The sequence below is a fragment of the Bufo bufo genome, chromosome 6, assembly GCF_905171765.1.
Source record: "Bufo bufo chromosome 6, aBufBuf1.1, whole genome shotgun sequence".
NCBI lineage: Eukaryota > Metazoa > Chordata > Amphibia > Anura > Bufonidae > Bufo > Bufo bufo.
The window spans coordinates 424,512,276-424,656,454 of NC_053394.1; the positions used below are offsets into that span (position 1 = coordinate 424,512,276).

Consider the following 144,179-nt stretch of genomic DNA (forward strand, 5'->3'; position numbering starts at 1 on the left):
AAATGCTTTGTTATATAAAACTGAAACAAACAACCCAAAAAAATATTTGGTATTGTCGCGTCTGTGACAACCTGCTCTATAAAAATACCACATGATCTAACCTGTCAGATGAATGTTGTAAATAACAAAAAAATTAAAACGCTGCCAAAACAGCTATTTCTTGTTACCTTGCCTCACAAAAAGTGTAATATAGAGAAACCAAAAATCATATGTACTGGTACCCTAAAATAGTACCAACAAAACTGCCACCCTATCCCGTGGTTTATAAAATGGGGTCACTTTTTTGGAGTTTCTACTTTAGGGGTGCATCAGGGGGGCTTCAAATTCTGCGCCCTGCCGTGTGCCCGTACAGCAGTTTACAACCACATATGGGGTGTTTCTGTAAACTACAGATTCAGAGCCATAAATATTGAGTTTTGTTTGGCTGTTAACCCTTGCTTTGTTACTGGGAAAAAAAATTATTAAAATGGAAAATCTGCCAAAAAAGTGAAAATTTTATCTCTATTTTCCATTAATTCTTGTGGAACACCTAAAGGGTTAACAAAGTTTGTAAAACCAGTTTTGAATACCTTGAGGGGTGTAGTTTCTTAGATGGGGTCACTTTTATAGAGTTTCTACTCTAGGGGTGCATCAGGGGGGCTTCAAATGGTACAGGGTGTAAATAAACCAGTCCAGCAAAATCTGCCTTCCAAAAACCTTTCCCTCTACGCCCTACCGTGTGCCCGTACAGTAGTTTACGGCCACATATGGTGTGTTTCTGCAAACTACAGAATCAGGGCAATAAATATAGAGTTTTGTTTGGCTGTTAACACTTACTTTATTACTGGAAAAAATGGATAAAAATTTTAAATTTGCCAAAAAATTTTAATTCTCAAATTTCATCTCCATTTGCCAATAACGCTTGTGGAACACCTAAAGGGTTAACAAAGTTTGTAAAACCAGTTTTGAATACCTTGAGGGGTGTAGTTTCTAGAATGGGGTCATTTTTTGGGTGGTTTCTATTATGTAAGCCTCACAAAGTGACTTCAGATCTGAACTGGTCCTCAAAAAGTGGGTTTTTGAAAATTTCAGCAAAATTTCAAGATTTGCTTCTAAACTTCTAAGCCCTGTAACGTCCCCAAAAAATTAAATGTCATTCCCAAAATGATCCAAACATAAAGTAGACATATGGGGAATGTAAAGTAATACCTATTTTTTGAGGTATTACTATGTATTATAGAAGTAGAGAAATTGAAACTTGGAAATTGGCAAATTTTTCTAAATTTTTGGTAAATTTTGTATTTTTTTTTTATAAATAAATAATTTTTTTTTTACTCCATTTTACCAGTGTCATGAAGTACAATATGTGACGAAAAAACAATTTCAGAATGGCCTGGATAAGTCAAAGCGTTTTAAAGTTATCACCACTTAAAATGACACTGGTCAGATTTGCAAAAAATGGCCTGGTCCTTAAGGTGAAAATGAGCCCGGTCCTTAAGGGGTTAAAGGGTTTCTGTCATGGGAAAAATCGTTATGTAGCTGACTGACTTAGCGATGTGCTAATGTCAGCAGTACATATCAGTATGTTCGTTAACTCCCTGCCTGCCGCTGTTCTCTTAAAAAAACAGACTTTTATAATATGCTAATGAAGCCTCTAGGTGCTATGAGGGCGTTGCTGCAGCACCTAGAGGCTCGGTCTACTCGCCTTTTGGCACGCCCATGTCCACTTGATTGACGTCCTTCTCCGCATCGTCCTCATAATCCTGCGCCTGCGCCGTCCTGTTTAGTATTCGCCGCAGGCGCAGTGAGTGAAGGACGCTCGGCTGCTGCCAGCTTCCTCACTGCGCCTGCATCGATTACGTCACAGGCCTCCTCTATATGCTCTGTATGGGAGCCGTTTCTTTGGACCCAGTTTGGTTCTTTTTCTCTCCTGGGTCCCCATAGGCTTGTTTCCTTCTTGGGTTTCTAGCCTCTCCTTCTATCCTCAGTTTCAGGTCCCAGTTCTTGGGAGCTCGTTGCTCTAGAGAGGAATTTTCCTTCATATGACCATTAGGGAAATGGTGCTTTCCCTCTGTATGGGAACGCTTCCTCATTTGGCTGTTCAGAGTCTTCTCTTCTTTACTCAAATAGCCTTCTGGCGAGTATGCCTCTAATCGTATTTCCAGGGCTTGCAACTAGTCACGTTTACTGGCCCTTCTTGTGGTCAGGGTCCCCTCTGGCCTTATATTCCTGTTTTCCTGAGGATTGATTCTCTTCCCATTTTTTTCTGGACAGCATGCCTTGATGTGCCCTAGTCTTAGCCATTGCCAAGTTTTCCCTCCTTCCCAAGGGGGTGGCTGCATTCCGGGGTGGGATAGTGTCCCACTTTCCCCTTCTTATCGGGTGTTTCTTTCCTCTTACCTGTTTCAGGTGTAAGGAGGCTTGCTCTCTTCCTATGGTGACTATTGCGATTCCTCTCTATCCTGGCATCTGCTCCTGAGCCTTCACACACATTTGCCACGGCAGGGCATGTTCTTGGTCTGTGACCATTCAGAGCATTTTTTTTTTTGCCAAGTCCTTTTTTCTGACTGGGTTTCTTTTGTTTCTCGGCCTTCCGGGATTGACTTCCCTTTGCTACTGGGTGTTAATCAGGGCCTTCCTTTTGCTTGCCCTCAAAGAGGTTGCATTCCTTGGGTCAGGACTTCTGTCTTTTCCCAGGTATTTTCTCCACCGATAGGTTCCCTTGCTGGCCCTTGGGGACCATCATATGTTCTTGCTGGATCTGTCTTCTTCTAGATCCTTTTCCTGGAGCTGGGGTGGCTGGCCTCCGGAGTTCCGGCTGTGGCTCCCGGGGTGCACACTTTCTTGGCTGTTTTCTGAACTCCACGGAAATGGGTGGGGCAAGCTGGGGGTCGCGGTTTCGCCGCGGCTGGGGTGTCGGGGGTTGGTCATCACCGTCCTTGAGCATATTCTATATCTAGTCTGGCTAGGTCACTGCCAATTGTCGCTTTCCGGTGGTGATGTGCTCCTGTTTATCAATAAGAAACAGGGGATCTTCCAGTTCCTCCCTCTGGGTCTCCAATGGGCGTTTGTTCACCTCTGTTTCCAAGCAGGACATCTGCCCTGCTTCCTCTCCTTCTGTGTTCCCCAATGCCATTAACGAGAAAATTGGATTTTTGTACTTACCGTTAAATCTGTTTCTCGTTCAATGCATTGGGGGACACAGATCCCACCCTCTGTTTTTACCTCTCTCTGTCACCGGGCTGTTCTCTTGTTCTTCCCCGGTTCAGGGCTTGTTGGTTCTTTGTTTCCGTTTCTCTCTCCTACTGCTTTTGGTACAAACTGATTAGCCTAGTGGTTGTGGAGAGAGTATAGCCCACCTGGGCGGAGCCAACACTTTTCTTTTGCTAGTGTCAGCTGGGCATATACCTATGGTGCTGTGTCCCCCAATGCATTGAACGAGAAACTGATTTTACGGTAAGTACAAAAATACAATTTTAAGCCACAGGGCAGAGTTCATAGATAAGGAGCAGAGAGAAAATTTAGAACCAGCTACTAGATAAACTCAAAGCCGTGCAGGAAAAAACGGTTCAATAATTTTTTTATATTTTTTTTTTACTAAAGACCAATTGAAAAAATGATTTTAGCTCAAAATGTGTACAATGCAATAATAAAAAGAAATTGCCACCAAAGGTGTACATAGCTTTAGGTTCCCAGTCCGCCCATGCATGGTCCTCACAGGCCCCTGATCTGAACTTTATAGAAAATTTGTGGATAGACCGCTAAAGAGCAGAGCGTGCAAGACGGCCCAGGAATGTCACAGAACTGGAAGACATTTGCAAAGAAGAATGGATGAAAATCCCTCAAACAAGAAACAAAAGACTCTTGTCTGGCTGCAAAAAGAGATTACAAGCTGTGATACTTGCCAAAAGGGGTGCTACTAGGTACTAACCATGCAGGGTGCCCATAATTCTGCTTTGGGCCCTTTTCCTTTGTTGTTTTGAAAATCTAAAAGTAAGGGCTCATGCACACGACCATGTGCTGGCCGTTCCGTGCATTGGGGACCGCAAATTGCACGGCAACATCCGTGCGGCTGCAGCAGACAGATCCAGACCCATTCAACTTGAATAGGTCTGTGATCAGTCCGCACCACAAAAAAAAGTAGTGCATGCACTACTTTTTTGCGGTGTGGCGGTACGGACAGAAAACCCACGGAAGCACTCCGTAGTGCTTCCGTTCTGAATCTTCCGGATTGCGGACCCATTGAAGTGAATGGGTCTGCGATCCGTGATGCACACGGTCAGTGACCGTGTATTGCGGACCTGCCATATGCGGGCCACAATATGGAAACCGGCCCAGCAACGGCCATGTGCATGTGCCCTAATTCTGAAAATAAAAAAAATGTTTTTGCTTAAAATACAAAAATGTGTCATCTTATACTTTATGCCTTTTGGAGATTATTTCATCTTCAACTTGCTTAACTGTTCACAGTAATTGTGACCAGGGGTGCCCTAACTTTTGCATTACCTCTGTAGATACAGTATATATTCACAGGTGAAGTATTCGTGGATGTATGTGGTATGTCAATAAAAACATTTCCATCCGTGTGACGCTCCTACAACTACTGCAGAACAGCGACACCTTGTGGACTGACGGAGTATTTGTACCTTCATGAATACACAGGATAAAAGGACTGATGTGCATTACAGTCTCTATGAGGGCATTGGTTTCAGACGGTCGCAATGTGGCAGATCTATGTTTGGTTTACTTGAACCACAGAGGGTCTGTATGACACATGCCCGAATGCAAATTAAAGGCCCTTTTACATGGGCCGATGATGGGGACAATTATTAATTGCCCCATGTAACTGCTGGCAATCAGCTGACAAGTGATCACTCATCCTTATACACGATCATTGCATGGGCCACAAAAACCATGTGACAAATCTGATCTACATTTACTTTATTAAATTAATTTCATAAAATATTTTATAACAATTTAGGATTTACACATAATCTATATTAGGATTTCTATAAACATGGATAATTACAGTGATCGTTACATAAATTCCTAGAAAAGGACAACCCTGGAGGTCCCCAACCTGTTGCTCTCCGTCTCTTGCAGAACTACAGCCCCCAGCATGCCCCGATAGCTGGAGACACTGTAAGGGTTGTAGGATTTGGCCCTGATGAGGGGTCTGAACATGGGCAGTACAGATAAGAAGAATGAATGTAGTAGTAGAGCATGTATACACACAGGAATTATTGAAAATTAATAGGTATATCCACCCAAAATTGGGGTCACATTATCTCCCAGTTCTCTGTTCCGATTAGTACAGGTTCTGGAATAAGAGATAAAGCAGTTGGACATAAGACAAATGTGTTTTCCAGGACACAGCACCACTCTTGGACACAGGCTCTGTCTGGTATTGCAGCTCAGGCCTATTCAGTTGAATGCTGTAATTACCACAGATTGGCACTCTTCAATGTTAAAGGGGGTTTCCACACTCCTGATATTGCTGACTTATCCTCAGGATAAGTCATTAATATCTGATCGATGAGGGGCTGACAGACGCTCCATCACCAATCAGCTGCTCTCTGCAGCCTTTGCTGCTGGAACTAGCACTGTGAATGGAAGAGGAAGCACAGCGCCGTTCAAAGTGTAGTGGCGGTGCTGGGGTACTGCAGCTCAGCTGCCATTGAAGTAAATAAGAACTGAGCTGCAGTACCCCATCATGGCAACTACACCTGGAACAGAGCAGTACTTCCTATTCTTTTCATAGTGATAGTTCCAGCTCTGGAGGCTGCAGGGAACAGCTGATTGGTGGGGATGCAGGTTTTGAGACCATCAGTCATCAGATATTAATGACCTATCCTGAGGATGTCCGTGTCAGGAGCCTGGAAAACCCCTTTAAAGGGAACCTGTCACCAGTTTTATGGTGTCCTAACTAAGGGCAACATAAATAAGTGACGGATTCTCTTAGCAAAATGCTGGGTCACTTTCTTTAATTGACCCAGTCAATCTGCCAACATCTTGTATTGAAAAGCTCCAGCTGATAATGATGAGTCCTGAATATTCATAAGCTCCTGACTCTCCCCGCCCACCTGCTGCTGAATGACAGTTATTTTCCATATGAATCAGCAGCAGGTGGGCAGAGGAGTGGCTATAGCTCTGAATTTAAAAAAAATGCTGGACTCAAATCAGCTCATTAGCAAGCATCTTTGTGTGTATATTATGAGGTAACCATCTGTCACACCAGTAAGTGAATACATCTAAGGTACTTTTTAGTAGTTAATGATTGTATATAATTAGTTAGATTATAATCAAATATCCACATGACGGGTTCCCTTTAAAGAAACATTTAGATGGAGTGATCATTTGACTCTCCACAGTTAGGCCACTTGCAGACGAGCGTTCCTCCCGCAGCGAGTCCGCATCGCAGCTCCCGGCCTGACCTCACATTGTTGCCGCGAGTTGCGAGTCACATAGCATTACATTGATTTATGATGCTATGTAACCCTTACAGTTCTGGAATGTACTGGATAACACTGGCGGCATTATGTGTTATCCAGTACATTCCAGAACTGTAAGGGTAAGGTTACTTTCACACTAGCGTTATTCTTTTCCGGCATTGAGTTCCGTCCTAGGGGCTCAATACTGGAAAAGAACTGATCAGTTTTATCCTAATGCATTCTGAATGGAGAGAAATCCGTTCAGGATGCATCAGGATGTCTTCAGTTCAGTCTTTTTGACTTTTCAGGACGGAGATAATACCGCAGCATGCTGCGGTTTTATCTCTGTCCAAAATTCCGGAACACTTGTCCGGCTTTTTTTTCCCCCATTGACATGCATTAATGCCAGATCCGGCCCCGAGTGTTCCGTCAAAACGGATTCGGCATTGCTGTCTGCGCATGCTCAGACCACAAAAAATGTGAAAAAAATAAATGCTGGATCCGTTTTTCCAGATAACACCAGAGAGATGGATCCGGCATTTCAATGCATTTGTCATGCGGATCAGGATCCTGATCCGTATGATATGTGCCATCAGTTTGCATGCGTTTTGATGAATCCGGCAGGCAGTTCCAGCGACGGAACTGCCTGCCGGAATCCTTTGCCGTAAGAGTGAAAGTACCCTTACATAGCATCATAAATCAATATAATGCTATGTGACTCCCGGCAGCGATGGGAGGTGGTCAGGCCGGGAGCTGCGATGTGGACCTGCTGCGGGAGGAACGCTCGTCTGCAAGGGGCCTTAGAGAGGTCAGGACCTTAAGATCTTTTAGTACAAAGGGTGGAGAATGACATTATTGTAATAAAGCTGCTAAGGTAATCAAAAAGGACAAAGTATACATGTGGGTGGGGTTGGCCATCACCATACCTAGCTCCTGATTTTGACCCAAGACGACCATACCCAAATGATGACATGTAGAGGTTCTGTGAATGAGGCGGTGAAAGTGTATAAATGTCTCGTTGGAGGACCAAGCTCATAAAAGGACAGCTGCCCGGCCTGATAGTCTAGATAGATCCTAAAAGTAGGCAGTGAAGGCTGGTGAGGTAGCTCTGACACCCTTCTATCATGTGAGGCTGTATACTCATTGTCGTACCTTCTTATACACCAGGACTTCTTATTGTCCCCAACAAGAGACTCCCGTCCCAGTCTGTCGATACTAATGTACGCCATCCCGATCATCCAATTCCCAGTTTCACTGGTCTCCACTTCCCAAAAGAGTCTCCTGTTACAGAAGCTCCTAACACTTAACACTTGATTGTATTCAAACCTCTCTGGGTGTTCAGCATGATTCTGGTTCTGTCCAGACCAAGACGCTATCTTCAAGTCATCTGAGACATGAACGCTACTCCCAGCCGTGTTAATGTTTAAGGTCACATCTAAAGCACCCTGCACATAGATCCCTCCGGTGACACTGGTCACAATGTCTGCTATCCCAGAGTGCAAGTTATCAGAGATCAGGTCTTCATCTAAAGCTAGACCAGCAGCTCCATCCCCACCATTATCCCCTTGAACCGCACAAGACAAGCCATCGATATCCGCCTGTAGGAGTGTCAAGTCGTCCATCATGGTGCATAGCTCTTCAACAAATAACGTTTTACAATACAGATTATCTTTCATTACTTTCAGTTTTTGGGATATAGAGGAGGACACCTGTTGCTCTTTTGTGGAGATATCGCAAAGGATTGTCTTCTCCAGTACAGTCAGCTGATCCATCAACCCCTGAAGTAAGACTGTAGTACGTTCCTTCATAGTAGATGCTACATTTTTCATTTTTGTTTGGAGGTGTTGCAGATATTGGGATTCCTTTTCTTCTTCCTCACCCGAGACCAGATGTCCATAAATGTTACTTAGATTCTCCTTCTTTTTTTCAAAAGCCACATCCAACGTCAGTAGTTCATGTCCTCTGTGTTGCGCTGCTCGACAGCAGACTGTACAGATCCTGGCAGAGTCTTCAGAGCAGTAGTACTCCAGGGGTCTCCCATGTAGGATGCACGTACCAAGCAGCTCCTCCTTTTCTTGGATAGAGCGGATCCGTGTCACTAAATTATTTAAGTCCGTGTTCCTATGGACAGCAGGACGACTACTGAATTGAGCTCTGCACTGGGGACACGAGTAATGCCCAGCCGTATCCTGGCATCTCAGCATATTTTCAGTGCAAACCTGACAAAGGTTGTGTCCACAAGGCAGTGTTACGGGATCGGTATACATATTCTGACAAATAACACATGTCAGGTTTTCCACCAGCTCCGCAAATGCCATCATGAGAGAAGCTAAAGCAACAATAGAAGTCAACCACTGAGCAGTGCGTGATTAACCTCAGGGTATTTGCATATTCGAGATTTTATGGCTTGGACTTTAGATGGCAGGACAGTAAATCTGCACGTACGTGGGCTGTAAAAATGAGGAAAATTCCCAGAAAAAAAAAACCAATTCCTTCACACTAAACCTATAGTCACGCCAGTTCTTTCTAAGATTCCCATAAACCAAAAGGGTTTTAATGTAATATTAGTGAATGCAATACCACCTAACTCATGAGAAGAACTAGAGGAAGAAGTCCAGTGCCCTCCATCTTTGCCACTTGGCACTGCTCGATGCTCATCAGTGCTACTGTTCTCCTCTCAAAGGGTTATTTTTTTTTTGGGGAGAAAGGGAAGATCCCATTTGCAGGATTAACAGCGCCTATGAATGAGTGATTTACTTGGAAGGCTGAACTATACAAGGCAGGCTCAGCGTGAGCTTTCAAGCTGACTGCCTTTTGCGTATGATGGTTGAGGTCAAGGATTGCCCTTCTTCAGCCAACCCTACATGGACGGGACCCTCAAAACATCTAAAAAACAAAATGAAGGTCTTGTTTCTCCTTTCTTAATGGAAAGAAACCCTGTCCATACGCTGTACTTGGGAGATCACAGAGGAGCTGCTGCTGCTACAAAGGGCAGATCCTTGGGGAAACCAAGTATTTCCTGTTCACCCTTGAAGGGGTTTTCCAGGCTCCTGACATTGATGACCTATCCTCGAGATGGGTCATTAATATCCCATCGGTGAGGGTCCGATGAGATATGCATATAATCTTGCAATTTTTACACTGGCCGTTAGGCCTAATAATTGGTCATGATTTCCTTTTCTGTACAGGAGGCATCATCATCCCCACAGGCAGACTTACAATGACTCCGAATAGTTATAGATTACACAGGATCCACCATTCACAATAGGCGATATCACAGCTTATCTACTCCCTCCTGAACTCTGCACAGGTCACAGAGCATGCCCAGAAAACTCTCCGATAGAAGACAATGAGGTCAGCTCCTGCCCATTGTGTCTATGGCCCATGTAGCTCCAGGAAGTTTAAAAGAAAATGTCACCAGCGACCTCCCTATCAAACTGTTTGCATAGACACATAGCTATGGTTCACCTGATTAAAACAGTTTCTCTTTTGTAGATCTGAGGCTTCGTTCCAGAGTTATGAATCACATGACCGTATGGCTGCCATGCTACAGCAAAAGATCGGACATGTCCTATTATTTAGAGAGCGGAGGCACGGATTGGAAGCCCACGGAAAAACTCGGCTGCGCTTCCGCACTGCAAAAGATAGGACATGTCCTATTTTTGCAGATCGCGGACCCATTCAAGTCAATGGGTCTGCACCGCAATACGAGATTTACACGGCTGGTGCCTGTGCATTGCGGACTGCTATTTGCAGTCCGCAACACGGGCATGGTGACCATACGGTTGTGTGAATGAGCCCTGACTATGCAAACTAAGCCTTTGGTGCAATGAGGGTGTCACCATTTCTCTTATTGCACCCAAGCACCGCTCCTTTCTGTGGCCAGCCCCGCCCTGGCTGCTTTTATTGACAGGGCCAGGCAGTGGAAAAGCAGCAAGAGAAGAACTGGCCACAGAAACAAGTGGAGGTTGGGTGCAACAAGAGCAATGGCAACGCTCTTATTGCACCAAAGTTCCAATTTGCAGAAAAGTGGAATTTGGAGCAGAGCCTCGGATCAACAAAAGAAAAACGGTATTTTAATCGGCTGAACCACAGCTGTGTGTCTGTGCAAACAGCTTGATAAGGAGGTCGCTGGTGACAGATTCCCTTTAACATATTTAGGACTAGTGGCCAGTGTGAAAATTGCAAGAATATATACAGGTTTGTGTCTTTTTTTTTTTTAATATAGTGACATCGAAAAATAAAAACTCACAAGAATTTTAACAATACAATATATTTAACATAAAAATTTAATTGAAACAATAGGTCATTTTCTGATGACACATTCCCTTTAATTGCATAATGGACTACTTTGTAGTTCACTTTTGCAACTCTCCCCCCTCCTCTTTGCTGCCCTCTCCTATAAGCAAAACCATCACACAGCACAAGCCGATCCCGTTGCAGGAACTGTCACATCATACCATTTATTCTGCCGGCGTGTGCAAGAAGCCAACTGTTTAAATAAAAGGCAGAGAAAGCGAATTCTATAATGTATACGTTTATTGTCTTACAAAATTCATCGTCTAGAAATATGGGATATACACGGGGGTGAGGAGGAAAAGAGAGATCCCGGGGGGGATGGGCGGGTGATTTAGGCAGCCGTTATGTATTAAAAAAAAATATATAATAATAATTGGACAGACATTTTATGCGCACATAGAGATAACCTGTATTAACCCTCTTTGGTCCAGAAGGGGGCGACAACACCCCTTCTTAACCTGGAGAGTATGAAGCTTTTAATACAAAAAATAAAATAAAATAAAACATGATATGTCCAGCACGTGTTCCGAGTAATACTGACTTCGACTTCCTAGTGATATAATGTACAGTAACGTAATAACCTCATTCAATCTGCTGGGAGGAGTGGATATGTCTTTTGATGTTCTCCACTGACTAAGTGTCTAAGGCACCTTTTAAGTCATTAGATATTTTTTTATCCTTTTTTTTAGGTTTTTAAAAATCGCAAAGTGGGGTCTGAACAAAGTGCTAATCGCGAATTGAAATGCAATTTGGATATAATTAATCCAAACTGCCAACGTCACAATGTTGGCAGAAAGCGGAGTAACTGGTGCCAGGCGAAAAAAATAAAACCTCCCCCATACAGTCTGTGCCCGACCCAGATTCCTACAGTTAACAAGAAATGATAAAGTCTGGCAGATTCACAGTTTAGTCATAAAACTTCTGTTCTGCAGTCCACCACAGACTGGAAGAGAGCGGGACCAGATACAACATGCAAAATGGGGTAGGAATCACACATTTTCCCTTCACCCCCGTTGTTGCCCACATGGGATAAAGGACATGTAGTGTAGGCTTTGTTTATCCACATGATGCTAGAAAGAAAAAGAAAAAAGAAAAAGAAAAAAAAAAAAAAGTCTTAAAACAGACGCCTTTAAAGAAAAGAGTCGGAATAAGTAAATCTCTTGCCTGCCTTCTGTGTATGGGGGGGTGAAGGAAGGTGGTCTTCACCTCGTTCCTGCAGATATCAAGAAATTCTGCAGGAAAGTGGTTCAAAACGGATTTGTGTTTTAGAGTTAGAAAGACCAAAGCTGTCTGGAGAGAAGTACGATACAAGCTCCTCCAGACAGGCTGACCCCTTGGTGCTCCTATGAGCACCTTAATGTCCCTTCATTCTTGCTCCCTAGGCGGCCCTGGCTCGGGCAGAGGAATGCTGGGGAAGGAAATCACTCGGCTGGGGAAGAAGCAGACGTCTCGTTGATCTCATTGGTTTTACTCTCCGTCTCTTCATCTGAGAGATCGAGGGATGCGCCCTCTATCTGGAGCTGACGGCGACCGGAACGGCTGGAAGATGTTGAGAAGGACATAGGACCACCCCTCCTGCAAGATGTAACACATTAATTGAGAGAGGCTCTTCTGGTGAAGGTTACACATGAGAACACTTCTGTATTTCGTCAACTTTTCTAATCTCAATTGTCCACTTTAGGCAACCAGAGTTCTAGGTCTTCCTGAGTGAAGTCTAAGGTCGTAAACATGATGGTCGTTGGTCCCATGTCTGGATTTGATCTCACCCAAAGATTTTGCTGTCCACAAACTAAGCGTCAACAGGAGTCTGGCGGTCCCTTACCTCCATTCACTTATAGAAATTTTCTCACCTCAGCCTGTTCTTAAGAGTGGACACTTCACGGACCAGACCCTCATTGGCTTCCGATGCATCATCCAGCTCCCGCTGCAACTTGCGCCTTGAGGCGTTTGCACGAGTCGCTTCCTCTTCTGCTTCCTCCAGTTGCCTTTTCAGTTGCTTCATGCGGACGTTGGCTTTTTCCATCTGCAGAAGAATTAACCAGGGATTTAGTGCACCAATGAGCACCACAATGGTGATGCACGCATCGGTCAACATATGGACACATACCTGCTCTTTGTACTGGTCCGCATGTCGCCTTTCATCTTCCACTTGCATGAAGACTTCTTTTAGTTTCTTCTCGGTTCTGCGCACAAGCTTGTTGGATGCGGCTCGCTCTCTGTAGGTAGTGAGGTAAAAGTTCATCGAGGGTCATAGACAAGTCTTACATTCACAGGTGAGAGATTATGTTGACCACTTTGATGGGCGTAGCACGACATCACTCATCTCAAGATACTTACTTGGCCTCCTGTTCCAGCTGCTCCTCAAGCTGTGCGATCTTTGATTCTAGGGTGGCAATAGTGGCTTTAAACTTGGACTTCACGGTCCCTTCCAGTTCCTGAAGTTTGGCTTTCAGCTCCTTGTTTTGTCGCTCCAGTTGCTGCCGTGCGTTTTCACTCTTCTGGGCTGAACTGCGCTCCCCGGCCAGCTCAGCATTGAGAGTGTCCACCTAGTCATGGAAGAACGCGTTAAAGCTATCTTCTAAACTTATGCTTGTGCCTAAAGATCATAAAGAATGTACTCCCACCTGGAGAGTGGTTTTGCGGAATCTGTCATTTAGAAGCTCCATGTTGCTCTGCTCCTCTTCCAACTCTTCCTCAAGTTGAGAAATCCTGGCTTCCAAACGTCTTTTTTCATCCAAGAGAGCAGACCTGTCAATGATAAGAAAGTCAAATCTATGCCCAACAGAGACTTAGATGTGATCAAAATGAACCTTCCATTTGGGAAGGAAAACACTGACAGATGAAGACTGAAACTTAGAGCAAAACTCACTTTCCTGAGGTGCTGTTTGAGATCTCATCAGCCAGCTCATCCCTTTCCTGCTCTGCATGACGTCTGGATCGCTCAGAAGCTGCAAGTTCCTGTAGATATTGGTAGGAATATGGTTAACGCAACATATGGAACAGTATCGGGATCTAAAAACGAGTCATCTGCAATATGTAATGTGGAACTAGCATTACTACAAGAAATCATGCTTTGACGAGTTACCTCTTGAAGTTGGAGAATTTCTGCCTCTAGATTCTTCAGCTTCTTCTCATTTTCCTTTGATTGAGCAAATATGTCATCTCGAGAAGCTCTTGCCTCTTCTAGTTCCCGTTGGTAATCCTTCATTTGTGCCTGAGAAGACACAGTTGCTAATTAGACTAAAAGTACGTCATCCAGTCCTCTGTTACATACTTATGATCAGGAGACATTACCTGGAGCTTACGGAGCTGTTTGATGGCATCTTCCCGGCCCTTATTTGCCGCCTCTATTTGTGACTCTAGATCCTTCAAATCCATTTCCAGCTTCTTCTTGGCGGCAACAGCCAGTGCTCGCTGCTTACGTTCATCTTCCAACTCTGCTTCCATTTCTCTTACCTTGAAGAGGTAGAAACACAAGTTCAACATGAAAAACTGTATAGACCATCAGTATCTAAACCAACCTGTTACGCGCAGCATCTTCCATCACTCACCTGCTTCACTAGCATGCGTTTCTTCTCTTCATTTTGCTCATCGCGTGCCTGTAGGTCACGTTCAAATTGTGCTTTCATGGCCTGCATGTTGACCTCCAATCTAAGCTTAGCATCTTCTGTGCCCTGAAGTTCATCCTCTAACTCTTCAAGCTGAGTCCTCATTTCTTCCACCTGCTGCTCGAGAGTACGCTTAGACTTCTCCAACTCATGGACCTGCCAAAAGCAGAAGGGACATGTTAGCCACAAGTCTCACTGCAGCCGTCAGAATACAAATATATTAAATGTGGCTGCAGCTGCACTCACGTTCTTCCCGACGTCATCCTTTGAGCTCATGAGATCCTCCATCTCTGCTCTAAGTTGCTTATTCAGCCTCTCAAATTCATCTCGAGCCTCAAGCGCTTCTTCAAGGGTCCTAGCCAAAGAGAGGGCCTTGGTCTCCTTCTCCCGAGCATCAGCTTCCGCTCGGTCACGTTCTTCGGCACATCGGGCAGAGATGTTTTTCTCTTCAGCAAGGAGCTGGAAACCGAGACAAAGGGAGGAAAATAAGCTCACTTAATCTGGCCTGTATACAATTCTTCCTTCCAAGGAGAAGAACATATACAGTAGCTCCAAGGTTGTGATCGCAGGCCTACCTGGTCAAACTTCTTCTGTTTCTTCTCCAGGTTTGACACAATTTGCCTCTGGTGGTCCAGGTCCACAATCAGATCATCCAACTCTTGCTGAAGTCTGTTCTTGGTTTTCTCCAACTTTTCGTAGGCCAGACATTTTTCCTCCAGGCGCTGACCCATCAACTCCATGTCTTTCAACAGTTTCTTCTTGACCTCTTCCAGTCCCTCTATTGTTCCCACATCATCCTCCACCCTTTTCTTGGCATCTGTAAGCTAAGCACGTTGAGGACAGCTCATCAATAGATCAGGAATGTAAAAAACATGAAATCAGTGCAGACATCCTACAAAGACCTATGTGACCGCCACCTAAGGACTACCTGTGCCTGAAGGGTGAGGATCTGCTTCTCGAAGGCTTTCCTGGCCTCCTCCTCTTCCTCCTGCTGCTCTTGCAGATTGTTCTTCTCTTCTTCCAGCTGTCGAATACGGCTGCTGAGGTTTAGCTTCTGTCGAGTCTCCTCCTGGAGCAGCTCCTATCAGGCAAGTAACAGATACAGTTGATTGATTTTCTGCATAGGTCAGATTGCACCATTAAACTATGGTTCTAAGAAATGCTCAGAAGCTTGGCAGAGCTTTCTTTTATTCCTCCAGGTGCTACTACATCAGGTCTGGGAAAATCTTAGCCATGTCTAGGAGACAGCCATAAAATGTTGTAGGGCTGGAGTCCACACAACCCACTTGAGCAATTGTTGCGTGAGACTTTCCTTACAAGTCATGGTTCTGCCCCCGAGTAGTCAGAATAACTGCTAATAAATTTCTATAACACTCATTGTATGACACCATTGATAACGGACATATTCTTACCTGAGTGTCCTGCAGCTGTGACTCCAGACCAGCAACATCCTTCACCAGCTTAATACCCTTCTTCTCAGCTTCCTCAAGGAGACTTGAGACATTATCCAACTCATTCTAAACAGAAGACACAACAAAAATGAGTATTACTACCCTCATCATCAAAGGGGCAGCATGCTAGTGATATTCTTGTACATATGAGGCAGTATTATAGTAGTTATATTCTTGTACATAGGAGGCAGTATTATAGTAGTTATATTCTTGTACATAGGAGCAGTATTATAATAGTTATATTCTTGTACATAGGAGCAGTATTATAGTAGGGATATTCTTGTACATAGGAGCAGTATTATAGTAGGGATATTCTTGTACATAGGAGCAGTATTATAGTAGTTATATTCTTGTACATAGGAGCAGTATTATAGTAGTTATAGTCTTGTACATAGGAGGCAGTATTATAGTAGTTATATTCTTGTACATAGGAGGCAGTATTATAGTAATTATATTCTTGTACATAGGATGCAGTATTATAGTAGTTATATTCTTGTACATAGGAGCAGTATTATAGTAGTTATATCCTTGTACATAGGAGGCAGTATTATAGTAGTTATATTCTTGTACATAGGAGCAGTATTATAGTAGTTATATTCTTGTACATAGGAGCAGTATTATAGTAGATATATTCTTGTACATAGGAGCAGTATTATAGTAGTTATATTCTTGTACATAGGAGCAGCATTATAGTAGTTATATTCTTGTACATAGGAGCAGCACTATAGTAGTTATATTCTTGTACATAGTGGGCAGTATTATAGTAGTTATATTCTTGTACATAGGAGCAGTATTATAGTAGTTATATTCTTGTACATAGGAGCAGTATTATAGTAGTTATATTCTTGTACATAGGAGCAGTATTATAGTAGTTATATTCTTGTACATAGGAGCAGTATTATAGTAGTTATATTCTTGTACATAGGAGGCAGTATTATAGTAGTTATATTCTTGTACATAGGAGGCAGTATTATAGTAGTTATATTCTTAACCATATTTCTTTTTATTGAAAGAAAAATCAAGGCCAAGGCCCACATATGACATTGCAAAGATGACATTAGAGTACAAAATAGTTATCAAGCCTGCATATCACGTGTGAGCATTACAAGTTATAATTCTCATTAATCAAAGACTGGTATTCAAGAGAAAGGAAAAGGAAAGGGGGGGGGGGGGAAGGACAGTCAGGAGGGATCGGGGGGGGGGGGGGGGGGGGAGGGAAACAAGGGAATGAAAAATATCTGCTTTTTTATGTAAAATTCCTATAAGCTTTCCATGGGGACCACAATTTTAAGAAGCGAAAGCGTGAGTTATTTTCCCAATGCGCAAGCTCCTCAAAACGATATATCTGGTCTACCTTATCAGACCACATTGAAAGAGTTGGTGGGGAATCATTCTTCCACAAAAAGGGAACAAGTAATTTAGCCGCTGTAAGCAGCATCGTTGGAAGGTCATGTTTGGTGGGAGTGAAAGAACTATTGGGGCACCACAATAAGACGAGCTTAGCATCCAAAGATATCTTAGGATTACATATCTGGTTGACTAATGTCTCGATTGATTTCCAAAATGGTTGGATCTTCCGGCAGAGCCACCAAATATGTGACAGAGAGCCAGTATCCGTGCCGCATCTCCAACACGCTTCAGGGACTTCTGGGTTTAGTTTATGCAAGAACTCAGGTGTCTTGTACCACCTACTAAGAAGCTTAAAGGAATTCTCCTGAATCCTCACACAACGAGTGAAGCCGTGTGAATGAGCCAGAATAAACGCCTTCTCCGGCTCCGTAAGGGACAGGGAAAGTTCCAGTTCCCAGGAGACCACATAATGTAGCTCTGGGGGTAAGGAGGAAAGTATTTCTTTATACATCTGAGATAATGGTTTAAGGGGAGGTTTGGCAGCTAAAACCCTCTTTTCCAGCCAGGAGGGGGAACTATAGCCTGTAAAGGGTCCAATACACTTTCTAGTATCCCTTTGGAAATTTGCTAGATGGAAAAAAGGTGCAGCTTTAACCTCCGGGAGACCTAATACTGAATCCCAGTTCAAACTACCATCCGGAAGAAGGACATCTCGCAGAGGGAGGTCAGCGAGCTTAGACCAAATCCCGGAGGGATTTTGGACCATTCCACCAACATACCTTTCCAAACCGGAGATGAGTAGTAGTGATTAGCTGAAATAGGTCTAATGCCCCACAGAGTAAGTAGTTCTTGGTTAGTAAAAAGTGCATTTTCAAGACGGGCGCAAAGGGAGTCAGATTGGCGAGACATAGTAGCTACACATCTACAGAGCTGTACAGCAGTATAATAAAGCTTCACATCTGGCATCCCAAAGCCTCCGAACCTCCTGTCTCTTGTGAGAACAGAATAAGCAATACGGGGTGATTTGCCATTCCAGAGGAAGCGTGTGAATACCCTACGGATTTCAGTGAAGTACGAGTTCGGTAACCAAATAGGGAGGGATTGCAGCAGGTACAGGAATTTGGGAAGAATAAAGGTCTTAATGTAATTCTTTCTCCCAACTCAGGAGACAAATGGAAGTTTCAGATTTTGTAGATGTGTACGAACAGTTTTCAGGAGCGGTATATAGTTAAGGGAGGCCAAATCTTGAACATTAGCCGAAATATGAGTCCCCAAATACGTAATGTCTCTGGAGGCCCAAGTGAATGGAGCAGCACGCTTAAGAGCATTAATTACAGCTTGTGGGCAGGAGATATTGAGAGCCATGGATTTCCCGTAGTTAATTTTAAAATTGGATATAAACCTAAAGTCTTCAAATATGTTCAGCAGTTTGGGCAAGGCCTCTCTAGGGTTGGAGGTCATGACTAAAAGATCATCCGCGAATGCTGCAGCAACATGTGTGTCAGAACCCACCTGAAGGCCTTTAATATCCGGGTCTTCTCTAATTTTACACAAGAGTGTCTCCATCACTAAAATGAATAGTGCAGGAGAAAGGGGGCACCCTTGTCTCGTCCCATTAGTGATGCAAAATGGTGGTGACAACGTGCCGTTAACTTTGACCCTGGCAGAGGGGGACGAATATAAAGTATGAATAGCTGTAATGAATTGGTCCGGGAGGCCAAACCTCGACAGGGTCCGCGACATAAAATGCCAGCTGACCCTGTCGAAGGCCTTTTCCGCATCAGTACTAAGCAAGGGCTTAGATGATTTTTTGGCCCAATTTACAAGATGTAGAAGCCGTACAGTATTTTCCGACCCCTGTCTGCCATGGACAAAGCCCACTTGTTCTTCATGCACAATGTCAGGTAGAACATCCTGAAGCCTAGTGGCCAAGATCTTCGCCCACCACTTTACATCATTATTAAGCAAAGAGATCGGCCTATAGTTACTGCAGCATGTCGGATCCTTATTCTCCTTATGTAGGACAGTAATGTGTGCCAATAAGGAGTGTGGAGCAAGAGAGCCTCCAGTGAGAAGGTAATTGCACAAATTTCTGAAGCGGGGAATTAAAACGTCCTTAAAGGACTTGTAATACGTGATAGAGAAACCATCCGGTCCCGGACTTTTGCCTGAGGGGATGGACATGAGCACCTTATGAATCTCAGAGTCAGTTATGGGTCTAGTCAGCTGAGATGCCTTGATTGAGGATATTAAAGGAAGATCCAAAGTCTGCAAAAACTTGTCTGTGGCCTCTGAAAGATCACCAGCCGTAGCCCCCTTAGGGGAAGGCAAGTTGTATAAAGCTTCATAAAAAGGTGCAAAAAGCCTTGGCAATATCTGGAGTAGATTTATGCATTTTACCTTTGGGGTCTTTAAAAGAGGAAACAAAGGAGTCAGAGAACTGCTTCTTGGCAATCGCCGACATCAGTCTGTTTCCTCTATCCCCATGCGCATAGGCTTTAAATCGTGAGCGTAGAACCAGTTTAGCAGAAGTGACATTTAAAAGGTTTTTTAAGCGTACTCTAGCTTCAGTAAGCTCCGCAAGGGTGCGCTTGGCCGGTGACTCCTTGTGAGAGGATTCAAGGCGAGCAATCTCTGCTAGTAAAACATCTAAGGCCTGCGTCCTCTGCTTCTTCACATGTGCCCCTAATGCGATAAGTTCTCCCCTTATTACTACCTTATGGGATTCCCATAATATGGAGGGGGAAGGAGGGTAGTCTGGTGTGTCGTTAACCTCAAAAAATTCGGAAATCGAGGCCCTGATTTTGCAAACGTGGGTGGGATCCAAAATCAAGGTGTCGTTTAGACGCCATAGGCGTTCTTTTCTCTGTGGTCCGGACAGGGAGAAGTTAATAATAACAGGGGCATGGTCGGATAGCGTGATACTACCAATCCGGGCCCCAGAGACATTACGTATGTGCGAGTCAGACAGGAACAAATAATCTAATCTGTGAAAGAACATCTTAGCATGCGAATAAAATGTATAATCTCGGCCATTGGGATTCAAAGTACGCCAAACATCGAGGACCTTCAATTTTCTCAGGGAAGTTTTAAGCCTTTTCAAAAGCCTATAAGAAACAGACGGTCTACCCTCTGAGGTGTCCACTGACGGCTCTAGGGCCACATTGAAGTCGCCCCCTAAAACTAACAATCCATCAGAGAAAGATGACAGTAAAACAAGGGTCTGAACGAGCCATGGTACTTGGCCTCTGTTAGGTGCATATAGATTGGCAAATGTAACTGGTGAATCACCCAGTACCCCTTTTACAAAAATGTACCTACCCTCAGGATCAGCAGAAATAGCGGTGTGCTTAAAAGGGAGATTTTTGTGCACAGCAACACTGACCCCTCTACTGGTTGAGTCATGTGTACTATGAAACCACTGGACAAATTTCTTAGGAGGGAGTTTGGGAAATTTACCCGATCTAAAATGAGTCTCCTGTAGGAAGGCCACTGAGACTTTATCCCTCAGGAGAAGAGAGATGATTTGGGACCTTTTGCATGGCTCGTTCAGCCCATGTGCATTTAGCGAGGCGACTACAATTAAAGACATATCAGTATATGTTCAAGGGAGAAGTGGCATGATGTACCCATGAGAGTGCTAAAAAGCATATAGTATATATGAGCAGAGTGGGGAAAATAAGGAAAAAAGGGGGGAGGGAAGCATAAAAAATAAAGTAAAGAAAGTAACAATCAACATGTTAAACTGGCAATAACCCAGTTCAGACATAGTATTCATCTGAAAATTGGGTGCTTCACCTATCACCATCCAAGACAGGGTTGGGCTGGTGAGGGGGCAAGTAAAGCACCTTATGGTCTATAACAAAAAAAAGACCAACAACAAAAAATACGACCAGCTCCAGTATCCGACCGGTCAATACCCTTCAGGTGGGGAACCAAGTTCTCAGTTCTGTTGTGACGCCATATTTCAAATAGTGAGCATGTAAAGATCAGACAGGCCCAAAACAAACAGGAAAAGAAGCCAGGTCTGCCTTTAGCAAATCTATAAACTGAAGGCTGAAAAAACAGATATCTCTAACCTATAGAAGGTAGCGGCATCAGTAGGTTACAAACTTAGCTGAAAATAACATAAGTCCCATAAATCAGGTGGGAGCCCTCTCCATCTTGCCTTTTCCCGGGCGTTCCGGTCTACCCGATGAGGCCTTTTGCCAGGCCGAGACCCGCGGTGGAACAGGTAGAGGACCATCTTGATCGGCCGGCAACCATGAGGGGATATCCACAGGGGGGACATCCAGTGAGTTCCAAACCGAAGCGAGATCCGCAGGAGATCGTATGGTAAGCAATTTACCGTTTCTGGAGACAGCGAGCCCGAATGGGTATAGCCACCGAAATGGCGTGGATGTTTTCCTCAGAACATCTAGGAGGGGCTTCAGCAATCGCCGCTTCGCCAAGGTGGATGGCGCCAGATCTTGGTACATCTGAAATGGTGTGCCTTCGTATTCAAGTACCTCCATCTCTCTCTGTTTCTTAAGGAGGGCCGCAGTGTCCACGTAACTTAACAGGCCGCAGATGACGTCGCGTGGAGGTTCCTGTGGCTTAGGCCTGGGACGCAGCGCCCTGTGTATCCGTTCCACCACAATTCCTGCCGCTCTGTCAGGATCCAGCAACATGGAGAAAATTTTGCACGCCACTGTCGCTAAGGCCTCAGCCGCAATCGATTCAGGTAGGCCGCGGATACGGATGTTGCGCCTGCGACTACGGTTTTCTTGATCTTCAAGCTTTAAAAAAGCCTCATTCAGTAAGGTCTTGTGAGTCGCCAGCACCTCCGATGCTTTTCCTTCATACGCCATAATTGATTCTTGTGCTGTTTCTAATGCAACCACTCTCTGACCCAGATGTCTCAGGTCATCTTTTATATCAGATAGATCTTGTTTAATAGGCGAGAGAGCAGACTCCAGGACACGTCGGAGAGTCTTCTCTGAAATAGGGGGATCTCTGGGTCTCCTGTCTGAAACATCAGAGCCGCTGCATGCATCGGAGAGGTCTCCTATATCGGAGTCATGAGCAGCAGATTCCGCCATATTAGGGCCTTTCTGTGCCACCAGCCTCAGCGTTTTCCGGAGATATTTCTCCATCTCTGGCTGCTTGGTATGTCGCAGAGTCGTCTCTGTACTTCCTCTAACCTTGTCTTTACCAGGTTTCCCCATAATAAGGCGAATTTATAGGCTTAATTAGGGTAAATGAGCCGGTCTGCTGGAGGAGCTCAAGCTCGTGCGGCCATTCAGCAGCGTGGCTCGGCTCCGCCCCTATAGTAGTTATATTCTTGTACATAGGAGCAGTATTATAGTAGTTATATTCTTGTACATAGGAGCAGTATTATAGTAGTTATATTCCTGTACATAGGAGGCAGTATTATAGTAGTTATATTCTTGTACACAGGAGCAGTATTATAGTAGTTATATTCTTGTACATAGGAGCAGTATTATAGTAGTTATATTCTTGTACATAGAAACAGTATTATAGTAGTTATATTCTTGTACATAGGAGTAGTATTATAGTAGTTATATTCTTGTACATAGGAGCAGTATTATAGTAGTTATATTCTTGTACATAGGAGCAGTATTATAGTAGTTAAATTCTTGTACATAGGAGGCAGTATTATAGTAGTTATATTCTTGTACATAGGAGCAGTATTATAGTAGTTATATTCTTGTACATAGGAGGCAGTATTATAGTAGTTATATTCTTGTACATAGGAGCAGTATTATAGTAGTTATATTCTTGTACATAGAAGCAGTATTATAGTAGTTATATTCTTGTACATAGAAGCAGTATTATAGTAGTTATATTCTTGTACAAAGGAGCAGTATTATAGTAGTTATATTCTTGTACATAGGAGCAGTATTATAGTAGTTATATTCTTGTACAAAGGAGCAGTATTATAGTAGTTATATTCTTGTACATAGGAGCAGTATTATAGTAGTAGCTCAACCAAAGTACATTATCCAGCAAGGGGCAAAAATAAGCAGAGGGTTAGTCTGAGGGCGAATCTGTGCTCCGTCCTGTGGCATGATGAGAGAGACACTGAGTAAAATTGTGGATTCTGTGATGTTATGTGTATGAGTAGGGAGCACACAAGTACTAATTGACATGCTATATATAGGAGCCAGTACCTGTAGCTTACTGCTCTTTTCCCCAAGTTCAGCCCGCAGCCTGTCCCCTTCTGACACTTTGGTATGGAACTCTTGCACCTGTGCCTCCAGCTTCTTCCTCTTGTATTCGGACTCTGATTTCTGCTGCTGCAGGACCTTCACCTCCCCGGCCATCTCCTTGTTATCAGATTCCAGGGTCTGCTTGTTCTTTTCTAGATTCACCTTAAACTGTGGTACAAGAAATGTAGAGATGAGTACAACATGGTACAATCCTGACAATGCCTGGCCTGCACTCCTGCTTGTGCTCTCCTTTTACCCTCTTGGCTTGTTCTAATTGCTCAGATAGCTCCTCCAAGGCTGTGGCCTGCCGCTGCCTCATCTCCTGAATTTGGGCTTCGTGGTTCTTAGTCTCCTCTTCAATGCTTTTCTTCAGTTCGGCCACTTCCTGCTCACGCTTGGTCCTACAAATGAATCACATTAGTTACGGAAATGGCAGGGCAACTGGCCACTCAGCTGTTTCTGCAACTCTGCCCCCTGGATCTCTGCTGGCTGTCAGTGAATGGGAACATTCTTGTCTAGGGTTTATCCACACATTACAGTTTGACCTTAATTTCAGAAAAATTACACAGGAGGAAAAAAAATATATTAAAAAAAATAAAATAAAACACAACAAAACTGTAATTTTGTGAATAAACCCTTCCATCCACAGGCTAAAGTCTCACCCTGATCATATCCAAATGACAAAGTAGAAGGGCTCGTTACAGTGTATCAGATCATGAGCCGTAACACTGATAACAGGCGAATCCTGCGTTCACAATGATGGTACCTGAGCTCCTGCTGGGCGGCCGTTGTGTCCAGAGTGTCCTCCAGCTCGGTTTTCAGGGCCTCCAGCTCCTCGCTTAGGTCTCGCTTCTGTTTCTCCGCTTTGTTACGAGAAGCCTTCTCGGACTCCAGGTCTTCCTGTAACTCAGCGATCTGCGCCTGCAACTCCCGCACCAACTTTAGAGCATTATTCTTCTGAACCACTTCATCATCTCCTCTGTGTGCACAATGAATGGAAGAGAGACAATCCTAATCAGCACCCCAGCGTGACAGCAGAGCGTCTTCCTGGCTGTCCACCATAAGGCAGTCTGACAATGACCACTGGTGTGCTATATGTCATCGCTTATATCACCTTGCTAACGCAGCCTGCAGCTCCTCCTCCTTCTTGGCTAGCTGTAGCTTCAGTTCTTCAATCTGTGCCTGGAGCTCAGCTATTTGGTCCTGTAGGTCGGTGGTCTCTCCGTCAAGCTTCCGCTTGGCCTTCTCCAACTCCTGACGCGTCTTTTCCTCCTTTTTTAACCTCTCTAAAATGGAAGAGAGGCAAACAGGACAGTAAATATACACTGAGGGGCATACCAGTGATGGAAGAGTCTAGGAATCTGACCACATCATACCTTCTAGATCAGAGATCATCATCTCCTGCTTGTTCTTCAGTTTGGCCAGGTTCTTGGCCTTCTCCTCTTCCTCCGCTAGCTGAGCTGTGCATTCTGAAATCCTCTCTTCCGTTAACTTTTTCTCCTGAATAAATACAAATGCAAATACTGTTGACCAACTTTACACATTCTTACTTTTTCTTATCTTGTTCTCATCTTGTTTGTATTACACTCCATGCACATAAAATGCTGCAGTCAGATTCCTGCTGGCTATCACCATCATAGCCCAGTATTTGAGTCCTTGAATGCAGTCTTGCATGTTACACTGTGGAAGGTAGTGTCTTCTTGTGAAAATGCAGATTTGGATGTGGCAGGAGTATAATATGAAGTAACTTGAAAGGGGTTATCAGAGATGCGGCTGCTATCTTGTGTGGCAGCCACTTCCCAGATCATGTGCCGTACATTCAGGACATGATCTCAGCCTAGGATTACAACCTGCAGCGCAGGCGCAACTCTGAATCTCTCACTAGCACTTTAGCGAAAGATTCAGACTCACGGAAGCCCTGCAGGTTGTAATCCCAGGCTTGAATCACATGGCAGATGTACCGCACGTGACCCTAGAAGTGGCGGCTGCACAGAATCGTGGCTCCATCTCAGATATCCCCTTTAAGACCAATGTACTATGAAACAAGGTCTGAAAAGTAGCTAAACACCAGACATATACAGTTAAAGGGTCCATGCAATAACCACACTGTGTGTTGTCCACCCCCTTCCCCCCCTCCACCTTAATAAACTTTGAGTTCTGGTCCTCCAGCAGCAGAATATCCTCTTCCATCTTCTTTATCTTGGCCTCTGCCGTCACTTTCTCCAGCTGTAGCTTCTGTCGAGCTGCTTCCTCCTCATCCAACTGTTCCTCCAGGTCCTAGAAGAGAAAATGGGGTAAACCCCAGGGTTACACTGGATACTAGATGTGGGAGAAATGTAACTGGCAGGGAATATATCCGACACTTAAAGGGGTAGTCCCATCTTGGACACTGGGGGCATATCGCTAGAATATGGTCCTAATGTCTGATAGGTGCGGGTCCTACCTCTGGGACCCACACCTCTACTTAGAATGGAGCCCGCAAAATGCCAGAGGGCACACCGCGCGTGCCCCCCATTAATTTCTATGGAACTGACGAAAATGGCCAAGCGCTGGCTTGGCTATTTTCATAAGCCCTATAAAAGTGAATGGAGCAGTGGTCGCGCTTCCCAATCATTTCAATGGGACTTCTGAAAATATCACTCCCACAGAAATTAATGGAGGGTTGTTGCGCATGCACGATGCGCTCTCTGTCACTTTGCGGGCTCTATTCTAAGTATAGGTGCGGGTCCCAAAGAATCCTAGTGATATGCCCCCTACAGTGGCGATCAAGATTAGAGAACAACACACAATTTCTGAAATGCCAAGGTCAGAGTGCAGTCCTATGTGAATATATCCTAACATGAGTAAAATAGCAGTATTTTAATATTATTTCATAAATTGTATTTATTCTAAAGCACTAAATAAAAATGTAAACGAGATAATTGAAAAAGAACACTTTCAGATACCTGCAAGTTATTGGTGTTAATCTGGCAACTGGTGCTAATTTCCTTAATGATCGGACAAACCCTATATAACTGGCAGCCTAACTTTGCAGTTTTCACTGACTTTGCGAAAATGGTGTGAAGTTCCAAAGTGACTGAAACCCTCCAGCAGCAGGTTGTCCAGATGAAGGCCAAAGGGGTGACCCTATTAGCCATTGCAAGAGAAGTTGGTCGTTCCAAGCCTGTGATTTCTAGAATATTGCATCTTTACAACATCCCAAACTCATTCAAGTCCCCCAAGAAGGCTGGTCGCCCTCGAAAGACAAATACAAGAGAGGGCAGGATAATGCGGAGAATCTCCATGGGTCATCGTTTCAACACTGCGGCTGGAACCAGTTCAGCTCTGAACAGGGTGAGGATCTGTCTCATCATACAGGGTCTCGACGTTTAAGAGCATTTGGACTGAAAGCCCACCCTGCAGTGACCAAACCTCCCATTAGCAGAAAGAATCAAAAGGCTGGACTCGCCTTTGCTGAGGAGCATGTTGTGTGGACAGAGGAGAAGTGCTCCAGAGTTCATTTTAGTGATGAAAGCAAGTTTCATTTATTTGGGTCTGATGGGAAACATTATGTTCGTCCACAAACTGGGGAAAGACTGAACCCAAAGTGTGTAAAGAAGTCAGTGAAAGGTGGAGGAGGAAGTGTCATGGTTTGGGGGATGTTTTCTGCAGCAGGAGTTGGACCTCTCATACATCTACATGGCAGAGTGAATGCAAGTGTGGATCAGAACCTTCTTCAACAACACATGGTTCCTTCCTTGCGTTCATCACTCAATCAGCCAGCAATCTTCATGCAGGACGATGCCCCCTGTCACACAGCAAAACGGGGAAAGCAGCTCCTTGAAACTGAAAAGATTAAATCAATGAAATGGCCGCCCAGAGTCCTGATCTAAAGCCAATAGAAAACCTCTGGAAAATCCTTGGTGACAAAGTTATGGTCAAGAAACCCACAACAGTCACAGAACTGATGAAGAGACTGGACCAAAATCCCACCAGAGCAGTGCAAGAGATGTCCTGTGGCCGCAGATGTGCTGAAGTCATTCAAAGCAAGGGCCTGTACACGTCTACTGCTTGGTGGCTGGAGTAACCTTCAGAAAATGTAGCTAGAATCTTTCTCTGTGCTACAGTCATTGCTGTTCTCCAATTATGACGTTTTTTGAAAAATAAAGGTTTTATGTTGATATACTTTGGTTATTTTGGAAAACACTGTTCTAATGGCATGGTGTACCCCTTACAAAAAATCCTTCAAATAACGATCAATGTAGATTACATGATTTCTGAAAAAATCAAGTGTTCATAAGTTGTTCTCCAATTTTGATCACCACTGTATGTCCAAGTTGGGACTACCCCTTTAAGGTCCTTTGTGACTGTCCATTTACCTGGATGTGAGTTTGCATCTTTTTCTTCTCATTCTGCAGGACCTGGTTCCTCTCCTCCTCTTCCTCCATACGGATTTCTAGATCTCTCAAGATCTCTTCCAGTTCCTGTTTCTTTACAGCGAGACGGGCCCTCATCTCCTCAGCCTCTGCAAACAGCTCTGTCTCGGCTTGGAGCTGCTCCGCCAGGATGTTCTTCTCCTCTGCCAGCTGAAGGAGGTGATCATAGGTTAGTGGGTAACACTGACTACCAGTGGCTTCAGATGACCAATACAAATCTTTACTTACTTGCTGGTGCTTCCTCTCCATCTCCACAATTTCTCCCTCCGCTTTAGATTGCTTCTCCTTCACCTTCAACAGTTCTTCGTCTTTGGCCAAAAGCTCTTCTTCTTGTCTGGTAACTTGCAGGAGTGGTTTTACCTATAAAACCAACACAGTATGTTCCAGGCATAGAGGGTCCTCGCGACAGCGTCTGAGAGGTCAAATGACCCTGAAAACCTATAAAATGCAAGACTCACCTTGGTGAACAATCTCCACCACTGCCAGTGCCGCAGTTTCAGGTAGGCTGCGCAGTTTCTCTGTAGTACCTTCAGGGCGCTCAGCTGCTGCTGCTTCTTGGCGAAGGCCCTAAGCGATTAAGATGCCACATGTTATATAAGAACAACAAGAGGAAACTTGGGCAACATGACACCTTCAAGTGGCAATAACTCACAGAAGCACTTCTACCCCTTTATGTTATATATATTTTTTCCTTCAAAATGTTGAGGCACCCTTTAAGGCCATGTTGTTGCTGCATCACCTTATTGCCCAAGGGTCATAGGGCGGGTTTAGAAGCTCTGGATTTGTAATTGCTAAAAATTCACAGTGATAGAAAAATATAAAAATGGAAGATAAAGCATGCTCATATTTTCAGATCCACAGCATCTCAATTAGGGCTCATGCACATGAACGACCATGTGCCGGCTGGACCTGTGCTCCAGTCCACAATGCACTGGCACCGACCGTATGGCCGGACCTATTCACATTTGCATGCGGGGGCACGGACAGAAACCCCATGGAAGCATCACAGAGTTCCGTGCCTCTGTTCCTCACTGGACCTTCTGGATTGTGGACCCTTTCAAGTGAACAGGTCCACATCCGTGATGCAGTGCAAAAACGCCTAGGGCCCTATGAGCCCTTACTCCCTTCAGTGTCAGACCTGCAGTAAATCCACAGCACAATGCACATGTAACGCATGAAAATGTTGCTGCAGAATCTCTGCAGATTGGCAGTGAGATCCGTGTGGAAGAATTTTTTTCTTCTTGCATTACAATGGACAAATGGCACAATGGAAGCTAAGCCCCAGTGGTCGATACTGGCACTGCAGGTTCCAGGATCCACAACACTCACACTGCTAAGTCCGCCAGATATTTACTCACTTTCTGGCGATGTAACCTCTGCACACCGCTTGGAAGTAGATAATGATATCAGTTATCTTGAGGTCCCTCTCCTCCTCCAGGTGCGCCAGCACACCCGCACGGAAGAAGATCTTACTCTGGCCGATCCGGAAAAGGTTTGGATCCAGCTCAAGAGCCCGGATCTGTTGGAAATGGTAATGGTCAGAAGCACCACAGACAGCACGATGATACAGTCATCATATAAGAAGCCTCTTTCTTACCATCCGCTCACAAGCTTGCTTCCCGTCCATGAATCCTTTAGGTATGGCGTTGGGGGTAAGAATTTCATATCTAGAGAAGAAGCACAAAAAAATAAAATAAACGCATTCAACTTCAGTTTTAAAGACTGTGGTTGAAAAATAAGGTGCAGTCTCTTTTTAAATTAAATGGGTCCTGCCAAGCTCTCACGTTATCCCCTCCCTATCTACAGGAAAGGGGATAAGCATTTGACTGGTGCCCCATATGGAGTGGTAGGTCATGCATGTCTGCTACCGCTCGATCAGCAATCTCCGGCAGTCTCGTATGGAGCAGCAGCGGAGACATGCGTGACCTGTCGCTCCATATATATCGGTGCATGGGACCTCCGATCAGATTGCATATCCCCTTTCCTGTGGATGGGGATAAGTTGATATATTGGCACAACCCCTTTAACAGCTGTTTATCTGTTACCTTTGTCTGAACTCCTGGAAGACTATTCGGTTGGGGAATCCCTGGCGGCAGATACGGATACCTTCCAGGACACCATTACACCTTAGCTGGTCTAGTACCAGGTGAGGGTCCAGCTTACCGGCCTGGGTGAGACACAAACAGGAGGTCACTACAAGGAATGCAACATTTAAAAGAAACACTTCAGGCATGACTGATCTGCGTTGTTATATCTAGAGCACCACCCATTAGGCCCTGCACTATGCATAGCACATAATATACACACAATATAATATGCACAGTGTCAGTTTCACCCATAGTGTCTGGGAATAAACAAACATGGCTGTTTATTTCGAGAAAGTGCACCACACCGGTCCATTGGTTGTAAATGGAATTGCAATCATGCAAGTGAGCTGTGAAACCACACACAACCAAAGGACAGCTGTGCTTGTGTTAGAATTTTTTATTCCTGCACAACCCCTTGAAGGTATAAAAGTGATATTTTTTGTGTTGATCCTTGTACTGACCACAAGGTGGCATCATTCCAGTATAATATCCTATAAAGAGATTATCAAGAACTATATATACAGGACAAGGTGACATCTAACGTTGGGGGGGGGGTTGCAGAATTGATCAGTCACGTCTGCTCTGACTCCTCGCTGATGGCATATCCTAGGCACATGCTTCTGACGAAAGTCAGAAAACTCAACAAATCTCTGCAATCACAAACAACCACAGCTCTGCTGCCTCTAAAACCGCATGCTATAGCCCCTGGTATGTAGGCTGTAGAGCCATGTGATCGCCCTGTGCACACTTACCCGCTTCTCGTGGTTGGGGATTATACAGCGCACAAAGTTGGGGTTGGTATTACGGAGCGTCGCCATGAGTTTGGTCAGTGACTCCTTGTACAGCTGCCCCACGGTCCTGAACATGCCCTTCTTGGTTTTGTATGCAGAACCAAAGGCCGTCTCTGTCATTCCAGCCACCTGGTCCAGGCCAACAATACGATCCACTGTGGAAAGAAGGAGGGATGACCTAAAGGGGAGCCCAACACTGCATAATGCGAAGATGCCTTCTTGCTGTCAGTGAATGGAAATATTTACTTTCAGAGGCTGAAAACCTGTCCTGATCAAGAGCTGCAGCACAAGAATGTTTCCATTCACTGACAGGGATAGAAATTTAGCAAAATATTTAGGAAGTATATAAGCTGCTGACAGTAAGATAAAAGCAGCAAGAGGACCATCAGCGGGATGTCCTATGCGGAGGCTCCCAACATGCCGACTACTCTACAAAGCAGACTACGTCTACACATTCACCTCCACATAAGTGGTCATAAAAGGAGGCTCTCTGGACAGTCTGTATGTCTAGGAGAGGCGCCGTACAAAAGAAGATATAAGAACTGGTTAGAGTCCACTGAGGAATCGGAGAAGATAATATCCACTAATGGGCGACATACCGTCCTTCCAGAGCTCCGCCACAAACTTGTCTGTGGACTGGTGAAGCAGGGTGGCCACGTTGTCATTCAGGGGATCCATGTTCTTCATGAGCCATTCGTCAGCTTTGTAATCCACCTGAGGTGTGAGATTGAGGAACAGAAGGTGGATCAACTTTCTCATGTCTTACACTCCAGTCACATCTAAAGCTGCATTGAATATTCCATCTGCAGGCAGAGTGCCCACTTGTTGAGTGGAGTTTCCATAATGTATTCTCTATGTTTTAATGCATCCGGTGGCAACACTACATCTCCCACAGATGTGAGGAGACGACTTAAGATCAGAATATGCAATTACTTGGTATTAAAAGGTAATTGTCCAAGATTACAAAAACATGGCTTCCTTCTTGTACAAATAGCCCCACACTTGTCCATGGGATGTGTTTGGAACTGCAGCTCTGCTCCTCTGAAATCAATAAGGCTTACTTGCAATACCATACTCAACCTGTGGACAGGTGTGGTGCTGTTTTTGAAAGGCGGCAGCCAATCCTTTAAGTTTAAACCATAGATTGATGCTATATGCAGACACATTAGCACTGATGTCTGGTCCTGAGAAGGTCCAAATCAGATCTAATCACCACAGTGCAGTAAAGCGACCTACCCTGCCAGCATAATGGATGATGCAGAAGTCAGCCTTGTCCTTCAGTTGCCGCGGCTTCTGGAATTTGGAGTGGGTGCCCTGTTCCTGGACCAGCTTGTCCACAAAAGTCTTGTCTGTGGCTTTGGGGAACCAGCACTCTTCATCCAGCAGAGCCAGGACTCCAGGAGGGTTAGCCTGCAGAGGACGACAAACACGAACATCAGTCAGAAGCCACAGGTGGAGGGGCGTACCTGTATGTAGATGACTACTACTGAGAGAGGGGTTCAAATAGGAGGCAAAACCAATGCCAGACTATTGGAATTTTACTGTGGTGACTGCAGGGCTGCTTGTCAGGGGAAAATCCACTTTGCAATGATATCACCATGTATAATTGATGGGGTTATAAATGACGGGGGCTCCATCACTGATAAACGAATCTCAGCTGGCTCAGACATTTAGATAATGGGAAGAACTAGGCCATGTACAGCGCTGACATACAATACTATACTGTCGGTACAATTATTCCACATGTTGTCACCAAATGGCGCCAGAGAGATTCAGTCTGAACCGGGAATAGAACTTTGCTGCCTTGAGGCTCTTTCCAGGCTGCATCTGCAGTGTCCGCCTGAGATCTCCTTCAGGGGGATAACCTGACGGAAACTTTGGACACATACATTTAATGGATGCCACTGAGCGGCATCTGTCACCCAAATATGCCCATGTTAAAAAAAATATATAATAATAATAATATATTTTTTAAATAAAATTATAAATAAATAAATATATATATCTAGATCTATAGCTTGAAGTATATATTTTTTCTTACTGGATATTAGTGTTGCGTGAACTTTGTGTTTTCAAGTTCGGCGTACAAGGTTCAGGTTATCAAAAAATTCCGTTATGGATTCCGCTACCACAGACCATAACTTATGGTCCGTGGTAGCGGAATCCACAATGGAATTCTTAGAGAACCCAAACCTTGTACGCCGAACTTGAAACACAAAGTTCGCTTAACACTACTGGATATCTATACTCGGGACAGGACAGTCTGCTGCAGCATGCAGAAAGGAAACCAGAAATCCTGGTGGATACAGCTGAACAGAGGATAAAGACACTCTATGGCCTCTGTCATCATGTATGTCCAATTTTATGTATGAGATCTCCAGTTGCACATGGTGATGTACACACTGTAGATGAAAAGCAGCGTGAACTGACTAAGAGCTATCCTACGGTTCACCATCAACATCTATGGTAGAGAATACCTTGTGATGAGCTAATAGAGAACCAGGGAGAACAGCACTGGCAGAGACATCATGATCCAGGCGAAGTAGCTGGACACGTTCTCCCCAAATGCGATTACGCTTCTCTAATCACTATCAATGGCAGGTAACCAGACAGCGGTGGCTGCAAGACTTACCGGCCTCTCGATGAGGTCAATGCAGGGCTGTAAGTCCAGGCCGAAGTCGATGAAGTTCCACTCGATGCCCTCGCGCTGGTACTCCTCCTGCTCCAGGATGAACATGGTGTGGTTGAAGAGCTGCTGCAGCTTCTCGTTTGTGTAGTTAATGCAGAGCTGTTCAAATGAGTTCAGCTGCAAAAGAGAAAGATGGTGAAATGGTGAGTGGACTGCAGCCATTCTGCGGGGGCTGTTACCAAGAATCTGTCAGCACAGCGCTGACGGACACTCCCCTATGGGCTTAGGGCGGCCACACACATTCAATATCGGTCGGCAGCTCTCTCCCCCGACTCCCCCATACACATACATGGCCAAACATGTATGTGTATTCAATGGGGAGAGGGGATAAAACTGCTGCTTATCTCCTGGGAGAACAAAAGGATAGGGCGCTAATATTTATTTCGCCCAAACATCATCATCTGTCGGGGGAGAGGCGGGAGCTCCTCATGTACGCTAGACTGAGGTTAGAGTAATGTGTATGGGGGCCTGTAGCTGCGCCATGGTGCACTGCATTCTGGGGGATTTTGCATTTATCAACTGCCAACTCCCTATATTGCAGAATAATACATGACAAGTTATGATGTACATAGTCAGCAGGAGGGAAAAAAATAAAAAGGATGTAACTAAGGGCTCATGCACATAAACTTATTTTTTTCCGTTTCTGTGCCTTTTCTTGCGCCGCGTATGCGGATCAATTCACTTCAATGGGTCCGCATAAAAAACAGAATTGACTCCTTTTGCATTCTGTGTCCGCATAGCCGTTTCAAAAAGAAAAAAGAAAAGAAAAGAAGAACATGTCCTATTATTGTCCACATTACGGTTATGGATAGGACTGTTCTATTAGGGGCAGGATGTCCCGTTCCACAAAATGAGGCACGCACACGGGCCGGTACCCATGTTTTGCAGATCTGTAATTTGTGATCAACACATGTGGTGTGCATGAGCCCTAATGTATATGTAAAAAATAATCTGACATATATGTAGATTAGATAACAACCTATGCTTCAATAGTGAAGGGCATCGGCACCTGAATGAATATTTTGTACGTTTTTATATAGGTTTGAAATGGAATATTTTCAATAAAAGATCAAATGTTGTTTCCGTAGCTTCTCTTTCTACTGGGTGAAATATCCGGGTCATATTGGAGCATCATATAAGACTCATGCTCCATAATCACACACATTAGATTATAAATTATACAACACATCAGCCGCCTATCTATGAATGACATTATAACCACCGCTATCTTGAGATGGCTGAATTGATTTCCTGACGCAGACACCAAATTAACTCTTGAAATCAAGGTTTAAAGGGGTTATCCAACACTAAACTTTTTTAACAGACCCCTTCAGGGTAGCTGGACTTGCAGTGGGGTTCTTACATACCTGGTCCCTCCGTGATGCCTGTTACTCCATATCCGCCTCCAAAGATCCCAGGTCTCTGGTAATCTATATTCTGTTGATGGGTGTCACATGACTACTGCAGCCAATCACTGGCCAGTTCAGTGACATATCACCCATGCAGCATGTGATCCAGTGACGTACCGCATGGGTGACGCCCGTCAGCAGCATGTTGATTACCAGAGAACCGGGATCCGTGGAGCGATTCTGCCGGAATCCAGCGGCAGGGACCAGGTAAGAATGAACCTTACTGCGGGACCAGCCACTCTGAAGGGGTCTGTTAATGTTTACTGATGTATAGCCCCTTTTAAGAAGTGTCTTTTGGAATCAGATGAGTAAAAATACAGAGGCACTTCATATCCTGGTCTTAGACCAAACTATTCTGCAGTAATATGCACCACATTTATCAAGAGGGGGGACTGCATCAAATAATAAGGGAACCCCCCTCACCCCAATGTATAAAACAAACCTCAAAGATCTCAAAGCCAGCAATATCCAGGATGCCGATAAAAGAGGCTCCTTGGCGCTTGGTGCGGTCCAACGCTTTGTTGATCCGATGGACCAGCCAGCGGAAGAGTCGCTCGTAGGTCGCTTTGGCCAAAGCTTCTATGGCAAAGTCCGCCTGCAAAAGGAAAAAAAGAAAGTCAGTTTTTGTCTAAGAGGTGATCTGCTTTAAAGTGTCCCTCCTGCACTACATTTAACTTTTAGGTCCAAAATTCTGCTGTAACCATTGATATATGGCCATGGACATAAATTATAAAATTCTGGCTGCCAGCAGACACCACTAGGGGGAGCTCAATACATAGGATTTTATACAACTGTCCCTAAAACCTGATCACAAATCCAAATGCAGAAAACTCCCCCTAGTGGTGACTGGAGGTAGACAGAATACTTCAGACCCCTGAACACTAATATGCTGGATGAAATATATAGTAAAAATTCTTCACAGCTTCACCTGCCCGTGACTGGGCCTCCGCTCACCTGCTCCTTTGTCTGTGCCTTCTGCACGTAGTCCCGGCCCACTTTGATACGTGGAGTGAGGATGGCCCGGGTAAACTCCATGACGTTCATGCCCAGAAGATGGCAGAGCTTCTGTGCAGCTGGGGAGAGAATACAGGATGAGGCCTTGCACCTGGTCTACGGCAAAAACACAGCTCACCTCCTTGAACCCCCGCAGTATGATGGCGGCCGACAAAGCGGGGAGAGGGGTCCAATGCTATCAGCTTCTGGAGATCAGCCCCCCGCACTCTGCTTGTACAGATCTGGTCCATGTCTCCTGAATAGTGCTCTGGGGAAGGCCATATCCGACCAGTGCATGGACCCAGAATCCATCAGACTTATAATGGGCTGTGAACTGGGTGAATTTAAGATGCTTTATTAAATGGCAGGCTTCCTGGGCTATCACTATGACTAAGGGACACACCTGCAGCCACAAACTGACCCCCAAAAGTGTTAATGGAGGGTCAGTTAAGCATCCTGTTACTTAGAAGTCAATACTATAAGGAAATGTGTCACCAGCTTATCTTGGCTCTGCAGATCAGAGGGGCACATCATCTACATGTAATACTGTATGGGCCCCCTTTATTCAGACCCTATTTCACTCTTTGTTCTTGCCAAAGCCCTGACTTCTTAACGAGAAATGCCCCCTGACGACAATCTCTGTGAAGCGGACTTTGAAGATGTTGGATTCTTCCAGCTTGGGTCTGAGTAAGATCTGTGACTTCCGAGTTTGCTATGTGCTTGGAAAGATGGGTCTCTGGGGAGAGACGTGCATAGTGCAGGCCTGAAGTCACCAATATTAAATGACTGCCTTTTCGGCACGTCAGAAATAAAGGATGTTTAAAGTGGACCCATCCAAGACTGGAATGAGTGCAAGACTGGAAGGACAGCGAAGAGATCAGCCAATGAAGCATCCACGTACTGCAGGCTGTCAGGCCATGCTGGGGGTTGTAGTTTTCCCGCAGCTAAAGAGCTGTAGGACGCTTGCAAATTTCTGGGGGGAGTGGAAGCTGTCAGTGGCAGGGTGACAGCTCTTAAAGGCGACTAGGTTATACACTCCACCATTCCTCAATCAGCCGCTGGACCACAGCTTATAATAAATTCCTGGGCCACAGGAAACAATAGGTTAGAGGGTCCAGCGAGCGAGTTTTTTTTTTTTCGGCTTGGCTCTCACACATCCCTTGGGGTTTGGAGCTTGGCTGCAGATTCTTGGCCTCTGCTCTGTTCTCCACAGTCCGGACCCAATAAAAACAAACACGAAGAACACTCTATGCAGATTCTGCCTCCACCGCACGTCTCCCCCCCCCCGACTTCTGGAGACTGATTAGACCGAATGATCGGCAGGGAGGAGCAACTGCACGCGGGCTGCCCCAACAGGATAAGCGCTAAGTATCGCACTGATAGGGTGAGGAAGGGGATAATACAATCTTTGTATATCTGTCCCAGAGGTATATAATCACACTGATACGCAGCGCAGACCTCCTGCGAGAACGGTCTTTGCACGTGTTCCCCATGACAACTTTTACCTGCACACTCTGCTTTATCAGGACCAAACTTTCTCTAGCACATACCAATGCGACTGGCTGCACTGAGGCCCTGTGTCTCTATGATGGCACTGACCAGGGAGTGTTATCATGTGCACAAAGGCACAGAAGCCCTTTTCACAAGAAATAGTGGTGAAGCTTGACTTGAAAGTTCTCCTTTAAGGGGTATGTTCAACTCTGGGGAGCTTTTCCAGAACAACCCCATGGTTGTACTCATGGTGGGAATCATACTTACCTGATCCCCATCGCAGCTCCTGGGTCTCCCTATGTCATTATCCAGTTTGGGTCACACGACGCTCGGGTGACACATCCCTGCTGCGGCCAGTCATTGGCTGTGGTGGCCATGTCAAACCGGATGTTGGCGCAAGGAGACTGAAGAGCTGCAGCAAAGTTGGGGGAGCGAAGGCCCCAAAACCCAGCGGCGGGGATCAGGCAATCAAGATTCCTACTGTGAGTCTGGCCAACGGGGGAGGGGGGCTTCGGGGTTGAACAACCCCTTTAAGGTTGACGCCTACAAATCACCAACCTGTGTTCTCCGGCATGGACGCCTGGTCTGTGTTCCTCTCCTTCTTGAAGACAATGTTTCCAAATTGAAGGACTGAAGAAACGACCTTGAGCATCGCTGTGGAAAGAGGGGAGATCGAAAATATGAGCGGGAGGCACAGCCAATATACCGCTACCCCAACTCCCGACCGTTGAAACGACAACCCTCAACTTTCCCCGCCAGCCGCGTATCTTACTTACACAGTATCTCATCATGAGAGAAGCCCATGATGTGCATCGCTTCCATGGTCTCCTGAAAGTTGTCCTTGTCCTGCTGCCCGGGGATAGGTAGGTAGCCATTAGAGACAAATTTGTAGTTGTTGAAGCCCTCCAGCAGCAGATCCGCTACATTCAGAGAGAAAGTCGCAAGGTTAATGACGTCCGTCCATCTACAGATGGTCCGCCACGTGATCTGAGGTCAACTCCACCTGCGCCAGGACAATAACAGAGACGGATGAAGAACGAGACTCACATTTCAGGTGTTCTCCAGACCCTGCGAGCAGCTGGTAGAAGATGTGAAAGGTCCTCTCGTCCTTGGCTTGTCGGATTGCTCGAGATTTCTCTAGCAAGTCTGGAGAGTGGCGTTAAGCAGCCTACAAAGATAGTGGAAGACCCAGGAACCCAGTTCCACAACAGTAACTGGGAGTTACTGGTATAGACCTCGACATGAAAATGATTAAGATCCGGAATGACACAAATATGGCTGCATTCTTCCAAAAGTAGTGCCACACTTGTCCGCAGTTTGTGTCTGGTCTTGCAGCTCAGTCCTGTTTATTTCTATGGAACCAATCTGCAATACCAAATGTAACCTGCGGACAGGTGTGGCGCTCTTTCGGGAAGAAAGCAGCCATGTTTTACTAACCCCTTCATCCATCACACAGCTTGGTCCAGCTTACTTTGCCTGTCAGATAATGAATCTGACGAGGGAGGCATCCATAAGAAAACTCGATGGACCAACCCGGGCCCTGGGCTGACAAGGAGTGCTACTGGAGGGACTTATCAGCCCGTGAGATGCCCTATTTAATGGGTACTGTATACCAGGGGGTGAGCAACCTAAGGCAACCCCAGCTGTTGAGAAACAAGCACTCCCAGTATGCACACTTGCTCAGCTGTTCTCTGAACTCCCATAGATGTGAATGGAACATGCTGAGAGTTGTAGTTTCACAACAGTTCGAGTGCTGGAGGACAGGTTAGGCGCCAGGGCCTGTCCTGAAACATTAGTTCAACCCAACCGCAGGCCTCATCTGTAGACCCATAGAGTTGGCGTATACACGTCTTACCCGGCACAGCAGAGCGTTAAATCCGCACCGAAGAGAAGTCAACTGGTTTTAATTAAGAAAAGCTGAATCTCATCTGAAACTTGGCGCTGCGAGGAATCCCAGGAATGATATTTAATTTCCCTGCCGTAGAGATATTTTCTGCTGAGATGCCACAGGTTGGGGTTCAGCTCCCTCCACAGTGTCCCTACTAATAACAGCCTGTGGCGTAACGTATAAACACTGCGTCCCAGGCCGGTAACATGAGCAGCGCACGAGATTCCTGGCTCGCACGGTCCGTTACCCCCGAGGACATTGTTGGGGGCAGGGCTTCTGGGGAAATGATAAGCTTGTGAGAGCAAAGTGAAGGTTCTCACAGGGAAAAGGAAAAAGTGCACAGTCAAAGACCCCTGGTTTGGATCTGCTAATTATTTCTACCTGGAAACCATCAGCAAGCAGGCTCGTTGCGGATAACAGATCTCATGGTTTGCATGAATACCAAGGAAAGAGGATTAGATTAACATGTGAATGGCAAAGGCAGTAGTGGTCAAGCCATAGTGCTATAGAGGCTTCAGATGTGGCCCATGTCTGCGGTGGAGAAGAGGCCACTCATGTGCAGCCACTCTGAACTGTAATCCCTTAAAGGGTTTGTCCAGGATTGGAAACCACAACTGTCCAAGGGCAGCATCTGGTACTGCAACTCCATTGAAGCTGTTTTCGGAAGAAGGCAGCCATGACTTCTCTAATAATGGACAACCCCTTTAAGTACAGGTACATGACCCTAATCAGGGCCAACCGCATACCTCATACACAATGCAGCCTATTGCCTTTGTAAATATGGAGCAGCTACATAGTTCCAAACCTGGCACATACCCCCTATATAAAGGGTCGGCCCTGCCACACCCTGTCTATGCCAGGCGCCATACACTCCTTCCCTAAGATCACGCTATGATAGCGCCACCTGCTGGCCAAAATAATGATGTACGTTTTCAGAGTAAGATAAAGGAGGGAAGAAAGGAGTGTAGCCGCTAGTTGGACAATTGTGGGCTGCCTGGTGCCCACCTGAGTAAGGCCATACACGACCTACACATGTACGGGGTTACTGAGGTGTAACTGACCCCCACAGCTGGACACGATAACATGCTAATCAGAGACCATTCATGCATGAACTTCGCACACGCCAAACCACTTCTACACGATTCACTGGTCCCAAAATAACCAAGGAGCTAGCGTTCCCGACTGCCAGAGGAACACGGCGTCTGTACAGGATCCAAACCAGAACAAGGCGGTGAAAATGCGTCTCCTCGCTCCGATCACAGTATGGGCGTCAGGTTGACTATTTTAGGAAGTTCTCGGAGAAGATCCATATCCCGTGTGATTCAGCGGGCGCCATAAATTCATTGCAGCATTTACATAGATTTAGGAGTTAAGCCCAATTTGGCAGCCACGTGGAAGAACAGGAAATACGAGTTTATCCTATTCCTGACTTCTCGCCATTTCCTGAATTTCGTGGGGCATGAAGTAAAAGGATACAGGTCTCGATATTGGCCCCTACGATGTAACCGGTCACATCAAAGTTTATCCGGATGAACTTGCCCTGTGGGGTGGGGAAAGAAAATCAGAATCTTTCCGCATCAATAACTCACGGCTGGAAAAAACATATTCATACGTGTCCCGTGGCTCCCAGCTGGGGGATTGTACGCAGGTGAATGAAACCCCCTGCAGGTGACCTCGCTGTCAGGGCAGCAAAGCCTGGTAATTGTATAATGAACAGCTCTGCAACTTTCTAATATACGTTGTGTCTCAAATTCTCACCCTTGTCAAGATCTCTGCTTGTTATGAGTGAATAGAAATATGCTTGTTGGAGTCTGAAAGCCTCTGAAAGATAGATCTCTGAAGGCGTAGCCCCCCAGCTGTGTAAGGGCTCGTTCACACGACTGTTGTCGTCCCGTGCTGTGAACCGCAAATTGCACAATGCACGGGCACCTTCCGTGGGGCAGGCGCATGGGGATCGCAGACTCATTCACTTGAATAGGTCCGCGATCCCTCCGTTCCGCAAAAAGATAGAGCCTGTTCTATCTCTCTGCGGTGCGGAGGCACGGAACGGAACCCCAGGAAGCACTCAGTAGTGTTCCATTCAGCATCTCCGGATTTGCGGATCCATTGAAATGAACAGGTCCGCATCCGTGATGCGGAATGACAACAGAACGGTGCCCGTGTATTGCGGATCCGCAAATGCGGTCCACAATACCGGAACGGGACACCAACGGTCGTGTGAACGAGCCCTAAGCTGCATGTTCTTTCCATTGTTCTAAATACAACCATGAATATTTTTATTTCCTTACAGCAAGCAGAGATCTTTAAAAAAAAAAAAAAAGTAGATAAAAAAGCCATTGAATTTACAGGTTCGCCCCTCTATATAATACAGATGAGGTGTCATGCACACGACCATATCAGTTTTGCAGGCCCCAAATAGCGGATCTGCAAAATGCGGATTTGGTCCATGTGTCGTCAGCTTTTTTTTCCCCGCTGACCCATTGACTTCAATGGGTCCGTGGTCTGAATTTTGCAGACATATTTTATCTTTCTGCATCCATATGTTTATTTTGCAAAAGAATAGAACACGTCCAATATACCTGGACGCAAAAAAAAATGCAAACCACGGACCCGCTGAAGTCAATGGGTCCTCAAAATATGTGGATGCAACACAGACCATATCTGTACCTTGTGGAGTCACAATTTGCGGTTCACAAAATACATATGGTCGTGTGCATGAGGCATAAAGGGGTATTCCTATTGCTAGGATATGCCCCTATCGTCTGAAAGGTGCGGGTCCCACTCCTGGGACACACAGCTACACACCGAGAACAGAGAGGGGAAGGTGGTGGCCGAAGGACCTCAGGTTTCCCTGGGTCCGGCCACCACCAAGCGCTCTCCCCATAGCAGTGAATGTGAGCGCACCGCACTTGCGCGGCCACCGCTCCCATTCATTTCTATGGGGCTGACGGAAATAGCCCCAAGTCGTTACCAAGTCTCTGCAAAGAAATTTACAATGTAGCAGCCCAGGGGCCACCTTCACATATACCAGGGGGCACCTGTACGACGTCCTAACAGTAGAAGCCAATCGGGGGCTAACTCCTTGCAGTTGCAGGAATTAGGACCCCCATAAGCTCATGAAGGAGGGAGCCATTTTTTCACTCTCATACTTACAAAACGGGACGAGTTGTCGTTCTTGACTGTCTTGGCATTCCCGAAAGACTCCAAGATGGGGTTCGCTTGCAGCAGCTGGCGCTCTAGCTCCCCCTATAGAGAAATAAATAAAGATAAACATCTTGGGCAAATAGGAGACAAGCCCCGCCATACCGCGATGACCACCACACAGCAAGGCATCATGGGAATTGAAGCCTAGACCAGGGGCCTAAAGAAAAGCATAAAAAAGCATAAGCTTGAAGCTGGATACCCTCGTCAGGATTTGATCACTAGGGTTGTCAGAGACCCCCACCCCCCCATACATCGGTTTGATTGAGCGGACGACAGGAATCCCTTTTTTATTTCGACATCTATATATTTTGAGGAATACTTACCATACACATCAGTAACTAAGAACTGGACTAGCTTGATCAATTAGCACCACTAGAGGGACCTCCTGAGCTCAGTAAGCTCCTCAACTCCCCCTAGTGGTAGAGCAGGAAGCCAAAAATGTTCTAATTCAACCATGTTTCTGTCACATCACGTTGCCAGGGTGGGGATCATAATCCTTTTATTAGGGGAGGGTCACATAATTAATTAGATTTTCTACTGGAGACGCTCCTTGGGAAATATAAAGTACTCCTTTAAGGTGTAATTATCGGCCTGAGCATTAAAGGGTTACACCCGGCATGGCTGGTACCAAGTAGTCCATACAATAGCATTTAAATATCCATCCCTGGCTCACATACTGCTGGATAACTAGTGAGAATGGTCATTCTGGAGTCTAGGAAAGCTGGGTGACAAGCTGTAATGGTACCTAAGAAACGGCTGAATTGATAACAAGAAGAATGTTTTATATTGCTGCTCCCTCCCCCATAGCATCAGTCGTAATTAAGAAGCCATCACTGCTTCCCCCGCTACAACACCTCCGTGTAAGCGGCACAGCGCAGAACAAAGCGCAGCGCGCACCGGAGAGGCACATTGATGTAAATCTCCGCATTGGAGAATAAATCAGCCATTTTGTAAGTGTCCCGCCCCCCGCCCCAGCAGATCGCCCGTGGCCAGCAGGTTTTGTTTGTAACCATAGCACTTATCAGACCAGCAGGTGAGTGCCAGGAATTATGGGTAGGCTATTGGCGTCTCAGAAGCTGGAGAGGAAAAACCCTGCAGGGAATGATTACTGAGCGGGAGGACTGCACGAAACACCTCGGTGAGAGATTAATGCCGGGGGGAGAAGAAATGTCTCTAACAGAAAGGCAGGTGACTATGTGCAACCACTGAACGCTACTGTATAGGCTACATATAGAATTAATCTGTATTATACTCCAGAGCTGCACTCACTATTCTGCTGGTGCAGTCACTGTGTACATACATTACATTACTTATCCCGTACTGATCCTGAGTTACATCCTGTATTATACTCCAGAGCTGCACTCACTATTCTGCTGGTGCAGTCACTGTGTACACACATTACTTATCCCGTACTGATCCTGAGTTACATCCTGTATTATACTGCAGAGCTGCACTCACTATTCTGCTGGTGCAGTCACTGTGTACATACATTACATTACTGATCCTGTACTGATCCTGAGTTACATCCTGTATTATACTCCAGAGATGCACTCACTGTTCTTCTGGTAGTCACTGTGTACATACATTACAGTACTTATCCTGTACTGATCCTGAGTTACATCCTGTATTATACTCCAGAGCTGCACTCACTATTCTGCTGGTGGAGTCACTGTGTACATACATTACATTACTTATCCTGTACTGATCCTGAGTTACATCCTGTATTATACTCCAGAGCTGCACTCACTATTCTGCTGGTGCAGTCACTGTGTACATACATTACATTACTTATCCCGTACTGATCCTGAGTTACATCCTGTATTATACTCCAGAGCTGCACTCACTATTCTGCTGGTGGAGTCACTGTGTACATACATTACATTACTTATCCCGTACTGATCCTGAGTTACATCCTGTATTATACTCCAGAGCGGCACTCACTATTCTGCTGGTGGAGTCACTGTGTACATACATTACATTACTTATCCTGCACTGACATCCTGTATTATACTTCAGAGCTGCACTCACTATTCTGCTAGACAGTCGGCAAGCTTGTCAGTAGCTAGCTAATTTCCCATAATGACTGAACAGAGCGTTTCAACAAGCTCTGCACAGACACCGAACAAGCAGGGAGGGCTGGGCAATTTCAGCTCTGAACAAGAGAATTGTGAATGCAAAGTAATTCAACTACAGGTTGAACTGGAGACTGATTCAGGAGCCCTGACTGAGCAGCTAGGTGTGGATATGGACAGGACATATGGACGGGTATGGTTTTGTTGATTATCAGATGATAAGTATGATGAGGTGTGATACTCTTATTACAAATGGCAGACTGTCTCCTCGCTAGGGGGTGGGGAGGGGCGATTTTGGGGCTTACTTAATGGCTCTGTATAACATTTTTATATCTTGCTACAATATTACTTGTAATGAAGGAGTCATGTGACATTTTCCCGCCGCGCCAACTGGAAGTGCCTCATTTTGATGGATTCATTCTTATCCCCTCGACAGGCTTCCATTTAGTGGAGGTAATGGCACCCGTCAGATTACTTATGGCGGTGGGTGCTACATGCTGCCCTGGCTTCTCCCTTTCACTGTCTGACCCTGAAAATCTGAACGGACCTCGCGGGTTTTCACTCACTTTATGACTGCTGCAAAGAGTACCTATGACAGACACACTTCTCGGGTATGGATCAGAGTTGACGATACAGGTCTCTTCTTACCCTTCACCTATTCCAAGTGCACCTAATATCCCCGACCAATTGGAATAAACCATTGTTATAGCGGGGGGGAGCAATGAATATTTTGCAGCTTCGAGCGGAGCACCTTTCGCGACAGGTAGCAATCAACACCCTAGACCTCAGGGCTTTTCCATTTGGGAAAAAACTGGTTAAAAATGGCAGGAAAGGCGATTATACTGAGCAGTCGGATGAAGTTAGACAGGAAGACAGGCAGAGCGCGACATGCAGAGCGCGGTATGAGCAAGGACGGAGATGAAATGATAGCGGGATGTGAGGTCGGAAAAGGGAAGGGGGTGTGGGTGGGGGGGGGGAAAGGGAAGGGGGTGTGGGTGGGGGGGGGGGGGGGAAGGGGGGCGTGAAAGAGAGTCGGAAATTAAAACTGGGTGCTGGGTAAGTGTCGGGGAGAGCTACATGCTACTCACATACAACAAGGATCCACTCTGCAGTTTAACAAAATGACAGTGGGGGAGGGGAGAAAAAAAAAATACGTTAATGGTTATGGTTTATGCAGCACACCAAAATCAACACAGGGATTAGAGTAATACATAAAGGCTGTGGAGAAGGAACCCCAAACCCCCACCATAATAGAAGACATTAGGTCAATGGTTTACCAGTGACCCCCACCACCACAGCAGGTCTACTTTGCCTAGTGTAGGAGCTAAGAGTTGACAACCCCCACTGTGGATGGCACAATATGGCTCCAAAAGGGGGTCGTCACTCTGCTTTTGCTCTGGAGAAGTGGTACAGATTTGGCCAACACCTGCCTGGGCGAGGATCGGACACAAAGAGTGTTAAGATGATGTGAGCACCGAGGACGGAATGGTTACGTCATTAATGTAAGTGAGAGAGCAGACTACGTCCTTATGGGTACAGATAAGACGGGCGAGGATAGCGGCGCTCGGGAGTTGTGTTACCGACCACGTCCTGACTGGTAACACAAGTCCTGGGCTCACCTCGCCTGGGGTGAAAAAGTGCCTGATAATGGGCTACAGAGAAAGGTTCGAGGAGAGGGAAAGGAGTGAGAGGAAGAAATCCACTTGCCTGATGTTTGATGGGTTTAGGGGATTCCGTCTGTTATGGCAAACAAATAAACACAAGTTAGTAACGAGGCCGTTATTAATTATCAACAGGAAGAGCACTGACCAGCCAAATCATCCCCCCCAAACATGGATCCCACGGTACCTCCCTTGCAAAACAGAATATCACAAAATACATGTAATGGTAGACCCCAAGAATTGACCACAGTAGGGCCAGTAGTGCCAATGGGGACACGTACAAAAACTCAACCCAAGAAGTTCCATGTAGGTTGGTTGGTTCTACTCATCAGAGGTCCTTCATCAGCTGTTTTGACCCAAGAATGTTGTCAAGGTCACCTTATGGGATTTTTTTTTTAAACAAAAAAAAAAAGAAGGGTTCCCAAATTGCTGGAGCTTGGACAACCTAAAAGATAACGGTTATTTAGCCAACATGCCCATTTGTCTCCCCAATCAGTAAGGAACAGTAGGATCAGGACATGTCTGTTTTCCACCAGTGGAGACAGTTGGGCTGTTCCCATAGACCTGAGACCACTGGAAGCATGCCATCTTATGTCTACAGCCAGATCTACTCTAGGGAGCAGTAACAGCATACATACATACATCACCCTTCAGGAGCTCTCGTCAGCTTTACATGCCAACCACTGGTGAAGAACTGAGGAGGACAGATGCTAAAACCAAGGAGACCTTCACATTTCACTAATGATTAGAGACTGACTCAGATAAAAAGGTGGAGGGTGGGGCTCCAACAACTCACAGGAATCGTATGGTCCTTCTTTCCTTTATGTGAAGATGCCACATGAGCCAAGTACTGGATGACTTTCTTGGTATTTTCTGTCTTTCCAGCTCCGGATTCACCTCTGAGGAAAGAGAAACAAAACCCAACGACCCAGAAAGATTACATATCGGTTTGGTATGAAAAATACCAAAAGCTTCACTTGAATTGGGCATCTAAAAACTAAAGGTTCTCAGCCCTGGAGATGTATGACATAGTGGTGACCATGGTGGCAGAGACCGATCTGGACTTCCCACTGAAGAACACGACCCGTCAGCCAGAAGAGCAGATACCAGGGAGAACAGTACACTGCAATAATCTGGCACTTAAATTATAATGGTGATCAAAGAGCAGAAGTCTCAGCAAAGATATCTAATAACTGATCTACCTTTCTATGAAAGCCTCATCATCTAGATTATCTGATATTCTGGAATCTTCTTGATCCCTTTAATGCCAGATTATAGACCGTAGTGAATCACATTTCAAATTCCTTGATTTACTTGTGACGTTCTATAGTCCCACCATATCATACACCACTCACATCCAGAGCTGCATTCATAATTCTGTTTCCTGTCACATCTGCAGCACAAAATCACCACTAACCACTTACCAGAGCTCTTATAATGCCGAGTAGCGCAGCTGCTACAACGCCTGCAGGAGGACGTTCTCTGTGGAGCCCGGATCGGTACACTGGGTCAGCACTTTCAGGCAGAGGTGAAGACCCCGAAGTCAGGACAAGTAAACATATTTGGGGGGGGGTCTGGCATCTGAGTTTTTTTAAAATCTGATCTAAAGTTTGATAATTAAAGGGTCTGCTCTGAAGGCTGATAATTTAGGGGTAGGGTCTGGGGTCTGAATTCATTTTTGGAGTCTCAGCATGATTTTTGTGTGTCTGGTCTGAGGTCTGGTAAGGGGGTCAAACAATTTAGCGGTCAGATGGATTTAGGGATCTGGTCTGCTGGGGTCTGAACTAATTTTCGAGTCTGGGTATGAAATTTATTTTATCTGGTCTGAGGTCTAGTAAGAGAGGTCAGGTCTGGGGTCAGATGAATTTAGGGATTCGGTCTCGGGTCTGAATTAATTTTGAGGTCTGGGCATGATGTCTTTTATCTGGTCTGATGTGTTAAGGGGTTTAAATAATAAGTTAGGATCTGGTCAGGGTTCAGATGAATTTAGGGGTCTGGTTTGGGTCTCATTTTTTTCTAGTGTGTAGTCTGATTATAAAGAGGTCTGGTGTCTGAAAATTAAAAGGAGTCTGGTCTGGTGTCTGAAAATTAAAAGGAGTCTGGTCTGTGATAATTAAAAGCAGTCTGGTCTGTGATAATTAAGGGGTCTGAATTAATTTTGGGGTTTGTTATTTGTTGCCTGGTCTGTAGTCTAATGATTAACGGGTCTGGTCTGTAGTCTGACAAATAAGGGGTCGGGTCTGGTGTCTGATAATTAAAGGGTTTTGCATGTTGTCTGATAATTTAGGAGTCTGGTCTGGAGTTGGATAAATTTTGTGTTCTGAAGTCTCAATTCATTCTTGGCTCTGGTCTGGTGCCTGGATTAATTTTGAGGTCCAGGGAAACATTACAAATCGGTGCCTACGTTTGTCCTTTAATTAACTTTTATATGGAACTGGTAAATGTCCACCAGACTAGAGCCAACAAGAAAAAGATTACAAAGCAGCTCTAGATGTGACTGGAGTATAGCATTAAGGGTCTGGAAATCATGCTCCGTGCGTGAGAGTAATCCTCCGTTCTGGACACTTCTCGTCTTGCCGGCAATATACTGACATAATGTTGTGTGTCTCTGCATGACCTTACCGTTACACAATCAGACTGACAGCTTTATGTCAGTACGATTCTGTAGAAGTAAGGTCATGCAGAGACACACAGCATTAGAAATCAGTTTAATGCCATGCACTCCGGCAAGATGAGCAGTGTCCAGAATAGAGGATCACTCTCACACACGGGGTGCGATTCCGCACTGCACATGCTTATCTGAAACAGCCCTAAGCATAATACCCAATGTGACTCAAGACCCCCCCCAATTAAACCACAATCTGCCTGTAGACCGAAGAAGCTGCAGCTGCCAGCCAAGACATTCACAATAGGACTGCCATTATCTGCAGTTACTGTAATAAAACGCTACCAGTCGACATCTCCTGCCGCCCATTAACGCGCCCGTCTGGCCGTGGCAGGCGGGTTACCTTCCTTTTATGGTGCAAAAATTTATACTGTCTTCTTGGAACTAAAAAGGCAGAAAATGTGAGCGCCAATGGTCCATTTATCAATCAGAGGGAGATTCTTGCCCAAAAAGTGTCTGCAGTAAAAAAAAATGTATATCCACTCAGAGGATTTGAAGCAGAAACTTCTGCTTTTATACTGGAATGCAACTTATTCCAGGGGAAGAAAAACAATAAGCTGCAGCCTGACACCGTAACCAGCTCGGAATGTGGGAAAAATATGGAGCATTGCTTGGTAGACATCTGCTGCATCCTGTCAGCCAGAGGGCTCGCTGGAGCAGACAGACACTGGGCACTCACATGGTGCTGCAGAGATTCCTGCACTCCAGACCTCGGCTGATGAAAAGTCTGGACAGTTTGTTAGATGAAGCAGCAGACAGCTGCAGAACATGGTATTCATGCCTTTGTAATGAAGCACAGTGTGACGGGTATAGCAAAAAATCCCACACTCTAGAACTGTATTCTCTGGACACTAAGAAATGCGAGCACAGGACTGGGAAATATACTGGACTTATAGCTGCAAGGAAGTACCCTGCAGTCTAGGTGGTCTCCAAGGTCATATATGTGTATTAGAACTAATCTACATAAAGAACTGGAGTCACTTTGTAAATACCTTGTCCTAATTTGGAGTTACAAATGTATGTTTCATACTGCAGAGCTGCACTCACTATTCTGCTGGTAGAGTCACTGTGTATATACATTACATTACTTCTCCTGTACTGATCCTGAGTTACATCCTGTATTATACTCCAGAGCTGCACTCACTATTCTGCTGGTGGAGTCACTGTGTACATACATTACATTACTTATCCTGTACTGATCCTGAGTTACATCCTGTATTATACTCCAGAGCTGCACTCACTATTCTGCTGGTGGAGTCACTGTGTACATACAGGGAGTGCAGAATTATTAGGCAAATGAGTATTTTGACCACATCATCCTCTTTATGCATGTTGTCTTACTCCAAGCTGTATAGGCTCGAAAGCCTACTACCAATTAAGCATATTTGGTGATGTGCATCTCTGTAATGAGAAGGGGTGTGGTCTAATGACATCAACACCCTATATTAGGTGTGCATAATTATTAGGCAACTTCCTTTCCTTTGGCAAAATGAGTCAAAAGAAGGACTTGACAGGCTCAGAAAAGTCAAAAATAGTGAGATATCTTGCAGAGGGATGCAGCACTCTTAAAATTGCAAAGCTTCTGAAGCGTGATCATCGAACAATCAAGCGTTTCATTCAAAATAGTCAACAGGGTCGCAAGAAGCGTGTGGAAAAACCAAGGCGCAAAATAACTGCCCATGAACTGAGAAAAGTCAAGCGTGCAGCGGCCAAGATGCCACTTGCCACCAGTTTGGCCATATTTCAGAGCTGCAACATCACTAGAGTGCCCAAAAGCACAAGGTGTGCAATACTCAGAGACATGGCCAAGGTAAGAAAGGCTGAAAGACGACCACCAGTGAACAAGACACACAAGCTGAAACGTCAAGACTGGGCCAAGAAATATCTCAAGACTGATTTTTCTAAGGTTTTATGGACTGATGAAATGAGAGTGAGTCTTGATGGGCCAGATGGATGGGCCCGTGGCTGGATTGGTAAAGGGCGGAGAGCTCCAGTCCGACTCAGACGCCAGCAAGGTGGAGGTGGAGTACTGGTTTGGGCTGGTATCATCAAAGATGAGCTTGTGTGGCCTTTTCGGGTTGAGGATGGAGTCAAGCTCAACTCCCAGTCCTACTGCCAGTTTCTGGAAGACACCTTCTTCAAGCAGTGGTACAGGAAGAAGTCTGCATCCTTCAAGAAAAACATGATTTTCATGCAGGACAATGCTCCATCACACGCGTCCAAGTACTCCACAGCGTGGCTGGCAAGAAAGGGTATAAAAGAAGAAAATCTAATGACATGGCCTCCTTGTTCACCTGATCTGAACCCTATTGAGAACCTGTGGTCCATCATCAAATGTGAGATTTACAAGGAGGGAAAACAGTACACCTCTCTGAACAGTGTCTGGGAGGCTGTGGTTGCTGCTCCACGCAATGTTGATGGTGAACAGATCAAAACACTGACAGAATCCATGGATGGCAGGCTTTTGAGTGTCCTTGCAAAGAAAGGTGGCTATATTGGTCACTGATTTGTTTTTGAATGTCAGAAATGTATATTTGTGAATGTTGAGGTGTTATATTGGTTTCACTGGTAAAAATAAATAATTGAAATGGGTATATATTTGTTTTTTGTTAAGTTGCCTAATAATTATGCACAGTAATAGTCACCTGCACACACAGATATCCCCCTAAAATAGCTAAAACTAAAAACAAACTAAAAACTACTTCCAAAAATATTCAGCTTTGATATTAATGAGTTTTTTGGGTTCATTGAGAACATGGTTGTTGTTCAATAATAAAATTAATCCTCAAAAATACAACTTGCATAATAATTCTGCACTCCCTGTATATTACATTACTTATCCTGTACTGATCCTGAGTTACATCCTGTATTATACTCCAGAGCTGCACTCACTATTCTGCTGGTGCAGTCACTGTGTACATATATTACATTACTCATCCTGTACTTACCCTGAGTTACATCCTGTATTATACTCCAGAGCTGCACTCACTATTCTGCTGGTGCAGTCACTGTGTACATACATTACTTATCCTGTACTTACCCTGAGTTACATCCTGTATTATACTCCAGAGCTGCACTCACTATTCTGCTGGTGCAGTCACTTTGTACATACATTACTTAGCCTGTACTGACCCTGAGTTACATCCTGTATTATACTCCAGAGCTGCACTCACAATTCTGCTGGTTCAGTCACTGTGTACATACATTATGTTTATGTAGTAAATTACCTTTCTGTAGCTGGGACCTCCAGCTCCATCGGTTAACACGTCCATAGTCAGTGAGCCCCATTAGATGGTGTATGATGGAATATAGACTGATTTAAAAGGTTTTTACAAGACTTTACTACTGCTGACCTGTCCTCAGGATAGATCATCAGTATCTGATCGGTGGGGGTCCATCACCCAGGACGCCATCGATCAGCTATTCGAGAAGGCAGCGTGGCTCACAGTAGTGTCATGACCTTCTCAGCTTTTCCTATGCCATTGATGACACTTGCATCGGTCACTGACCTCCTCCGATCAGCTGTTGCAGTGGCACTCCGGGGAGCACTGCGGTCTTCTCACTGCTCACCAAGCACAGCGCCATACATTGTGTAGTGGCTGTGCTTGGTATTGCGTTTAGCCCCATTCACTTCTATGGGGCTGAGCTGCTCCTAGGCCAAGTGACCGAACAATGTGTCGTCAGTGGTGTACAAAAAGCTGTGAGCGACGCGGCCTTCTCAAACAGCTGAACAGTGGGGGTCCCGGGGGTCAGACCCTCACCGATCAGATACTGATGACCTATCCAGAGGACAGGTCATCAGTATTAAAATCTTGGAAAACCCCTTTAAATAACAAGCCCCCCAAAAAGCTGAGGACACAGACACTGGCACGAATAACACTGGCGTCCGGGATTTACTTACGTGCAAAGTATTGATTGGTCCTCACGATCTGAAAGACAAAAAGAAGAAAATAATGAAAATTCGGCAACTTAAAGGGGGTTTTCAGCCTTATGTGCATGAATCAGATGATCGAAGGGACTCACTTCTTGCTTGGTATTGCAGCTTAGTCCCATTCCCTATTACCGGGACTGACCTGCAATACCAGGCGCAGACACTACTAATAGTGGCACTGTGCCTGGAAAACAATGAAGGGGCTGGAGCACGGTGGCCCCGTCAATCAGCTGATACCAAGGACAGTCAATCAAGTCTGTAGAGAGCCCCTTTAAATCACTGGGTAGTGAAAAGTTTTACAAATTTCTTTTGTTTTGCGTTTTTAGTTTCTTATCGCTTTTAAGACCTCTGCTTGCTTTCGGTGAATGGAAACATTCTAGTCCTGATATCACGTCCTCCTCCCACAAGCAGAGGGTTCCCTGATACACTGCAATGATTCCTGCTCCTATATCAGCCTCTGAATGTAAACAATGTTCCCATTCACTGACAGCAAGTCGATCGAAAGAAATGAACCGAAACGCAGAGCGCATCAGAAAGCAGCAATTACCAGGTATTTAAAACATTGTTACAATGCAGACACCCCAAAAATGCAACATTGGACACCCCTCCCCACCCCCCCTCCAAGTATAAGATGGAGAGACTATAGTGAGCGAGCACCGTGGCTGCAAAACGCGTTAGCAATCATCAAAATACCAATAAGTCCCCAAAAAATGTACCATTCAGATGAACGCCCAAGCACAGTCAGGAGGAATACAGTATGTATACGGCTTCTAGACGTGGCGCAGGATCGGGCGCTAACATGTCTGCCATCTTGTACGTACGTGCTGAGCTAATGGCAGGATTAGCATGATGAATGGCGGCTGTTACACACACATTATCATTACCGTAGCAGAGGACTGTTTATACGGCCATTAATCTCCCTCGTCTGGGTGATGTCACCGCTACTGTATAATACCGCCGCCGCTCAGCGCCAGCCTTCCAAACAGACACGTCTCACTGTAAGCAAACGCCAAGGATAACAAGTAGCGGCTGATTTATCTTCCCCAAATCTCACAGATTTATGGCGCTAGCGCTGCCAATCCAGAACGGGAACCTAAAAAACACGCTGAGAATATAGGGATGCGGAATACCTGCCCAAAGATGGATCCCTCGTGGCCCACACCACAAAATCAGCTCGACGGGGACCATTCAAAATGGCCGTGTTGACAGTTTCTTATCCCTTAAAGGTGGTCTTCACTACCACGGCTTGGACGGTCTCCTTGGGATATATCATACGTATACGGCGGAGATAGGCAATGCAGTATGAATTGCTGCTCTATCCTCTTATTTTAGAGATCACAATGATGAAGAATTCCTTTAACCCCGCCTTTAAAGCAAGATGGCTGATCACATGTACCTCTGGCATCACAACAGATATCAGCGGCGGCCTCGTCAGTGCTTACCTATCAGACATGCAGTATGGATGCACTTCGTTTCTGCACTAGTGTGCGGCCAGAAACTGCCATAATAAAGAATCCCTTTAACCCCGCCCACTGCGCTAAAAATCCACATGACCCCACACCAATGACTTTGCCCCAAATTTTCCTGGCTGTATGCATGACAAAAAAATTCGCCAACCTATTCCTCAGCGCTGTACAGAGAAGCCAGGTGTGTCTTCCCTTGCTACCTTCTCTCGAGGCTGCAGAGCATCGCTCCCACTGTCATCATCATCCTCCTTTAGAGACTATCACTCTCGGACATCTGTCATCGACTACTAGACCCTGGCAGACACCAGATTGGTAACGGATGGGGCTGCGTGTGTTCCTGGCAGCCCAGACACGGCTAATCATTCCCGGCACCACCGGCAGCTAATGAGTAACAGGCCCCACGCTGCCCCCCGTGTCGGTCTAGTTACTGGCACATCGTTATGCCTTCCCGGACTCTAGGAAAGCTGGGTGGACGGAGGGGGCAACACTGTACCATTGAGGAGATTCCTGAATGGGCGCTAGCGAGGACAAAGCGCTACAGTCCAACACAGAAATCACTGATCGGATGCTAGCCCAGCCTCAACACGATGGGTGTTATCCTCCTAGACACAGATGAGTGTATCCATACACAATCCACTGCTGCTGTAGATAAACCAAGGAGCCCAAAAGATCATCAGCATGTCCGAAACGCGTTCTACGCCCCCCAAGCTGGAATAATAGCACTACCTATAGAGACACAACCTACAGGCAAGGCTTTCCAGCAGAATGCAGTCCACTGCTCACTGTTATCAGTCAAAGAAGGTGGTTAATGATTTTAGGACATTTGGTCACATGTGCATTTATAATCCTGCTGGTTGGTGCTGGAAACAGTCAGCAAAGGGTCAAACACTTCTAACAGCAACTGATCATGCGGTAGGGAAGTACGTTTCTCATATAGTCAATTACTGCACAATAAAGGCTAGGACGCAGGATCGGTATACGAGAATAGTGAGTGCAGCTCTGGAGTATAATACAGGATGTAATTCAGGATCAGTACAGGATAAGTAATGTATGTAAACAGCGACTCCACCAGCAGAATAGTGAGTGCAGCTCTGGAGTATAATACAGGATGTAATTCAGGATCAGTACAGGATAAGTAATGTAATGTATGTACACAGTGACTGCACCAGCAGAATAGTGAGTGCAGCTCTGGAGTATAATACAGGATGTAACTCAGGATCAGTACAGGATAAGTAATGTATGTACACAGTGACTGCACCAGCAGAATAGTGAGTGCAGCTCTGGAGTATAATACAGGATGTAATTCAGGATCAGTACAGGATAAGTAATGTATGTAAACAGCGACTCCACCAGCAGAATAGTGAGTGCAGCTCTGGAGTATAATACAGGATGTAATTCAGGATCAGTACAGGATAAGTAATGTAATGTATGTACACAGTGACTGCACCAGCAGAATAGTGAGTACAGCTCTGGAGTATAATACAGGATGTAATTCAGGATCAGTACAGGATAAGTAATGTATGTAAACAGCGACTCCACCAGCAGAATAGTGAGTGCAGCTCTGGAGTATAATACAGGATGTAATTCAGGATCAGTACAGGATAAGTAATGTAATGTATGTACACAGCGACTCCACCAGCAGAATAGTGAGTGCAGCTCTGGAGTATAATACAGGATGTAACTCAGGATAAGTAATGTATGTACACAGTGACTGCACCAGCAGAATAGTGAGTGCAGCTCTGGAGTATAATACAGGATGTAATTCAGGATCAGTACAGGATAAGTAATGTATGTAAACAGCGACTCCACCAGCAGAATAGAGAGTGCAGCTCTGGAGTATAATACAGGATGTAATTCAGGATCAGTACAGGATAAGTAATGTATGTGCACAGTGACTCCACCAGCAGAATAGTGAGTGCAGCTCTGAAGTATAATACAGGATGTAACTCAGGAGACGTACAGGATAAGTAATGTAATGTATGTACACAGTGACTGCACCAGCAGAATAGTGAGTGCAGCTCTGGAGTATAATACAGGATGTAACTCAGGATCAGTACAGGATAAGTAATGTACTGTATGTACACAGTGACTGCACCAGCAGAATAGTGAGTGCAGCTCTGGAGTATAATACAGGATGTAACTCAGGATCAGTACAGGATAAGTAAGGTCATGTGTTCACAAATGTGACCTGTAAAATGGTCATTTATAGGTGATACAAGCCCAATGCTCCCTTGAAATCTCTCTAGCCTGGGCATTAACACCCTCATTGCCAGAACGGACTAGAACAGGCCACTAGAAGACAAATCCCGCTAGGATCCAACTTGTAACATCTGGGATATGTCAGGGCAGCCATACCACTACAATAAAGCCATTATACACTACCAGAGGATGATCTGTGGTTAATCACTGCAGTAAATCACTTCTCTATTAAGAGCTCTGCACATTACAGCCGCCATGGCAAGACAGTTGTCTGTAAACAATCCCGGGTAGAGATTTCCCACAGCTGTCCTCAGGCGGGCACAGAGAGGCATGAACACATGGCCAGGATACGTGGGTGCTCAGAGGGCAACATACCAGGGCGGACTGAAGAAAACGGGTCATGTAAAGCACTGCTCCACCTGTATAGGCCACGGAGTCAGCCACGTAGATGCAGTAATACTGTTTGAATACATAGGACAAGGATATATGAACTCGGGGGCTGGACTCGGGCAGTTGTCACTTAGTTTTCTGCACCCCCATAACCACACGGGCTGGGGAGTACAGGGGAACATGTCAGAATAATGGCTGAGGGACATCTCTACCAACTATGTTATATATTTAAAGTGGAATTCCCCTTTAAGTAAACTCTATATAATGGACGGCGCTGGGCTTGGCGAGCAAAGAAAAGGCCGCGGCCCTCCTGGGAGCACTGGCGCCTTCTCAAACAGCTGATCGGTGGGGGTCCCGGGAGTCGGACCCCCACCGATCAGATTTTGATTACCTATGCAAAAAAAACTCTTTTTCATTCTACAATTTTAATACCCCGTCTTCAATTGCTTACTTCACAGGAGTAGTCATTGTAAATCCATGAAATGATCGACGTTCTCCTTTAAACCCAATCCCTTTAAGAGCATTAGAGGATACAGCTGTTTTCTTGACAAAAGAGTGCCACACCTGCCCTCAGGCCGTGCGTGGTATTGCAGCCTGTTTTCTTTTCCTTCCATGAGGCTGCCATACCAGACATAACCTAAGAAGAACGCAGCCATACCGCTGAGGTCATACTACATAAGGTCTGGATGAGGTTACTTTCCAAGAATAGGGGCTCCCTGACTCACCTCGGAAATCCAGACTGGTCACGAAATAAACCAGGGTGATGTAAGCGTCACCACCTCCTGCAGGCACTATGAGGCGCTATCAATATCTCCTCCAGTCATGGTGACGGGCTTACCATGCGAGTCACTACTTCTCAAGGAGGGCGGCCATGCAAGGTAATGAGAGGAGTGTGATGTGGTCAGGATAGTATACTTAGAAACCAGTAATGGTCACGGTAGGAAGCTCCTGCGAGGGTCACGCTCCCTGGGAATTCATCCTCTGTATGTTCAGAGACGTCACTACTAGGGTTGTAACTATAGGGGCAGCACAGGGAACCGTTACACCACAACCTAGGTGTCTGAAGCAATATAAACGGCCGGGTGGTGAACAACCTACATTGCTGCCCGGGTCAAGTCAAGGATACTCCTATTGACTTCTAAAGGGGGGGAAGAAGACCACACACCTCTAGTGGCATGAATCATGCAAGTACTTGAATAGCTCAAGCCAAGGACTGTCCAAGAGCACATTCCCAGACATAAGCTTTCTTAGACATCCTATGGTGGCATGCAAACATGCGAATAATGGCCCCATCCAAGTGGGCTTAGTGTGCCCCCATTTAGGAAATGATGGCAATGAGCTGACAGGTTGCAACGGGTGTCCGTGCTTGTTTAGGTATACATTACACGTAAACCTGGCTGATGCTCCGACATATAGGAACATAAAAGGTTAATATCGTGATGCAGTATACATAAGTAATGCAATGCACAAGATGACTGGCGCGGCCACTGTGTTGGATATCTGGTATCCCGGCATCCATGAATCCTTGGTTCGCACCTGTCGTTCCGCCCAGGCACATGCTGGTCATATGAATGCAGTTAGTGTAATTCACTTTAACCCAAGCATGGCTGAAGGCACGTCCTTCATATTAACTGCACACCAGAGAGGCCATCTCATCACTCAAGACAAGACAGATGGACATGAGCTTCTACAGTTAGTAGTGTTTGGAGAAAAATGACTATACAAAAACTAAACTTTAGATACACTGGTCCACCTAGGTCTGAATCATCCACCAAAGATCTCCAGATCCATCAAATGGTGGACCATATATGAGTAGACCACCTCTCCTTAACACTGAAGGCGATGTCAAGATGTTGGGTGGCTTTTGTGTAGGCTTCCTGGAATCTTTATTCTGAAAGCAGTAGTAATATTTCTAGGAATAGGTCATCAATTGTTAAATCCTAAAGATTACCTTCAAGAAAACCGTAATTAGTGAGTCTACGTGAAAACAAGTCACTTGGGTCATTTTCAGTGAGGCCTCCAGAAAAAAAATTGCAGAATGAGCTAGAAGTGTAGTCCTCCCAAAGAGGCCCAATATACACGATAAGCTACAAAATAAAAAACGAGTGACCTATAAATAACACATTTGACTAATGACAATGGGACCCGCCCAGGGGTGAGATATATTAGGCAGCAAGTGAATAGTCAGGTCTTGAAGTCGAGAGACCATAGAGCCAAATGTGTAGATGACTGGGTCAGAGCATTTACAAACCGCCTGGTCTTCTGGGGTGTTCCTGGTACATAGTGGTAAGGACCTCGTAAAAGGGGTCCAAGGAAGAACAACCGGTGATCTGGTAAGGCTTACTGATGTGTGCAGGTAGTGTATGCTAACTCGTCTGGTCCAAACCCACAGAAGCTGAAGAGAAAATTTCTGATAATTCCTGCTGCCAATGATAGATCACAGGTTTTTGCTTGCCGTGAAAAGGGCTGTAGACTGGTCAGAGCACCCATGCTGACCCACGTCCACAACGGAAACCACCCACAATGGCCATCAGAACTGGACCAAGAAGTAATGTAAGTAAGGTGGTCTGGTTTAATGAATTACATTTTACACCATGAGGATGGCCAGGTGCGTGTGTGTCACTTACCTGGGGAAGGCATGGCACCAGGATCTACAATCGGAAGAAGACTATCCGAAGGAGACAGGGTTATGCTCTCTGCAGTGTTCTGCTGGGAAAACTTGGCTCTTGTCATCCTATCATGTGGATGTGACGTGTACCACTAACCTAAACACTGTACAAGCAAGTGTCCCACTTAACAGCAGTGATATGCCCTAATGGCAATGCCCCCTTTCAGCAGGATAATGCCCCGACCCTTGGGAACATAAAGAATCATGACAACGTGATGACTTGTCTCCAAATTCCCCAGACCTTAATCCGATTAAGCGTCTGTGAGATGTGTTGGAAGTCAGAACCATGGTGGACCCACCTCACAAACTTTCCTGGTACCATAGGAAAATTTCAGAGGTCTTATGGAGTCTATGCAAAGACGAGTCACATCTGTTTTGGTGGCACAAGAGTGGCTGAACTATGTGCATAGGAGGCAACGGGAAAGCGAAAAGTTGTCACAGAAAATTGTAGTTTAGATCAGTGGTGTCTTCTCAAAGAGTTGGACTTTTGGAGAGATCAGGTGTCCAGAACTAGGGTTTGAGCCTAATGCTTCCGAGTCCTGGGCAGAAGACCTCCTGAGATACAGACAGATCTTACAGCTGCGCACAGAAACCCACAAGATCCACCTTAAGATGTTCTACAAAAATTCTTACTCATGGGTAAAGCCTCTTGCCAGGGCCAATGCTAATGAATGAGAGGTCAGAGGGAGGGTCTTACAGGACGTGCAAACCCCCCCCCCCCCCCCCCAAAAAAAACCTGAATCTGCAAGTAGTTCATAGGTTTATATGGGATAAGTCTCCAGTGTCACCAACCTGTGAATTTTTTGCCGAAGGCGTTTAATGGGCAGTCAGTAATTAAAGGAAGGGACGCATCATTGCATCGACTGATGGTTAATGGTCCTTCACCAGCATGGGAACCAAACACAGCCATAGCTGAATCCTCAAGCTAAACCTGACAGGCTCCTAGTGCAGATAAAACCTTACATATTTCAACTATGCTATGAGCAAAGTGGGTCTAAAGCAACCAATGATGTTACCGACTATAGGATGTCCATGGCCAACATAGAAAGACGTCAATCAAGCCAAGTCTAGCTTCAACATTCACTCCTGGTACACACAGCCACGCAAAAAGTTTGTCATTCGCTACAGAATTAGGTCTGTAAAACTACAAGGAGGACAAGGCCCGACGATCCCCTCCAGGACTCGCATTCCTGTGGTTTAGACAATTTCATTACGAGAGAGAAGCGATACATAAACAGGCCTCTGGTCAAGCGCGGTGGAGTCTGGTCTATACAGCTGGAGCGGTGTGCCCTAAAAATAAACCAACGGGCATAAAAACAGAAACAAATGGACTACAGATGGGCTGTGTAGATTGTTCTGCTTAACAAAAACCTTAAAACAAATACAGATGTAGACATCATCGAAACCTCAGAGAGCCGTCCAGAATACCTGTGGGGCTCAGCCTGATACCATCATCCAACATGGCAGAGGGTAGACACCCTGGTCACCAAAACAAAACTAGGTGGAAGTGAACAACCCCTTTAAGAGGATTTTATAGTCTAGAAGGCCGCTCCCCGAATCATTCTCAACTCCAACCGTTGAGGTCTTCTAGAGCAGAGGTCTCATAGGAGGGCGAATCTGAGTTTGTTCCATGTCAGGCTGCGCCATCATTTGTCATGCACCGACACCCTCACAGTGAATCCCGACGTGCTTTTGTATATTAAAGATTATTTCCTTGTATAATACTAATGCAAAAGCAGGAAATTCCACTCTGCGACTTGTGGAGGTCGTGTTAGTATTACTTCCTTCCGGTATTTTAACTAAAGGACATTAAGGAGAATATTTTTCTAAAAGAACTGGCCTCGAGCCAAACCCGGCCTCAAGTGCAGACCATAAAAACCGACGTGAAATAGACTCCTTTATAGACAACCAAGCTCCCTGTCTCACAATTTGCAGTCCCCAATGCACGGGCAACATACATGCGGATTCCGCAGACGGATCCGTGGTCTGTCTGCATCGCAAAAAAGTAGTGCATGCATTTTTTGCGGTTCAGGGGAATGGAGAGAAACCCCACGAAGCACTTCGTAGTGCTTCATGCCTCTCTTCCGCACCGGACCTTCCGGATTGAGGACCCATTCAAGTGACACGCGTGAGCCCTAAGCCTGAGGTCTTACTTTGGTGCTGTGTTGATTGCTCCCCATGATCCATCCCTTTGGCCCCTTCCGCGCGGGTGCAATGCGTGATGCGAACGAATTGCGGCCGCACGGAATCCGAACCTATTCATTTTTAATGGGGCTGTGTACATGAACGTTGGTTTTCACGCATCACTTGTGCGTTGCGGGACAATCGCAGCATGCTCTATATTCTGCGATTTTCAGCCAACGCTGGCCCCGCAGAAGTAAATGGAGCTGCGTGAAAATCATATCCGCAAGCAAGTGCGGATGCGGAGCGATTTTCACGGATGATTGCTAAGAGATGTTGTTGTTTGCAAACATTCAGTTTTTGATCACGCGCGTGCACCCACGCGATAAAAACTGAGCGCAATCCTGGACAAAACTGAATGACTTTGCCTGTGAAATCGAGCATTTTTTACTGAACGCATTCGCAACGCATCCGGACACGCTCGTCTGCAAGGGGCCTTAGGATAAGCCCTGCCAGTCACCAGGGATTCTACACAGAGGTCAATGAATACATTTTAGGGCCGGACATCTTTGACATCTCCAATTAATATACTGCTCTGCAAGAAAACGGAGGCTGCATGGACTTTCAGGAAACAAAGTCTTAGTAGAAGGCATCTAGAAGAACATCTGGATTATAAAAAAGTCAACTTAAAGGGACTCCGGCATACACAAGTATTAAAAATATCCAAAAATGAGACTCAACAGCCGCTGCATCAAGACAGGCTGATTTGGTTTATGAGAGACGTGAGCGGCAGCCAGACAGGTATTACACATTGTGACGAAGGCCACGTCCCTTTGTTTCCATGGACTGAAAAATAACAAAACCATCCAAAGCCAAAGCAGACAAGTAATAGATCAAAAAGTTGAAACATTCCTGCACCTCGGAGGAATGTTATCACTTAATGGACGCCAGGACTTCAAAAGACTTTGTGAAAGCCAATGTTTAGAGAGCTGCTTCGAGTCTCTACGAGCAGCGGCTTATTGGGCGAGTGTCAAGCAATTTGGTCACGTTTGGTTTTCATTATGCACGCGCTGGGATTTCAAAGTCGCCCCTATACCTTACCACGGCAAATGTGTTCATGTGCTGAACATAGAGAATTCATGGTTCTTAACTTGCCATTTTACACATAGAACCAATGAAGTCACCAACAAACGCTGTGTGACGTATAAGTCGTCACCCATTTCCAAGGCATCCAACAGACACAGCACATCTGCACAAGGAGAGCACTCTGGTCTTCATGTAAGCTTCTTTCTCCGCGCAACATGGGCATGAGACAAAAGGACATAAGCAGGAATTACTGAGACTAAGTACCAAAAGTCAGTCTTGAGGTGGCCTCAAAGAGGATTAGGGTCATGCTTCTAGATTAGATAACATGGTGTCCCAGAAGATGGAGTGGGTGTGTGCTACCTGACAGACACTCCTATCTACAAGAATATAACTACTATAATACTGCTCCAATGTACAAGAATATAACTACTATAATACTGCTCCTATGTACAAGAATATAACTACTATAATACTGCTCCTATGTACAAGAATATAACTACTATAATACTGCTCCTATGTACAAGAATATAACTACTATAATACTGCTCCTATCTACAAGAATATCACTACTATAATACTGCTCCTATGTACAAGAATATAACTACTATAATACTGCCTCCTATGTACAAGAATATAACTACTATAATACTGCCTCTTATGTACAAGAATATAACTACTATAATACTGCTCCCTATGTACAAGAATATAACTACTATAATACTGCCTCCTATGTACAAGAATATAACTACTATAATACTGCTTCTATGTACAAGAATATAACTACTATAATACTGCCTCCTATGTACAAGAATATAACTACTATAATACTGCTCCTATGTATAAGAATATAACTACTATAATACTGCTCCTATGTACAAGAATATAACTACTATAATACTGCCTCCTATGTACAAGAGTATAACTACTATAATACTGCTCCTATGTACAAGAATATAACTACTATAATACTGCTCCTATGTACAAGAATATAACTACTATAATACTGCTCCTATGTACAAGAATATAACTACTATAATACTGCTCCAATGTACAAGAATATAACTACTATAATACTGCTCCTGTGTACAAGAATATAACTACTATAATACTGCTCCTATGTACAAGAATATAACTACTATAATACTGCCTCCTATCTACAAGAATATAACTACTATAATACTGCCCCCTATCTACAAGAATATCACTACTATAATACTGCCCACTATGTACAAGAATATAACTACTATAATACTGCTCCTATGTACAAGAATATAACTACTATAATACTGCCTCCTATGTACAAGAATATAACTACTATAATACTGCCTCCTATCTACAAGAATATAACTACTATAATACTGCCTCCTATCTACAAGAATATAACTACTATAATACTGCCTCCTATCTACAAGAATATCACTACTATAATACTGCCTCCTATGTACAAGAATATAACTACTATAATACTGCTCCTATGTACAAGAATATAACTACTATAATACTGCCTCCTATGTACAAGAATATAACTACTATAATACTGCCTCCTATGTACAAGAATATAACTACTATAACACTGCTCCTATGTACAAGAATATAACTACTATAATACTGCCTCCTATGTACAAGAATATAACTACTATAATACTGCTCCTATGTACAAGAATATAACTACTATAATACTGCCTCCTATGTACAAGAATATAACTACTATAATACTGCCTCCTATGTACAAGAATATAACTACTATAATACTGCTCCTATGTACAAGAATATAACTACTATAATACTGCCTCCTATGTACAAGAATATAACTACTATAACACTGCTCCTATGTACAAGAATATAACTACTATAATACTGCTCCTATAAACAAGAATATAACTGCTATAATACTGCTCCTAACCACATGTAGTCACATCTATTCCCTATAGATACGAGCACTTGGGCCTCCTCCTCCTCCGCTCTGTCCGCTCACATTCACAGGATACTGGATGCCGCCATGCTGTGCTCCTCCAGCTCTTGCACAGAATACCCACGACACAGGGAAAGCAGCAGCTTGAGTCAACCCACAAAAATGGCAACAGGCCAGAGCGGGCGGACACTAGGACAGGATGCCCGAACAGATCTCTGTCATTCATGTGCCAATCCTTGGCATGCTGCGGAGGAGAACGGCGACCGGAAGGAAATCCTGAATGTCACGAGCCTTTATCACCAGCGTAGTGACACGAGCCACGGCAGCAGGACTACGTGAAAGAGGATTTAACGCCACAGCAGTGCACTCTGGGTAACTGCACGCCAATGTTACTCAGCTACGCTGCCATCCTCTGCAGACCCCAGCCGCCCCTACACTCTGGAAATCAGCGCAGCACTGCAATCCTGTATTAGGCTGGAGTACCCCTTTAAGAAAGGAAGAATTCTGACAACCATGTCTGCACATTGCTGGAAGCAGGGGGTCTCATTTGGGATTTCTATGGGACACCCTGCAAGTCCTTGATTTGTACAGATACGCGGCTGCTTTCAATGAGCGCCATGTAATACTTTATTCCTCCTGTGGGGGAGCTGTAGGAGAAGTGTACGCTCATGGCCAAGCATTCTCAGCGATCGCCTGGGATCCTAGTGGCGGGACAGCCTGTGATCACCTTATTTTTAAGGATCTCTTGCAACAAAAAGGCGGACAACCTCTTTAACCACCTCAGCCCCCAGTGCTTAAACACCCTGAAAGACCAGGCCACTTTTTACACTTCTGACCTACACTACTTTCACCGTTTATTGCTCGGTCATGCAACTTACCACCCAAATGAATTTTACCTCCTTTTCTTCTCACTAATAGAGCTTTCATTTGGTGGTATTTCATTGCTGCTGACATTTTTACTTTTTTTGTTATTAATCGAAATTTAACGATTTTTTTGCAAAAAAATGACATTTTTCACTTTCAGTTGTAAAATTTTGCAAAAAAAACGACATCCATATAGAAATTTTGCTCTAAATTTATAGTTCTACATGTCTTTGATAAAAAAAAAATGTTTGGGTAAAAAAAAAATGGTTTGGGTAAAAGTTATAGCGTTTACAAACTATGGTACAAAAATGTGAATTTCCGCTTTTTGAAGCAGCTCTGACTTTCTGAGCACCTGTCATGTTTCCTGAGGTTCTGCAATGCCCAGACAGTACAAACACCCCACAAATGACCCCATTTCGGAAAGTACACACCCTAAGGTATTCGCTGATGGGCATAGTGAGTTCATAGAACTTTTTATTTTTTGTCACAAGTTAGCGGAAAATGATGATTTTTTTTTTTTTTTTTTTTCTTACAAGGTCTCATATTCCACTAACTTGTGACAAAAAATAAAAACTTCTATGAACTCACTATGCCCATAACGAAATACCTTGGGGTCTCTTCTTTCCAAAATGGGGTCACTTGTGGGGTAGTTATACTGCCCTGGCATTCTAGGGGCCCAAATGTGTGGTAAGTAGTTTGAAATCAAATTCTGAAAAAAATGACCTGTCAAATCCGAAAGGTGCTCTTTGGAATATGGGCCCCTTTGCCCACCTAGGCTGCAAAAAAGTGTCACACATCTGGTATCTCCGTACTCAGGAGAAGGTGGGGAATGTGTTTTGGGGTGTCATTTTATATATACCCATGCTGGGTGAGAGAAATATCTTGGCAAAAGACAACTTTTCCCATTTTTTTATACAAAGTTGGCATTTCACCAAGATATTTATCTCACCCAGCATGGGTATATATAAAATGACACCCCAAAACACATTCCCCACCTTCTCCTGAGTACGGAGATACCAGATGTGTGACACTTTTTTGCAGCCTAGGTGGGCAAAGGGGCCCATATTCCAAAGAGCACCTTTCGGATTTGACAGGTCATTTTTTTCAGAATTTGATTTCAAACTCCTTACCACACATTTGGGCCCCTAGAATGACAGGGCAGTATAACTACCCCACAAGTGACCCCATTTTGGAAAGAAGACACCCCAAGGTATTCCGTGAGGGGCATGGCGAGTTCCTAGAATTTTTTATTTTTTGTCACAAGTTAGTGGAAAATTATGATTTTTTTTTTTTTTTTTTTTTTCATACAAAGTCTCATATTCCACTAACTTGTGACAAAAAATAAAAACTTCCATGAACTCACTATGCCCATCAGCGAATACCTTGGGGTCTCTTCTTTCCAAAATGGGGTCACTTGTGGGGTAGTTATACTGCCCTGGCATTCTAGGGGCCCAAATGTGTGGTAAGGAGTTTGAAATCAAATTCAGTAAAAAATGACGAGTGAAATCCGAAAGGTGCTCTTTGGAATATGGGCCCCTTTGCCCACCTAGGCTGCAAAAAAGTGTCACACATCTGGTATCCCCGTACTCAGGAGAAGTTGAGGAATGTGTTTTGGGGTGTCTTTTTACATATACCCATGCTGGGTGAGATAAATATCTTGGTCAAATGCCAACTTTGTATAAAAAAATGGGAAAAGTTGTCTTTTGCCAAGATATTTCTCTCACCCAGCATGGGTATATGTAAAATGACACCCCAAAACACATTCCCCACCTTCTCCTGAGTACGGAGATACCAGATGTGTGACACTTTTTTGCAGCCTAGGTGGGCAAAGGGGCCCATATTCCAAAGAGCACCTTTCGGATTTGACAGGTCATTTTTTTCAGAATTTGATTTCAAACTCCTTACCACACATTTGGGCCCCTAGAATGCCAGGGCAGTATAACTACCCCACAAGTGACCCCATTTTGGAAAGAAGACACCCCAAGGTATTCGCTGATGGGCATAGTGAGTTCATGGAAGTTTTTATTTTTTGTCACAAGTTAGTGGAATATGAGACTTTGTATGAAAAAAAAAAAAAAAAAAAAAATCATCATTTTCCACTAACTTGTGACAAAAAATAAAAAATTCTAGGAACTTGCCATGCCCCTCACGGAATACCTTGGGGTGTCTTCTTTCCAAAATGGGGTCACTTGTGGGGTAGTTATACTGCCCTGGCATTTTCCAGGGGCCCTAATGTCTGGTAAGTAGGTAAATGACCTGTGAAATCCGAAAGGTGCTCTTTGGAATGTGGGCCCCTTTGCCCACCTAGGCTGCAAAAAAGTGTCACACATCTGGTATCTCCGTACTCAGGAGAAGGTGGGGAATGTGTTTTGGGGTGTCTTTTTACATATACCCATGCTGGGTGAGAGAAATATCTTGGCAAAAGACAACTTTTCCCATTTTTTTTATACAAAGTTGGCATTTGACCAAGATATTTATCTCACCCAGCATGGGTATATGTAAAATGACACCCCAAAACATATTCCCCAACTTCTGCTGAATACGGAGATACCACATGTGTGACACTTTTTTGCAGCCTAGGTGGGCAAAGGTGCCCAAATTCCTTTTAGGAGGGCATTTTTAGACATTTGGATACCAGACTTCTTCTCACGCTTTGGGGCCCCTAAAATGCCAGGGCAGTATAAATACCCCACATGTGACCCCATTTTGGAAAGAAGACACCCCAAGGTATTCAATGAGGGGCATGGCGAGTTCATTGAAAAAAAAAAAATTTGGCACAAGTTAGCGGAAATTGATTTTTTTGATTTTGTTCTCACAAAGTCTCCCTTTCCGCTAACTTGGGACAAAAATTTCAATCTTTCATGGACTCAATATGCCCCTCAGCGAATACCTTGGGGTGTCTTCTTTCCAAAATGGTGTTATTTGTGGGGTGTTTGTACTGCCCTGGCATTTGAGGGTCTCCGCAATCATTACATGTATGCCCAGCATTAGGAGTTTCTGCTATTCTCCTTATATTGAGCATACGGGTAATGAGATTTTTTTTTTTCCGTTCAGCCTCTGGGCTGAAAGAAAAAAATGAACGGCACAGATTTCTTCATTCGCATCGATCAATGTGGATGAAAAAATCTCTGCCAAAAAAAGAAAAAGGAGGGGAAAGGCGTCTGCCAGGACATAGGAGCTCCGCCCAACATCCATACCCACTTCAGCTCGTATGCCCTGGCAAACCAGATTTCTCCATTCACATCAATCGATGTGGATGAATAAATCATTGCCGGGATTTTTTTTTTTATATATACAAAGTGTTTGCCAAAGTATATGAACACCGCCACCTCCTCAGCTCATATGCCTCGGCAAACGTATCTTTTACTGCAGAGGAGAAATCTCGTCTTGCAGCGCCGCATACACCGACTTGCGTGTAATCTGACAGCAGCGCAATGCTTCTGTCCGAATGCACATCAGTGCTGCAGCTAGTCGATCGGTTGGTCCACCTGAAAGGTAAAAAAAACAAAACAAAAAAGAAAAAACCAGGCCGCAAAGCAATAACTTTATTAACTGTTGAACAGAACATAGAAACTTTTTTTAAACTTTTTTAACTGAACATTTAACTTTTTTACTTACCGGTATTTTTTTTTTTGTTTAGTTTTTTTTACCTTTTATAGAACAAACCTCTCCTTCCCCATGGGACAATGTGCAAAGCGCAAATCGCCCAAAGATGTGGCGAAGTACATTATGCACTTTATCCCAGGTGAAAGGAGAGGTTTGCAGCAGCTGTGAGTGAATGGGCCCTAATAGCCCTGTGTGCCTGTCCTGGTGAGATGTGATCCCTATGCTAAGTGTACCTGTGTGTGGTACTTCCGGAAACACTCTCCATAGCATAGGGCAGGGTGGTCAGCACAGTCAGGACAGAAATAGCGGGTGTCACGCCTTATTCCACTCCTGCTACAGACACGACATCTTTTTCGGGGTGACGGTTGGGTTGAGGTACCAGGAACGACACTGGGGAAATGTCGCTCGTGTAGACGGCTAACTACACTGGTGGATGGGGCCACGGAACCTCCTGGGTAAAGGAGGTTCTCGATGATCTCTTCCTGGAATTTGAGGAAGGATCCTGTTCTCCCAGCCTTACTGTAGAGAACAAAACTATTGTAGAGCGCCAATTGAATTAAATATACAGACACCTTCTTATACCAGCGTCTGGTTCTGCGGGAAACTAAATACGGAGACAACATCTGGTCATTGAAGTCCACCCCTCCCATGAGCGCATTATAGTCGTGGACACAGAGGGGCTTTTCAATGAGACGGGTTGCTCGCTCAATTTGGATTGTCGTGTCTGCGTGAATGGAGGAGAGCATGTAAACGTCACGCTTGTCTCTCCATTTCACCGCGAGCAGTTCTTCGTTACACAAGGCAGCCCTCTGCCCCCTTGCAAGACGGGTGGTTACAAGCCGTTGGGGGAAGCCCACGCGACTAGTTCGCATGGTGCCACAGGCGCAAATCCGTTCTAGAAACAAATGCCTAAAGAGGGCCACACTTGTGTAGAAATTGTCCACATAAAGATGGTACCCCTTGCCGAATAAGGGTGACACCAAGTCCCAGACTGTCTTCCCACTGCTCCCCAGGTAGTCAGGGCAACCGACCGGCTCCAGGGTCTGATCTTTTCCCTCATAGATCCGAAATTTGTGGGTATAGCCTGTGGCCCTTTCACAGAGCTTATACAATTTGACCCCATACCGGGCACGCTTGCTTGGGATGTATTGTTTGAAGCCAAGGCGCCCGGTAAAATGTATTAGGGACTCGTCTACGCAGATGTTTTGCTCAGGGGTATACAAATCTGCAAATTTCAGGTTGAAATGGTCTATGAGGGGCCGAATTTTGTGGAGCCGGTCAAAAGCAGGGTGGCCTCTGGGACGGGAGGTGGTATTGTCGCTAAAATGCAGAAAACGTAGGATGGTCTCAAATCGTGTCCTGGACATAGCAGCAGAGAACATGGGCATGTGATGAATTGGGTGCGTTGACCAATATGACCGCAATTCATGCTTTTTTGTCAGGCCCATGTTGAGGAGAAGGCCCAAAAAAATTTTAAGCTCGGAAACTTGGACTGGTTTCCACCGGAAAGGCTGGGCATAATAGCTTCCCGGGTTAGCGGTTATAAATTGTGTGGCATACTGGTTGGTCTCTGCCACGACTAAGTCCAAGAGCTCCGCAGTCAAGAACAGCTCAAAAAATCCCAGGGCCGAACCGATTTGAGCCGTCTCAACCCGAACTCCAGACTGGGCGGTGAAAGGGGGAACTACTGGTGCGGCTGAAGTTGGTGACTGCCAATCAGGATTTGCCAGCACCTCAGGGACTCTAGGGGCTCTACGGGCCCGTCTTTGCGGTGGCTCCGACGGGGTAACTATTGCACGTGCCACCGTACCAGCTTCAACTGCCCTTCTGGTGCTCGCTACTTCACCAGGTTGTACGGCAGTGCTGGTACTAGGTCCAGGAAGGGCTGCGCTGCTGGTGTATGCCTCACCACGTGATCCGGCAGCGACAGCCCCACTCTGCTGCTCTTGAAGCGGATCCTGCGTAACCTGTGGTCTAGCGACATGGGGCCGGGTACGCCTGGTGCTGCCAGGGACCTCCACCTCCTCGTCCGAACTTTGGGTCAGAGAGCCACTGCTTTCCACAGGTTCATATTCTGACCCGCTAGATTCGTCAGATGAGGGTTCCCACTCCTCATCCGACTGGGTCAGAATCCTGTAGGCCTCTTCAGAAGAATACCCCCTGTTTGACATTTTGGACTACTAAATTTAGGGGTATTCCCTGAGACTACCCAAGAAAAAAAGCAAACCTGTCTTACAAAGGGGAGGCTAGCGAAGTACCGGAGGCCGCTGCGGTTGATAAAAAATATCAAAACTGATTTTTTTATCGCCGCAGTGCGTGTAAAATGAATGTGCAGTGATCAAAAAATAATAATTTTTTGTCACTGCGGTGGGGCGGGCGTGGGTGAACGCACGTGTGGGCGACCGATCAGGCCTGATCGGGCAAACACTGCGTTTTGGGTGGAGGGCGAGCTAAGGTGACACTAATACTATTATAGATCTGACCGTGATCAGTTTTGATCACTTACAGATACTATAAAAGTACAAATGCTGATTAGCGATACGCTAAACAGCGAATAAAAGTGACTGCGGTGCGGTGGGGTGGGCGCTAACTGACGCTAACTACCTAACCAAGGGGCCTAAACTATCCCTAAAACCTAACAGCCAATACCAGTGAAAAAAAAAAAGTGACAGTTTACACTGATCACTTTTTTTCCTTTCACTAGTGATTGACAGGGGCGATCAAAGGGGTGATCAAAGGGTTAATTGGGGTGCAGGTGGGTGATCTGGGGCTAAGGTGTAGTGTTTGGTGTACTCACAGTTCAGTCTGCTCCTGTGCTGGATCCAACCGACGAAAAGGACCAGCACAGGAGCAGACAAGCCATATAACAGATCATATTTACTAATATGATCTGTTATATGACTTTGGATTGGATTTTTTGAAAATCGCCAGCCTGCCAGCCAATGATCGTTGCTGGCAGGCTGGTGACGAAATACTTCTTTTAATTTTGCCGGCCCGCGATGCGCATGCGCGGGCCGGCTTTGAGCGAAATCTCGCGTCTCGCGAGATGACGCGTATATGCGTGACTCTGCGCAGCGCTGCCACCTCCGGAACGCAATCCTGCGTTAGGCGGTCCGGAGGTGGTTAAAGTACACAAAGGGTCGGAAAAAAAAGTTTACAACTTGAATTCTATGCACGTTCCTGGCAGTGGAGGGGTTAAGAAAGTCCACATTCTGAAAACAATGACTCCCAAGACTTGCCAGACATTACTAACCCTGGGAGGTGGGGGAGTCTGGAAGGAAGCAGAGGGTCTGGCCCCGTGACCTCGGAGTGCCCGGATCTGTACGTCTGCTGCGGTTACTGCAGGGTTTATGAGGAGGAAACAGTCAGAGGCAAAAGCTGCTGGATTCACGGCGAAACTACATTTTCTGGTGGAGTGCCAAGGGCCGGGCGGACTAATGGTGTTATACGGAAATAGGCACTTTACCCTGACTTCACTGACACCCGGCGCGCAAGCCTGGCACCGAATGATGGGAAGGCCCGTAGGAGGTGCCACCCAGCTTTCCGGAGACCCTGACTCCCTATTAGTCTATATGTATATTCAGAGGTAATTCCCTTCTGTTCTCACATTCCTGCTGTACGAGTGTCAGTCTCCACTGCAATTCCGTAATTCTATTCAAAAACACAGAAGCACAGGATGATCATATCTATAGGTCACACCCCCCCCGATAGAGAATTGTGTCATGCTCCGCCCCCTCAGAGCCTGCTACATATTGCTCTGGGTAAGGCAAGTGCTGAAATGCTCTGTGCTACAGTTGGCAGACAGGTCCGTCGATCGGACGGGTTGCCCATGTAACACATGACGGGATGACACTGCTTCTGGCGGGCGCTGCACATGTAAGGCTACTTTTACATTAGCGTTTTTTGCGGATCCATCATGAACACCATTTAAAGTCAATGGAGGACGTTTTCTAGTGTGCCATATTGTGTCAGTGAAAACGGATCCGTCCTCATTGAATTACATTGTGTGTCAGGGCGGATCGGTCTTGCGCCGCACATCGCGGACAGAAAGACGCTTGCGTTTTTCTGTCCGCGATGGGGACGCAACCAAACGCATTCAGTTCAGTTTTGTCCCTATTGACAATGAATGGGGACAAAACTGAAGCGGTTTCTTCCGCTATTGAGATCCTATGACGGATCTAAATAGCAGAAAGGGAAAGCGCAAATGTGAAAGTAGCCTGACATGACGGGATGACACGGCTTCTGGGGGGCGCTGCACATGTAACATGACGGGATGACACGGCTTCTAGTGGGCGCTGCACATTTAACAAATGACGGTATGACACTGCTTCTGGGGGGCGCTGCACATGTAACATGACGGGATGACACGGCTTCTGGGGGGCGCTGCACATGTAACATGACGGGATGACACGGCTTCTGGGAGGCGCTGCACATGTAACATGACGGGATGACACTGCTTCTGGGGGCGCTGCACATGTAACACATGACGGGATGACACGGCTTCTGGGGGGCGCTGCACATGTAACACATGACGGGATGACACGGCTTCTGGGTGGCGCTGCACATTTAACATGACGGGATGACACGGCTTCTGGGTGGCGCTGCACATGTAACATGACGGGATGACACGGCTTCTGGGGGCGCTGCACATGTAACATGACGGGATGACACGGCTTCTGGGGGGCGCTGCACATGTAACACATGACGGGATGACACGGCTTCTGGGGGGCGCTGCACATGTAACATGACTGGATGACACGGCTTCTGGGGGGCGCTGCACATGTAACACATGACGGGATGACACGGCTTCTGGGGGGCGCTGCACATGTAACACATGACGGGATGACACGGCTTCTGGGGGGCGCTGCACATGTAACACATGACGGGATGACACGGCTTCTGGGGGGCGCTGCACATGTAACACATGACGGGATGACACGGCTTCTGGGGGGCGCTGCACATGTAACACATGACGGGATGACACGGCTTCTGGGGGGCGCTGCACATGTAACACATGACGGGATGACACGGCTTCTGGGGGGCGCTGCACATGTAACACATGACGGGATGACACGGCTTCTGGGGGGCGCTGCACATGTAACACATGACGGGATGACACGGCTTCTGGGGGGCGCTGCACATGTAACACATGACGGGATGACACGGCTTCTGGCGGGCGCTGCACATGTAAGGCTACTTTTACATTAGCGTTTTTTGCGGATCCGTCATGAATACCATTTAAAGTCAATGGAGGACGGATCCGTTTTCTAGTGTGCCATATTGTGTCAGTGAAAACGGATCCGTCCTCATTGAATACATTATGTGTCAGAGCGGATCGGTCTTGCGCCGCACATCGCGGACAGAAAGACGCTTGCGTTTTTCTGTCCGTGATGGGGACGCAACCAAACGCATCCAGTTCAGTTTTGTCCCTATTGACAATGAATGGGGACAAAACTGAAGCGGTTTCTTCCGCTATTGAGATCCTATGACGGATCTAAATAGCAGAAAGGGAAAGCGCAAATGTGAAAGTAGCCTGACATGACGGGATGACACGGCTTCTGGGGGCGCTGCACATTTAACAAATGACGGTATGACACGGCTTCTGAGGGGGGCTGCACATATAACATGACGGGATGACACGGCTTCTAGTGGGCGCTGCACATTTAACAAATGACGGTATGACACGGCTTCTGAGGGGGGCTGCACATATAACATGACGGGATGACACGGCTTCTAGGAGGCGCTGCACATGTAACATGACGGGATGACACGGCTTCTAGGAGGCGCTGCACATGTAACATGACGGTATGACACGGCTTCTGAGGGGCGCTGCACATGTAACATGACGGTATGACACGGCTTCTGAGGGGCGCTGCACATGTAACATGACTGGATGACACGGCTTCTGGGGGGCGCTGCACATGTAACATGACTGGATGACACGGCTTCTAGGAGGCGCTGCACATGTAACATGACTGGATGACACGGCTTCTGGGGGCGCTGCACATGTAACATGACTGGATGACACGGCTTCTGGGGGCGCTGCACATGTAACATGACGGGATGACACGGCTTCTGGGAGGCGCTGCACATGTAACATGACGGGATGACACGGCTTCTGGGGGCGCTGCACATGTAACATGACGGGATGACACGGCTTCTGGGAGGCGCTGCACATGTAACATGACGGGATGACACGGCTTCTGAGGGGCGCTGCACATGTAACATGACGGGATGACGGCTTCTGGGGGGCGCTGCACATGTAACATGACGGGATGACGGCTTCTGGGGGGCGCTGCACATGTAACATGACGGGATGACGGCTTCTGGGGGGCGCTGCACATGTAACATGACGGGATGACACAGCTTTTGGGGGGCGCTGCACATGTAACACATGACGGGATGACACGGCTTCTGGGGGGCGCTGCACATGTAACACATGACGGGAGGACACGGCTTCTGGCGGCGCAGTGATTATACACACAGATGCTGCGCTGTTTATACAGGCCGATATACATTAAAATTCCACAAACCCCAGAATGTATACACATGTGGTGGGCGAGCGCCAAAATATCCCCCCGTGACGAGAGACAGACCCCCGAGAGTAATGGATCGCTGCCCGGGGAGGAAACAACTACATAATAGATGGATATCTAAAGACAGCGAGATCCGAGGATAACCCAACAAGACTACGAGCTACCCCTCCCCCACCTCACAGAAATATATACATATCAATGTATGACATACTCCAGCCACATCCAAAGCTGCTGCCACCAGGAGCTTTACATATATATATATAAAATGATGTAATTGCCACATTATGACTTATACTCCAGTCACATCCAAAGCCGTTTGTTGTCAGCAGAAACTTTAATATGTATCTATCATGATGCACTCACGACATAACATACTCCAGCCACATCCAAAGCTGCTACCACCAGGAGCTTTAAATATGTATATATAATGATGAACGTGCTACATTATGACTTATACTCCAGTCACATCCAAAGCTGCTTGCTGCCACCAGGAGCGTAACATATGCATATGTCATGATGTACTCGCTACATTAAGACTTGAACCCCATTCACATCCAAAGCTGCTTGTTGCCATCAAGAACATTATATATTTATCTATCAGGTATACTTACTACATTATGACATACTCCAGCCACAACCAAAGCTGCTTGCTGCCACCAGGAGCTTTACATATGTATCTATCATGATGAACTCTCTACATTATGACTTATACTCCAGTCACATCCAAAGCTGCTGGATGCCACCAGAAATCTGCCAGCACTGTTATTTACATATATTAACTGCACCCCCTCTGTAATATGCTAATTACCTTGTTGAGCCCATCGAATGGTTCCTTCCACCTACTATTTCTCAAAAATGGTACGAACCGTCACATACAGGGGAGGGGGGGACTTTGCAGCCGATGGTCTCCATTTTCCGCACTCGCCCAACCTACCCACCAGGTGGCACGTAACATGCCGACTGCCTAGCCGAAGGTGTCTCGGCTGATGAGATGCCTCGAGAGGGCACAGCAGCGCTAACTAACATACTACAGATACCCTTCAATATAAAAGGGCGTGCCCCCGTAAAGGCGTGTCCAGGATTACAAAAAAACAGCACCACTCTTGTCCGCAGGTTGTGTCTGGTATTGCAGCTCAGCCCTATTCACATCAATAGAGCTGCAATACCAGAGACAGCCCGCGGGACAGGTGTGGCGCTGTGTTTTAACCCCCACTCCCTGAGGTCATAAGGTAACTCCACCCACGGACTCACCTTGGAGCATGCAGCGGTAGGCGGACTCCGATATGGCGTAGATGTGTGGCGGCATCTCGTGGCGCTTCTTCCCCCGGTACATCTCAATGATATTTTCGGAGTAGATGGGGAGGTTCTTGTAGGGGTTGATCACCACGCAGAATAACCCGGAGTAAGTCTAGACACAAAGAGAGAGAGAAATTAACGGTAATTAAAGACCTTGTCTACAGTAAACGACGAACACCCGCCTGCGCGGCGACGACAAGCGCAATAATACACGCTATTAACTCCGAGGAGTGTAATTAAGATATCAAACCGGCAAAAATCTATATTACTGCAAGTTCAAGCCTGAGACAAAACTAATGAACGGCACAATAATGTCTAAAAAAGTGTCCAGCAGGGGGCAGCAAGACTATTTGTTATATTTGCCCCTCTCTGCTGTCAGTGACCTCAGCCAATCAGCAGAGCGATAAGGGGTCAGATGACCCAGCTGCCCTCACAAAAAAAAAACAGGGAAAGGAACTTTATTTTTTAGGGAGTATAAGGGTGGAAGGTTCTAATTCCCACATATAGGGGTGTGGGGGCATTTGTGGGGTACAAACGATTTATCCTAGTGCCCAAATGGGGTATTTACCTTTCCAACCTTTTTTTCCCCTATTTCTCCAATGTAAATGAAGCAATTTTGCAAACAGTCTTTATTCTAAATCTCCTATTGTTCTTCTGTGTACACAGCTCTTGTGCAGACCTATGCGTCTCCATGGTAACAGACTACAAACCAACTGTGTAGTCTGACCCTGCATTCATGTGTCCTACCACTCCCTCTTCTTGGTAACCTGCAGACACTATAAGAGGCGGCAGAGGGAGTGGAGTAACCTGTGACTTGAAGGGTCAGACTACACGGGGTTGGTGTGTAGTCTGTTACCTAGGATACACAGCGTAGCACGGGAGCTGTATACTGAAAAAACGGCTCTAGCTTTATATTACGAAGCTGCATCATTTAATATTCTAGTTGTAAAAGGACGGCGCTGAGCTCGCCATGTCCGTCAGTCCTGTACGTGTTCATGGCTGCAGGGGAGGCGATGAGGCGGACTCGGGACCCCCGTTCAAGTGACTGGTGGGGGTCCCAGTGACCGTGTGAGTAGGTGATAAATGTACTGTGAGAAAATCCTTTAAGGGAGCTGACCCTGGTTATAGTTTGGACTATACAACTTATTCTGCTCCATCTGCCCCGTGCACCTCTCCCTTATCTTCCTCCACAGGACGCTCAGGCCGTCTATTCGAGAACAGAAATGCTGGTTGTCTGCAAAAAGAATACATAACTGGGCGTCAGCCCTGGCGCATTCTGGGGGAGTCACCACAGACGGGTTGAGAGCTGCAGTCCTATGTAAAACTGAAAATGTCTTGACGTCATGGCAAAGTGAGCCCCGCTGAGAAGCTCAGCTCTGCTATGTACGTGGTATGACCGCACTAAGTTTCATTCAGTGCCATACTCCCCTCTCGCTCTGCTCACCCTGAGCAGAATGCCAACCGCAGTTTAGACTGACACACAGGAATAACACTATGGAACTCTGCATACTAATATTCACAGCTCTGGTAATGTCAGTGACCCCCTCAGTGTGCGGAGGGACTCGCCCCCTCAGATCACGCTCGCTCTAGGGGCGATGTCGTCTTCTGTTTACTCAGAGAATTCTTTCTCCATCACGGAGGGCCCCTGAAATGTGTGGGAAAGTGCGGCCCCCGGAGCTTCGGCGGATTCGGTGACAGCCAGGATACAACACAGCTGAGGCTACTTTCACACCTGCGGTTTTTGTGGATCCGTCATGGATCTGCAAAAACGGATCCATTCCAATAATACAAACGCACGCATCTGTCATGAACGGATCTGGTTGTATTATGTCTTCTATAGCCATGACGGATCCGTTTTCTATTGTGTCAGAGAAAACGGATCCGTCCCCATGACTTACATTGTGGGTCAGGATCGACATCGCGGAGAGAAAAAAAAAGAAGCTGTTTGCAGCGTTCTGTCCGCGATGGGGACGCAACCAAACGGAACGGAGTGCATTCTGGTGCACTCCGTTAAGTTTTGTCCCCATTGACAATGAATGGGGACAAAACGGAAGCGTTTTCTTCCGCTATTGAGATCCTATGACGAATCTCAATAGTAGAATTTAAAACGCAGATGTGAAAGTAGCCTGAGGCGCGAGGCACGGACGCCCTCCCCGGTACTGGCCACACACCACGCTGCTTATTAGATAGCGGGACAGGATCGGCGGCCAAATAAACCTCTTCTCTCATAAAGTGATGGAGGATGAGCGGAGAAGTGCGCCCCATACGTGCTATACGCCCTGCTCAGTGACCAGCCTCCAGTAACAACCGTTACCATAGCGATTAATACCAGCCTCTGGTAATTACTCCATTACAATAGTGATTATCAGTCTCCAGTAGCAAATCTGTTAACATGGTGATAACTACCCGCCTCTAGTAATGATTCAGTTACCATGGTGATAACTACCCGCCTTTAGTAATGATTCAGTTACCATGGTGATAACTACCAGCCTCTAGTAATGATTCAGTTACCAAAGTGATTACTACCAACCAACAAGACATGGTGATAATTGCTAATACAAGTTGCCATGGTGATTTATTAGACCCTGGATGAAAGAGTCACTAATGTGACATAAGACGCCAGGGGGGGAGGTCCCCTTGGAAAGAATGGACTATGGTGGTCCTGACCCCCTCCTTTCCAGCGGTATGGACTACGGTGGTCCTGAGCCCCCTCCTTCCCAGCGGCATGGACTACGGTGGTCCTGAGCCCCCTCCTTCCCAGTGGCATGGACTACGGTGGTCCTGAGCCCCCTCCTTCCCAGCGGCATGGACTATGGTGGTCCTGAGCCCCCTCCTTCCCAGCGGCATGGACTATGGTGGTCCTGAGCCCCCTCCTTCCCAGTGGCATGGACTACGGTGGTCCTGAGCCCCCTCCTTCCCAGCGGCATGGACTACGGTGGTCCTGAGCCCCCCTCCTTCCAGCGGGCGGTCGCCATGCCGTCATTTCCAGGACCATAGTATGGCGCGGTTTCATGACTGGTCTGATCTGCCCCTCGTTAGTTCTGCGCCGGCATCTGATCCTGCTGTATGAACCCAGCACACTACCAATCTGCGCTGCCATGTAGCAGAGCCGTCAGCGTCCATCTGACAATGGGAGGGGGGGGGGGGGCAGGAGGATGTGTGGCCAGGTGTGCAGGAAGACCCATTGTTTGTGTGCACACGTGTGGAAGAGATGGAAAAGGGGCTGAGGGTAACAGTGGGGGAGGGGCGGGCCAGGTGCGCAGCGACTGTACACACATACACAGACGGTACATGAGAAGACTGTGGGGTCCGGAAGCAGCCAAACAGCACCAAAGGGGCTTTATTTACTGCATTTCCCCAATTTTAAGATTCCTGTTTGCTGTCAGTGAATGTAACTATTCTGTTTACCCCTGTCCAGACCTAACGCCTCTCACAGCAGAGGGTTTGCTACCGTTGCATCCAGTCCAAGTAACTCTCTGCTTGCTAAACAGACTGACACACTGTCACAAACGACAGGACAGGAGTGAAGAATTGAGCCAACAGAGGGTTGTCTAACCCTCAGCGGTGACTAGCCTGTCTTGTACAGGTGCTATGCCTCTCGGTGCCAACGGGAATGCTCCCATTCACTGACTGCAAGCAGAAACCCCGGAAATAGTGAATGACTGAAAGACAGTATGAAAAAAAACGTACAAAACTCTGCACAACACAAGAGAGAGCTGTGGTTACAGAACGTTACCACCATCGCTATTCGCTATACGTGTAACGAGCCTTGGGGTGATCGAGGGGTTAATAGTTTTAACACTTTCAGTCCTCACAGTCCATTTAGTCCCTAGGACTGCGATGGTGGAGGGGGCAGTGCTCGGTACCCGTGTACGTGGCTCCAAAAACGAGCACTGTACCTCAGTGGCGCCTCCATGGGGCAATATACACACACGGCGCCACGTAAAAAGTGCCCCCCATCAGACAATGGTCATTCTATTAACCCCTCCTCTTTCAAAGGAAGTGGTCTTGCCCTTTAAGACTGGCACATTCTCTAGACCCACCACCCCGCCGTCTTCCTGACATTCCAGAACAGAAGGATTACATTCAGGAAACCCCCTCAAGACGGTCAGCCCCTCTACTTAAAATACCGGCCCCCCCATATCACCAGGCTTGTTGGATTTGGCACGAAGCAAAGTGGTGAGAAATTCGGTGAGAGAAACTCTCCCTTTTAGCAAACCTGTCAAGAAGCGACCATATATGGCAGAGGACAGACTAACCCCGCCCACTTAAAGGGGAACTCCACCCGTGCAGGACCTGAACTGGGCGACAGTCCAGTAACGCTGCCTGCTGAAGACCAGTGTGTAATATACAACTATTGGTCATAAGCCTTGGAAATGTGACAACCACCAACTCCAGAGCATGAACTGGGCCCATGAAGGTTGTCACCCTCCCCCTCCCCCACCTATGAGTATACAGTCACGCTCCATCGAAGCTGAAGGCCATGAAAACTGGTCATGATGCATCGTGGGGCAAAGATTACGGCTGGATGTTTGTTACAATTGTATCCAGTTTACACTCCTGGCCGATACATTGTAGCAAAAAGGCAGAGAGATGAGCTGCGGATGTATTCAGCTCTTAGAGGATTGTAAAGACTGGATACAGTTGTAGCAAACCCTCTGCTGTGAGAAACATGGCGGGTTCCTTTAAGACGCAGCACTAACTGGTCTCGATGACAGCAAGCAGAGATCTTGAAAATGTAGATCAATCGTTTGCAGAAATCGTCGCAGGAGTTGAATCTGCAGCAGGGATCGGCAACCTTTGGCAGGCCAGATGCTATGAATCTACAACTCCAACAGAAGTGAAAGGAGGATCCTGGGAGTTGTAGTCTCAGAACAGCCCGAGCACCAGAGGTTGCTGATCCTTGATCTACAGCAGAGATCAGCAACCTCAGGCACTCCCAGCTGTTCTGAGACTACAACTCCCAGGATCCTCTTTTCACTTTTATGGAAGAAGTTACAAGAACAGCCAAGTGTGCATGCTGGGAGTTGTAGTTTCACAGCAGCTGGCGGTAACTGATCCCTGATCTACAGGGACGTCTGCACATGGAGTAGTGGTGGAGCGGAGGCTGTGACGTGCTGCCACCCCAGCGCAGGCCAGTCAATGCTGCGCCTTAAAGGGACCCGCCATGTTTCTGAAGCCTCAGGATGTCTGTGCTTCCCGACAGGAAGACTACCTGTGCGGTCTCGGAGCTAGATCTATGGGATCAGGGGACGGGAAGTAAGAACGGCAAGGAACCGGATGAAGTGAGCAAAATGAAAATAAAAATACGCTTTCTGTCAGGGGCCCGCACTGATCATAAGGGGGAGATGGTTGAGCCTCAGCTCTGCCGCTCCATTCATACTTTGCTAGTGCTATAGACATATGGGGGTCATAATGGGGGTCATAGGACCCCTGCCCTGGTGATTAGCAGGGGCACCAGCCATCAGGCTCTCCCTGATCAGAAAGAGACGATAAGCTGTCATTCTAGGACAATCCCTTTAAGCCTCCCCCATAAGGCTATTACCCAGCTTTCCATGCAGCATACTGAAGACGAGGGGTTTATCACTAAGCAGATTCCTATGGGGGGGTCTGATAAAGCCATATATATAATTCCCAGAATTGGTTACCCAGGATAATGAATGGAAAGGTATAAAAACAATACCCAAGGGTGTGATATGGTACTACAACCCCCACCATGGGCTTTGAGGGGGTAGGACTCTGAAGGAGGGGGGGGGGGGTCCCTTTAAGTGGGCATCAATCACTGAAGCGGGTGATGAATGGCTCCTGCAGTAAGGGAAATAAACATAGTGAAGGAGGAATGCGCCGATCCGGCAGTGGAGGGAAGCCGTCTATCAGGGAGGAATGCGGGAATGTGTCGTACCCTGGCCCCGCTCCAAGGACACACACATACCACCCGGCACAGCAATCCGGGGACCATCAACGGACAGATTGGGAACGCTAGAGCGACACTTCGCCCCATCTGCCAGCACCGAGCCAGGCGAGATTTATTATGTACTCCAGAGCTGGAACCAAGCCTGGAACATAGACGATGATTGGGATTAGACCAACGACACAGACCGGGATATTAATGGAGTCTTGTGAGAATCCGCTATAAATCACCGGCCTTTTATAGTCTATGAGACAATAGGAACCAAGTCACATGACCAACGCCGATACCTGGCCGCCCTCAAAGCAGCACTCCAATTACCAGATTGGGTCATCTATAACCAGCGCCAATACCTTCCCACCCCAAGAGCCTCGCCCCAATTACCAGATTGGGTCGTTTATGACCAATGTCTATACCCGGCTGCCCTCAAAGCATCGCTCCTATTACCACATCGGGGAGTCTATGACCAATGTCTATACCCGGCTGCCCTCAGAGCATCGCTCCTATTACCACATCGGGGAGTCTATGACCAATGTCTATACCCGGCAGCCCTCAGAGCATCGCTCCTATTACCACATCGGGGAGTCTATGACCAATGTCTATACCCGGCAGCCCTCAGAGCATCGCTCCTATTACCACATTGGGGAGTCTATGACCAATGTCTATACCCGGCTGCCCTCAGAGCATCGCTCCTATTACCACATCGGGGAGTCTATGACCAATGTCTATACCCGGCAGCCGCTTCAGAGCATCGCTCCTATTACCACATCGGGGAGTCTATGACCAATGTCTATACCCGGCTGCCCTCAGAGCATCGCTCCTATTACCACATCGGGGAGTCTATGACCAATGTCTATACCCGGCAGCCGCTTCAGAGCATCGCTCCTATTACCACATCGGGGAGTCTATGACCAATGTCTATACCCGGCAGCCCTCAGAGCATCGCTCCTATTACCACATCGGGGAGTCTATGACCAATGTCTATACCCGGCTGCCCTCAGAGCATCGCTCCTATTACCACATCGGGGAGTCTATGACCAATGTCTATACCCAGCAGCCCTCAAAGCATCGCTCCTATTACCACATTGGACTGTCTGCTCTTACGTAAATCACTGTTTAATGAGCCTTTTTTTTTTTTTTTTACTTTCTAATAGATTTCTGCTCTCAATTCTTCACCGTTTTCTAGATCTCTGCTTGCTGATGGTGAATGAGCACTTTCTTCTCATGTCTCCCGATTGGAAAGCTGCAGGTTGTTACAAAGTGCCTGTATACATCAGCCTGGAGTCCAGGAGTGGACCAAGTTTTAAATTTTACATTTTTTTGGGATTTATCTTAATTTACATCTTGCACTCTAGTCACATCCAAAGCTGAATCGAGATCCCTGCTGACACAGGCTGCGATTCATTGAGACCCTGTTGCGAGACACGAGCGAACAGATCGGCTAGAACTGTCATCCTTTGAGAAGTGGGAATGCAGCTTTGGATGTGACTAGAGTAGAGTCTTTAAAGCATCAAAGAGGATTTCCTTTGCTGGATGTATTGGACCACAGTGTTGCTGTGTGAGCCGGGCTAAGCTACATGGGAGGTGTACTGGGGACATATATAGGTCCTAGAGGTGGTAATACGGTGACACACAGATGTGGCGTCTGTCCTCGTTAGGCGCAATTCTGCGCCGGCTCCAAGTTGCACCGAGACAGGCGTGCAAATCTCAAATCTCTGCAAGCAGGAAGTGCCAGACCTCGCCCTGACATATCTGTGGCTACAAAGGGAAGGACTGTGGTTGTGTGCAGAGGACGGCCAGCGCATGTACAGGGATGGTCTACGGTCGGGGGGCCACCGCCATGATGTGGGCTGAGGCAGGAATGCGAGCTTCAATATGGAATCTCCTCTGGGCAGAGGTCAGGAAACGGCATGAATAGCACTTCCCTATCAGCCCACAAGCGTGTCTGCCAATAGAAACACATTATGGAATTGCTTCTTAGGCAATTGTCCAGGGTAGAGATAAGTTCGCTTCCCCGGCCATGCTACTTCCGGGACTGAGCTCCAAGATCGAGCTTCTAACAGCACTGCACGGGTTACATTTTGTGGACTCCTACTGCACTCACATCCAAAGCTGCACCGACAAGCCTGCTAGGGAAACAGACAATTTACCAGCACTGAATACCTAGAATGCCCTGTGCTCTCATAGACAAGTAGTAGTCGGGGAAATTGTGAATGCAGCTCTGGATGTGACTAGAGCACAAGGCACTTTAGCTCAACATTTTTGGGTAGATTGTAACTGTGAAAGGTTGCATACTGTACGTAAAATGCACAATCTACACCCGTCGGTGGAGTCGCCCTTAAATTTTGTTATTTTTAATCAGGCCACATATTTGAGGATTGCAAAACTTTGTTCCTGTTTATTCGAGAAGCTTCACGTCCGCAATCCAACTATCTGACATGGCGAGAAGATCCAAAGCAGCAAAACTTAAGAGATGGGGGGGGCTGCTGTCAAATAAAATCACGCTGGGCAGTAGTAATGCCCCTTTAAGGGAAGCCTGCTTTAAATAAACTGCCCCGGTGTGCTGTGATGTTAATACATACCGCCAATTGTGGACCCCCCCACCTAAAGCTAGAACAGGCTCTGGAGGACTGCAGGCTGATTTCAGAGGGTACAGTGTAATACTCTGTTTTTCCAGTGGGGGCACTGCAGGGAAAGTAAACATTTGCTCTGCCGTTTCCCCGCAGGCGAGCTGCTCTTCAGAAGCATCACAAAAGGGGGAAATGGCCACACTCGGGGAGGTCGATGGTGACAAGAATAAAAAGACACCTCTGCTCCCGACCTACAGGAACAAGCGTTTCCTCAGACAATTTGGGAGGATGTTTTTGATCCCTCCCGTCTACAAAAAAAAGGGGATCTCAGAACAAATAAGTCCAAGGAAGTCAGGAGGAGGCGACAGAAATAACCTCAAAGAATCTGGGAGACCACAGTCCACAGGGAGAAGAAGACCTTCCCAAAAACTCCCTAGCCGATTCATGCTTTAAGGGGCTGTGTCAAAAAGAACCCCCCTTTCATAAACTACTTTTATTGGCCCAGCCTATTTATTTGAAAGGAAATGATGTAATACAATACTTCCCCAGTAGTGGCCACTGCAGCTTCCTCTGGAAACAACAGCTGATCGGAGGCGATCAGCAGAACACCAGGAATGCTTCATTTTAGGGTTCATTCAGACGGCCGTATGCTGTCCGCAAAAATGCGGATCCATTATTTTTGCGGACAGTTCAGCATATCCGCAAAAAAACGGATTGCTTTCTGTTTTTTTGCTGATCCATAGATTTCACTGACAAGTATAGGACATGTTTATTTTTTATTTTTTTGCTAAGCCGTGCAATGGAAGAAAAGGGCCCCATAGAAGTGAACGAAACAGCATCTAATCCGCAAAAAAACGGATCCGCATTTTTGCAGACAGCATACGGCCGTCTGAATGAGCTCTTAAAGGGGTGACTCGAAGATAACCTCAGTCTAAGGCTACATTCACATGATCACACAGATACCGGCAATTTGCAGACCGCACATGGCCACCACTATTATAGAAAATGCCTATTCTTGTCCGCGATTGCTCTATATTTTTGCAGGGCCACGGAAAGGAACTACGGATGCGGAGAGCATACGGTGTGCTGTCTGCATCATTTGCAGTCCCATTGAAATGAATGGGTCCGCACCAGTTCCGGGAAATTTGTGGAACAGATGCGGACTCATTGGTACGGTCGTGTGAATGAGCCCTAAAGGGAATATGAAGATTACAGAGGGTGGGATGCGTCTCCCTTTCTGGAGGTCTCATGCCATCCTTGTATCATATCTGAATGGCAGCCATGTCTTCCCCCGGTAAAATCGGCAATCTAGCATGGTCAGCAGATTGGCCGAGTGACTACTTTTGGAAAAGGGTCTGTTTTGCTCCTCCTGGACTGGATTGTGACTGACTAACCGGCCCCAGGACTAGGAGATAACTCCGCCCACTACCTGAATCGGCCACAATGCATTATGGTCCTGAAACTTGCAACCAAAAAAAAAAGGACTGCCGGCCCATTTCCTTTAAAAGCCCCCCCTTGTGCTGTATTTATGCTTGGGGGCTAGTCACAACCGTGTATGAAGATATTCTGAATGGAGCTGCCCTCGAAGTGATCCGTAAAGTGGTATAAGGAGGGAGAGGACGCACTTCACCCCCCTAAAAAAACAGACTTTTTTTCTGTCCAGTCAAACTTTATTAGGTCATGAGAAAGCAATTTGATTTTGCAGGCGACGCTTCCCCTCCGCGAGCCGCCGCTTATCTGCTGCTCCAGATAAGCGTTCTCCATGGACCCCTCCAGATGCAGACTGAAATAGAAGGGTGACAGACGTCTGCTTTCTACAGCGATCCTCATCTCCGCCTGGCGGCTTATCTCCTGGCCCCGTACACCAGTGACGGCCTCCATTCCTTACCTCTGACACACTGCGTGCTCGGGCAGACCACAACCGTCTCTTGGCTGGGTCTGGAGGACCACAAATAGCCAGCCATATATACCGGGGAGGAGGGGATGGAAGAGACGTGTCCATTAGACGTATGGACATCCCATATGGAAAAGCTGAGATCAGGACATCACAACAGCTTAATAATGCATGCAGCATCTCAAAGAATCCAAGGGGTGGGGGTGGGGCAGGACATCTTAAAGGGGCTGTCCTGTTTGGAAAACATTTTCATAGAGGGGTCCCCTGTTCAGGATCCTCATCTCTTGGTTACTAAAAGGGTTTCCCGTTCTGGAGGACCTGTCCTATTGATCTGAATAGGCGTTGCGCAGTACATAATTCCACCTGTGGTGGCGCTGCAGGGAAACTGAACACTTACTGCCACATTGTATCTGATCGCTGGAGGTCAAGGGACCCTTCCAACAAGTAGGGACTGAGGAAAACCCTTTGGACATTTGAAAAGCTCCTTAAAACCCTACTTGTTAGTGCACATTTCAGCAGGATCAACCAGATTGGGCTGATCCTGCTGGTAAAATGATATCTGTGCTGTGAAAATCGGTTGCAGCATTCCTGAGAAAGAAAGACTTGCTCTTTACATAAATGATGGCTTCAGGGACGTGGCCAGCACTGCAAAGCTGGGGACCAGAGGGGCTACGCATTTGCATAAGGAATACGTCTTTTTTCCCCTCAGGAACGTTGCAATCAATTTTCAAAAGACATACCATATTAACCAGCAGGAACAACCCTACCAAGCAGTATGTCGACAAGTCCATGTACAGACTGCTCACGTCTGGCGACAAATGGTCATGGTCACATGCTCTGCTGCAGCCAATAACTGGCTTCGGTGGTGTACCGCTTGTGGCCATGTCACCGCTGAAGCCGGTTATTGGCTGCCACGGAGCATGTGACCATGACCATGCACCGCTGGATGTAAACCGTCCCGGATCAGAACATGGACACGTGAGAGCCACCATAGAGGACAGGATTGGCGGGGAGCAGGTAAGTAGGAATCTTCTAGTTACAGAGGCGGGCTGCGGGTATTAGATAAAAAGCCTTTAGTCCCGGGAACCCCTTTAAGTATCCTGCTGACTGGTGCTCTTTAAAGGAAAAGCTCCCTTCACCTGTATAATCTCTACGAGTAAGCCCCTCCTCCTATAGACGCCGCGTGTAAACGGTAAAGTCATGTGACCCCTCCTGGAATAGGGGGCCACTCATTTTCCAGCCCCCATATGCTCTATGGGAGACCATAAGGTTGGTAAATGTCTTCTTCTATGACATAAAACCTTTTTAGGGCGATGTGATGTCACTATGTGACATCACCAAATCCAAGATCATAGCTGCTGACCCTTATAATGAACGGGCCGCAGAGCTGTCGATCTGAACCAGTCACGCCCTGCTGCGGCACCGTCGTGGCCTGCCCCTTTAAGACACACATGCCTGTGTAGGTCATTACCTAATGCGCGGTTATTGATCTGCAGACTAATCCTCGAGATGGAAAAAGCTGGCGGTGATGACAGGCGCTCAGAATCCGGGGGCGGGCAGATGACAGCGCTGGTGACTGCAGATGGGAACTTGGCTCTGCTCCGCAGGCGACTCAGATAGCGGAAGACTTCATGACCACCAGGTGACCCTGGAACACTGCCCGGTGCAGGCCTCTGGCAGGGAACGGGTTAAACACGCCGGCGGCCAGTGGACAAAGTCCGCGCCTCCGCAGCAGCCGTGACCCCCGACGGCAAATATTTGGATTAATTGGAGGCTAGAAATTAAAAATGATGTTTATGCTGAACTTCGCCAGGAAGCTGCGGCCGAGGAGCGATCTGTCTTATATTGTTATACGTCCCCCAAAAAAATTTTAAAAAAAATGTCAAAATGAAATGAAAAGTACTCAGAATCATCACATAAGGCCTCTTGCACACGAACGTGTGCTGCCCGAGCTGCGGACCGCAAATTGCAGTCCGCAATGCACAGGTACAGACGGTGGGCCAGCCGCATGCGGATCGTGACCCCGTTCACTTGAATGGGGTCCGCGATCCGTCCGTTCAGGAAAAAGATAGGAAAAGTTCTATTTTTTCGCGGAACGGAACCCCACGAAAGCACTCCGTAGTGCTTCCGTTCCGTACCGCATCTCTGGATTTGTGGACCTATTTAAGTGAATGGGTCCGTATCTGTGATGCGCAATGCACACGGCCGGTGTCCCGTGTATTGAGGACCCGCCATATACGGGCCGGAGGACACAAGAGGCCTAACTGTGTGAGCCACCTAGTGCCTCATGCCTCAGTGAGGTCACTGCTACCCTGTCAATTCCCCTGAGGTCACAGGGCTTCTCTACACCCATTGGTAGAAGACATGGGGCTGGCGCTATGCACACACTGACCCCTGGTCATCAGGGGTCATAGGTCAGTTCATGGATGATGACTACTATCCCGACTGTACTATTCAAACCCCACGGCACCCCTGAAAGAGCCCCCAATAACACTGTACTAAAGGGCACAATAACAACCGATACGTGCAATATGTCCAACAATCGACTTGTGCACCAGTAACAATAAAAAAAAACAGCGCCCCACCCTGTCCTTAGGTTGTGTCTGGTACTGCAACTCCGTTAAAGGGGTTTTATGGGAGTACAATATGGAAGGCCTATCTTCAGGACAGGTCATCACTAACAGATCAGTGGGGTGTGCCACCCCCGCTGATCACATGTTTGAGGAGGTTGTGTAGCACTGTACATTATATAGTGGCTGTGATTGGTATCGCAGCCCGGGCCCATTCCATGTGATTAGGAAGAGGCCGGGGGTGGGGGTGGTGTCAAACTCCCATCAATTAGATACTGATGACCTATGCTGAGTTTAGATCATCATTATTCAACTCCCGAACTTTTATAATATGTAAATTAGGTCTCTACCAGCAAGTAGGGCGTCTACTTGCTGGTAGCTGCTGCAGAAAACCGCCCCCTCGTCATGTTGATTGACAGGGCCAGCCGGGTTCTCCTCCTCCGGCCAGCCCTGTCGGCATTTCAAAAATCGCGCGCCTGTGTTCATTTGGCGCAGGCGCTCTGAGATGAGGAGGCTCGCCTCCTCAGAACTCCCTCAGTGCGCCTGCGCCGATGACATCACCGAAATAGAAGATGTCATCGGCGCAGGCGCACTGAGGGAGTGCTGAGGAGACGAGCCTCCTCATCTCAGAGCGCCTCCGCCGAATGAACACAGGCGCGCGATTTTTGAAATGCCGACAGGGCCGGCCGGAGGAGGAGATCACGGCTGGTCCTGTCAATCAACAAGAAGAGGGGGCGGTTTTCTGCAGCAGCTACCAGCAAGTAGCCGCCCTACTTCCTGGTAGAGACCGAATTTACATATTATAAAAGTTCGTTTTTACAAGAAACTGCTGGATCAAAGTAAGTAAGACCATTATATTTTCATATATCGCAGGATAAGTAATTTAACTACCCCAAAAAAAAAAAATAACTTTAGTGGGGTGACAGAAGCCCTTTAAAGTAAATGAGGCTGAGCTGCAATACCACACACAACCTGTGGAGGTGCTGTTTATGGAAGAAGCAGACATGTTTTTCTAATCCTGAGAATGTAGAAATACATCAGAAGTCACATTCACGTTTCTGCGGAGTACTTACATAGATGAGTCCCGAGTAATATCTGTCCTTCAGGTTGTGCAGGACGGAGGCCTCGTTGAGGCAGGTCAGTTCCGCCATGTCTTCCACCTTGGAGAACTTGGGTGGGTTCATCTTCTGGATGTCATCCTTGTTCACCATGGCCTTCTTGCCGTTCTCAGCTAGCTCCACCACCACCTCGTCGCCTCGCTCCTCCTTGATGCTGGCTGCCTCAAACCCATGCCGTTCCGACGGCACCCACACCAGCTTCTTGGCCGTCCAGTCAGCCTGCGTGGCGGGATTGTAGACCACATCGCGGTCCACGAAGAGGTATCGCTCGGGGTCATCCTGCCCCACTCGCTGAGACATTATGACTTGGAGTCTCAAGGAATCACCTACGGAAAGAAGAAACACATCAAGCTTAGATACAGCAGTTCAGAAGCTTAGATTCACCAATCATACAATACAGACAAGAGGAAGCAAAACTGTAAATATAAAGTTTCACTTCACAAAAAGAAACGAAATAATTGCAAAATGTTGTAACTAACAAAACGCAAAGGACAAGAAATTGTAGAACATGTCCTAAGACCTACACAGTACGGAACCGAAGACAAACACTGCAACGGCTGTACATAAGAGCAGTATTATAGTAGTTATATTCTTGTACATAGGAGCAGTATTATAGTAGTTATATTCTTGTACATAGGAGCAGTATTATAGTAGCTATATTCTTGTACATAGGAGGCAGTATTATAGTAGTTATATTCTTGTACATAGGAGCAGTATTATAGTAGTTATATTCTTGTACATAGGAGGCAGTATTATAGTAGTTATATTCTTGTACATAGGAGCAGTATTATAGTAGTTATATTCTTGTACATAGGAGGCAGTATTATAGTAGTTATATCCTTGTACATAGGAGGCAGTATTATAGTAGTTATATCCTTGTACATAGGAGGCAGTATTATAGTAGTTATATTCTTGTACATAGGAGCAGTATTATAGTAGTTATATTCTTGTACATAGGAGGCAGTATTATAGTAGTTATATTCTTGTACATAGGAGCAGTATTATAGTAGTTATATCCTTGTACATAGGAGCAGTATTATAGTAGTTATATCCTTGTACATAGGAGCAGTATTATAGTAGTTATATTCTTGTACATAGGAGGCAGTATTATAGTAGTTATATTCTTGTACATAGGAGCAGTATTATAGTAGTTATATTCTTGTACATAGGAGGCAGTATTATAGTAGTTATATTCTTGTACATAAGAGCAGTATTATAGTAGTTATATTCTTGTACATAGGAGGCAGTATTATAGTAGTTATATTCTTGTACATAGGAGGCAGTATTATAGTAGTTATATTCTTGTACATAGGAGCAGTATTATAATAGTTATATTCTTGTACATAGGAGGCAGTATTATAGTAGTTATATTCTTGTACATAGGAGCAGTATTATAGTAGTTATAATCTTGTACATAAGAGCAGTATTATAGTAGTTATATTCTTGTACATAGGAGCAGTATTATAGTAGTTATATTCTTGTACATAGGAGGCAGTATTATAGTAGTTATATTCTTGTACATAAGAGCAGTATTATAGTAGTTATATTCTTGTACATAGGAGGCAGTATTATAGTAGTTATATTCTTGTACATAGGAGCAGTATTATAGTAGTTATATTCTTGTACATAGGAGGCAGTATTATAGTAGTTATATTCTTGTACATAGGAGCAGTATTATAGTAGTTATATCCTTGTACATAGGAGCAGTATTATAGTAGTTATATCCTTGTACATAGGAGCAGTATTATAGTAGTTATATTCTTGTACATAGGAGGCAGTATTATAGTAGTTATATTCTTGTACATAGGAGCAGTATTATAGTAGTTATATTCTTGTACATAGGAGGCAGTATTATAGTAGTTATATTCTTGTACATAAGAGCAGTATTATAGTAGTTATATTCTTGTACATAGGAGGCAGTATTATAGTAGTTATATTCTTGTACATAGGAGGCAGTATTATAGCAGTTATATTCTTGTACATAGGAGCAGTATTATAATAGTTATATTCTTGTACATAGGAGGCAGTATTATAGTAGTTATATTCTTGTACATAGGAGCAGTATTATAGTAGTTATAATCTTGTACATAGGAGGCAGTATTATAGTAGTTATATTCTTGTACATAGGAGTCAGTATTATAGTAGTTATATCCTTGTACATAGGAGGCAGTATTATAGTAGTTATATTCTTGTACATAGGAGCAGTATTATAGTAGTTATATTCTTGTACATAGGAGCAGTATTATAGTAGTTATATTCTTGTACATAGGAGGCAGTATTATAGTAGTTATATTCTTGTACATAGGAGTCAGTATTATAGTAGTTATATCCTTGTACATAGGGGCAGTATTATAGTAGTTATATTCTTGTACATTGGAGGCAGTATTATAGTAGTTATATTCTTGTACATAGGAGGCAGTATTATAGTAGTTATATTCTTGTACATAGGAGTCAGTATTATAGTAGTTATATCCTTGTACATAGGAGCAGTATTATAGTAGTTATATTCTTGTACATAGGAGCAGTATTATAGTAGTTATATTCTTGTACATAGGAGCAGTATTATAGTAGTTATATTCTTGTACATAGGAGCAGTATTATAGTAGTTATATTCTTGTACATAGGAGTCAGTATTATAGTAGTTATATCCTTGTACATAGGAGGCAGTATTATAGTAGTTATATTCTTGTACATAGGAGCTGTATTATAGTAGTTATATTCTTGTACATAGGAGGCAGTATTATAGCAGTTGTATCCTTGTACATAGGAGGCAGATTTATAGTAGTTAGATAGTTCCTTTACATATGTGGAATGGACAATCTACGCAGAAAAAGGGATTTAGCGAAGCCTTTGTCTTTCTTGTGTAATTCAGCAATAATGACAGTGTATGTACTGATGTGAATATCACCTGGGACTGGGATTGCATAAAACCAGCACGTCCCAAAGAACAGGAGCCAAGCTTTCGCACTTCCCAGGAGACCTCCTACTTGGCCGGGGAGCCTGGATTTGGCTGTCTCACAGTAGGGGTGTACTCAGTAATCAGACTGGATATAATCTCCCCTTATTACTAATAGCTTCACCTGTCGCTTCTTTCCTGGCAGGACGCAGACTCATGGACCCTTGTAAAACTACAGGAAGCCCATCAGTGTGTGTCATCCAGGCCATGACAGCCCCATAACATCATCTCATTGAACTGCGCAGATCTTTGCTTCCTACCCCCCCTCCCCCCGTCAGGAAGATTCACCAGAGGAACAAACCCCTCTGAAGCCTAACTATAAGACCCTTGCCAACCCCTGTGCCCACATCTGCCCATTAACAGTCCCTAACATGACACCTGGCCAGTTTTTTGTCTCTCAGGCTTGGGCTCTGAACCATCACCCATCTCAGTCAATGGTTTTCATAACTTGTTAGTATTGCCATGCTAATGAAATGCTACCAGGGCACCAGATCTGCGGCGCGGGCACCTGGCGCTGATCAGAGGGTCACCGCAGTGGTATTTTCGCTGTTCTCGGTTACGGCATGCTCCACTACTGTGCTGCACAAAATGTGGGTCCAGACTCCGGCCATCATTGTATTGGAATTTCCTTCCTTCCAGCTCCAGGAATAACAATTTTCCGAAACAATGGGACACAAACGATTGTGGTGAAGCCAGTCAGGTGCACATGGGGCCAGTTTGCTGCAATCTTCTGCAGAGGCCACAATTCCCGTCTCGACAGCCATAAACGAGGGGCGAAGGTCCCACCGACCCCCTCAGTCTCACAGCTGCAGTGAATGGAGAGGTGGTCACGTCTGCCCGCCTCTCTCCATTCATATCTATGCCAGTTTCAAAAATAGCCAACTTCACCATTTTTTGCAAAGAAGTGAATGGAGTCGCACATGGGCAGCCATCGCTCCATTCACTGCACCCACAAGGCGGGTGTCCCTCGATCTCCACAGATGTGAATGAGGCTATGCCAAAAGGCCACCTGCACAGGTTGCGGAATACGAGCATTTTCGAAATTGTGGATTTTGGCGCGGATATGACGCAGAATTGCGGGTGACGCTAATGAGGCTCCCCCGACATCGAATGTCTTCATCCGCGCATGGGGAGAAGCAGCAGCGGCGGTGCGGGGAGCCAGGTACGTTTATTCATTGTGAGGGGCCCGGGCATATGGGGGGCATTTAATAGTCTTGGATAAACCCTTTAAAGCTACTGCGTCGCGCAAAATGCTGGAAAACGTGGTTGCATTGTGACCCGACAGACTGCAAGACTACATTTACTAATGCACACGAACGTTTTTTTTTCCAGTTTACGTTCCATTTTTGCGTTCCGTATACGGAACCATTCATTTCAATGGGTCCGCAAAAAAAAAAAAACGGAATGTACTTCGTATGCATTCCGTATTTCCGTTCCAACATAGAACATGTCCTATTATTGTCCGCATAACGGACAAGGATAGTACTGTTCTATCAGGGGCCAGCTGTTCTGTAAAAAACAGAATGCACACAGACGTCATCCGTATTTTTTGCGGATCGCAAAATACTGAAAAAGCCATACGGTCTCGTGCAATAGGCCCTAGACTGCGTTCACATCTCCGGCGAACGTTTCCGGAGTTCACCGGATCCCTATAGACTATAATGGGATCTGGCCGCTTTCCGGCATAGGTGCTGGGTTTCGTCTGGAAAAATACCGCTGCAGTGTTTTTTGTCCGGCCAACCGCTGACACATATGCCGGATAATCTCTAATGAAGACGTGAATACGGCCTCACATAGCTACTACTAGTTTCGAATGGCGCTGTAGCCTTAGGCTGGCCACAGACGCCCCGGACCGCAACTCCCTACATCATAGATCCCTCAGAGCTAGTGAGTTTGGGTCATTAAAACCCGCAATCGGGTCAGGACACAAATCCGGACACACTCTGAACATGTGAGGAGTCCCTCCTGGCTCCTTGACCAGATGCCCCGTGATGGCAACTTCTCAAATACCCCACTGAGCTGGCAACACCCGTGATTAGATAGCACATGCCCACTTAAAGGGGTATTCCAGTAGGTAGGGGATAACTATTAGATCCCAGCGGTAGGACCCGTAGGAGAGGTCCAAAGTGCCCCAGTGTAACCCGTCTAGGACCGTCCTGTGTGTGGGTAAGGCCTCATGCACGCGACCGTGCCTTTTTTTGCAGTCCGCAAAAAAACGGAAGCCGCCCGAGTGTCTTCCGCAATTTGCGGAACGGAACAGGAGGCCTATTGTAGACATGCCTATTCTTGTCCGCAAAACGGACAAGAATAGGACATGCTACGGAGCAACGGATGTGTACAGCACACCGAGTGCCGTCCGCATCTTTTGCGGCCCCATTGAAGTGAATGGGTCCGCATCCGAGCCGCAAAAACGGCGGCTCGGAGGCGGACCATAACTACGGTCGCGTGCATGAGGCCTAATACACAGGACAGACAATAGGATCCCGGCAGACGTCTGTGGAAGTTCTGTCTCCTAGGGTGGTCCAACTCTCTCAGGCGGGGGGCTACACCGTGACACTGCATCTAGTGATTGCCAACGGGGTCACGCTGCAGACTACGACCCGTGCGTTCTGCAAAAGACAGAACACATCCTATTCATGGAAGTCAACAGGTCCGCAAATAAGACGGAGGCAACGCGGATGTCACACACAAAACACAAGCGGTCGTATGCGCGACTACACGACAGGACTGACGCGCGCGTTTGCGACTTGCTTGGAGCAGGAGAGCACATGCTTCACACAGAGGACATGGAGGCCCCAGTCTTCTCATCTCTAGGGGTCTAACAGTTAACCCTTACATGCTCTAATCTGAATAACCCTCATAGCTTTCTACAGATACCCCAGCAGTGCCTACTCTAACACCCCACTAATGCCCACCTCCTCCAGCACTTGTACCCAGGTAATACATCATCTACCCCCCCCAGTAATCCGCCTCAAGGTCTCGGAAAATGGAAAGAATTAAAAACTTCTTAGAAGAATTCAATCCACCTTGATTCTAACATTTGCATACAAGCTCCTGCCGATGATTAGAAGGTCGGGGAGATTACACGCAGGGGCCACGCTCCCATAAAGCGGGCAGGATAACCCCTATCTATTAATCCGGATACAGCCGCACACAGGTTAACACGCCTCGGGGTGCCTCCCCCCAGACCCGAATGTAATGGGAAGGGTATGGCGGCGGCTGCAGAGACAAAGCCCGGGTGCAGATATCTGGGGCAGGGTGGAGGGCGTGCGGCGGGCTTCGGCACCGCTGGGCCTGGCGGTTCTGTTCTGCTGTGGGTAGGTTGGGGGGGGCACGGAGGAGGGGGCTAGAGGGAGCGCATGGAAGCTGCAAGTCATGATGTAGACAGGCTCTTTGTTCCCTGGGAGCTGCTGCAATAAGAGATCTGAGCAGCCGCCCACCTACTGCCGGGTAACTGTTCTCCACACTTGTTTTCCCGAACTTAACCCCTTCCCTGCCATCCCCTCCCCCACCTCCCTAAACAAGGTCATGCAAACCCACCATCCAGACTGAAACAGGCTCAACAGCAAGTCCTGGGTGGTGCCCCTGATCCGTCTGATGGGACCAAGATAAGACACATGCCCCGGCCAGGAGAATGAGACAGCACCCACCAAGTGCCCGCCCGCCGTGTGCCACAGGCCTGAGACACATGGGCACCAGACTGGGGAAGGGGGGGAGATCAAGCTGCCCCTGCAGGCGACCAGCAAGGCTGGAGTCAACCATATGGCTAGTTGGTTAACCCCTTCTCAGCTGCAACCAGCAAAACATGGCTGCCTCCACGTAGAGTGAATGAATGGGGGGGAGCAGCAGCGGCCGGCATGGCACCTTCCCTGGCAGATCCGCGCACGGCAGGAATGGTTAACCCCTTTAGCTACCACAGTGCTGACAATGAGCCACAATATGGAAACCCCTTGGTTGAGGGGTTAATTAAAGGTCTAGCCCACCACCATACGAAAAAAGGGGAGGGGCACACAAAGGAATTTTTGGGGGGCACCGCTGAGGGTACAGGGAAGAAAGGAGTCACATTCCAGAGAATATCGCGCCCCACAGTAATACATAAAGGATAGGACATGGGGGTCCGGGGGAATATTCAAGAGGGGCAAACAGCTTGGCACTGCCAGGCCAGACGGGTCTACCGTGGCTCTTCCTATACATAAGTGACAGGACACATGGTGGACCCCTCCATAGTCTGAGTACTACAGGTTGGCATCACATACTTGAAGATGGCACATTTGTATAAGGGGAGGGGGATTCTTTAAAAAGAAACCAAAAATAAGAGAGGGGTTTCTAAAAGTATTTGGCTGCCAATGTCCAGGAGTGCAGCTGAACTTTAAGGGTATCCTTGAGGTTGGGGGGGGGGGTTCCCTTATAATTAAAGTGGGTATTTCAGGGGAAGGTTTTGAGAATGTCTTTAATGAGCGTCAGGAATTCAGAGTGTCTGACAGAAAGAGCAAAAGGTACGGGGCACCAGAAGGGGCATAGCATGGGCACGGGGTATTAGAGAAGGGGTATAACCTGAATATGAGGTACCAGAAGGGGCACAGCGTGGGCAAGGGGTATAACCAGGGTATGAAGTACCAGAAGGGGCATAGCGTGGGCAAGGGGTATAACCTGGGTATAGGGTATCAGAGAAGGGGCATTATTTAAGCACATGGTATTAGAAAAGGAGCACTGCCAGGGCATGGGGTATTAGAGAAGGAGCACAGCCTGGGCATGGGGTATTAGAGAAGGGGCACAGCCTGGGCATGGTGAATAAGACAAGGGGCACAGCCTGGGCATGGGGTATTAGAGAAGGGGCACAGCCTGGGCATGGTGAATAAGAGAAGGGGCACAGCCTGGGCATGGTGAATAAGAGAAGGGGCACAGCCTGGGCATGGTGAATAAGAGAAGGGGCACAGCCTGGGCATGGTGAATAAGAGAAGGGGCACGGCATGGGATATTAGAGAAGGGGCACAGCCTGAGCATGGGATATTAGAGAAGGGGCACAGCCTGAGCATGGGGCATTAGAGAAGGGGCACAGCCTTGGCATGGGGCATTAGAGAAGGGGCACAGCCTTGGCATGGGGCATTAGAGAAGGGGCACAGCCTGGGCATGGGGCATTAGAGAAGGGGCACAGCCTGGGCATGAGGCATTAGAGAAGGGGCACAGCCTGGGCATGGGGCATTAGAGAAGGGGCACAGCCTGGGCATGGGGCATTAGAGAAGAGGCACAGCCTGGGCATGGGGCATTAGAGAAGGGGCACAGCCTGGGCATGGGGCATTAGAGAAGGGGCACAGCCTGGGCATGGGGCATTAGAGAAGGGGCACAGCCTGGGCATGGGGCATTAGAGAAGGGGCACAGCCTGGGCATGGGGCATTAGAGAAGGGGCACAGCCTGGGCATGGGGCATTAGAGAAGGGGCACAGCCTGGGCATGGGGCATTAGAGAAGGGGCACAGCCTGGGCATGGGGCATTAGAGAAGGGGCACAGCCTGGGCATGGTGAATAAGAGAAGGGGCACAGCCTGGGCATGGAATATTAGAGAAGGGGCACAGCCAGAGCATGGGGCATTAGAGAAGAGGCACTGCCTGGGTATGGTGAATAAGAGAAAGGGCACAGCCTGGGCATGGGGTATTAGAGAAGGGGCACAGCCTGGGCATGGGGTATTAGAGAAGGGGCACAGCCTGGGCATGGGGTATTAGAGAAGGGGCACAGCCTGGGCATGGGGTATTAGAGAAGGGGCACAGCCTGGGCATGGGGTATTAGAGAAGGGGCACAGCCTGGGCATGGGGTATTAGAGAAGGGGCACAGCCTGGGCATGGGGTATTAGAGAAGGGGCACAGCCTGGGCATGGGGTATTAGAGAAGGGGCACAGTCTGGGCATGGGGTATTAGAGAAGGGGTACAGCCAGGGCATGGGGCATTAGAGAAGGGGCACAGCCAGGGCATGGGGTATTAGAGAAAGGGCATTAACCTGGGTATAACCAGGGCCTGGAATATTACAGAAGGGGTGTACCCACACAGGGGGTATTTGTACCTGGGCATTTAGGGGTGTTATTGCCCCAGGTACCGGGTGGTCAGGGATGGGCACTGGGGAAGGATATTACTTTGGGGAGAAAGGCATGAGGGGGGTATTAGTGGAGGGCATTACCTCAGCAGGGAGTGCCCAGAGAGTGATTAGTCCCCAATATAATATACCATATTACAGGAGCGCCCGCTAATTACTCCGGGTGGGGTATTACAATTATATTACTGTCCATATCACAACTACCATGAAAGCCATCCGCCCCAGCCCGCCATCCCCCTCTTACCGGCGGCTCCTGGGCTCCCTCTCTCAGTCTCTGCGCCTCCCGGTAACCACCAGCCCGTCACCTCACCGGCCACGCCCACCGACACCAGGAGGAGCCTTTCTAACCTTTCCGCCTCCTCTATTGGCCTACGCCGTCTCTCCTGCACCCCGCTCTCCGCTCTGATTGGCTATAGGAGCTGTCAGTCATCCCGAAACCGTTACTTCGCTCCCTCTCCATCAAATTTTTGCTCTTTTACCCGCCCTCTCCTGCAGGAAAGAGGCTGGAGGCGGCTGTCAATCATCAACTCTGGGTTCTTATTGGTTAATGTGGTTTCCATGGAATCCGGCAGGGTAGGCGGGGTTATTTGGACCGGATTGCGCAAGTTTGATTGACAGCTGTGTGAGCCCCACGTGGGTGTAATGCTGATCAGAGAAGACGCAGGTAAAACAGTGCGTCTTCAGGCAGGTTCCTCCCAAATCTAACCTTACACCCCCTTATAGTGCACCCCATAATGTAATGCATCCTTATAGTGCACCCCATAATGTCATGCATCCTTATAGTGCACCCCATAATGTCATGCATCCTTATAGTGCACCCCATAATGTCATGCATCCTTATAGTGCACCCCATAATGTCATGCATCCTTACACCCCCTTATACTGTACCCTGCTATATATGATTACTCCCCCTTATAGTGCACCCCGTTATATAATATATCCTTACACCCCCTTATAGTGCACCCCATAATGTCATGCATCCTTACACCCCCTTATACTGTACCCTGCTATATATGATTACTCCCCCTTATAGTGCACCCCGTTATATAATATATCCTTACACCCCCTTATAGTGCACCCCATAATGTCATGCATCCTTACACCCCCTTATACTGTACCCTGCTATATATCATTACACCCCCTTATAGTGCACCCCGTCATATAATATATCCTCACACCGCCTTATATTGCACCCCGTTATATATCCTTACTCCCCCTCATAGTGCACCCCCGTTATATAATATATCCTTACAACCCCTTATACTGTACCCTCTTATATATATTATTACACCCCCTTATATTGCACCCCGTTATATATCTGTGACAGAAATGTCACAACAGCTTTAGGCACGGACGGTATGAAACGCGGTGACGTCACTGTCTGGCGGTAAGTTCGTGGGCAGAGTACGGCGGTGACAGAGCCGCTGGTGGGGTGTCACATTGATTAGCTAGTTCTGCCGCTCTCCCCTTTTATTTCTGACACATGACCTAATTTTTACTGTCGCTTTAAATTGGCATGGCTTGCAACGCGTTGCCTCACGTCTGCATTTATTTTTATTTTTTAGGGAGTATATATAGTAATATCATTTAGAAATTAGTCCTTGTACAAAATTTAGAAAAACAGGCTCCTTTATTTCAAACACAGCGCCACACCTGTCTGCAGGTTGTATGTGGTATTGCAGATTATCCCCATTCACTTTAATAGAATGGAGCTACAATACCAGACACAATGTATGGACAGGTGTGATCCTGGCAGAACTACTGCTGTGGCAGCTGCTTTGCAGGTAGAGTTGTTGCGATACCAAATTTTTGATTCGGTTTCGATACCATGAAAAAGTATTGCGATACTCGATACCATTCGATACCACGCGAAAAAAATAAACAAAAAAAGCCACGTGCATTCCTCATTTTTAAAAATGGCGAATCGCGCAGTTTTTATTTTATTTTTTCTGTTCCGGCATTCACCACCTAGATTTTTTTTTTATATTTTAATAGTTTGGACTTTTCTGACGTGGCGATGTAATATGTTTATTTATATATTTTATATGTGAAATTGGGAAAAGGGGGGTGATTTATACTTCATATTTTAGTGTTTTTTTTTTTTTCACTTTTTATTTAATAACTATTTCCCCCCTTAGGGGCTAGAACCTGGGATCTTTCATCCCTTTTCCTATTCACCCTGATAGATCTCTATCAGGGTGAATAGGACTCCACACTGTCCCTGCTGCTCTGTGCTTTGTGCACACAGCATCAGGGATGTTACCATGGCAACCAGGGCTTCTGTAGCGTCCTGGCTGCCATGGTAACCGATCGGAGCCCCAGGCTTACACAGCTGGGGCTCCGATCAGAAGCTGCCACTGCACCACCAATGAGGGGGAGTGGAGAGGTCCCTGTGGCCACTGCCACCAATGATTTTAATACTGGAGGGTTGAGAGGGGCCGGCGCACTGTGCCACCAATGATTTTAATGGGATGGGGGGATTGAGGGGGAGGGGGTGCACTGCACCACCAATGATTTTACCCCTTTATACAGGAGGCGGGTACTAGCAGATCAGCGGCAGTTAACTGCCGCTGATCGCAGCTCCCTGTCAGGGGCAGGGTGCCGGCAATGCGATTCTGCTGCCGGCACCCGCCTCCTGTATGTGTTAAAGACTGACTACTGTATATGAGTCCAGACTTTCACTATTAGGCCACACAGAGCGGCGCCCAGCGATGTCTCAGCACTCACCATTTAGTCCTGGGCGCCGCTCCGTTCGCCCGCAGTGCCCCATTACTGTCTCCTCTCCTGCTCCACATGCTGCTGATTACTATCGGAGCGATGGGAGGAGACATCAGCTTCACTAGTGGGCGTTCCTTCTCCCTGGCTGTAGCGCTGTCCAATCGCAGCGCAGGGAAAAGGAACGCCCACTAGTGAAGCTGATGTCTCCTCCCATCGCTCCGATAGTAATCCTATCATTGGTGGCGCAGTGCGCCCGCCCCTCCTCCGCCCCTCTCTTCTCATTGCCGCCCCTCCTCCACCCCCTCTCTTCTCATTGCCGCCCCTCTCTTCTCATTGCCGCCCCTCCTCCGCCCCTCTCTTCTCATTGCCGCCCCTCCTCCGCCCCTCTCTTCTCATTGGTGGCAGCGGCAGCAGCACAGGGGGAGGGAGGACAGCTTCCTTCTCCCCGTGCTGCTGAGAGAGAACATGAGCGCGCCGATAGCAGCGCGCTCATGTTCAGAGATACTAGACTGCGCAGAAGCGCAGCCCAGTATCGAAAAAACGGAAATCCCGGTATCGTATCGATACCGGGACAAAAGTATCGATTGGGTATCGAAATTTCGATACCCGCAACAACCCTATTTGCAGGTGAGGCCCAGGCTGTAGTGGATATCTGTCATCCATTGCAGCTTGGGCCACATTCCCCGGCCTGTGCGCTCCCCAGCAGGCACGGCGCAGTGACATCATCACGCCTGCTGGGCTGAGGAGAAGAGCACAGGAGCCGAGGATTACTGCTCAGCCTGGCCTCAGCTGTGCACACTCCTACTCAGCAGGCGCGATGACGTCACTACACCGCCCCTGCTGGGGAGAGAGGGATGTGCTCTGTTCATCGGGGGATTGGGGCTAGGTGAGAATTACTGTTATTTTTATTTAATTTTCACTACAGGAGCTTCACTAAGGTAAGGGGGTGTAACTACGGTATTGGAGCATTACAGTGATGGTGAACAGTGTAACTACTGTGTGGGTGCACTAAGGGTAAAGTGAAAAATGGGCGTCACGTGGCCATTTTCAGAACCATTGGGGGTACTCACACGGCCATTTTTTTAAAATCTCCCTTAAATACCAATCATCCCAAAATAGGACACGTCCAGACCAGATGGACCACACTGAACGGCCATTTAACCACCTCAGCCCCCAGTGCTTAAACACCCTGAAAGACCAGGCCACTTTTTACACTTCTGACCTACACTACTTTCACCGTTTATTGCTCGGTCATGCAACTTACCACCCAAATGAATTTTACCTCCTTTTCTTCTCACTAATAGAGCTTTCATTTGGTGGTATTTCATTGCTGCTGACATTTTTACTTTTTTTGTTATTAATTGAAATTTAACGATTTTTTTGCAAAAAAATGACATTTTTCACTTTCAGTTGTAAAATTTTGCAAAAAAAACGAGATCCATATATAAATTTTGCTCTAAATTTATTGTTCTACATGTCTTTGATAAAAAAAAATGTTTGGGTAAAAGAAAAAATGGTTTGGGTAAAAGTTATAGCGTTTACAAACTATGGTACAAAAATGTGAATTTCCGCTTTTTGAAGCAGCTCTGACTTTCTGAGCACCTGTCATGTTTCCTGAGGTTCTACAATGCCCAGACAGTACAAACACCCCACAAATGACCCCATTTCGGAAAGTACACACCCTAAGGTATTCGCTGATGGGCATAGTGAGTAGGGCTGCGCATCTTCACTCGTCTCACGATTCGATGCGATTACGATTATCAAGTCCACGATTCGATTCGATTCGATTCGGCGATGCATCACGATGCATCAAGATTATTACCCAAGTCCCCTTGTTTTTCAGAGGATTCCGGCAATCTGGACGCAAACGGATGCATTTGTCAGGCGGATCCGTCTGACAAATGCATTGAAATACCGGATCTGTCTCTCCGGTGTCATCTGGAAAAACGGATCCGGTGTTTATTTTTTTCACAGATTTAAAGGTCTGCGCAGATCGGAAGAACGGATCCGTCAATGCAGCTTTGATCACCACAGTCATTGATCACGCCCCTGTAAGGCTTCATTCAGACGTCCGGATGCGTTTTGCGGATCCGATCCATCTATCAGTGGATCCGTAAAAATCATGCGGACGTCTGAATGGAGCTTTACAGGGGGTTGATCAATGACAGGGGGGTGATCAGGGAGTCTATATGGGGTGATCACCACAGTCATTGATCACGCCCCTGTAAGGCTTCATTCAGACGTCCGGATGCGTTTTGCGGATCCGATCCATCTATCAGTGGATCCGTAAAAATCATGCGGACGTCTGAATGGAGCTTTACAGGGGGTTGATCAATGACAGGGGGGCAATCAATGACAGGGGGGTGATCAGGGGGCCCCACCTGACACAGACGCTGACCCCCACCTGACACAGACGCTGACCCCCACCTGACACAGACGCTGACCCCCACCTGACACAGATGCTGACCCCCACCTGACACAGACGCTGACCCCACCTGGCCACCTCACCTGACACAGACGCTGACCCCCACCTGACACAGACGCTGACCCCACCTGGCCACCTCACCTGACACAGACGCTGACCCCCACCTGACACAGACGCTGACCCCACCTGGCCACCTCACCTGACACAGACGCTGACCCCCACCTGACACAGTCGATGTTGCACGGTCTTCGGCTTCTTTTGGCAACTCGTGACGCACAGTATGCGACGGTCGGAAGCCTGTCAATCAAATAGGAACGCCCAGTCCCGCAGAAGACCTACCCGGAAGCGGCGGTAAAAAAAACAGCCGACAAGCTGGCCGGGACTTGATTCCGGGACTGAGCAGAGCAGAGGAGCGGGCGCGGGAGAGAGAAGAGAAGAGATACTCTTCCGCGCCCGAAACAGAGGAAATAGTCCCTACAGGCACAGCAAGCAGGCAGGTAGTACTGAGCGGCGATTTAAAAAAAAAAAAAAACGTAGAAAGCGGGGGGGGGGGCCGGGCCCGGTACAACTGGGCCAGCTGTACCTATCAGCGGCCCTGTCAACATGCATCGATTATTTAAAGCAACCGCATCGATGCAGAATCGCCGGGGGTCGAATCGCGATGCATCGATGCATCGATTATATTCGACAGCCCTAATAGTGAGTTCATAGAACTTTTTATTTTTTGTCACAAGTTAGCGGAAAATTATGATTATTTTTTTTTTTTTCTTACAAAGTCTCATATTCCACTAACTTGTGACAAAAAATAAAAAGTTCTATGAACTCACTATGCCCATCACGAAATACCTTGGGGTCTCTTCTTTCCAAAATGGGGTCACTTGTGGGGTAGTTATACTGCCCTGGCATTCTAGGGGCCCAAATGTGTGGTAAGGAGTTTGAAATCAAATTCTGTATAAAATGGCCGGTGAAATCCGAAAGGTGCTCTTTGGAATATGGGCCCCTTTGCCCACCTAGGCTGCAAAAAAGTGTCACACATCTGGTATCTCCGTATTCAGTAGAAGTTGGGAAATGTGTTTTGGGGTGTCATTTTACATATACCCATGCTGGGTGAGATAAATATCTTGGTCAAATGCCAACTTTGTATAAAAAAATGGGAAAAGTTGTCTTTTGCCAAGATATTTCTCTCACCCAGCATGGGTATATGTAAAATAACACCCCAAAACACATTCCCCAACTTCTCCTGAGTACGGCGATACCAGATGTGTGACACTTTTTTGCAGCCTAGGTGGGCAAAGGGGCCCATATTCCAAAGAGCACCTTTCGGATTTCACAGGTCATTTTTTACAGAATTTGATTTCAAACTCCTTACCACACATTTGGGCCCCTAGAATGCCAGGGCAGTATAACTACCCCACAAGTGACCCCATTTTGGAAAGAAGAGACCCCAAGGTATTCGCTGATGGGCATAGTGAGTTCATGGAAGTTTTTATTTTTTGTCACAAGTTAGTGGAATATGAGACTTTGTATGGAAAAAAAAAAAAAAATCATCATTTTCCACTAACTTGTGACAAAAAATAAAAAATTCTAGGAACTCGCCATGCCCCTCACGGAATACCTTGGGGTGTCTTCTTTCCAAAATGGGGTCACTTGTGGGGTAGTTATACTGCCCTGGCATTTTCCAGGGACCCTAATGTGTGGTAAGTAGGTAAATGACCTGTGAAATCCTAAAGGTGCTCTTTGGAATATGGGCCCCTTTGCCCACCTAGGCTGCAAAAAAGTGTCACACATGTGGTATCGCCGTACTCAGGAGAAGTTGGGCAATGTGTTTTGGGGTGTCATTTTACATATACCCATGCTGGGTGAGAGAAATATCTTGGCAAAAGACAACTTTTCCCATTTTTTTATACAAAGTTGGCATTTGACCAAGATATTTCTCTCACCCAGCATGGGTATATGTAAAATGACACCCCAAAACACATTCCCCAACTTCTCCTGAGTACGGCGATACCAGATGTGTGACACTTTTTTGCAGCCTAGGTGGGCAAAGGGGCCCATATTCCAAAGAGCACCTTTCGGATTTCACAGGTCATTTTTTACAGAATTTGATTTCAAACTCCTTACCACACATTTGGGCCCCTAGAATGCCAGGGCAGTATAACTACCCCACAAGTGACCCCATTTTGGAAAGAAGAGACCCCAAGGTATTCGCTGATGGGCATAGTGAGTTCATGGAAGTTTTTATTTTTTGTCACAAGTTAGTGGAATATGAGACTTTGTATGAAAAAAAAATAAAAAATAAAAAATCATCATTTTCCTCTAACTTGTGACAAAAAATAAAAAATTCTAGGAACTCGCCATGCCCCTCACGGAATACCTTGGGGTGTCTTCTTTCCAAAATGGGGTCACTTGTGGGGTAGTTATACTGCCCTGGCATTTTCCAGGGGCCCTAATGTGTGGTAAGTAGGTAAATGACCTGTGAAATCCGAAAGGTGCTCTTTGGAATATGGGCCCCTTTGCCCACCTAGGCTGCAAAAAAGTGTCACACATGTGGTATCGCCGTACTCAGGAGAAGTTGGGCAATGTGTTTTGGGGTGTCATTTTACATATACCCATGCTGGGTGAGAGAAATATCTTGGCAAAAGACAACTTTTCCCATTTTTTTATACAAAGTTGGCATTTGACCAAGATATTTCTCTCACCCAGCATGGGTATATGTAAAATGACACCCCAAAACACATTCCCCAACTTCTCCCGATTACGGAGATACCAGATGTGTGACACTTTTTTGCAGCCTAGATGCGCAAAGGTGCCCAAATTCCATTTAGGAGGGCATTTTTAGACATTTGGATACCAGACTTCTTCTCACACTTTGGGGCCCCTAGAATGCCAGGGCAGTATAAATACCCCACATGTGACCCCATTTTGGAAAGAAGACACCCCAAGGTATTCAATGAGGGGCATGGCGAGTTCATAGAAAGTTTTTTTTTTTGGCACAAGTTAGCGGAAATTGATATTTTTTATTTTTTTCTCACAAAGTCTCCCGTTCCGCTAACTTGGGACAAAAATTTCAATCTTTCATGGACTCAATATGCCCCTCACGGAATACCTGGGGGTGTCTTCTTTCCGAAATGGGGTCACATGTGGGGTATTTATACTGCCCTGGCATTCTAGGGGCCCTAAAGCGTGAGAAGAAGTCTGGAATATAAATGTCTAAAAAATTTTACGCATTTGGATTCCGTGAGGGGTATGGTGAGTTCATGTGAGATTTTATTTTTTGACACAAGTTAGTGGATTATAAGACTTTGTAAGAAAAAAATAAAATAATTCCGCTAACTTGGGCCAAAAAAATGTCTGAATGGAGCCTTACAGAGGGGTGATCAATGACAGGGGGGTGATCAATGACAGGGGGGTGATCAGGGAGTCTATATGGGGTGATCACCCCCCTGTAATTGATCACCCCCCTGTAATTGATCATGCCCCTGTAAGGCTCCATTCAGATGTCCGTATGTGTTTTGCGGATCCGATCCATGTATCCGTGGATCCGTAAAAATCATACGGACATCTGAATGCAGCATGACGGGGGGGGGGGGGGGGGGGTGATCAATGACAGGGGGGGGTGATCAATGACAGGGGGGTGATCAGGGAGTCTGAATGGGGTGATCACCCCCCCTGGAAGGCAGGGAGACGCCTGTATGTGTTTTGCGGATCCGATCCATCTATCAGTGGATCCGTAAAAATCATGCGGACATCTGAATGGAGCTTTACAGGGGGGTGATCAATGACAGGGGTGTAATCAATGACAGGGGGGTGATCAGGGAGTCTATATGGGGTGATAACCACAGTCATTGATCACGCCCCTGTAAGGCTTCATTCAGACGTCCGTATGCGTTTTGCGGATCCGATCCATCTATCAGTGGATCCGTAAAAATCATGCGGACATCTGAATGGAGCTTTACAGGGGGTTGATCAATAACAGGGGGGTAATCAATGACAGGGGGGTGATCAGGGAGTCTATATGGGGTGATCAGGGGCTAATAAGGGGTTAATAAGTGACGGGGGGGGGGTGTAGTGTAGTGTAGTGGTGCTTGGTGGGACTTTACTGAGCTACCTGTGTCCTCTGGTGGTCGATCCAAACAAAGGGGACCACCAGAGGATCAGGTAGCAGGTATATTAGACGCTGTTATCAAAACAGCGTCTAATATACCTGTTAGGGGTTAAAAAAAACACATCTCCAGCCTGCCAGCGAACGATCGCCGCTGGCAGGCTGGAGATCAACTCTCTTACCTTCCGTTCCTGTGAGCGCACGCGTTCACAGGAAGTCTCGGCTCGCGCGAGATGACGTGTATATGCGTGACTCTGCGCAGGGCTGCCACCTCCGGAACGCGAATCTGCGTTAGGCGGTCCGGAGGTGGTTAAACAGAAGTGTAACCGTCTAATGGCCGTTAACAACGGATACACTATGAAAAAATATATATACACAGTCCAGTCCCGTTATTACAGCCACTTCCTACTTTCTATGTTAGCAGCCTGCAGCTTATGAAGGAAGTCCCGTGTGCTGAGCTGGCTCGGTGGGTATATAAGGTGTGCTGACCTGGCTCGGTGGGTATATGAGGTGTGCTGAGCTGGCTCGGTGGGTACATAAGGTGTGCTGAGCTGGCTCGTGGGTATATAAGGTGTGCTGAGCTGGCTCGGTGGGTACATAAGGTGTGCTGAGCTGGCTCGTGGGTATATAAGGTGTGCTGAGTTGGCTCTGTGGGTATATAATGTGTGCTGAGCTGGCTCGGTGGGTAAATGAGGTGTGCTGAGCTGGCTCGGTGGGTACATAAGGTGTGCTGAACTGGTTCGGTGGGTACATAAGGTGTGCTGAGCTGGCTCGGTGGGTACATAAGGTGTGCTGAGCTGGCTCGTGGGTATACAAGGTGTGCTGAGCTGGCTCGGTGGGTACATAAGGTGTGCTGAGCTGGCTCGGTGGGTACATAAGGTGTGCTGAGCTGGCTCGGTGGGTACATAAGGTGTGCTGAGCTGGCTCGTGGGTATATAAGGTGTGCTGAGCTGGCTCGTGGGTATATGAGGTGTGCTGAGCTGGCTCGTTGGGTATATAAGGTGTGCTGAGCTGGCTCGGTGGGTATATGAGGTGTGCTGAGCTGGCTCGGTGGGTATATGAGGTGTGCTGAGCTGGCTCGGTGGGTATATGAGGTGTGCTGAGCTGGCTCGGTGGGTACATAAGGTGTGCTGAGCTGGCTCGGTGGGTATATAAGGTGTGCTGAGCTGGCTCGGTGGGTATATAAGGTGTGCTGAGCTGGCTCGGTGGGTATATAAGGTGTGCTGAGCTGGCTCGGTGGGTATATAAGGTGTGCTGAGCTAGCTCGGTGGGTATATAAGGTGTGCTGAGCTGGCTCGGTGGGTATATAAGGTGTGCTGAACTGGCTCGGTGGGTATATAAGGTGTGCTGAGCTGGCTCGGTGGGTACATAAGGTGTGCTGACCTTGCTCGTGGGTATATGAGGTGTGTGATAGGCTGTCTGCACACATATCCCTCAACGTTATCATGGTTAAAAGGGGCGATTTATCAGAGTTGCAAAAAGTGATGATTATTGGCTTTCAGTCCAAGAGTGACGGTATTTCTGAAACTGCGCAGTGTGAACTGTTCATGTGCTGCTGTGGAGAAAGTGTATGGTGAGCGGACAAATGGCACCAGTGTGAATAAGCAAGGTGGAAACTACAGAGCACCACGTGCCACTGATGTGAGAGGTGAACCTTGGCTACGAAGGTGCATGAGGGCCAATCGACACCCTACAGAGGAGCGGCTCACCGCCAAAATGACCCAAGGGCACCCAGACAGTGAACCCTACTGCGTATGGGGCTGCGGAGCGGACAGACGGTCACTGCACCTCTGATAACAAAGTTACATCAGCAGAAAAAGCTTCAATTTTTGCGGCAGTGTTGGAATTGGACCTCCGCTGATTGGCAAAGGGTTGTCTTCTCCGAAGAGTCACATTTTCTGCTTCATGGAACGGATGGACGTCGGCTTGTGAGGTGAGAAACATCAGAGACCAAACACCCTGCGACCATTGCTGGAAGAACACAAGCTGGTGGTGGCAGTATTATGGTCCGGGCAAGGTTTTTCTGGAATTCTCTGGACCACTCATCCATGGGGAAGTCACTCTCAGCCGATCTGGGTATGAATCCATCCTTGCAGATCACGTACACCCATACATGATGATCGTCTTCCCTGGGGCGGATAGGATCTTCCAGCAACACAATGCAATTGCGACATGTCACACGGCTAGAAATGTCTGACACTGGTTTGTAAGAGAATGACCAAGACTTCCCAGTACTACCCTGGCCTCCTAAATCCCCAAACTTGAGCCCAATTGAGCATCAGTGAGACCACCTCAATGTTCGTGTTCGCTCTATGGATCCTCCTCCTCGCCCCCTCCAGCAGCTGTAGGATGCCCTGCAGGCAGCATGGCTCTAGATACCTGTGATAACCTACCAGGACCTTATGGAGTCCCTCCCAGTCCCGTCTAGCTGCTGTCCGTGCCGCACACGGCGGTTTCTCTGGATATTAGCTGCTGCTCAGAATGCTGCTGCTCAGAATGATGGGACTTGGCCTTAGTGCTAGTTCACATGCTGGATTTTACCTTTTGTCAAAATCAGCTGTGGATGCCACGGAAGATATCCTCTATTTTCTGCCGCCCATTTTCAATTTGAATGCAGCTACACTTTTGAATGGGACTAAAGGGCGAGTGGCCATGAAAGAACTTGTCTTTCTTTCAGTGGTCACGTAAATGAACAGCAGCATTTTCAATGGGAGGTGGTTTCTGCATGGCCATCCTCTGGTCCTTGGTATGGAATTCATGCCAAATTTTTCGAACTAGCTCTTTATAAAGTGGACTGCCCATCTGGCAATTCTGGCAAATGCCGCCCGCTCCAGGGGCATTGCTAGGCAAAAACATCGGGGACTTGGGCCCTGAAAGTTGTGGCCATAGTGGTCACAGCTTCAATTTTATTGCCGTCCTCAGAACACAGATACAGTTGAATAGTGCAGTGGGACACAAAAACAGGTCCAGGATGACGGGTAGGCGAGGGTGGGTGTCTGCCTAGGGTGCCACCTCGGTTCCCATTGGGGGGGGGGGGGCAATTACAGCCCCAGCCTCATGCCGCTGGGCCTGAAGCCTATGAAGCACTAGAACGGCGCAAGACGTGGCGAGGACATCACCGAGCAAGACCCAGAGCAGGACATCAGGACCGCCTGCATCGGAACGTGATGTTGGAGAACGGGAGTGAGGTAAGTGTTTTTTTTTTTTTTTTTAATATGAAACGTCGGCACTACTGGGATCCCCAAGGAAGGATTGGAGCATTATATATACCTGGAACTACAGAGGGGGGTCATTATCTACTGGGGGGACCAAGGAAGGAAGGAGCATTATATATATACCTGGAACTACAGAGGGGGTCATTATCTACTGGTACTAGGGTTGGCACTACGGGGGCGTTATCTACTGCCAAATCAAAGAGAGCATTTTCTACTGGCACTACTGGGGGCACCAAGGAAGTGGCGGAGTTTTCTATATGCCTGATAGCACCACAAACAGGGGCATTATCTACTGTGGGCATCAAGGAAGATGGAAGGATTATTTATGCTTGGCACTACAGAGGGGGGCATTCAACAGTCCAATTTTGGTGAGCTCGTGCAAATTGTAAATGTTCACAGAATGGGGTGGCTCTACCAATCCGTAGGATAGAAAAGGTGCTCACTATCTAAGTGTTAACTCCAAAAACACCAAGAGGTTAATAAATTGTAAAAAATAAATAAAGATATGGCACTCAATATCTGGAGAACTGCTCAAAGCAAATTACTTTATTATTACTACTACTAGTACAGTTCTCAATTGTTAAACGATTTAAAATATCATACAAGATACGTAAGTTGTACAGAAATTAAATAACAAAAGGATAAAACATCACAAATGACGATAAGATAAAAATCACTTGAGGTATAAATGTGTATGTCAGACAGCTTATAGGTGCTTTCTGAATTTCTGATTAGTCCACCACAGAAAAATTGGTTATCAGCACTATATAGGCTGTTTGTTAGGAATTCTCTGAGATTTTCGATAGTCACCAATTTCTTCAGTTAGTAAAATAATAAGCGATTCTTGATGTTATAACGCAATGTTAAACTTTATGAAAGAGTCATATTATTCTTATAACACAGTTCTTAAATTTGTCAAATTGTAGAAATTCGGGAATTATTAGCTCTGGGTGGCGTCCCACCTATTATCGAGCTGCCTTATTCCCTTACCTCCAACCTCTGAGTGCGGCTTTTTCCTTTTGGTCGCCGTTCCTTCAGCGTCCCACGTGTTCAGCTTCTCCTTAGCTTCAATTAGGTGAAGAGTGGAACTGTGTCATTCCAGGAAGCTATCAAGCATAAGTCTTTATGTAGGACGGATCAGTCACTTGAGAGGTTAAAACGGAGGTAGAGTTGTAAGTGTCCTTGCGTACGCCAGAATGGTGGTAATGTGCTATATATTAGTGCATGCTCTTGTCATCTCCCGCCTAGACTACTGCAACCTCCTCCTGTGTGGTCTCCCATCCAGCACTCTCGCTCCCCTCCAATCTATTCTTAACTCCGCTGCCCGGTTTATCCACCTCTCCCCTCGTTTCTTTCTCCACTACCTCCCTCCTCTGCCAATCCCTTCACTGGCTCCCCATTGCCCAGCAAATTCAGTTTAAAATACTAACAACTACATATGAGGCCGTCCACAACCTGTCCCCTCCTTACATCTCTGAGCTACTTACCCGATACATCCCCACACGTAATCTCAGATCCTCAGAGGACCTCCTCCTCAGTTCTCCTCTCATCTGTTCTTCACACAATTGACTGCAAGATTTCTCTTGTGCCTCTCCCCTACTCTGGAACTCTGTACCCCAACACATCAGACTTTCCCCCAACATCCAAACCTTCAAGAGTAACCCAAAAACCCACCTTTTTAGTAAAGCCTACCACCTTCATTGAGCATGCTGCCACCCACAGACACATGAACAGCCTATACCCTCACCTACTGTGTTCTTCCCTTGTAGATTGTAAGCTGTTGCGGGCAGGGTCTTATATATATATATTGGTATTAAACAGCCCTCCTCATCATGCTGCTCACATTTTGACATCATGAGACCAAGACGACACCTATACAGAGAGACTGGAAGAGTCACAGAAAGAAATAGAAGTGGACTTTCTTTGGCCACATCCCACACCGATGACCGCTTATTGTGAAAAATTCCCTGCGGAACCGGATGATGAATACCACACAACTCCAGGCACATTTAAGGGAGGTGAGAGGCACCCAAGTGTCACGACAGACCATTCGAAACCGTTTACATCAGCGTGGTCTGCGAGCTAGATGACCTGCAAGGGTACCTGACCACACCACCAGGCACAGGCGTCATCGTCTTGCATGGGCCAGGGAGCATCTACGCTGGACGAGGGACCAGTGGGCCGCAGTGCTGTTCACTGATGAAAGTCAATTCACGCTGAGCAGAAATGATGGCCGCCAACGATGTTGGAGACGTCAAGGAGAGTGCTATGCATCAGCCACTGTTGTCACCAGATGAGCCTTTGGTGGTGGTGGTGTTACAGTGCGGGCAGGTGTGTCTAGTCAATACAGAACTGCCCTACACTTTGTGAATAAGCCCATACTACTTGAAGAACATCATTAATCCAATCATTGTGTCTCTGCATGAATAACACAGGCCTAATTTCATCTTCATGGAGGACAATGCACCAGCTCATCGAAGTCGCATCATTAGGGAACGGCTGCTGGAGACTGGGGACCTCGAACGGAGTGGCCTGCACTTTCTCCAGACCTGAATCCCATTGAAAACCAATGGGATCAGCTGAGTCGCCATATAGAGGTTCATAACTCTGTACCCCAGAACCTCAATGACCTGAGGGCCGCCCTTCAAGAGGAGTGGGATGCCATGTCTCAGCAGACAATGAGTGGACTTGTGAACGGCATGAGACATCGTTGTCAAGCTGTAGTTGATGCTCAAGGCCACATGACAAGTTATTGAGACATATTGAAGATAAGGGTCGGCACTGCCTTGTGATGGCTGCGGTGCACGTGTCAAGAGGTCGGCGTCCCAGCAAACAATGTAAAGAAGAGGACCGGCACTCGCAAATGGAATTCCATTTGCGAGTGCCGGTCCTCTTCTTTACACAAGTTATTGAGACACTGACATTTTTGTGGCGGTATACCCACCACTGGTGTTGGCCCGACTTTCATCATATATCACTGAATCGCGAACTTTTACATTTTCCATAAATTTTACCCAAATGCCAAATATCCCTAACTTTTTGTGAGTAGTGATATATACTTGCACTAAAGGAGGGACATTTTATATATACTGCCACCACAAGGAGAGCATTATCTACTCACAATACCGAGGGAGCATTATATATTCTGGTACTATGGGGGAGCAATATATACACTCACCTAAATAATTATTAGGAACACCTGTTCTATTTCTCATTAAGGCAATTATCTAGTCAACCAATCACATGGCAGTTGCTTCAATGCATTTAGGGGGGTGGTCCTGGTCAAGACAATCTCCTGAACTCCAAACTGAATGTCAGAATGGGAAAGAAAGGTGATTTAAGCAATTTTGAGCGTGGCATGGTTGTTGGTGCCAGACGGGTCGGTCTGAGTATTTCACAATCTGCTCAGTTACTGGGATTTTCACGCACAACCATTTCTAGGGTTTACAAAGAATGGTGTGAAAAGGGAAAATCATCCAGTATGCGGCAGTCCTGTGGGCAAAAATGCCTTGTGGATGCTAGAGGTCAGAGGAGAATGGGCCGACTGATTCAAGCTGATAGAAGAGCAACGTTGACTGAAATAACCACTCGTTACAACCGAGGTATGCAGCAAAGCATTTGTGAAGCCACAACACGCACAACCTTGAGGCGGATGGGCTACAACAGCAGAAGACCCCACCGGGTACCACTCATCTCCACTACAAATAGGAAAAAGAGGCTACAATTTGCACGAGCTCACCAAAATTGGACTGTTGAAGACTGGAAAAATGTTGCCTGGTCTAAAGAGTCTCGATTTCTGTTGAGACATTCAAATGGTAGAGTCCGAATTTGGTGTAAACAGAATGAGAACATGTATCCATCCTCTGATGGCTACTTCCAGAAGGATAATGCACCATGTCACAAAGCTCGAATCATTTCAAATTGGTTTCTTGAACATGACAATGAGTTCACTGTACTAAAATGGCCCCCACAGTCACCAGATCTCAACCCAATAGAGCATCTTTGGGATGTGGTGGAACGGGAGCTTCGTGTCCTGGATGTGCATCCCTCAAATCTCCATCAACTGCAAGATGCTATCCTATCAATATGGGCCAACATTTCTAAAGAATGCTATCAGCACCTTGTGGAATCAATGCCACGTAGAATTAAGGCAGTTCTGAAGGCAAAAGGGGGTCCAACACCGTATTAGTATGGTGTTCCTAATAATTCTTTAGGTGAGTGTATATATATATAGGCACTACATGGAGTATTATAATACAGGGGGCACTGCAGGATGGGCTTTATAAATACTGGGGAAACTATTGTTATAATATTACTACTGGGGGTATTGTGGGGGCATTATTATTATTCGACACAATATGTAGTCATTGCAACTAATGGGAGAGCATATGACTATTATAAGTACAGGGGGCACTACCGGGGGGAGTATAATTATGGGTGCACTACAGAGGGATTAATAGTACTGGAACAATACAAGGGGCCATTTTAACTACTGGGTCACTTTAGAGGGCCTTATTACTACTGGGGAAACAATGGAGGGCTTTTATTACTACTGGAAACTTTTTACTACAATTTGGTCTTATGGAGGTGCATTATTGCTGCTGGGGGCATTTTGGGGAGCATTACTTCTGGGGTGTCATTTCCCTGTACCCCAAGTGTTATTATCCTGTACCCCGAGTGTCAATGTGTCATTATCCTGTACTAGGTTTGGGGTGATATACTGGTGTTCACGATATACCGCGGTATTAAAAAACGGCGATATGGCAATATCACCGTTTCCTAATTACCGCAGTATTTTGTGACGTCATCGAAGCGGTCATGTGTGCTGAAAACTGCGTCTGCGGCCGCCCGCCCCTGCATGATTACATACCAATTGCTTCCCGCAGCGGCTGACCAGGCTCCTCCTCGCTTGCTCCCATGGTGCAGTCTCCGCCCACCGACGTCTAACGTCGGAATCAGATGACGCCCAGGCTGAGCAGCGCAGTACAGGAGAGAGTGGCAGGAAAGTCAGTCAGAACCCCCACAGAATTCACCTCGCCTGCGGAGAGAGACCCTATACACTGCGTGCAGAATTATTAGGCAAACGAGTATTTTGACCACATCATCCTCTTTATGCATGTTGTCTTACTCCAAGCTGTATAGGCTCGAAAGCCTACTACCAATTAAGCATATTAGGTGATGTGCATCTCTGTAATGAGAAGGGGTGTGGTCTAATGACATCAACACCCTATATCAGGTGTGCATAATTATTAGGCAACTTCCTTTCCTTTGGCAAAATGGGTCAAAAGAAGGACTTGACAGGCTCAGAAAAGTCAAAAATAGTGAGATATCTTGCAGAGGGATGCAGCACTCTTAAAATTGCAAAGCTTCTGAAGCGTGATCATCGAACAATCAAGCGTTTCATTCAAAATAGTCAACAGGGTCGCAAGAAGCGTGTGGAAAAACCAAGGCGCAAAATAACTGCCCATGAACTGAGAAAAGAAAAGCGTGCAGCTGCCAAGATGCCACTTGCCACCAGTTTGGCCATATTTCAGAGCTGCAACATCACTGGAGTGCCCAAAAGCACAAGGTGTGCAATACTCAGAGACATGGCCAAGGTAAGAAAGGCTGAAAGACGACCACCACTGAACAAGACACACAAGCTGAAACGTCCAGACTGGGCCAAGAAATATCTCAAGACTGATTTTTCTAAGGTTTTATGGACTGATGAAATGAGAGTGAGTCTTGATGGGCCAGATGGATGGGCCCGTGGCTGGATTGGTAAAGGGCAGAGAGCTCCAGTCCGACTCAGACGCCAGCAAGGTGGAGGTGGAGTACTGGTTTGGGCTGGTATCATCAAAGATGAGCTTGTGGGGCCTTTTCGGGTTGAGGATGGAGTCAAGCTCAACTCCCAGTCCTACTGCAGTTTCTGGAAGACACCTTCTTCAAGCAGTGGTACAGGAAGAAGTCTGCATCCTTCAAGAAAAACATGATTTTCATGCAGGACAATGCTCCATCACATGCGTCCAAGTACTCCACAGCGTGGCTGGCAAGAAAGGGTATAAAAGAAGAAAATCTAATGACATGGCCTCCTGGTTCACCTGATCTGAACCCCATTGAGAACCTGTGGTCCATCATCAAATGTGAGATTTACAAGGAGGGAAAACAGTACACCTCTCTGAACAGTGTCTGGGAGGCTGTGGTTGCTGCTGCACGCAATGTTGATGGTGAACAGATCAAAACACTGACAGAATCCATGGATGGCAGGCTTTTGAGTGTCCTTGCAAAGAAAGGTGGCTATATTGGTCACTGATTTGTTTTTGTTTTGTTTTTGAATGTCAGAAATGTATATTTGTGAATGTTGAGATGTTATATTGGTTTCACTGGTAAAAATAAATAATTGAAATGGGTATATATTTGTTTTTTGTTAAGTTGCGTAATAATTATGCACAGTAATAGTCACCTGCACACACAGATATCCCCCTAAAATAGCTAAAACTAAAAACAAACTAAAAACTACTTCCAAAAATATTCAGCTTTGATATTAATGAGTTTTTTGGGTTCATTGAGAACATGGTTGTTGTTCAATAATAAAATTAATCCTTAAAAATACAACTTGCCTAATAATTCTGCACTCCCTGTATATCACAGCTGCCTATCAGATTACCCCAATTATATGTCTTCTGTCCAACCTTGGCCTACTCAGTCCTTCATGCCTGCCTGCAACTAGCTGCATGCTCAGCAGGCAGGGAATGAGCCATCATGAGACCCTCCCTCCCCATGACCAACAAGAAGGAATTACTGTATGGTGGTGGCAGGCAGGTCACACAGGGGGCCATAAGACATGGGGGGGGGGGGGGGGGCAGCACCTTCTGGCTGCTGCCCCCACTGTAATGTCTCCTTGTGGCTGCTGCCCCCACTGTAATGTCTCCTTGTGGCTGCTGCCCCCATACTGTAATGTCTCCTTGTGGCTGCTGCCCCCATACTGTAATGTCTCCTTGTGGCTGCTGCCCCTGATACTGTAATGTCTCCTTGTGGCTGCTGCCCCCACTGTAATGTCTCCTTGTGGCTGCTGCCCCGGCGAACACTGCCATACAGTGTGACAATTAATGTCTCCAAGTTGTGGCTGCCTGGCCGCTGCCCCAAGCCAATGTCTCCTTGTGGCCCCCATTATTCCCATACAGTATAACGTCTCCTTGTGGCTGCCCTATAAAGTATAACGTCTCCTTGTGGCTGCCCCCATACAGTATAACGTCTCCTTTTGGCTGCCCCATACAGTATAACGTCTCCTTGTGGCTGCCCCCATGCAGTATAACGTCTCCTTGTGGCTGCCCCATACAGTATAACGTCTCCTTGTGGCGGCCCCCACATAGTATAACGTCTCCTTGTGGCTGCCCCATACAGTATAACGTCTCCTTGTGGCTGCCCCCATACAGTATAACGTCTCCTTGTGGCTGCCCCATACAGTATAACCTCTCCTTGTGGCTGCCCCCATACAGTGTAACGTCTCCTTGTGGCGGCCCCCACACAGTATAACGTCTCCTTGTGGCTGCCCCATACAGTATAACGTCTCCTTGTGGCTGCCCCCATACAGTATAACGTCTCCTTGTGGCTGCCCCCATACAGTATAACGTCTCCTTGTGGCTGCCCCCATACAGTATAACGTCTCCTTGTGGCTGCCCCCATACAGTATAACGTCTCCTTGTGGCTGCCCCCATACAGTATAACATCACCTTGTGGCTGCCCCCATACAGTATAACATCTCCTTGTAGCTGCCCCCATACAGTATAACGTCTCCTTGTGGCTGCCCTCATACAGTATAATGTCTCCTTGTGGCTGCCCCCATACAGTATAACGTCTCCTTGTGGCTGCCCCCATACAGTATAACGTCTCCTTGTGGCTGCCCCCATACAGTATAACGTCTCCTTGTGTTTTTTCTTTTAAATAGGTACTTATCACGATATATATCGTTATCGAGATAAATTTCTTAATATCGTTATCGTCTGAATATTTTTGATATCGCCCAACCCTATCCTGTACCCCAAATGTCAGTGTCATTATCCTGTACCCCAAATGTCAGTGACATTATCCTGTACCCCAAGTGTCAGTCTCATTATCCTGTACCCCAAGTGTCAGTGTCATTATCCTGTACCCCAAGTGTCAGTGTCATTATCCTGTACCCCAAGTGTCAGTATCATTATCCTGTACCCCAAGTGTCAGTGTCATTATCCTGTACCCCAAATGTCAGTGACATTATCCTGTACCCCAAGTGTCAGTCTCATTATCCTGTACCCCAAGTGTCAGTGTCATTATCCTGTACCCCAAGTGTCAGTGTCATTATCCTGTACCCCTAGTGTCAGTCTCATTATCCTGTACCCCAAGTGTCAGTGTCATTATCCTGTACCCCAAGTGTCAGTGTCATTATCCTGTACCCCAAGTGTCAGTATCATTATCCTGTACCCCAAGTGTCAGTGTCATTATCCTGTACCCCAAGTGTCAGTGTCATTATCCTGTATCCCAAGTGTCAGTGTCATTATCCTGTACCCCAAGTGTCAGTGTGTCATTATCCTGTACCCCAAGTGTCAGTGTCATTATCCTGTACCCCAAGTGTCAGTGTCATTATCCTGTACTCCAAGTGTCAGTGTCATTATCCTGTACCCCAAGTGTCAGTGTCATTATCCTGTACCCCAAGTGTCAGTGTCATTATCCTGTACCCCAAGTGTCAGTGTGTCATTATCCTGTACCCCAAGTGTCAGTGTGTCATTATCCTGTACCCCAAGTGTCAGTGTCATTATCCTGTACCCCAAGTGTCAGTGTCATTATCCTGTACCCCAAGTGTCAGTGTGTCATTATCCTGTACCCCAAGTGTCAGTGTCATTATCCTGTACCCCAAGTGTCATTGTGTCATTATCCTGTACCCCAAGTGTCAGTGTCATTATCCTGTACCCCAAGTGTCAGTGTGTCATTATCCTGTACCCCAAGTGTCAGTGTCATTATCCTGTACCCCATGTGTCAGTGTGTCATTATCCTGTACCCCAAGTGTCAGTGTCATTATCCTGTACCCCGAGTGTCAGTATCATTATCCTGTACCCCAAGTGTCAGTGTCATTATCCTGTACCCCAAGTGTCAGTGTCATTATCCTGTACCCCAAGTGTCAGTGTCATTATCCTGTACCCCAAGTGTCAGTGTCATTATCCTGTACCCCTAGTGTCAGTCTCATTATCCTGTACCCCAAGTGTCAGTGTCATTATCCTGTACCCCAAGTGTCAGTGTCATTATCCTGTACCCCAAGTGTCAGTATCATTATCCTGTACCCCAAGTGTCAGTGTCATTATCCTGTACCCCAAGTGTCAGTGTCATTATCCTGTATCCCAAGTGTCAGTGTCATTATCCTGTACCCCAAGTGTCAGTGTGTCATTATCCTGTACCCCAAGTGTCAGTGTCATTATCCTGTACCCCAAGTGTCAGTGTCATTATCCTGTACTCCAAGTGTCAGTGTCATTATCCTGTACCCCAAGTGTCAGTGTCATTATCCTGTACCCCAAGTGTCAGTGTCATTATCCTGTACCCCAAGTGTCAGTGTGTCATTATCCTGTACCCCAAGTGTCAGTGTGTCATTATCCTGTACCCCAAGTGTCAGTGTCATTATCCTGTACCCCAAGTGTCAGTGTCATTATCCTGTACCCCAAGTGTCAGTGTGTCATTATCCTGTACCCCAAGTGTCAGTGTCATTATCCTGTACCCCAAGTGTCATTGTGTCATTATCCTGTACCCCAAGTGTCAGTGTCATTATCCTGTACCCCAAGTGTCAGTGTGTCATTATCCTGTACCCCAAGTGTCAGTGTCATTATCCTGTACCCCATGTGTCAGTGTCCTTATCCTGTACCCCGAGTGTCAGTATCATTATCCTGTACCCCAAGTGTCAGTGTCATTATCCTGTACCCCAAGTGTCAGTGTCATTATCCTGTACCCCAAGTGTCAGTGTCATTATCCTGTACCCCAAGTGTCAGTGTCATTATCCTGTACCCCAAGTGTCAGTGTGTCATTATCCTGTACCCCAAGTGTCAGTGTCATTATCCTGTACCCCAAGTGTCATTGTGTCATTATCCTGTACCCCAAGTGTCAGTGTCATTATCCTGTACCCCAAGTGTCAGTGTGTCATTATCCTGTACCCCAAGTGTCAGTGTCACATTGCTGTGTCAGTCTCCTTGTACTTTCCTGCAGGGCAGAATCATAGGCACGGGTGCTGCCTCCAGCACTTGGCAGGAAGCACACATTTCGCTGCCGGCTCTTAGATGGCCCATGGAGCCAGGTTGGGTCATCCTCGTATGTGATTCTGTTTACATACCTTTTTAGTAATTCATAAATACGCAGGGAGTGAGCATCTGGTTATATATAAGAGCGTTGCTTCGGAGGATGACAGTGGCCATGATCATACAAGGATAAATGCCATTGTGTATACTTGCCCATATTATAATATATCTAGCCGGGATACATCAGAGTATATATAGAACGTGACGGATTGCTAGGAGTTTAATTTTCCAAGACCAACGCTAGGCGTAATGTCATCTCATCAGAATGCCGGAGATTTACATTGTTAGTGCGGGTCTAATTACAACTAGGAGGCTATGGGGGGCATCTTTCTGCATATTTAGCCATTGCACAGCTTCCCCTGTAATAAATCATATAAATCAGTTGCCTATTTCATACCATGATACCACAAAATGTGTGCCCTAGATTTCTATGTCATGCTGCCTCCTAGTGGCCACCCTGCTTCACAACAGTTTCAGTACAATATCGTATTAATTTGCCCTATAGAACAACCAGAGCAGCAGAAGAGGAGTGTGATGATCCTGTGGGGGAAAGTGACCTCCACTAAGGCTAGGATTTCATGTGATGACACCATTGAGGAGGAGACTGGAGCACACGGGCTGAGCATTTTCTAGTGGAAGGAGGGGAATCCTCCCAAAATCACAGAGGATCTCAGAAGCGGAGTGTGGCGATCCTGTGGGGGAAAGTGACCTCCGCTAAGGCCAGGACTTCATGTGATGACACCAGTGAGGAGGAGGAGAATGGATCTCACACACTCAACGTTACCTAGTGGAAGGAGCGGAATCCTCCCAGCAGCACAGAGTATCTCAGAAGAGGAGTGTGGTGATCCTCTGGAGGGGGCAGAGACCTGATCACTCATGTAATGATGTTATGGAGTTTAGGAAGTCTCCAGGGTGCTTCACGAGAAGTCAATATGAATTATTTTAGCTGTTTCTATACCACCTCTAGGGGGAGCTCAACGCATAGGGATTTATCAAAGAGTTCATTGGGAAGTCCCTGTGTAATGAGCTCCCCCTAGTGGTGGTTACTGGCAGTCATATATTGATCATGTAACTGTGTGAAGGGTAGCAGAGGATTTGGAGCTGTGTATCAGGTTAACTGTTGGGAGAAGACAAGTTGGAGGTCACAGACTAATGATTACATGGCAGAAGGAGCAGTGTCCGCCAGCAGCACCAGTCCAGGTTTTTCTTTTGCGACACCGGTGCAAATGAAGGTGGCTTTGGCTGGCTGTCAATGGCAGAACAAGTTGTGGAGCCGTGACACCAAATTTATTTTTGCTAAGCGCAAGAAATACAGGAGTGTAATGAGGGGCCCACCTGTGTCTGGATGGTGGACAACCAAACTGTGGGAGCTGCTAGTACTTGCTGGTGGATCAAACGATCTTCTCTACTGGTGGGCTGCCTGGAGCCATGTGTACATGCCGTATAACCACACTCAGCTCGGTCAGAACGGCCCAGGTGGTGGTCATCATAACAACCATATTGCATCTCTCAGTCGAATGATGAGGTCCCTCCCTCAAACTCTGTCAACTGGACCAAATGTCTTTGAGTGCGTCGTAGAGGCATGTCTAGCACCGATCTCTCACCAAGAGGCACACCACCCAAAAGTAGCCTCTGAGAGTGTTTTTACATGGCAGCGGGTTAAGCAATGTTATGCCCTCTTGTGTCAAGATCCAGTGTCTAATCAGACCTCACCTGTAATCATTTCCATATCTGCCTGAGACATAACTGCAGGACGAGCTGGGCAGCAATACGACATTTCTATCTGGGGGCGGTATTTTGTCAATGATTGTATATACAGTATCCAGAAGCCATGTGCTATTTTAACGATAGTAGGAATAGCTGAGGGGCTATTTCTGTCCCACTGTAATATTTGGAAAATCAGAAGCAGCAGCCAGAGTGACAAGATTATGGGTTGCCGTCAAGAGTTTCGATTCTCAGGGGAGGGGAAGTGACACAAGTCACCAAATACCTGACATTGGATCTGTCGGCGGTGAGAATAAAATGAATCCATCCCGTTATTAACTACTCCCTGGTAATGGCCTGACCTCGGAGGAGGAGACACAGGAGGACTGGCTACAAGCCAGACAGAAGATGAGACAAGTTCTTTAACCGGTTCAAGACCAAACATCGCCGACCAGATGTGTCTGCTAAAATAAAGTATGCCATCAAATGCTGTAACTTTATTCAGTTATTGTATATACATTTTTTTTTTTTTTTGCTGTAATACATGATGTCATTTTTATCTTAGTATTTTTTGTTTTTATTTTTTTAGCTAGAAAATGTAAAAGTAGTGGGAAAAAATTCTCATTCTCTCTCTTTCTCTCTGTTTGCATACTATATTTTGCACAAATTTTTTCATCAGACTTCAGATCAGACCCCCAATCTTTATCTGACCTCAGATCAGACCCCCAATCCTCATCAGACCTCAGATCAGAACCCCAATCCTCATCAGACCTCAGATCACACTCCCAATCTTCATCACACCCCAAAATCAGAACGCCATTCCTCATCAGACCCCCAAGATCTGTCAGACCTCAGATCAGACCCCCAGGATCCTTCAAACCTCAGATCAGACCCCCAAGAACCATCAGACCCCCAAAGTTTCATCAGACCTCAGATCAGACATAAAACAATAAATGAACTTCTTCAGGACCGGCGGTCTCTCCAGTATTCACCACTCCCTAGTCTTCTCCTGGCCCGTGCTGCGCTATGACCTGACATTGCACAACAACAGGTCATAGTGCCCGTCCAAGTGCACTACGTCCTTTACTGTTAGGGTGGCAGAGGCAGAAGTTGCAGTGTGGGCTAGCGCTGGCTTTTTTAAAAACATTTTTTTACATTATTGTACATTTTGTAAACCCCCTTAATATCATAAACAGACCTTTGTGCGGTATTTAAACATTACTGTTTTTTTGTTTCTGATTTCCCCGACATATTGGCCCCAGTTACAGGGAGAGTACACCCTCTGATCTGGGTCTGCTAGGAACCAGCAGCTTGTACAGTTACCTGGCCCCCAGTGATCACATGATCGCTAGGACCAGAGAAGGAAAAGGCAATGCTGCTGCCTGATCCAATTATAAAGCACTCATTCCATGAGGAAGGCAGGAACGGTGAAAGAAACATTGGGTAGCCCGACCATCAATGACTACCGGTTCCCCTCCCTGAAACCGCGTGACACTCAGAGGCATCCATGCAGAGCTGAATGTGGACGATCCGGAACGTGTTAATTCTGTTTTTTGGAAACTGGGTGACGACCAATAGTTACTTTGGCCTGAATGGTTGCCAAATAGAGTCTCACTTATCTGCAGGTGGTGTGCGGTATTACACCTCGGTCCCATTCGCTTCTATTTAATCAGCCAGCGTAGTTATTCATTCAGTCAATTTCCACCCTTATGTCGCGGGGTGACAACCTCTATGGGAGTTCTGATGTTGCCTGGTTGTCCCCCACCTTACTTTGAGAGACCATCATTATGACCTTTTATTTCTCCTCTTGATCGTGTAGTTCCCAGTCTCTTCTGATGAGCTGTCGGCTAAAGGACCTTTGGTGACCGTGGTGATGGACCATGTGATTGGAGCATTTTGCGCTCTCTAGAGGACCTGTCCTGCCTTGCGTTATGTAATACTTCACTTGCCCTGTGGAGGTGCCGAAGGCATATTGAACGCTTATTGCCAGATTTCCCCAGCGGTTACAGCTGATCTTTGGATGGATCCTAGCAGTAGGACCTATGATCAGTTTATTGTCAAGCAACCTTTCTAACACGTAGGGTTGTCCCTTTAAGGACTTATATTTAGAGGGGGTTTTGTGGAGACCTTGTTTCTATGGCAGGACACAGATGGTGGAGTTTTCTTGCACATTGACTACATGTGATCTGTTTCGGTGCAGGCGCCCAGAGGGAAAATGTCTGAGTTAATTACCGTACATTGCTGGTTGTGTCCTGGCAGGGTCCCCAGTTATGGCGTGGATTCACATCGTCCTGTCTTGTAGGCACATTGTCACCACAGTCATCTCTCTACAGCGATTACGTCTGGCCGAGATCCAGACCGATTGTTAAACGTTACCAGAAGGCCTGGCCGCCAGCCAGCACTAACTAGTAACAGGCCTTTACCGTACGCCACAACGGGTAAGAAACAGGCGGTTATGATCCAAGGAATGCCGTGAGAGGAAGGCCAATCCCTCCATCACTATATGTGTTATATAGAGGGGAAGGTTTGTGTAAGGAAGAGGAGGTGTGCTGTACTACAATTTATGTACATAGGAGCAGTATTATAGTAGTTATATTCTTGTACATAGGAGCAGTATTATAGTAGTTATATTCCTGTACATAGGAGCAGTATTATAGTAGTTATATTCTTGTACATAGGAGGTAGTATTATAGTAGTTATATTCTTGTACATAGGAGGTAGTATTATAGTAGTTATATTCTTGTACATAGGAGGCAGTATTATAGTAGTTATATTCTTGTACATAGGAGGTAGTATTATAGTAGTTATATTCCTGTACATAGGAGCAGTATTATAGTAGTTATATTCTTGTACATAGGAGGTAGTATTATAGTAGTTATATTCTTGTACATAGGAGGTAGTATTATAGTAGTTATATTCTTGTACATAGGAGGCAGTATTATAGTAGTTATATTCTTGTACATAGGAGGCAGTATTATAGTAGTTATATTCTTGTACATAGGAGGTAGTATTATAGTAGTTATATTCTTGTACATAGGAGGCAGTATTATAGTAGTTATATTCTTGTACATAGGAGCAGTATTATAGTAGTTATATTCTTGTACATAGGAGCAGTATTATAGTAGTTATATTCTTGTACATAGGAGCAGTATTATAGTAGTTATATTCTTGTACATAGGAGGTAGTATTATAGTAGTTATATTCTTGTACATAGGAGCAGTATTATAGTAGTTATATTCTTATACATAGGAGCAGTATTATAGTAGTTATATTCTTGTACATAGGAGCAGTATTATAGTAGTTATATTCTTGTACATAGGAGCAGTATTATAGTAGTTATATTCTTGTACATAGGAGACAGTATTATAGTAGTTATATTCTTGTACATAGAAGGTAGTATTATAGTAGTTATATTCTTGTACATAGGAGCAGTATTATAGTAGTTATATTCTTGCACATAGGAGGCAGTATTATAGTAGTTATATTCTTGTACATAGGAGCAGATTTTTTATTGTAGTTATATTCTTATACATAGGAGCAGTATTATAGTAGTTATATTCTTGTACATAGGAGCAGTATTATAGTAGTTATATTCTTGTACATAGGAGCAGTATTATAGTAGTTATATTCTTGTACATAGGAGACAGTATTATAGTAGTTATATTCTTGTATATAGGAGCAGTATTATAGTAGTTATATTCTTGTACATAGGAGCAGTATTATAGTAGTTATATTCTTGTATATAGGAGCAGTATTATAGTAGTTATATTCTTGTATATAGGAGCAGTATTATAGTAGTTATATTCTTGTATATAGGAGCAGTATTATAGTAGTTATATTCTTGTACATAGGAGCAGTATTATAGTAGTTATATTCTTGTACATAGGAGGTAGTATTATAGTAGTTATATTCTTGTACATAGGAGCAGTATTATAGTAGTTATATTCTTATACATAGGAGCAGTATTATAGTAGTTATATTCTTGTACATAGGAGCAGTATTATAGTAGTTATATTCTTGTACATAGGAGCAGTATTATAGTAGTTATATTCTTGTACATAGGAGACAGTATTATAGTAGTTATATTATTGTACATAGGAGGCAGTATTATAGTAGTTATATTCTTGTACATAGGAGCAGTATTATAGTAGTTATATTCTTGTACATAGGAGCAGTATTATAGTAGTTATATTCTTATACATAGGAGGCAGTATTATAGTAGATATATTCTTGTACATAGGAGGCAGTATTATAGTAGTTATATACTTGTACATAGGAGCAGTATTATAGTAGATATATTCTTGTACATAGGAGCAGTATTATAGTAGTTATATTCTTGTACATAGGAGCAGTATTATAGTAGTTATATTCTTGTACATAGGAGGCAGTATTATAGTAGTTATATACTTGTACATAGGAGGCAGTATTATAGTAGTTATATTCTTGTACATAGGAGCAGTATTATAGTAGTTATGATATTGTACATAGGAGCAGTATTATAGTAGTTATATTCTTGTACAGAGGAGCAGTATTATAGTAGTTATATTCTTGTACATAGGAGGCTGTATTATAGTAGTTATATTCTTGTATATAGGAGCAGTATTATAGTAGTTATATTCTTGTACATAGGAGCAGTATTATAGTAGTTATATTCTTGTACATAGGAGGCAGTATTATAGTAGTTATATTCTTGTACATAGGAGGCAGTATTATAGTAGTTATATTATTGTACATAGGAGGCAGTATTATAGTAGTTATATTCTTGTACATAGGAGCAGTATTATAGTAGTTATATTCTTATACATAGGAGGCAGTATTATAGTAGTTATATCCGTGTACATTGGAGCAGTATTATATCAGTTATATTCTTGTACATATGAGCAGTATTATAAAGATATAAAACTGAACTTAGCTTGCCAGGAAGGACCACTATAGTTGAACTTTCACACAACTCACCTACACAAGTCTCCTCCTTTCTGAGGTGATCTAGGATTTTGACTGCACACTTCTTCCCACTACCCCGACTTGAGAATAAAGAAGACTATTAACAGTAAATTCTTTAAAAGCTCAGTTGTGCTATCAGCCCATCTGGATAAAACATCACTGCTGCCGATACTGAGTCCTGAGCTTCTGGAATAATACGGTCCATTGGTCTTCGGCCAAAGTAAATAAGCCAAGTGTGACAAGGACAGAAGCTGGTTAGGTCAGGAGAAAGCTCCGACAGAGACGAGTCTCTTGTGACTCCATGTAGATGCCGGCAGATCCCATGACCACACATGGTCTGTACTACCATATGCAAAATGCAGTATTATTATTGCAGTAACATTGGGGGAAAAGTAGATCTGTTGCAAAACTACAACTCCCAGCATGCTCCAATAGCTTCCTGCTATGAGAACATTCTAGGAGTTGTAGTTCTGCAATAGCTGGAGAAACACCGGTTGGAAACTACTTCATTTGGAAAAACAAAATAAAGAACGATCTCTGTAGGAAGAAAACTGTATTTCTAGTACTACTTATTGGTCTGCATTGATACATTGTAACAAACTGTCAGGAGAGAAAGGAGATTTGTGCTTCTCATGTGTCCAGCTCACATAGGATTGTCTGGATATAATGTAGCATAGATAGACTTATAGATTCCCCATTGGACTGTGTACGTTCTTCTGCACCCATGGAATGACCCCCTAAGTGGTGACCAAGGGGCCACAGCATAGCTTAGGCTGTATGCTAATGAGCTGCACTGGTTCAGTAATACATAGCTTTTATAACTGGATATATCCAAAACTATTCCCATACCAAAGCCAGTATGCTGCGACTGGGAAGGAAGCGGAACGCTGTGGTGCTGCATGTTTTTGTAGGAATTTGGCCACAATATCACAGCTATTAATATCTGAGCAATGATTTATTGCCTGTTTGTTCTGGACAAAAATTCCGCTAATCTAGGATAATTCTCTGCCATTTATTGTTCTCAGCTCTCTCTGCTCTTTTCTTTTATTTTGTTTTTGTGTTATTAACCATTGGGCACGGCCATATATGGGAAAATTATTCCTCTGTAGCCCAGGAGCAATGTGAAAGGGTATTCCCATCTTCGACAATGGGGGAATATTACTAGGATAGACCCCCAATGTCTGATAGGGGTGGGACCCACTATTTAGAATGGAGCCAGCAAAGTGAAGGAAGGCACACTGCGGGTGGCTGCTCTGTTTTTCAATGGGACTTCAAGCACGCCACTTGGCTATTTTCAGCAGTTCTATAGAACTGAATGGATTGCGGCCGCACATGCGCAGTGAACCCTCCGGCACTTCAGGAGCAGTATTATAGTAGGTATATTCTTGTACATAGGAGCAGCATTATAGTAGTTATATTCTTGTACATAGGAGCAGTATTATAGTAGTTATATTCTTGTACATTGGAGGCAGTATTATAGTAGTTATATTCTTGTACATAGGAGCAGCATTATAGTAGTTATATTATTGTACATAGGAGCAGTATTATAGTAGTTATATTCTTGTACATAGGAGCAGTATTATAGTAGTTATATTCTCATACATAGGAGCAGTATTATAGTAGTTATATTCTTGTACATAGGAGGCAGTATTATAGTAGTAATATTCTTGTACATAGGAGCAGTATTATAGTAGATATATTCTTGTACATAGGAGCAGTATTATAGTAGTTATATTCTTGTACATAGGAGCAGTATTATAGTAGTTATATTCTTGTACATAGGAGGCAGTATTATAGTAGTTATATTCTTGTACATAGGAGGCAGTGTTATAGTAGTTATATTCTTGTACATAGGAGCAGTATTATAGTAGTTATACTCTTGTACATAGGAGCAGTATTATAGTAGTTATATTCTTGTACATAGGAGCAGTATTATAGTAGTTATATTCTTGTACATAGGAGGCAGTATTATAGTAGTTATATTCTTGTACATAGGAGCAGTATTATAGTAGTTATATTCTTGTACATAGGAGCAGTATTATAGTAGTTATATTCTTGTACATAGGAGGCAGTGTTATAGTAGTTATATTCTTGTACATAGGAGCAGTATTATAGTAGATATATTCTTGTACATAGGAGGCAGTATTATAGTAGTTATACTCTTGTACATAGGAGCAGTATTATAGTAGTTATATTCTTGTACATAGGAGCAGTATTATAGTAGTTATATTCTTGTACATAGGAGGCAGTATTATAGTAGTTATATTCTTGTACATAGGAGCAGTATTATAGTAGTTATATTCTTGTACATAGGAGGCAGTATTATAATAGTAATATTCTTGTACATAGGAGCAGTATTATAGTAGTTATATTCTTGTACATAGGAGCAGTATTATAGTAGTTATATTCTTGTACATAGGAGCAGTATTATAGTAGTTATATTCTTGTACATAGGAGCAGTATTATAGCAGTTATATTCTTGTACATAGGAGCAGTATTATAGTAGTTATATTCTTGTACATAGGAACAGTATTATAGTAGTTATATTCTTGTACATAGGAGGCAGTATTATAGTAGTTATATTCTTGTACATAGGAGCAGTATTATAGTAGTTATATTCTTGTACATAGGAGCAGTATTATAGTAGTTATATTCTTGTACATAGGAGCAGTATTATAGTAGTTATATTCTTGTACATAGGAGCAGTATTATAGTAGTTATATTCTTGTACATAGGAGCAGTATTATAGTAGTTATATCCTTGTATATAGGAGGCAGTATTATAGTAGTTATATTCTTGTACATAGGAGCCGTATTATAGTAGCTATATTCTTGTACATAGGAGCAGTATTATAGTAGTTATATCCTTGTATATAGGAGGCAGTATTATAGTAGTTATATTATTGTACATAGGAGCAGTATTATAGTAGTTACATTCTTGTACATAGGAGGCAGTATTATAGTAGTTATATTCTTGTACATAGGAGCAGTATTATAGTAGTTATATCCTTGTATATAGGAGGCAGTATTATAGTAGTTATATTCTTGTACATAGGAGGCAGTATTATAGTAGTTATATTCTTGTACATAGGAGCAGTATTATAGTAGTTATATTCTTGTATATAGGAGGCAGTATTATAGTAGTTATATCCGTGTACATAGGAGCAGTAATATAGTAGTTATATTCTTGTACATAGGAGGCAGTATTATAGTAGTTATATTCTTGTACATAGGAGCAGTATTATAGTAGTTATATCCTTGTACATAGGAGGCAGTATTATAGTAGTTATATTCTTGTACATAGGAGCAGTATTATAGTAGTTATATTCTTGTACATAGGAGGCAGTATTATAGTAGTTATATCCTTGTATATAGGAGGCAGTATTATAGTAGTTATATTCTTGTACATAGGAGCAGTAATATAGTAGTTATATTCTTGTACATAGGAGACAGTATTATAGCAGTTATATTCTTGTACATAGGGGCAGTATTATAGTAGTTATATTCTTGTACATAGGAGGCAGTATTATAGTAGTTATATTCTTGTACATAGGAGCAGTAATATAGTAGTTATATTCTTGTACATGGGAGGCAGTATTATAGTAGTTATATTCTTGTACATAGGAGCAGTATTATAGTAGTTATATTCTTGTATATAGGAGCAGTATTATAGTAGTTATATTCTTGTACATAGGGAGCAGTATTATGGTAGTTATATTCTTGTACATAGGAGCAGTATTATAGTAGTTATATCCTTGTATATAGGAGGCAGTATTATAGTAGTTATATTCTTGTACATAGGAGGCAGTATTATAGTAGTTATATTCTTATACAAAGGAGCAGTCTTATAGTAGTTATATTCTTGTACATAGGAGCAGTATTATAGTAGTTATATTCTTGTACATAGGAGACAGTATTATAGCAGTTATATTCTTGTACATAGGGGCAGTATTATAGTAGTTATATTCTTGTACATAGGAGGCAGTATTATAGTAGTTATATTCTTGTACATAGGAGCAGTAATATAGTAGTTATATTCTTGTACATGGGAGGCAATATTATAGTAGTTATATTCTTGTACATAGGAGCAGTATTATAGTAGTTATATTCTTGTATATAGGAGCAGTATTATAGTAGTTATATTCTTGTACATAGGGAGCAGTATTATGGTAGTTATATTCTTGTACATAGGAGCAGTATTATAGTAGTTATATTCTTGTACATAGGGGGCAGCATTATAGTAGTTATATTCTTGTACATAGGAGGCAGTATTATAGTAGTTATATTCTTGTACATAGGAGCAGTATTATAGTAGTTATATTCTTGTACATAGGAGGCAGTATTATAGTAGTTATATTCTTGTACATAGTAGGCAGTATTATAGTAGTTATATTCTTGTACATAGGAGGCAGTATTATAGTAGTTATATTCTTGTACATAGGGGGCAGTATTATAGTAGTTATATTCTTGTACATAGGAGCAGTATTATAGTAGTTATATTCTTGTACATAGGAGCAGTATTATAGTAGCTATATTCTTGTACATAGGGGCAGTATTATAGTAGTTATATTCTTGTACATAGGAGGCAGTATTATAGTAGTTATATTATTGTACAGAGGAGCAGTATTATAGTAGTTATATTCTTGTACATAGGAGGCAGTAGTATAGTAGTAGTAATATTCTTGTACATAGGAGCAGTATTATAGTAGTTATATTCTTGTACATAGTAGCAATATTATAGTAGTTATATTCTTGTACATAGGAGCAGTATTATAGTAGTTATATTCTTGTACATAGGAGCAGTATTATAGTAGTTATATTCTTATACAAAGGAGCAGTATTATAGTAGTTATATTCTTGTACATAGGAGACAGTATTATAGCAGTTATATTCCTGTACATAGGAGGCAGTATTATAGTAGTTATATTCTTGTACATAGGAGGCAGTATTATTGTAGTTATATTCTTGTACATAGGAGGCAGTATTATAGTAGTTATATTCTTGTACATAGGAGGCAGTATTATAATAGTTATATTCTTGTACAAAGGAGGCAGTATTATAGTAGTTATATTCTTGTACATAGGAGCAGTATTATAGTAGTTATATTCTTGTACATAGGACGCAGTATTATAGTAGTTATAGTCTTGTACATAAGAGCAGTATTATAGTAGTTATATTCTTGTACGTAGGAGGCAGTATTATAGTAGTTATATACTTGTACATAAGAGCAGTATTATAGTAGTTATATTCTTGTGCGTAGCAGATTGCATTGTTGCTGTTTTCTTCCTGTACATAGATTTCAGTTTTATAGTAATTAAGTCGGTTTGTTTATAGTATGTACTGTCTAAGCTGCAATTTTTTGGGACAGATTTGCTATGCTTTGGCATTTGTGCCCATCACTTTGAACTACATGTCCCCTATTGCTACTAGCAAACATTTATTTTACTCTTTCTTCTACTACAGGGCATTGTGGAAGTATCCATGCTCTATAGGCACATGTTAATTCTATGTTAGCTGCAGTCATACTTACACTTCACAGGGTGGTACATAGTTTTTATGGTGTATTCCTTTTAGTTTAAACGGACTGTAAAGTAAATAGTTAAATTCCAGCTTCTTGTTAATTCGTGCCATCTAGAGGCAGAATGTAGCATTACATTATTTTAGTGTTTGCCTTCACTTCGCTGTAGTGGTTGGCAGTATCGGACTGGGGTTCCTCGGGATCACCAGAGCAGTTATATTGAGGCCCAACCGCTATATCATCAATAAAGTCTAACAGGATTTGAATCAAAGAAATATTTGGCGAGTGATTTGCTCCAGAGGCAGTTATCTTTTTGCTCCTGGATCTTTGGGGCTTACTGGAGGATCCTCTGATTCTGTGGTGGGACCGTCTGACCATGGTGGTTGCATAGGGTTAGATAAGGGTACTTTCACACTAGCGTTAAAGTTTTCCGGCATAGAGTTCCGTCCTAGGGGCTCAATACCAGAAAAAAATGTTTTAGGACTTTTGCCCAATAAAAGCTATAACACCGTATTTTTCACTTAATAAGACACCAAAAGTGAGGGGAGAAATGGCATTCCGTCTTATAAAGCAAATACTAATGACCGCCTCCATTATGGAAGTGCTGATTAGTATGCAAGAGGCTCGGGAGCGGTGCTAGCACTGGCTGTACTCAGCGCTCCTTGGTCTTCCTCCGGGGCCAGCGCTGCACATTTCCTGACTGCCTACAGTGTCAGGACGTAGTGCTTGTAGGCGTGCAGTGGGATCTGACGCTATGCAACAAGTCACAGTGCAGCGCTGGGCCAGAAGAAGACCAGGGAGTGGCGAAGAGTGCACTGTGCAAAGCAGGAGAGGTAAGTTAATTTCTTTATTTTATGTCTGATCTGAGGTCTGATACAGATTAGGGGTCTGATCTGAGACGGATAAAAATTAGGGGGTCTGATCTGAGACGGATAAAATTTGGCGGTATGATCTGAGGTCTAATGAAGATTGGAAGTCTGATATGAGGTCTGATGAGGATTGGGGGGTCTGATCTGAAGCCTGATGAAGTTTGGGGGGGTGATCTGAGGTCTGATGAATATTGGGGGGTCCGATCTGAGGTCTGATGAAGATTGGGGAGGTCTGATCTGAGGCCAGATGACGATTGAAGGGTCTGATCTGAGGCCTGATAAAGATTGGAAGTCTGATATGAGGTCTGATGAGGATTGGGGGGTCTGATCTGAAGCCTGATGAAGTTTGGGGGGGTGATCTGAGCTCTGATGAATATTGGGGGGTCCGATCTGAGGTCTGATGAAAATTGGGGAGGTCTGATCTGAGGCCGGATGACGATTGAAGGGTTTGATCTGAGGCCTTATAAAGTGAAAAATATGGTAAATAATTTTAAAATATAAAAATTTAACAATAAATCATTTGTATTTGTGTTGCCATATTCTGATACCCGGCACTTTTTTGCTTTTGAGTGAGGCAGTTTTTTTATGGGAAGAGTTGCCATGCATTAGTACCATTATATTTATATATATATTGTGGGGATTCGCTCTGGTAGGCAGATTAGCGGACGCAGTATAGAGGTAAAAACAAAGTCTTTAACTTAAACAGTTCAGTGTTTATTCACACATAAACAAAAGGACAGTTCGCCGTCTTGGTGTTCATTCACACCATGGCAAGTCCACAGAACAAAAATCATTCAGCTTGTCAGCGGTTTTGTCAGCAGCAGTCCACAACAGGCTTTAGGGGACTGCTTCCCAGCAATGCGGCTCTCAGCCCTTCAGCACGGCCTTAGGTCTCAAAAAACAGAGCCTCCACAGCTTCCCTGCCAGATAGAGGATAATCCACACCACCTGACAGTGCTGCCTGTGCTTTTATATCCAAACCAAGACCCGGCCTGGAGCGTGGGGAGCAGCCACCCAGCACTTTGGCTACTCCCAATAAGAGCCGGCCTTACCGCCACACTAACAACAAACAGTGTCAGTCAGCACTAGCTGCCAGCTCTTACCTCACCGAGGCCAAGAATCTCGGTGACACATACCTTACATCAATGACCCTTGCGCCTTCCTACAATATATATTTAATTGCTTTTATTCCAATTTTTAATTCATGAATAGTTATTCACCATGCTGATTAAATAACGTATCATTTTCAGCTTTAGTTGTTATGAATGCAGTGATACCATTTATGTTTACCTTTTAAGGCCACATGCACGCGACAGTTGTTTTTTGCGTCTGCAAATTGTGCGTCCGCCCCAAAAAACTGATGTGGCATCCGTTTTTTTTGGAGGATAAGTTTTTTTCCAAAGATCCCTTGTAATAAATGCCTATCCTTGTCCGCAAATGTGAAAAAAGTAGGACATGCACTATTTTTTTTGCTGAAGGGAAACACGGACAACGGACGCGGAACACAAACGGATGAACTATCATAATTTTTTTGCTGACCCATTGAAATGAATGAGTCCCCATCCTATCCGCAAAAAAACCGGAACGGAGGCCGAGAAAAACAAGTGTCGCGTGCATGTGGCCTAAGGTTTTTTTTTATAAAAATTTTTTAAGATTTTAAAAGCTATGGACCCTGTCATCTAAATGGTTATATGGCTGGGACTGGAGGGATTGTTGCTGTAATATCCAGGGGATATATACTACTGCTGGTGTAGATTCAGCTCAGCTATGTATATATATGGCGGTATTGGATATGCACGGAGAATGTTAAAGGGGTTCTCTGGGACTTTTATATCTTCTGCCTATCCTCAGGAATAGTGTTCAGTATCAGATTGGTGGGGGTCTGACTCCCAGCACCCCTGCCGATCAGCTGCTCTGCCATAGCAGTAAATGGAGGCAGCACTGCAGTATCTAGCTCTAGACATTATATATATTCAGTGTCAATGATGACCTTAAATGACCCCTGTCCCCCTCCTGGTTGCTATGATACACATTGCGTGGTAATGACACCCCCTCGCCACACACCCAAATGCTACACAATGAGCGATCTGTTTGTGTCAGCCTGATCCTGTTGCCATGGATACAGTAATAGAAAATTCTATACATGTGCTGCAAGAGATACAAAATGTCCTAAAGCTGACTGATCGTCCCGTCCAGCCCTGCACCATGTATTATGAAGAAGGTGGGTGCTTGAAAAAAATTGTGATGCTGGTGTCCAACCAGGAGAACCTGAAGATCTTCACCACTAAATGGTGACTTGTACACAGCGGCTAAAGATTTATTCTCACTATGTCGGTTTGGTCTTAAAGGAATTCTCCTCTTGTGTATAAAATTAGGTTGAAATAAGAAACATTCCGTAAACTTGTATATAGATAAAGACAAGACAGCTGAGAAAGGCTTCGTTCACATCACCGTTCTGGCTTTCCGTTCTCCTGCTCCGTCTAGGAGCAGGAGAACGGAAAGGACGGAAAAGGCACATAACTGACGCCAAACTGAGTCAAACTGAGCCCTTAGGACCCCATAGATTATAATGGGGTCCGTTATGTTTCCGCTCAGAAGATGATTTTTAAGCGGAGACAAAACTCCTGCATGCAGGAGAACGGAAAGCCAGAACGGTGATGTGAACGAAGCCTAAGTAAGTAAAAAATCAGTACAGGATAAGTAATGTAATGTATGTACACAGTGACTGCACCAGCAGAATAGTGAGTGCAGCTCTGGAGTATAATACAGGATGTAACTCAATGATTTTCCTAGTCTACGACGTAAAGTCATAGTTTTATTAAAGACACGGAGGCGAGTATTCCTATCTCCTTCTTTACTGTCCACCAATAGCAGCAAAGAAGAAATTTACATAATCATAACAATAAAGGACCCTCCCCTGACAGATCCTATAATAAGTAGCTTCCTCCTCTGTATCTTCCTCTTTCTTTGTATCCGTGACACCAACCGCATCACCGCAACTGGAACCGGAACTGGTACTGGACCCGAGAACGACAACCCTTCTGGTCCACCAAACCGTAGAATCAAGCCAACCTGGCTAACGCTTCTGTAAACTTGGAACGAGGTAGACCTCCATACACCATGGAAACTCAACCTGGAACAGATAAGTCCAATGCCAACGAAGCGTATCCAACTTGCCAACCTGGCCCAACTGTGGTAGAGAAATTAACCGGCAGTACGGCATCCTAGACTGGATCGACCTTCAACCTGAAAAAGAGAGCAGACCATAGGTCCAGGTGAAACAATACGTCAGGACTAAATACGTCCGGAATCCCCGTACTCAAATAGACACACTTGGGATTGAAGGACTGAAAACAATATAAATCTTAATAAATAACATTAAAGATAATGAATATAAAAACAATAATGACAACAATAATAACAATCTTAACAGGCTCTATCATACAATGAGGCTAAAAAGAAAAAAAAAAAAAATGTAATAAAAACAGTGAGGAGACCCAAGGGAGGGAACAGGGTGGGCAATACTCGCCTCCGTGTCTTTAATAAAACTATGACTTTACGTCGTAGACTAGGAAAATCATTGAGTATTACAGCAAGACACGGAGGCTCATATTGCAAGTTCAAAGCTGCTCAATAATAGAAGCAAACAAATGAGCCTGAGGACGGAAATAGAATTCCCTAAACGTGGAGACATTAGACCAATCAGCCAAGCGCATAACGTCCTCCAATCTGGCCCCTGAAACCGCCAAAGAGGTGGCCGAAGCACTCCGCGCAGAATGGGCAGTGAAGACGGAAGTGTCTATACCAGCTAGCGACATGACCCATTTAAGCCAGCTTGCCAACGTCGGGCTAGAAACCGGCCCAAAAGGATGTCGGATAGACAGGAACAATTAAGATATGGCGGAAGACCGATGGGCCCTAGTCCTGGATTCGTATTCCCTAAGGCAAGCCACAGGACACAAAAACGGAGATGAAGGGAAACTGGGGTAGGAGACAAACCTGATGTTAGTCTTGGTGCGACGCGAAATGTTAAAAGTGAGACCCTTTTGCAAGAAATAAGACAAAACAAAGCCAACAATTTAGCTGACAACTGTCTCAATGACAGGGCAGAATTATCCGGCCAAGAAGATAAAAAGGAAAGGACCAGAGAGACGTCCCAGGTAGTAGAAAAACGAGGCCGAGGAGGGCGCGCTAACCGAGAACCTCGCAACAGACGAGAGACTGAAGGATGTTGACCCGCAGGGACGCCCTCTTAACCTAGATGGGTAGATGAAATAGCTGACCTGAACAGGTTGATGGTCCGGTATGCCTTTCCCGCCTCAAAAAGTGAGGTGAGAAACTGCAACAGGTGAGCTACAGGTGCCGAAACGGGATCCAAGTTCCGTTCCACGCACCAGCCAGCCCAATTTCTCCAGGCTGCCCGATAAGACTTTCTGGTGCCGGGAGCCCATGCGTTGTCCAGTAACCGTCGAGTCGCTTCTGAAATTCCATCGACAGCTCCAGGTGTCCGGAGATCTGGCATGCCAGCAGCCGAAGGGAGCCGTCGAGAAGAAGTGGGTGGTGTAGACCCTGAGGGTTGCTGAGGAGATCCGAACGAGACGGGAGAAGTAGAGGTACTTCCACTAGGACCTTCAGCAACGAAGGGAACCAGACCTGAGACCCCCAGAACGGAACCACCAACACCAAGTCCGCCAGATGTCGCTGAACCTGAAGGAGTGTCCTCGGAATCCTTGAGAACGGGGGTAACGCGTAAAGACGGGATACAGACCAATCTTGGAGGAAAGCATCCACCGCCACTGCCTCCGGATCCGGACGCCAGCTGAAGAACCGGGTGAGTTGCCTGTTGAGTCGAGAGGTGACGAGGTCGATGGACATCGGACCCCATATGTCCGAACTCGCTGAGAACACCTCCGGATCCAACTGCGAATCGCTGCCGTCCGACAGGTAGCGAGAGTTCCAATCCGCCCGAACATTGCTCAGGCCCGGCAAGTATTCCGCCTGCACCATGATGTCCCTGGAAAGGCAAAATGACCAAAACTCCTTGGCTAACCGGGCCAAGATTGCCGAGTGAGTACCGCCCAACCGGTTGACGTATCGGACTGCCGAGATATTGTCCATCCGCAGTCTGATGCACGCATTGGCGATCCCGTTGGAGAAGCTCCTGACTGCAAACGAAACGGCTAGGAGCTCCAAGGCGTTGATGTGGAGGAGAGACTCCTCCGCCGACCAGGATCTTCCCGTGGAAACTCCGTTGCAATGAGCGCCCCAACCCTGGAGGCTCGCATCCGACTCGATGGTCAACTCTGGAAGGAATCCGAAGATCGCCCTGCCGCTCCACGCTTCCAGATTGGCGATCCACCAACTCAACTCTTCTCGCTTCCGAGTCCAGGACCACCACGTCCGCAAAGGAGGCACCGGTCCGAAGATGCGCGATCTTCAGTCGCTGAAGAGCATGCTTCAACTCCTTGCATATCGCACGCAACTTCGTCATCGGAAGACTGAGGGTTTCCGAGATCGAATCCACCATGAAGCCCAGGAATTCCATCCGCTGGGATGGGATGAGGCATGACTTCTCCGTGTTGAGGAGGAACCCAAGGCCCGTCAGTAGGTCCGCTGTCCATTGCAGATATTCTAGCAGACCCACACTGGACTCGTGCAACAGGAGGATGTCGTCCAGGTAAACGATGAGGCGTACACCACGACTTCTCAACCAAGATACGACTGGACGTAGCAGCTTGGTGAAGCACCAAGGAGCTGAAGACAGCCCGAATGGGAGACAGGTGAACCTCCAGATCTCTCCTTTCCACCAGAATCGGAGAAGATCCCTGGAACGACTGGCCACTGGGACCGTCAGGTAAGCATCTTTTATATCCAGCTTTACCATCCAGTCTCCAGGATTCAATAGGTCCCGAAGAAGGTGAATCCCCTCCATCTTGAAATGACGGTAGCGTACCACCGTGTTCAGAGCGCGAAGGTTGATGACCGGTCTCATCTGACCCCCTTTTTTCTAAACGAGGAATATGTTGCTGATGACACCCCACTCTGTAGGAGGGGCCCGCTCTATCGCCTGTTTTTGTAGGAGAGATAATAGCTCCGTGTCTACTAGTGCGCAGTCTGGGCGCGAAAACTGTATGCGCGGGGGGGAGGGAACCCGGCATGGAGACCCCGTAAGCTCTATGTGGAAGCCCCTGACCGTGGTCAGTACCTATGGATCTGATGTGATGAGGCCCCAAGCATGAGAAAAAAGTTTGAGTCTGCCCCCTACACAAGGGACCATAGAATCCCCAATCTGGGGAAGACTTACCAAAGGGTCTGCGGGAGTTGGGGTTGCCTCTGAAGGAGCGAGATCTCCACTGGCCTCCTCTGGTCAAGAAGAAGGGTGAGGGGTTGCGCTGTTCCTGGAAGGGAGGTCGCTGTCCAAAGGAACCTCTACCTGCGCCACGGGCCTGAACGTTTGTACGGCTGGACAGGCGGCCCCTGCTACTGCCGGCCCGATTAGAGACCCGTCCCTGGAATACCTTGCGCATAGATGACTGGGCTTTGTCTAGCGCGGTGAAGGTACCGACATATCGGCCCATATCCTTGATAAAGGAGTCTCCGAATAGGAGCCCCTGGGCGTCCTTACCAGCTTCTGTGAGCGCCAAGTTAGACAATTTAGGGTCTATTTTGAATAAAATGGCTTTACGCCTTTCAATTGCCAAAGAGGTGTTGGCGTTCCCGGCTATGCAGATCGCCCTTTGGGTCCAACCCCGCAATTCTTCAGGGTCGATCGGGGAACCCTCAGTTCTAGCAGTCTCGGCTAGTTCAAAAATCTTGGCCAGCGGGCCAAATATGTCTAATACTTTATCCTGGCAGCTGCGTAGAGCTGAGTCCAGGCACTTTTTGGGGTTCCAACCAGTTTTGGCCAGGAATTGTGACATTTTTGGATCCACAACGGGAGTGTCACATACTTTGTTGGGGACTAGTGGCCTGGGGCACTCGGCTCTAAGTTTATTTCGTGTTTCACGGCTTAGAGGGTGACGCACCTAGTGCTCCAAATAACTACCCACATGTTCAGTGGGAAGCCACTCCGCCGATCGCGGGTGATGCAAGGTCTCGGGATCGAACATAGGTTCGCCCGCAGAATCTAGCAGTGCATCAGACCGGTTAATGGCGGAGGAGGACGCTACGTCCTTGGCAGAGGAGGCCGCAGTAGCGGAGACTGAGGGGCCCTGAACTGGGGGAGCAACATCCTCCTCTGACATATAATCATCATCCGCAAAAGCCTCCTCGTCCGATACTCTATCCGAGTCAGACTCATTAGGGGTTTGTGCTCTAGCGCACTTCCATGTTCGCGCCCGTTCTGCCTGGCGTGATGAGGCCCTTTTTCGTGAACTATGCACGTAATCTTGGGTGGCAGGATGCGCACCAGTCAAGTTCTCCTGTGAAACAGGAGGTTCAATACAGGTAGGCTGCGGTGAGCTATGGGTATCCTGCAGAGCAACACTTGTAGGCCGCGCAGATAGCGCCTGGGTAATGCTCTGGACAGAATAGTGGTCATGGAGCCCATGGCTGCCATGATAGCATCAGACACAGAGCGCTGAAATGCCTGTGCATCCTCCCCAGGAGCCCTATGATCCTCAGGAGAAGAGGGGGGGGGGGGGGGGCATAAGTGGGAGACTGTGCAGGATGGGACATAATGTAAACAGACCTGAAATCCACTGGCCGCAAGTAAGGGGGAGGTAGCTAAGCACTAAGACTAGCCTAGTAAGCGGCAAGGTACCACAATATGGGGGACCGCAGCTAGAAGAACGAGGGCGGCAGGAGCAGTAAACAGGGAGGACCGCTGTGGACGAACGCTGGGTACGAACTGCCCACGAGAAATCGCGACCAAGAACAAGCAAATGGCCGGCGAGATCTCGCGGGACAATCGCGTCATCCAAGATGGCCGCTGAGATCTCGCGTCCGGCCAGGAAGCAAGGCCCGAATCGCGGGCAGGCTGAAGCGAGGAGGACGGGGAGGGAGGCCCCGCCTCCCGATGCAGAGATAAGCGGTCGGAAGGGGGAACGCTGCGCAGAAAACGGAGTGTGGTAAAGGGATGAGAATGAAAACAGGTCAATTGGTAAATACAGAACCTAAAGGGGAATAGAAAACAGTGGGGAAAAAACCCACCAGGAAGCACTGCACATAAGGGTTAGTCATTCTAGATGAAAGCAGCGCAGACAAACAACCTATAAGAAAAACAGCACTATAGCAAAATGACAAGAGAAAATGAAGGTGTACTTAGCTGGAGGAGCAGCAAAGAAAGAGGAAGATACAGAGGAGGAAGCTACTTATTATAGGATCTGTCAGGGGAGGGTCCTTTATTGTTATGATTATGTAAATTTCTTCTTTGCTGCTATTGGTGGAGAGTAAAGAAGGAGATAGCAATATGAGCCTCCGTGTCTTGCTGTAAAACTCAGGTTCAGTACAATATAAGTAATGTATGTACACAGTGACTGCACCAGCAGAATAGTGAGTGCAGCTCTGGAGTATAATACAGGATG

General features: G+C 45.9%; 1 protein-coding gene across 3 annotated transcripts; it reads right to left on the reverse strand.

Annotated features, from left to right (window-relative positions):
• Window positions 1-10,931: 10,931 nt before the first annotated feature.
• MYH10 (myosin heavy chain 10) lies at window positions 10,932-100,229 on the reverse strand. Of its 3 annotated transcripts, XM_040437488.1 has the most exons (43): window positions 100,113-100,229; window positions 90,786-91,156; window positions 76,726-76,882; window positions 52,597-52,624; window positions 46,827-46,929; window positions 46,077-46,106; window positions 45,458-45,475; window positions 42,247-42,339; window positions 40,570-40,633; window positions 38,253-38,351; window positions 37,982-38,125; window positions 37,764-37,859; window positions 35,676-35,794; window positions 35,164-35,316; window positions 33,256-33,429; window positions 31,860-32,033; window positions 31,223-31,337; window positions 30,585-30,778; window positions 29,791-29,912; window positions 29,343-29,412; window positions 29,104-29,264; window positions 28,204-28,312; window positions 27,974-28,105; window positions 27,689-27,895; window positions 25,470-25,607; window positions 24,707-24,830; window positions 24,445-24,616; window positions 24,097-24,309; window positions 23,587-23,731; window positions 23,292-23,498; window positions 15,730-15,834; window positions 15,246-15,398; window positions 14,893-15,141; window positions 14,564-14,776; window positions 14,261-14,473; window positions 14,004-14,165; window positions 13,795-13,923; window positions 13,579-13,667; window positions 13,334-13,457; window positions 13,047-13,255; window positions 12,817-12,925; window positions 12,560-12,732; window positions 12,131-12,284 (listed from the first exon to the last, which is right to left on the reverse strand). In XM_040437488.1, the coding sequence occupies exons 2-43, from the start codon at window positions 91,128-91,130 to the stop codon at window positions 12,131-12,133; spliced, it is 5,988 nt and encodes a 1,995-aa protein (XP_040293422.1). In that variant the 5' UTR covers window positions 91,131-91,156; window positions 100,113-100,229. The 3 variants fall into 3 exon arrangements, with proteins under 3 accessions (XP_040293424.1, XP_040293422.1, XP_040293425.1); XM_040437490.1 differs by lacking the exon at window positions 100,113-100,229 and having other exon boundaries at window positions 10,932-12,284; window positions 90,786-91,130; XM_040437491.1 differs by lacking the exons at window positions 45,458-45,475; window positions 46,077-46,106.
• Window positions 100,230-144,179: the final 43,950 nt, after the last annotated feature.

What these genes read in the sequence shown, in the direction of transcription:
- MYH10 (XM_040437490.1), bottom strand. Translation starts at nt 91,130, where the DNA reads ATGTCTCAGCGAGTGGGGCAGGATGACCCCGAGCGATACCTCTTCGTG. An exon ending in TCATCCATTATGCTGGCAGG is followed by an intron (nt 31,338 to 31,859) that starts GTAGGTCGCTTT and finishes CTCACACCTCAG; the next exon opens with GTGGATTACAAAGCTGACGA. An exon ending in AGATGCAAACTCACATCCAG is followed by an intron (nt 25,608 to 27,688) that starts GTAAATGGACAG and finishes TTTCTCTTCTAG; the next exon opens with GACCTGGAGGAACAGTTGGA.